Source organism: Eschscholzia californica, unplaced genomic scaffold, assembly GCF_041429995.1.
Source record: "Eschscholzia californica isolate CP2 unplaced genomic scaffold, dmEscCali1.0.p SCAF_2, whole genome shotgun sequence".
Classification (NCBI taxonomy): domain Eukaryota; kingdom Viridiplantae; phylum Streptophyta; class Magnoliopsida; order Ranunculales; family Papaveraceae; genus Eschscholzia; species Eschscholzia californica.
In genome coordinates, this window is record NW_028238309.1 from 42,808,473 (window position 1) to 42,951,312 (window position 142,840).

General features: G+C 35.2%; 11 protein-coding genes, 1 long non-coding RNA gene and 1 other non-coding gene across 21 annotated transcripts in view; 4 read left to right on the top strand and 9 right to left on the bottom strand.

Annotated features, from left to right (window-relative positions):
* Positions 1-284: 284 nt before the first annotated feature.
* Positions 285-5,557, bottom strand: LOC147558091 (telomere repeat-binding protein 5-like). Of its 2 annotated transcripts, none has more exons than XM_086659636.1 (10): positions 5,125-5,557; positions 3,865-4,068; positions 3,209-3,761; positions 2,917-3,117; positions 2,755-2,823; positions 2,577-2,656; positions 2,199-2,437; positions 1,785-2,099; positions 1,628-1,691; positions 285-915 (listed from the first exon to the last, which is right to left on the bottom strand). In XM_086659636.1, exons 2-10 carry the CDS (start codon positions 3,943-3,945, stop codon positions 739-741), a joined length of 1,779 nt encoding a protein of 592 aa, XP_086515762.1. In that variant the 5' UTR covers positions 3,946-4,068; positions 5,125-5,557; the 3' UTR covers positions 285-738. The 2 variants fall into 2 exon arrangements, with proteins under 2 accessions (XP_086515762.1, XP_086515763.1); XM_086659637.1 differs by having other exon boundaries at positions 2,755-2,820; positions 5,125-5,476.
* Positions 5,558-22,077: 16,520 nt separating this feature from the next.
* Positions 22,078-26,199, bottom strand: LOC147558092 (oxysterol-binding protein-related protein 3A-like). Its single transcript, XM_086659638.1, has 10 exons — positions 25,754-26,199; positions 25,190-25,283; positions 24,991-25,107; positions 24,785-24,857; positions 24,555-24,673; positions 24,327-24,448; positions 23,652-23,828; positions 23,250-23,394; positions 22,876-23,054; positions 22,078-22,536 (listed from the first exon to the last, which is right to left on the bottom strand). Exons 1-10 carry the CDS (start codon positions 25,849-25,851, stop codon positions 22,290-22,292), a joined length of 1,371 nt encoding a protein of 456 aa, XP_086515764.1. The 5' UTR covers positions 25,852-26,199; the 3' UTR covers positions 22,078-22,289.
* Positions 26,200-30,290: 4,091 nt separating this feature from the next.
* Positions 30,291-33,582, bottom strand: LOC147558093 (PGR5-like A protein). The gene is made up of 7 exons (XM_086659639.1): positions 33,211-33,582; positions 33,053-33,115; positions 32,882-32,968; positions 31,740-31,977; positions 31,582-31,655; positions 31,026-31,124; positions 30,291-30,645 (listed from the first exon to the last, which is right to left on the bottom strand). Exons 1-7 carry the CDS (start codon positions 33,460-33,462, stop codon positions 30,553-30,555), a joined length of 906 nt encoding a protein of 301 aa, XP_086515765.1. The 5' UTR covers positions 33,463-33,582; the 3' UTR covers positions 30,291-30,552.
* A 22,618-nt stretch (positions 33,583-56,200) lies between these two features.
* LOC147558094 (expansin-A4-like) lies at positions 56,201-57,756 on the top strand. Its single transcript, XM_086659644.1, has 3 exons — positions 56,201-56,425; positions 56,552-56,870; positions 57,135-57,756. Exons 1-3 carry the CDS (start codon positions 56,278-56,280, stop codon positions 57,442-57,444), a joined length of 777 nt encoding a protein of 258 aa, XP_086515770.1. The 5' UTR covers positions 56,201-56,277; the 3' UTR covers positions 57,445-57,756.
* Positions 57,757-58,751: 995 nt separating this feature from the next.
* Positions 58,752-62,395, bottom strand: LOC147558095 (factor of DNA methylation 1-like). 4 transcript variants are annotated; one of them, XM_086659643.1, is made up of 7 exons: positions 62,161-62,395; positions 61,317-61,527; positions 61,009-61,214; positions 60,832-60,882; positions 59,801-60,022; positions 59,389-59,613; positions 58,752-59,215 (listed from the first exon to the last, which is right to left on the bottom strand). In XM_086659643.1, the coding sequence occupies exons 2-7, from the start codon at positions 61,495-61,497 to the stop codon at positions 58,976-58,978; spliced, it is 1,125 nt and encodes a 374-aa protein (XP_086515769.1). In that variant the 5' UTR covers positions 61,498-61,527; positions 62,161-62,395; the 3' UTR covers positions 58,752-58,975. The 4 variants fall into 4 exon arrangements, with proteins under 4 accessions (XP_086515769.1, XP_086515767.1, XP_086515768.1 ...); XM_086659641.1 differs by having other exon boundaries at positions 60,832-60,903; XM_086659642.1 differs by having other exon boundaries at positions 60,832-60,903; positions 61,317-61,769; positions 61,844-62,369.
* A 1,790-nt stretch (positions 62,396-64,185) lies between these two features.
* LOC147558096 (uncharacterized) lies at positions 64,186-67,926 on the bottom strand. Its single transcript, XM_086659645.1, has 4 exons — positions 67,591-67,926; positions 66,505-66,712; positions 66,231-66,382; positions 64,186-65,291 (listed from the first exon to the last, which is right to left on the bottom strand). The coding sequence occupies exons 2-4, from the start codon at positions 66,683-66,685 to the stop codon at positions 64,350-64,352; spliced, it is 1,275 nt and encodes a 424-aa protein (XP_086515771.1). The 5' UTR covers positions 66,686-66,712; positions 67,591-67,926; the 3' UTR covers positions 64,186-64,349.
* Positions 67,927-69,053: 1,127 nt separating this feature from the next.
* On the bottom strand, positions 69,054-72,695 carry LOC147558097 (uncharacterized). The gene is made up of 4 exons (XM_086659646.1): positions 72,188-72,695; positions 71,236-71,442; positions 70,962-71,113; positions 69,054-70,021 (listed from the first exon to the last, which is right to left on the bottom strand). Exons 2-4 carry the CDS (start codon positions 71,414-71,416, stop codon positions 69,236-69,238), a joined length of 1,119 nt encoding a protein of 372 aa, XP_086515772.1. The 5' UTR covers positions 71,417-71,442; positions 72,188-72,695; the 3' UTR covers positions 69,054-69,235.
* A 14,720-nt stretch (positions 72,696-87,415) lies between these two features.
* LOC147558098 (uncharacterized) lies at positions 87,416-89,428 on the top strand. Its single transcript, XM_086658987.1, has 6 exons — positions 87,416-87,430; positions 87,711-87,745; positions 87,846-88,041; positions 88,162-88,235; positions 88,407-88,476; positions 89,154-89,428. Exons 1-6 carry the CDS (start codon positions 87,416-87,418, stop codon positions 89,256-89,258), a joined length of 495 nt encoding a protein of 164 aa, XP_086515113.1. The 3' UTR covers positions 89,259-89,428.
* A 3,369-nt stretch (positions 89,429-92,797) lies between these two features.
* NAT12 (nucleobase-ascorbate transporter 12) lies at positions 92,798-99,185 on the top strand. Its single transcript, XM_086659647.1, has 10 exons — positions 92,798-93,686; positions 93,800-93,897; positions 93,978-94,148; positions 95,503-95,603; positions 96,201-96,336; positions 96,454-96,504; positions 96,613-96,900; positions 97,310-97,544; positions 98,032-98,318; positions 98,522-99,185. Exons 1-10 carry the CDS (start codon positions 93,206-93,208, stop codon positions 98,741-98,743), a joined length of 2,070 nt encoding a protein of 689 aa, XP_086515773.1. The 5' UTR covers positions 92,798-93,205; the 3' UTR covers positions 98,744-99,185.
* A 3,823-nt stretch (positions 99,186-103,008) lies between these two features.
* On the top strand, positions 103,009-104,813 carry LOC147558100 (arogenate dehydratase 3-like). The gene has a single exon (XM_086659648.1). The coding sequence runs from the start codon at positions 103,268-103,270 to the stop codon at positions 104,513-104,515; it is 1,248 nt and encodes a 415-aa protein (XP_086515774.1). The 5' UTR covers positions 103,009-103,267; the 3' UTR covers positions 104,516-104,813.
* Positions 104,814-108,871: 4,058 nt separating this feature from the next.
* Positions 108,872-108,952, bottom strand: TRNAL-AAG (transfer RNA leucine (anticodon AAG)). Its single transcript has one exon. It is a non-coding gene; the product is annotated as a tRNA-Leu (tRNA).
* A 4,229-nt stretch (positions 108,953-113,181) lies between these two features.
* LOC147558102 (heat stress transcription factor A-3-like) lies at positions 113,182-116,544 on the bottom strand. Its single transcript, XM_086659649.1, has 2 exons — positions 115,940-116,544; positions 113,182-114,330 (listed from the first exon to the last, which is right to left on the bottom strand). The coding sequence occupies exons 1-2, from the start codon at positions 116,438-116,440 to the stop codon at positions 113,317-113,319; spliced, it is 1,515 nt and encodes a 504-aa protein (XP_086515775.1). The 5' UTR covers positions 116,441-116,544; the 3' UTR covers positions 113,182-113,316.
* Positions 116,545-138,450: 21,906 nt separating this feature from the next.
* The window catches only part of LOC147558103 (uncharacterized), a 5,205-nt gene continuing 815 nt past the window's right edge, over positions 138,451-142,840 (bottom strand). For 2 of the 5 annotated variants that reach the window (XR_015234259.1, XR_015234258.1), the window contains 8 exons: positions 142,717-142,756; positions 142,268-142,360; positions 142,064-142,141; positions 141,814-141,883; positions 140,945-141,014; positions 140,595-140,817; positions 139,268-139,338; positions 138,451-138,700 (listed from right to left, as the gene is read on the bottom strand). This is a non-coding gene — a long non-coding RNA (uncharacterized LOC147558103). Of the gene's footprint in view, positions 138,701-139,242; positions 139,339-140,594; positions 140,818-140,912; positions 141,015-141,813; positions 141,884-142,063; positions 142,142-142,267; positions 142,361-142,716; positions 142,780-142,840 lie in introns of all 5 variants that reach the window. The other 3 variants (XR_015234260.1, XR_015234256.1, XR_015234257.1) reach the window with 3 other exon arrangements.

The window sequence follows — 142,840 nt, forward strand, 5'->3', positions numbered from 1 at the left end:
TAAACAAGACGTGAATATCATGTCCATAACTAGGTTTTATTACAAATTTGTCATAATTTTGAGTTCATCTACTAATCATTGACAAGTCCCATTCTTTTAGTTAACCAAATCTAGGTTTATACAATTTTTCTTTCTTTTCTTTAGGCCCCATATTCTAATATATTGTCAATTGAAATTATGAAAGGTCTTCCATTGAGGGCGACGGAACTTACCCCCAAATCAATTTTCTTCAAAGACTAATCGAATTCAAAAAATATTAACGAAAACGTAAAAGATATATAGGATAATAAAGAAATGAAGTCCACAAAAATATATTTAATGATCAAAAACCCAATAACAATAACAAATTACAAGATCAAATTCTACATCTACAAGAGAAATTTTCATTAAAAAGAAATAAGAATCAAATTGAATTGAATAATGGAATCAAAATGGACTGATAACAACAATGGTGAATTGACTGGAGTATCACGTTAGCAGACTTTTTCTTATTCTTTCATTCATTTACAAATGCATAAAACCCAGCTAAAGAATCATTTTTGGTTGGTGGGTGTCGCCAAGAATATCATTTCTACTCTTTCCTGTCATAACAACTTCTTTTTTCCTTTTCTTTTTACAACAATTAGTAACAATAATCAGACAATCAATTTAATCTCCTTTTTTTCCATCACTAAGTAAGTGCCTTTCTCTTTCTCTACCCTTTCCCTTTCTATCTCTCTCTCTCTCTAGAAATCAAATTTAAGTATTCAAAAGAAGGCAAGTCTCAGTCAATTGCTTCACCTGTTGCTTGGCTTGATGCTGAGACCAATACCCGTGAGTTGATAAAACTCTATCCAAAAGTTCTTGTGGGACCGGTTCTCCTCTCCTTTGCTGTGGTGATATTCTTGCCGTGTGAACTAGTGTTTTCCATTTATCCTGTAAATAATTATCAAGTTCATTGAATCAATTTTCGAGATCCCCAAATAAGTAAGAGTAATACTAGAACAAGAAAAATCAGGCAGACTCGACTCAGAACATTAACGTTTTACTGAGGCTCGTAATATTTAGAAAATAAGCCAAATGGGGAGATCTTATAGTAGTTTATAAGTTTTAATATTTGAAATGTCTAATTACGATTTAGTGTTATAAAAGTAATTCTCAACTAAAATATAAGCGTAAAAATGTGATGTCATGAAGCATATGTAATAATATAAAGATATTCTACTTGTCCGGGTCTGTCGTGAACTCGTGATTTCGTAATCTATTTATAAGCAAGAGAAACCAATTATTAATTTACCTAATAAAGACTTGGCTTTTGATGTTGAATAGTTAGCAAGGGTATGCATAAAAGTAGATTGAGCTTACTTTGAAAGGAAGGCAATAATTAGAAGTTTTAGGTAGACAAGATATAAATATGGAATTTGAAGGTCAACTACTTATTCTAAGAGATAAGTAACAGCTTACCAAACCTGACTAAAACTACCGAACAACCTAGTGGAAGAAATCGGGATATTAGAAATAATATTATTTGCTACACCTTAACGTTGAATAGTAAAATCCCCTTTCGTTGTGATGTAATATGTATTCATGGTCCTTTAAAAACCGATGTCATTATTAAGAAAAAAAACTTGACGTTAAAATGGATTACCTTCAAATCCACGTAAGTTCGATGTTTTGCATTGTCAAATGCTCTTAACTTGACATCACGCCATCTGAAAAAGCCAAAAAGAAAGAAAAATCCAATGTCAAATTCCGTGGGCGTGTATATTACAAAAATAGTCTTAGCACAAAAGAAAGGGACACACCTTCCAGTACCAAGCTTCTCGACTGCGTGGACAAGTGCTTCGACTTCTGAGACAGAGAAGGGTCTCCTAATTCTACGTTGAGCAAGTTCTGCTCGCCTGGATTTACGGTTCAAGGCGGCAGCCAGTGCTTCTGTACTTGCAGCAGGAACGGCAACGAGAGCTCTAGATTCAGGTGCGACTTTGCCAATTGATGACATGTCTGATGGAGAGGGAACTGAATCCTGATCACTTTCTACACCGTTAGCCAAATTGATCAATGGAGGATCGTCTGGGGCAGCAGAAAATTCCACATCTAATGCGGGACTAGGAATATACCTGGTAAAACAGATTGAAATGATATAACCATATTTTAAACGATAGAACAAGGCTTCCTCTAGACTAAAAACGTATACATTTTGCTAAGTCTCTAGTTACCTGGCCAGTGGTTGAGGTGCATCACTTGGACAAAAAGATGGATCTTTGAGGCAGAGAGAGGCGGGAGAATTTGCTTGGTTAGGCTCCAGAGCAAAACCCAAACAACCCAGCTTATCATCATCACATATTCCAGTTTGTAGTAGAGTTTTGCTGTCATCCTCGATCTTTTCCCCTTCATAAAGTATACCAACATGTAATCCTTCGCCGAGTATAGCAGCCACAGCTTCCATCACTGTTCTCTGTACAAAATTAGAGATAAATGTGTCATTGCTCCTGTTTTGGCTAGTCTTGAGCTTCGTCCAGACAAACAATAAGGTGGTTGATTGAATATTCAGTAAGAGCCATGTGAAATATACCGAAGCAGGAAAATATGCATACCTTGAGTGAACCAACTGTTGCTGTTTCAGAAATATCAATGAAGAGTTCTGGGACCTTGAAGGATTTGATACTGAGCTTCACTGTGTAAGCAAAGGAAGTGTAAGTAAGAATCTTTTATGCTCAAACCTAACCTAGTTAAATGATCAAAAGTAAATTTGTATTCTAGGGAATCCCTTACCATGAGAGCCCCGGGATTGGGACGAGGATTCTAGACCAACAGCCGAAGATGTAGATACCCCACTTCCTGCTATAAACAAATTGAAGTAATTTAGAAAATATGTGAAAATCTAGTAAAAAGGAAAGATAGAAAAATTGACTTGTTAGGGTAAAGAGAACAGACCATGAACAGATGAACCGGAACCAATACTGCTTTCACTGATTCCCTTCTTTGGTGTACTGAAAATTCCTTCACTACAATCCCCTTCGTCAGATGTCGATACTGAGCTCTTCTCTACCTTCCTCCTCTTGAACGAATCTCTCAGAGACCTTTGACGTTTATAAGAGATTTTTTTGCTGCGCGAAATGGGCTTTATATCCTCATCTGAAAGAACCAATCAGAAGAACTAGTTAATTACCTGTGTATCAAGTAACAATCAATAGATGTCGTAAATTACTAAATGACAGTAGCTTACCACTATTAGAAAGTTCTCCTTCCAATTTTGGAGCTACCTGCCAGTACTTAGATGCCATCTTTATTATCTTCTGATCTTCTACATATGTTGGAAGCCTAGAGGCCTTTACGGGTGTCACATTAGATCTTGTACACCCAGAAGATTTTTCGTCATCATCTCTACTAACTAACTTTACATCCTGACATTCTGGAAACAGATCAGATGTCAAATGTTCTCCAACTGACGGTACCTCGATGTTAGTGTCTGAGCTAACAAGCAAATGAGGTTTCGCTTCCAATTCTTCTGAATTACCCTTCTTCTGATTATGACTATGAACCCCACTCTCATGGCTGCTTCCTTGATCACAAGGTTCAACCTTAAGAGATTTCTCTTCATCTTTTTGCTCTTCTTTAACTTTATCTTTACCAAAGACCGACTGCACTTTTTCAGATGATGCGTTACTAAAATCAGGAGAAGTTTCTATCTCCTCTAGTAACTTTCCAGCTACAGTAGCCAACAATTCAAATGCACCCATATCAATCTCCTCAACTTTTCTTTTACGTGAACACCTCCCCTATAAAAGTATGATTTACAAATTCAGAAAAAGTATCCAAGCAAACACAAAACATAAAAATGAAGAAATAATCTCAGTCTCTAAGACATTTAATCAAACTTACCATTGACGATCTCCGTCCTCTGGGCATGGCAGGGACCTGATAGCCAATAAATCCATAATCTAATCTCTTCTGCAACACCATATCTCTGAAACGCTTATCCGATAACAACTAAATAGGCTTCAATATTTGCAATTCTAGCACCACATCATCTATTCAATGCCACTCTTCCAATTGCTTGAACTAATAGATCCCAATAATGAAATCCTGTAAATTAACAATCAGATCAATTTTACACATTGAGCATTGGTAAATTCTAATAATCGCTCAGAGTCTTGATCTTTCTCTCTCAATTCTAGAACCAATTAATCAAGTAAAAACATGAATCATGAACAATTGAGATCAGAACAAAAAAAATAATTCAAGTCCAGTTGAATTAGTATTTACCCCGGGAATTCTAATTTCCGGTAAACAATTATTGGATCAATCAGATCGAGAAAGAAATTAAACTACTTCATTTAGATTCTAATTGATTGAAAAATTGAAATATCAACCTAGCGAAGTAGAGATCAGATCAACTAAAAACAAATCCAGTGACTTCATTCCGATCAGGTTCTCCGATACTAAGATCGAATCAGTGGATAATTCCAAAAAATAAAAATTAAGTCTTCGATCAGAGGAATTCGAGAATTCGGTCGTAGAAGCAAAGAGATGAATCGAGAGTAATATGTAAATTGAACAACGGTAGAGAACATAAATCTTGTCTGAATATTGAAGATCCTCATAATTCTTAAAGAAGAAACGAAATTCACGTTTCAGAAAACAAAACGTAAAATTTTTAGAAGTGGCGGAAAACTCTTTGTTTAAAGCATTTAGAAAAACCACAGGTTTTACTCTGATCACCTAATAAATATCAAATTGAGATAAAGTTTGAAAACAAGGATTATATCAAATCCTCTAGTAAAATTTTACAGGAAGAAAAGTCCAGGCTCGCATGAACCATTAAATCTTCCAAGAATTCAACAAAATTCGTTTTTTCAGTAACAGTTTCCGACCGGATTTGTTCCGTTATTTCCTTCCACAACAAAATTCGAGCCTAAAATTGAAATTCCGGCGAAATTGCTTAACTATTCCGGCGAAATTGCTCAAGTATTCCGGTGAAATTGCTTAAAGACTCCGACGATTACAAGATTAAAGAATTTCAGAAGAATCTGAAGAGATCTAGAAGAAGATCACAATTCTTTCCTTCGAACTCTATAATCTCTCAATCTTTACAAAATGGCGCGTATGAAACAAAATTGCGAAAATTTTAACAAAACTTACCTCTTCAATGACAGATTTCGAACGGATTTGTAACGCAATACCTTCCACGACAGAATTCGAGCATAAAAATGAAACTCCGACGAAATTGCTTGAAATTCCGGTGAAATTGCTTAAGAAATCCGGTTATTACAGGATCGTAGAAATGGCTGAGAATTCGAATAGATCTCGAAAGTATTCTCGCACTTTAATCTCTATCTTGTAGGAAGAACTCTATTTTCAGATTTTAACTTCTCTCTATATTTTTTTATCTTTCTCTCTCTTTCTGATCGCCAAAACCCTCTGAAAACCACCACCTTCGCTTAAACCCCCAGTTCTTATAACAAATGTTACCGGACTAACAGGTTAAAGCCCCGATCATTCCCTACAATTGCCGGTCATTATAACCTATTCCTTTTTGGGGGCACTTCATAAAAACGAACTTAAGCTTCAACACGTGTAAGATTATGAGATTGAAGGGTATATTCTTATGTTTCAAGAACTTCATTTTCGATAAAACGTTCCCTAATAACGGAACATTAAAAATACCGTTTCCGTTTTATAATATGGATTTCTAGATAAAGCAATTCTTGAAGTAAGTTCTTGAGGCAGTACTTATTTAGTTCGATCATACTTTTAAGTCTAGACCTCGGTTAAACTTATTCTTCATTAATAAATCCGTCAAATATTTAAGTTAGTTTAAATAAAAGATACCTCTTTCGATCTGACACATTAAAAACATAGTTTCCGTTTTATAGTATCAGTTTATAGATAAAGCCATTGTTGAAGTAATTTCTTGAGGTAGTACTTATTTAGTTCGATCATATATTTAAATCCTTGTTTAACTTACATTAATAAATCCGTCAAATATTTAGTTTAATCTAGATAAAAGATACACCATTAATTTACTATATAATTTAAATATAATTAGGGTTAGATTAATTAGTCAAAGTCTTGTTATTTATAAGAAGAGTTTTCAACCCTTTCTAATGATAATAAGGAAACCAAATTAAAAAGAAACCTACAATGTCACCTTTGGATTAACAGTTTTTCTGAGTGGATGGTAAAGTTTGGAGATTATTAGTAACTAGGGTTTAGCGACACCATATGCACAAAAAAGTATACTTAATTAGTTGTAAAACACGTGTCATAGTCTCCAACTAAAAATATTTTTGGCATCTTTTTAACTTAAAGAGAACGTTTAAATTATCAACGAAAAAAATAAAATTGATGTTATTTTGTCAGATAAATAGTCGATATTTGATGTGTAATATCGATGTGTAATATCGATCATCTTAGTTAGATTTTCGTGTACATTGATGTATAACATCGATCATCGTAGTGGGATTTTCGTGTACATCTCGAAGTTGTTCTTTTCCAAGTATATGGTTAATTAATCATTTCATTATATTGTCATATACACAAGTGAAATTGTACTAAATAGATTGGACAAGATCATATCGATAAAAGAAAAATATGTAAAATGTAATATATCAATTGGATTATTCTTGTGGCATTGAACACGAGGCGCGAAGTATAGGAAGAATTTTGGGAGAAGTTCAATATTAAGATGTCAAAATGGTCATAAACTAAAACAGAAGTTAAGTGAATAAAGTAAATGATAAATCACGTGATAGTAGATCTAGGATTAATTTTCTAGTCAGAAAGACCACTGTCACCTTAAATTTCTAGGAAGAAGGTCTTGATTATGATTATATCCGATATCATTTTGTACTTTGAAGTTTGTATTAGTAACTTTGGGCCATTTTTTCGGCGACATTTTGCATAGGCCGTCAGTTAGGTATCATCCGCCACTTAAGATAAAGTAAGCCAACGTGGAGAAAAAGGTAGAATTCATTAGGAAATTTGACCCATATTGTTTTAATTTACCGATGAGGACAAAACATTTAAAGTTGACGGAATTCGAGATGTGGTAAGGAGAAAGCCACGATCATTGACGGCGTTACTATGGATAAGATAAAATTTTAAAAATTTCTTTGTTGTGGATTTTTGTTTGTAGATGAGATTAAAAATACCAAATTCTCTCAACAATTTATTCTCACATTGATAACAAAGATGTTAATTTTGATGATTGTGGGTTATATTGAAGTTTTATTTTTCCCATTGGCAATGTTATGAATTTTTCGACTCCATCAATCGGATTTAAAAACATACTAGTAGTATAAACTAATTAAACATGGAGAGGAAAACACTAGTACAAAATAGAAAAATAGTTATTTGGGCCAAAATATATCGGTCTAATGGCTACAAAATCGACAAGATTATAAAACATCGCTATTTGGACGAAAATAGTATGATCTTAAAGCATTGACCAAATAACAATGTGAGCAAAAAAATTCGTCCACCCAGGTAGGCGATGTATCGGCCAAAAATGTTATATGGACTTAACGAAACCGAAGATCGAACTGGGCCTTCCTTCTACACCCGTCTTTACACAATATAAAAGATGCCCCGTTATCATCCCACCGAAGGCCTTCACCTAGTAAGCCCAACACGTGTGCTTGCTCAAGCCCACGCTTCTAGCATGCCACCGTAGCCTGCAATGCCAACCCACTTGCACTTCAGTTAGTCGCGTGCCCACGTGGCCAGAATATCAGAGATTGGGTCAGCCCAATCTCTAGCATTTCACTACACGTTGAAGTCATAGTAGAAAGGTCGAGTCTCACATTACTTTCGAGGATAGTAGATTGTTTCTACCAGGAACAAGCAGATTAGGGAAGAAGGACATCGTAGGGTTAAGCTACTCTCCCCGAGAGATCGACGGTTACTAAAAGTCCTAGTAAGATTCTACACTTCCGATCTGATCAGCCACGCGCTTCAAAAGTAGCTTCTCCCGTCTAGCTCTATAAATCGAGAGAGCCTCACTAGTGCAAAGGGTTCACAATCTATTGCTCGAAAATCACTTTCACATACTCTCTGATTAGTGCACTAGAAGTCTCTTACTCTGATCACATCATATCTAGCTACCTTCACTAGAAAGCTCCGGTTAGTGGCCTCATACTCTGATCATCTCTCACCTAGCTAACCTAAGAAGGAGGTTCCGGCTAAAAGTGTTTTACTCTGCCTACTCAGATTTTGCTAGAGGCTTTATGTTCCTCTTATCTCTTGCTAGTCTACTATCCGCAACCCAAAATCGACCCCGGTCTTCTACTCAGCTGACTTAGTAGATCAGAATCTACTCCAACTCACTACTTCATACAACTGAACTCTGCCCACTCTACCAGTCGCGCCACACCCCAACACTACAACCACGGTGATTTCATTGGTAACCTTACCCTCGCTCGATTTATCTTTTTGTATTGAAGTACTTGATTATTGACTTGACCGTCGGAGGGTCCTTGACCGACATCATTTCGGTGTCCTTGTACTTCACAGTTATGTTTCTCTTGTGCAGGTCTGCCAGTACTGTTCTCTACCAGGATGTTTGCCTACCAGTACCCGTTAGGATGTTTGCCTACCAGTACCCTGTTTCCTATCCAGACGTTTGATTACCACCCGACTACCAGGACCGACCTTCTGTTCGTTTACCCGTCTACATCAAGGTCTAAGCCTAGTTGTTGGTACCCACCCACCTAACGACCTCTCTAACCGTGTGATTTTCTACCTGTCCACGGGTGAACAAACCCTTTTTCCCTGATGACATAAATGCTCTTCTCTGCATATAAAACGACACAGTTAGGTTTAGATTTTTCATTCTCATTCTTCTTCTCAGCTTATCTTTGGCCTTCGTTTTATCTCTTCTTCATTTTATTTCTTGCCCAAAATAGATCGATTAAGAAGAAGAGAAGAAACAATGGCGTAGTTGAAGAAAAGAAAAAAAGTGAACAAAATAAAAAGTGATTGACAAGAGATCATTATAAGATCTACTCGTTATAGATCTACAAACTGTCTATTTGTAACTTCATTCACTGTTTTTATCCATGTGTTTCGACAAAGATGCAAATTAAAAAAGAACACTTCTAGATTCTTACGTTTGATCCGCTTATTCAATTGATGTTAGTAGATTTGTTCAACGATTGGTTTGATCAACTTTTTTATTTAAACATTTATAAATTGATCTCAGTTTCTGCTTGATTTGTATAACCTAGTTACGAATGACGGGTTATCATATTTTGTTTAACGATCTGTTTGATCCGTTTCATATTCAAATTTTATATACTAATTTTGATTATGCTTGATCCTGATACCTAGTTTATATTTGTTTTTCATATTTTGATTTACATATGTAAGTTCCTAAAGTTTGGGGTGGTCAGTTCCTAAAGTTTGGGGTTTTTTTTTAGATTGGACTCTAAGAGTCATTATATTTCATTGGCATTGATACATCATGAATATAATATGCAATATAATATGAATTGAGATAAACATTATAACTGCCAATTAAGATAAATTGGGCCCTAAAGACCATATAAACACCCTCATGGGCAACTTAAAGGGCGCCTGAAAGTCCATCTACTTCTACCTTTATTTTATTTATTGTCTAAATTACATGGAATAAATTTTGATGGCAAAGTGTTTCCATCGAAACTCGATCTCATGGGCTTAAGAGTGAGCGTCCAATCATTGCACTAAAAAGTGGTGGACCTAAATTTTTGGGGTTTGAAGTGTACAACTTAGTGTATATTTTGTTAAACGTTTCAATTGTCACCCAAATATCTTAAACGCATGAAATACCCACTCACCGAATGTATATTTTAGTTTATAATTTGGTTGGATGAGCCAATACCCAATAACGCGTGTTTGTAAATGGTATGTATTTATTTGGAAGTGCGCCCAAACAATTGTAACATAAATATCTTAAATACATGAAATTTCCACAAATATAAACATGTTTCAATTGTTTATTTTTCCAAAACTCCAACTAATTTGTAATCAAACATGTCAACACTTGCTTGCCTAAGTGGTTGATAGTGTTGACATAAATCCTAAATCTTAGAGATTCCAGATTCGAGGCCTTTTAGACTTCTTTCATGTTGTTGTTTGTAGACATCTTTCAACATCAGTTCAACTTAAGCGATTGTCATACTTAGTACATCTTCATGATGTATCAAACTAATGTAAATCGTAAGTGATTTTCAAATAAAAAATTTATAGTCAAACATTTACTAGATATGGAGTCAAATGGGTGGTAAACGGTCAGTATTTACTTGGATGTATGGATGTCTTTCTTGCGGCTGCCAAATCCCTTCCGGTCAAAGCAGTAAGTTACCCAACTTCTTTTGACCTCCAGCCGTTCCTTTAGGAAGGAATTAGACGCCATTTCGGATATTTTCAGTTTGGTCAGTGGCCCTACCACTTCTGTTGGTCCATGAGACCATGAGATCTTTTTTTTTTTTGTGGTCGGTCCATAAGATTAGATTAGCTGAATTGTTTGTGCAATATATACTCAGTATTAGGGTTCTACAATGTGCCCTTAGTGCAAATAAAAATTTAGAATCTTGATTTACAATTTAAGACTTTGGTGGTCAAACTTCGATCAGAGTCCTACGATAAAAGAAATAAAATTTGGAATAATAGAACTATGAAAAAAACATGGAAGTTTGATGAACCCAAGTTCAATGTTTAGTTTTGTTGTAATATTTACAAAACATTTTTCTAAATAAAATCTTTTTTTTTGAAATTAAATATAAATAATAAAATCTCTTTGATGCGTAGAAGCTTTTATTTCCACAACTCATTATTTTCGAATTTTAGGAAAAAAAGACGAGGAATATAAAGTCCCCAGATCAGGTTTAAAATTCGTTTAGCTCTGTTTGCTCGCATTAAAAGAATTTAATGAAAAAATTATGGTTAAATATTGAAATTCTTTATTCTCACACAATCTAAATTAGGATTTTGAATTATGTATATAAGAGCATCTCCGATGAAACAATCAAATTCTAAATCTTAGAGTGCCACATAAGATTTTTTTTAGAGTTTTTCTTTAAAATCCATCTCCAATGCAAAGCTCAATATGAATCACGAAAGTGATGTGTCAAGATTTATTTTAGAGATCCTTAAGAGGACACTCTAAATTTAGAGTGTCCTCTTGAGGATCTCTAAGTGCCACATAAACAAATCAATTAGTTTTAAACTAAAATATAGGTTTTTAGAGTTTCTCTTGGGTGTTACATTGGAGAAGGTTTTGCAATACAGTGTCCCTTTCTTATTGTGCACAAGTGATAGATTTTGATTATGTCCAGGAACACCAATACAACACATAGTTAAACGAATACATTTTTTATCCAGTGGCGAAATAGATAGTATGTCTAAAATGGTAATTATTTTTCTCCAAACGACTTCAATTCAAATTTAAGAATCTACCTAGCTAGTGATGTCATACACGTCCAAACGACTTATTTGTATCGATTTTGGTTCATTTGAGTTAATCTATTCAAAGTTTAGTAAATTTTTATAATCATAACAAAGATTTGCATTTATATTTAACATTTCACCTCCAATTATCCAAATAAATAATGAAATTTGTTAGACAAATTAATGTAATTAAAATGTTAAGAACAAAGAATAAGGGGGTGACTGAGGTTTATGAAGCACGTGTTGAAGTGGAGACTAACAGTTAACCCCAAGCCGGAAGCTCTTGTGCAGATTAGCTGCGCCACGTTACATATGAAGGTGAAAGAAAAGGAATGAAAGAGATGAGGTTGGATGGATAAGATGAAAAGGCAAGGCAGCAGATTAAATGTTCATTTGCTTGTGGTGGTGGTGGGGGTAGGACCCACTTTTTTAACTGAAAAATAAAGTACATGATTGATTCTGTGAGTGAATGAGTAGTTCCCTATATAATTCCTTTCCCGACGTTCCTCCTGGTTGGATCACAATTCTCCTTCGTCACCAGATAAAAAGAGGAGATCCTCTTTCTCTTTCTCTCTCTATCTCAACAATCTCATTCTCTCTCTAGGCGGTGGGTGTGAGTTGTTTACTTTTTACTCCTTTATTATACAACTGTTTACAACCAACCTATCACCTATGGGATGAAAAATGATAAAATTCTCTCCCACCTTACCCCTTGTACACCATAATGTCTTTGTGGCAAATAAATTTGGAGACGCATTTTCGTTTTTGTACACGCTCTGACAGATGTGAAAAGATAAATACCCATTGTCTTATTCTAATACGGTGGGCAAGGGAGTGAGATAGGCGGGTAGTCTATCACGATTGGTCGATTGGTCGATTGCCTAATTGGATTGGTTTGGTTAAACGAGACGAGACATTTCTTCCGTCCAAAAATTAAAGCTTAACAAACTAGGTTTGGGTGGGAGTCTTATTTTTCATTGCAAATAATTAAAAAAAGAAAGTAATCTAACAGAGAGACAGGGTGGATTTTGCAAGGTTAGTTGATTTGAGCGGTGCTTGCTTTTAATCCAATTCCACCACCACCACCACTTTTAGAAATAATACTACTCCACTCCTAAAGAGAACAAAAAGAAATAAAGAGAGAGAAGAGAAGTGGGTTTAAAGCTTACGAAAACTCCTGAGTTTTCTTGGCGTACAAGCGACTGTCTATTTAAAGAGGAGGTTCCTTCCGGTGCAGATTATAAGCCTTAACAAATGAACACCCTTTACTTGCATTTCTTAACGCTTCTTACTCCCAATGGACATCAAATACCACTAATTACTCCACTTCAACAAAAAAAATATCCTGGATAGAGAGGTATTCATTTATTAGGTTATTAATTTATTTATTTTTGGGTGTATGAGATTATTGGCGCCATAGAAATCCGGAGAAAGATCAAAATGTCGACTAAATTACATTGAAAAAACTAAAGCTTCTGGTACCACAATAAACTTACGATTAAGTAATAATGGTTGGATTGAAGAGTAAAAGTAACAAAAATATAAACAATCATAAATTTGTTGTTTTGATGGGCTATCGATGAAAATTGGTCCAAAAATTTGTTTGTCTATTGCGTAAGCAAGCCTCTCGTTTCGCATTTCAGTTTTGGTTGCATCAATTTCTTTCATAAACTTATTTTTCAAAACCTATATCAACCATTCAACCGATATCTACTTATTTAATACTGATTTTTATGATAGATTCACAACAACTTACGAAAACAATGAATGAAGTTGTGGAAAAAAACATTTCTAAGAAATTGAGTTTTTATGGATTTTGTGGTACTATTGTCTGACATATTTTTGTTTTTTTGTTGAGTTAGTTTTTTTTTTGTTGAAAGAAACATATTTTTTAGTTGGAAGACATAGTATAACATTTGACCCACCAATTTGTTTAAGTTAAATATACACTTGCAACGATGTTAGAGTTTAGCACGCCTTAAATCAGGGGAGAGAAGCGGAACTCCATGTATGTCTGTAATTATTCACAAATAATTTCGAGACATTGCGTGTGATATTTGCCTAGATATTTGGAGTCACATTTAACATGCATTTCTCTACTCTACTTCTTCAAATCCTCATAGTACTTGAATGCATTTTTCTTAGCCACTTCTTCAAATCCTCATAGTATTCCGAGAGTTAAAATAATAGCATGCCTCATATGTTTTTGGCTATTACCAATGAAAATGTTACAATATATTTCCTAAAATATTGAGTGACTTACTAATTTAGAGTCTTTTATTGGTTGTCCAAATGAATTGGTATCTCAACTTTTTGTTATTTTATATGTTAAATTTTCTCTTTTATTTAATATGATTTTTGTTCTTCTTGTTTTCATTTTCTCCCTTCCAAGAATCTATTTCAAGTTTTGAATTCTGAACATGTCTTAAACAAGGTTGTCATCGATTTGATATCACCTCTTTCTATGGAAAGTCATGTCTCAAATTTTAATGGTTTTCATTTGCTAGGGAACCTATTTTTGTGAATTACTCCACTTTTAATTCATCGTTCCCTTAAGGCTTTTTTTTTTTTTTTTAATAACATGGACTACAATTTAAGTTAGCCATTACATGACATTGATACATATCCAAGATGTGATGAGCACTATAGCCGCCTAACTTAAACTAGGAGTGAAAGAAACCTAAAGCCTAACAACATACTATAGAGGCCTACAACCCGACAAACTTATTATTTATACATTTAATAACTCAAATTCAATAATTATGAATTCCACTTCCTTTGAGAATCGAACATGTGACTTCCAGAATATTGGAGTTTATGTCAATACTTTCAACCACTTGGGCAACAAGTGTCGACCCAAGGAATTATATCGAAAGTTGGAAACAAAGAAATAGTGTTTTAATACTTACTTGAAACTTTAGATTTTCGTCATTTATGTATAAAGCGACATTTTAACTAATCAATATTAACAAAATGAATATTTACCTGTGGGTTGAGAAACGTCATTTTTACCTTTACATTTTTAGGCATTTTATCGCAACATTGACAAAGTGACATTTAAACCAAAAGGATACTTTTATCATTACGTGGTTAACATGACATTCTTACTCTTATTTGTCAAAATGATATATTCACTCATTTATATAAAAAAAAAAGTTATTGTTTAATATTTCGATATTAGGATAATGTCATTTTCTACGCTTCTATATTGACAAAATTACATTTTTACCGGTTAATATTACAAAAAACCATGTTGTTACCTTTATTTGACAAATTGATATTTTACCATCCTATATTAACAAAATGACATTTTGGGAGCGTACAAGGGTATGTACGTAATTTTAATAACACAACTTCGCAAGGAGAAAAGTTCTATTTAAAAACGTGTAAAAATATCATTTTGAAAGTTTAGAAAGGTAAAGAGATTATTTTGGAAAACTGAAGGTAAAAATGTCACTTTGACATTATAAGCTAACCATGTCATTTGACAACGTAAAAGTAATAATGTTATTGTGACAATATAAGAGGTAAATATATCAATATGAAAACATAAGGATAAAAATATCAATACAAAAATATAAGGATAAAAATATTATTTTCTTAGCATAAAAGTTAGAATGACATTTTGGTAATATAAGAAATAAGTGAGAGTCTTAATTCTACTTAATAATCAAATTCCTAAACATATAATTTTCATTTACATAAAAATTAGTTATCAACCAAACAAAAAATTATAGAATTTTACGAAATAACAATGACATCCAAAACGAAGAATTGTTAATAAGTAGTATGTTTCGTGAAAGACTTTTCATAAAAGCTCTTTTATTTTGAATAACTTATTTTTCTAATATAAAATATATTAAGAGACTGAGGTTCGTGTTATTCTTGGTCGGTGTTATGGGAAAATAAAGAAATTTTCCGGGGTGTGAAGTTTTGGGTGGAAACAAAAAGAATTACTAATTTTTTGTTTCTCCCAAACAACCAAATCTTTATACTCCACTTTTCATCTTCTTCTTCCTTTCACCTATCACCGCCATCTCCGGCGAATTTCACCATCACCGGCGACTTCCACCATTTCCGGCGAGATCTTTTTTTTTCCTCTCTTTCTCCTTCTCTCCTTCTCTCCCTCTCTCTCTCTTCTGCCTCTCTCTCTCTCTTCTGGTTCTCTTTCTTCTCTCTCTATCTGCTCTCTCTCTCTCAGGCGAAGGGAGGAGCCCCTTCATCTGAGCTCGTGTGGTTGTAAACCAGACGAGATCTGGTCTGAAGAAACCAGATTCCGTCTGGTTGCAAACCAGACGAGATCAATTTTCTTCAGACCAGATCTCGTCTAGTTTACAACCAGACGAGCTCCGGCGAAGGGGCTCCTCCCTTCGCCGGAGACAGAGAGAGCAGATAAAGAGAGAGTCAGGAGAGAGAAGAGAGAGAGAGAAAGCAAATAGAGAGAGAGAGAGTCGGGAGAGAGAAAAGAGAGAGTCTGGAGAGAGAAGAGAGAGAGCAGATAGAGAGAGAGAGAGAGAGTCAGGAGAGAGAAGAGAGAGAGAGAGAAAGGGGAGAGAGAAGATGCCGGTCGTCGCCAACGACTTTCTTCCGGCAACTTAAAGGTGCGTTTGGTTTGGATTTTTTTGGTTTTCCACCGTCTTTCCCGAAATTTTTTCTGCTTTCCTCAAAACGGTGGCCTTATTCTTTTGTTACAAAAAGAAAAAAAAGAGTTACTTGGTGTCTTTCCCATAATTGGAATTAGATCGTCTGGTTTGAAATGAATCCTTTCACTACAGTCAATCCAAATTAGTACAATAAGTTGTTTCCAAGAGTTTGACTCTACAAATTAGACAAAAATAGATATGGTAAAATTTGACTAGAGTCAATTTAGACCATAATTGGAAAAAAAAACAGTCAATGCTGAATTCATATCACCATACATTTAGAAGATGATAAGTTGTAAGTTACAATTTGGATGAATTCTAATTGTATGGGATATTTTCGCACTCCCATGTGAGACCATAGTTTAAACCATTGAAAAAAATCTGAATTAGCACTACACTTTTTAGTGACAGTAGCATTATCCTATGATTAATTATCTAATCCTTATTAAGGATTAAAAAAAGGGATATTATTAATATAACCTTGAATCCATTATCCATTGACACTCATCAATTTGATACAATTAGCTAGCTAGGTATAGTGGTATACCTTAATCAACATTACTAATTGTTCCTTGATTACAATTTCTTAATAACACTAAATTGTACGTAAAGTTACAACTAATTATTCAATAAGACTTAAATAAAGTACAATCAAGCTAGCTAGCTAGTTAGATTCTCAATTGATGATCAAAGAAAGAGGAGAGAGAAGAAAGGAGATTGTGAAGGAAGGAAGGAGGATTGTGGTTAATTGTCAGATCTATGTGGTTGCTTGTCGGTTGAGAAACATAATATGATAATACTATTTCTTTCTTTGATAATATATAGTCTGATCCAACCAATAAAAAAACCCAACTTAGTTGAATCCCAATAACTTAAAAAAAAACTAACATTATATCAACAGCTAGAACTAGGGTTTTAAGAGAGAAGGAGATATGAAATATGTTAAAGAAAGGGGACCTAAAATTAGAGAGCACATGAGAGTTGTCTGAGTTAAGAAAAGGGTTTTTGTTTTGTTTTAAAAAAATGTAGGAGAAGAAGGGGGAAGAGGGGGGGAATCATGAGAGGAGGAAACTAATTAACTGTTTAATATCGTCGGTGGGCACATGTTTATGTATGAGTATTATCCATCCAACTATTGTAGCTCCTACATTTGTGGCCACACTGGCCTAGGATGTTACTTTCTTTTTTTGCCCTATGTTTTAAATAGTTTAATTTATTATAAAATTACTGACATATTCTGATAAAACAAGTCTTTCTTTTTCTATTTTATTGTTTGGTGATTCATTTTTTTTTAATTTTTGCTCTATAGATTCATCTTATATCCAATCATATTATTTAAAGGCGGATATAGCTAAGACACCACTTCTAAAACAAATCGGACAAACCAATTATTTTGAGATTCAAAATCTACATGCGACATACTTATGTGTCGAACTTTATACGATTTAAATTCACTTGTTAATCTTAAGAACTTTTGAATCGACCAATTAAAAGAAGAGCCGTTTAAACTCATTTGTAGGCAAATTTACGTAGTTGAATTTTAACTCCTTTTTAAATTGGTAATTATTTAGATTTATCCCCTCACGTCTTCACAAACAGTGGCGAAGCCAGAAATTTTCTTCTGTGGGGGCACTTTTAAAAAGAGAAACCCATATAAAATAATAAATCAACAATATATATTAACCTGTTATATTTTAATTTAGTGCATTGAATATTTTCCGTATCGACTCAATAGAAAAGTGGTTCGTCCGACACTTTTTGAAGAAAAAGAACTACACAATTTAATTTAGAAATATATACAAAAGAAAGCAAAAAAGAAAAAAACACTTGCTATTTAGTGGAAAAAATTTACACGCAATCAAAATTCTAAAGGTAAATAAATTATATAATATTCATGTTTTTATCCTATTTGATTTGTAAGGCAACTGACTATATACGATCACGTTTTTACAAAAATATTTTACGTTTCATTTTGATTGTAATTTAGTGGTTACACTTTATTTATGTAAATAAGCAAGCTAGGTAATTAATCTAACACATTGAACGAAAATTTAAATGTTATGCAAAAAATATAATTTTATTTCAAAGAGGAGATGATTAGGAAAAATCGTGTTACTCATCAGACTAGGTTTACCAAGAAATTAAATTACAAAATAATTGGTATATATCATTTCACGTACAAAGAATGAGATTATGGTGAGATGGAGTTTACACTATTTTTCCATGGACTTGAATTATAATTGCTTAATTTTTGTAGTGAATACATATGAGAAGTGGATTTTCTTTAAAAACTAAATAGTGGGTTTCCTACGAAGAAAAAAAATAAAAAAATTCATTTAAAAATTTTTAAAAATTATTTGAGAGTAGTGTTAAGGGAAGGTCTTGGGAGCTTGTGGGGGACATGGCCCTTACTAGCCCCGCCCCGTTCACAAATAACATATAAGTTTTTACTAAAACTACCCACTTTTAATGTCAAACTGAATTTACTTCCTTCTTTCTCTTCTTTTTCATCTTCAAATTCTTCTTTGTCTTCATCGTCTTTCCTATATTTCTCTATATCATCATATTTTGGTTCCTTCTCATACTTTTGTGTATCTTCTACTATTTTTTTCTTTTATGCACAAGACCTTCATCAATGCAGTTTCTCAAAAAATTAAAACAAAACTTGGATATTTGGGCAATCTTTCCTTATAATCTCCCTTTTAATAGTGATTTCGATGAAGTTGATAAAGTTAGAAATGAAGTAAATGCTGGATATGGTTAAGGACGGATCCATGGGGGTGCGAGGGGGTGCGGCAGCACCCCTTGGATCCTTCAAAAAAAATATAGTAGTAGTAGTAGTAATTTTTTTTTTAATATATATTAGGTATATCTAAGATATATGTCCTGATGTAATAAAGGACAAAGAAAAGGCTTCGGTGTGGTGGTTAAAGCGTGGGTGTGGGACTGTGAGGTCATGAGTTTGATTATGTCTACAAGCATTTTGAGTGTTTATTTACATTTATATGTCCATACCTATATATACACGACCGTGTGTATTGATGACATCAAGCAGAACTTGGCTCAATGGTGGAGGTGTTGAGTTCCAGACTTGATATGCAACTTCAAGAATTAAATGCTTTCTTTCATAAAAAAAAAAGAATTAAATGCTTGTTTCACCGAGAAGAATATCGAGTTGTTCCGTTTTATCGCATGTTTGAGTCCATCTAGAGGTTTTGCCCATTTTCGACAAAAGTAAGTTGATGCATCTTGTTGAATTTTATCTGTCAGATTTCAGTTGTCTTGACGCTATGCTACTTAGTTCTCAGCTTGATAATTACATTTACGATATAAGGCAGAATGATGATATCTCAAATTAAGATGGGATTGGAGCTCTTGCTAGAACGTTGGTGAAAACTACGAGAGATAAAACATATCATCTAGTTTATTTGCTTATCACTTTAGCACTCACTTTGCCTGTTGTAACGGTCTCCGTTGAAAGAGTTTTTTCAGCTATGAAGTTAGTTAAAAGACGTTTAAGAAACAAGATGAGTGATCCGTGGGTGATTGATAGTTTAGTAGTGTTTATTGAAAAGAAGTTTTTTGTGAAATTGGCAATGAGCCGATTATGCGAACATTTCAAAATATGAACTCTCGTAAAAGTCAATTGCGTTTGTAATCGTAGATGTATTAATATAACTAATGAATATAAGTATTTTGTTAATTATTGTGTATGCAGAAAAATATATTTAAATAAATAAATCCGCACCTCCTAGGTGAAAATCCTGGATCCGTTCCTGGATATGGTTTAAGTGAAAATTAAAGCACGGATTAAAAAGAAAGAGAGAGATAATAGCAAGAAGATGATGAGAATGAGGAAAAAAGGAGTCAAGGATAAAATATTTGAATGTGGTGAGAGGAGGGAAAAGGAAATGAATTGAGTTTTACATATAAAGGGTAATTCAATCGAACATAAGGAGGAACAACCAATTTAAAGATAAAGAATGATTTAAAGACACCACCCACTCAAACTCAAACAAGACCGGGACTATAGCCAACTAGACAATGACCTAAAACCCAACTACATTATTTATACCTTAATAGTCCAGTTCAAATAACCAAAGACCGGTCCTATGGCCAACTAGATAATGACCTAAAGCCCAACTACGTACATTATTTATACCCTAATAGTCCAGTTCAAATAACCAAAGATCGGGCCTATAACCAACTAGACAATGACCTAAAGTCCAACTACATTATTTATACCCTAATAGATGTGATAAGCTCGATAACCGCCCACTCAAACTCAAACAAGACCGGGCCTATAGCCAACTAGACAATGACCTAAAGCCCAACTACATTATTTATACCCTAATAGTCCCAATTCAAATAACCAAAGATTCCAGCTTCTCTGGGACTCAAACTTGGGACCTCCAGGGCTTTCTGGAGTTTACGTCAACACCTTGGACCGCTTAGGCTACCAACTATTGACAGTGAGAAATAAAACTTGAATTTGAGATAACAAAAAAAATTGTAATTTTCTGATATATGAAAATCGAAAACTTATTTGTTACTTTTTAAAGTGAAAAAAAAATTCAGCTACCAATAAAAAGTACTTTCTTTTTTGCCTTCTGGTTTGTGACCAACTTCCTTTTAACCCCCTATTTTTCGTAAATTCAAATTTGGCTTATTTATTTTTCAATCAGTTAACCTTTTTGTTATCATAATTATCCTTCTTATAAAAATAGTTTCAGAATAGAATTAATTCAATAACATTAAACCGCCTCATCTCCTCCACTTCACCACATTTTACCTCCACCTAGAATGGCATTTGTGATTCTTGTGATTACCTTCCATTCTACATATCTATAGATAGAGAGAGATGCCATTATGTTGAACTGATAATGCAGTAGAAGTGGATCAAGAGGTTAAGCTACCAACACTCTCATAGTAGGCCCGGCCCACATGAACTCATAGATTGTGAGCATACGTCCTGCTTCTCTAAGAACTCCCTCAATGGACGGAAAAAGATCAGCCACAGGAGTAAAAGAGTTGCTGTTGGCTCGGCCCATTTACACTAGCAAACATTTGGGCTCAGAGCAACTCCAATGAGAGCCTCCTAAGAGACCTCACTAAAATGAATTGTCAAATAATTCTCATCTCACTAAATCTCATTTTTATTACTTTGACTTCAAATTTTGATCATTTACAGTATCAATGACATATCTTGGAAGGAACAAGAAGCATGTCGGAAAAATGAAAAATGTGATTTTGGAGTACTTTAGTCCTGATTTGCCATTGTTTGGGGCAACTCCAATTTAGGGGTTCGGACTCCCAATTTTCAGAGTCCTGAATTTTAGGAGCTCCTGAATTTTTTCAGGGCTCCCGAACCCAAACGATGTACGCGTGTGATGTACATGTGCTAGATTTTGATTTCAATTTTTGAATATGTATTATTAGTTTAAAATATAAAATTTGATATTATTCTTGAAAGAGAATTTTGAAAAGATAAAAAACAAGACGGAGAAAAGGTTGAGAAGTATAAGATTTAAAACAATGTATCGTAGGGGTGTGTGCATTGAAACAAACAATGTATAAGACATGTTATGTGCCTGCATTATAATGATGGATATGATCATAGACAATACATTTGATGTTATTGATTCATGACTAAATTGTAAATGATCATAATACCAGTGACACAAATGTCAAACTAGAAAATAACAACACATCAATTAAATTAAAACAGGTCACATTATCAATTACAATAAAACAGGTCCCTCATCAGAAAGATAAAAAAATCTTCATCATCTAAATTGACTCAAACTAAAAACGTCTGATTAGGATATATCCCTACAATAACTACTACCATGTATTTCTCTCCTTACTTTTTTCTCTCACGATTTATGATGTCGAACTTATAATGAAATCATATTTTTGTGTTAAAATGAATGTATCAAGATTCAAGAATATCCCAATCTAGGATATAAAAGGAAAAAACAGAAAATGGAAATGAAAAAAATAATTGTGAGCAGCAACTGAATTCCCAAAAAAAATTTAGTACACATAAATATGAAACCAAATATGCCTAAATGCACTTCTCAATAACATAAAATAATTTCTACAAATCACATCTAAATAGGAGTTTTTCTTCTTTCTTTTTTGGTTCTTGCTGCTCCTACTAGAGACGAGGAAAAAAACATACTCTGAAAGAACAAATAGAAACAGCCAAAATCAAGCATACAAAAAAACACCTCATTCTGAGGTCAAGTTACCATATTGCCATGGATTGAACTCGATCGATCTTACATCAGCTTCAACTATGCCTTCTGAACTGTCTACTGCAGCTCGATGTTCGGTGTATTTTCCATTGAATTGATAAACCTCTAGGTCACCCCATGGTGTGGGAGTAACTTCACCAGACACGTCGAACCACCTCGGAACGAAATGCTGACCCTTGGACTCTCGGTTTCTCTTTTCAGCTCTCTGCCTCTCCTCGAGACTGGAAAAAAAGACATTAATAAATATATAACTCTGGCTATGGTTGCACATGAAACATGTCAATTGAAACTTAGCACTAGAATTGGTAAAAGAGTTATGCTGTCAATTTACTTCTCACGATCAAGTTAAAGAGATGAGATAGTCCTGACACGAAAATATACTACTTGTCCACCAAATGTTTACCTCAATTCTATCACTTAGATAGTTTGAGACCCGGATTAGATTTGAAAATGAGGAATCAACACGAGCCACGTGATATTCTTTCACAAAGTAGTGGTGAAAAGTGTCAAACTTTTCATGTAAACGGATATATATATATCAGAGAGAGAGAGAGAGATACCTGCTTTTCTCGGCGCCAGCTTTGGACAGATCACCCTTCTCAAGTGCATATCTATCTGGACGTAAACGAGAATCTGATGCTAACAGCTTCCTTGGTGCAGTATCCAAGCTGTTTATTTTATGGGCAAAGTGTGTGTACTGGAATTTGTCATTTGGAGGAACATCAGCTACTCTCCACACCTGTACAATAGCCATAGTTAGCTTACCTGCCAAAGAATGAGTCGTTCGTTTGTTCTTTTCTTAAGAACAAATGAAGATAAAAGTGATTGAAGACAAATCCAGCTACTAGGCAACCTAAAGTACCTGTTAATTGGATGCTGAAATTTTGTAAACTACCTAACTAATATATGACCAACTTCACAAAATGCAACTAACCTCTTTCAATTCAGTGCCTGAAATTGGTTCGCCTTCCATGTCACATGGTTGATAACTCATATACTCATTCCACTTACCAGTCATCAATATTTTTGGCTCCTCGGATGAATTATAAACATATCCATCCACTTCGTAGCGACCAGCACTGAAAAAGTTCATAACTTGGTATGAGACATCAGAACATAAATCGAGGAAGAAATAACGAACGAGGGCCTCAAAAGGAAATAATAATAACTTATCCTTTTACATGTAGTAATTGAGCGGGTACTACATGGTTTAAACATGGGTGTTGTCGATGCAACTTTGTCATGCCTTGGAGTTGGAAAGATAAACTTAAATTACTGGTGCAACTAGTAGCTAATGCAATTGACCTTAGAAAGTTCATCAGAAAATAGAACATACCCAAACCAACCACAAGGTTGAAAGTATAACACAACTTTATCTCCAGTTGTCAGGTTTGTCATGATCATCTCTCCTGGAGAGTCAACCCATGTCCGGCCAAATATGAGGTTGTTAACTTTAGTGGGAGGAGGCACCAAATCTATGATAACTCCGTCTCTTTTAAGGGTCACTCTTGTCCTGCATAGAGATAAGTATACAATTAAGAAACTATGCAGACTGAACAAAACCGTTAAAAGCAGTAAAACTAAAAAAGAAAGGGCACATTTTTGTTTTAAGGAAAAGTGCCACAATATAATATCTGCTTATAAAAATGACCAGAGAAGTAAAGTTAGCTGAAAGCCTGAAAGGAGCCGAAGCACAAGCTTGACACGGTCAAGAGAAGCAAATATGAGACCCATTTTGTGGTTAAGTACAGAGGAACAAATTTGGATCCTTTTTTTGGCTTTTGCTGGGTCAAGAGAGTCCAGGTTCTCCCTCTAGGTGAAGCAGTGGGCCGACACTCGAGCTAGTGCATGATTATAGATGACATCCATAACATAAAACATTATTTAAAAAACCAAGATCAGAGGTTTCCATAAAAAAAAAATTCTACGTCCATATTCAACTCAAATATTATAGAATCCAGAAACTTTTTATGCAACACTAGTGGAGAAGAAATATATATACAAGGCTTACCTTCCAACAGGATAAACATCAACAGAATTTCCCAAAAATTTGGTCTTTAACTTGGAAGTCACATCGTACGCAAAATGTTCATTTTCAGCATGGCCAGCGCTCATTGGGGGATGATGACTCACCTGTAATAAGATTCACAGTTCTGAGACTTGAATTAACAAAACAAACAGTGTTGAGCTTAGAGAAACAATAACAAGTACAAATCATTATTCGGAAGTTGAAACTCGCCTGCTCTGAAATGAAGGTGATTCCACCATGATTAACCAATTCATAAGTCTCACCAAGTATGGGATTAAAAGGCTTCCAGGTCCTTTGGTAGGCGTAATAGACAGATATTGCCCACGATGCTAAAATCAATAACAATGAATTTTGTTAAACCACAGATTATGGCCGAGTACGAAATAAAAATAAACAAGCCGAATATACTGAAGTAACCTTAAACATAGTAGAATACTTACAAGTATAGACCAATCGCATGTAAGGATCTTCACATTGATCTGCCTTATCTAACAAGTGTGAATATTCCATTAACTGTGTCAAGAATTACGTAAATTTTTAGACGACTCTTTAGTCTATAAATATATATGTGTATAATGTATGTATAGAGAACATCTGAATTCTCCAATGCTAAACACTAGAGTGAGACGATGGAATTTGCACAGACCTCTGCCATTTTCTGAAGCATTGTCATTGGCTCAAAAATGATAACAGGAAGTGTAACCATTGATGTAACATCAGAACCTATATATTTCTGCATCATTCTCCAGTAACCGTCTCTCTCCTGCAAAAAAGACTCAAAATGTAAGAAAAAGAAAAAGATGACAAAGAAAATACTATAAAAGCAAAAGAAGAATAGAAAGCACCTCTTGCTTCCATCGTCCTTTGTTCGCTTCTTCTGCCGCATCCTCTGTACCTCCTTCGGGATTTATAACTTCAAGCCCCTCGTACCCAACCAACCTGCATCAACCGGATATACGATAAAATGATCAGCGAAAACGTCTATCGAATGAATAAACATGAGACGAGGTAAGAGAGCCTGGTTGTTATTGTGGCATTTCAATTCATAACAAAAAAAAAATTAAGAGTTTAAGCTCAAGCATACTGAAACACCAATATTCAAAAAGTTCAAACCATGAAGCTTAATCTTCACAATCAACTTCACTCCAGAATCTTATAAACTTATGACTCTAACGTGTAGTTTCAATTGACTATAATGTCAAAATTCAATCATCATAAACAAAACCCTAATTAGGGTAGAAAATCAAATGAAAACGTAACAGAATTAGTAGATAGAAGTTCAGATATCAAGACACTAAAACTAGCAGATATTTGAGTTCATCAAGTGTTATTTCAAACAGAAAGAGATCAATCAATCATTCAATCAATCAATCAATAAATAAACATAGAGAGAATCAAATGTTGAATACCCGTTAACAGATTTGTGCATGGCGGAGCCAAAATTAGACAAGCTAGAAGCGATGGAAGCAAAGAAACCACCACCTTGTTTCTGATCTTTGGAAGCCATAACTGGATCCCTAAAGAAGTTTCAGAACACAGAAGTGATCCCTAAAATTTAGATTTGATGGAGGAGCGAGAGAGAGGCTAAAAAGCCCTAGATCGATTTTCTCAATTTAAAAGAGAGAGAAATCAAATGAGAGGAATAGAGAAGGGAGGGAGATCAGAGGTCGTCAGCGAGGGCGACAATAATTAATAAAATTAATTAAACTTAAGATTATTAAGAAGTGGGACCAGAAAAAAGGTGATTACTTTGATAAAATGTTACGAACAGGTAGGATGATCGGGTGGATTTCGTTGGCCTCCCAACCCGGAATCTATTTACCACTTTTCTTTTATTAAGAAACAAATTCTTCTGCTTAGCGTCTCCAAATTTTTTTTTGTTTTAAGGACAAACCATTCTATTAAATGGAATAAACCGAATACAACATGATCCAAAGAACAGAAAAAAATGTTATAACAAAAAGGATCAAAATGTAAAAATTAACGTTAAAGGATTAACTTGCCACAAGAGAATAACTCAAGGGGTTAAAGCTGAATCTGCATAGTGGTGAGCAGCTTGATTTGAACTTTAGTGGCAATACTGGATGGTTACCCATGTGGTTCTATATTTAGCACGTAGATCTTCGAGGTCCCCCAGTAATCGCCACGAGGCAGTTTGTGTTCATCCGATATAAGATGAACCATAATCCTAGAATCTCCTTTTATAACATAATTTTCCAAACCCATCTCTTCTCCAAGTCGAAACCCTAACTTGAAGCCGACAAGTTCGCTATGTAAGGGTGATTTTGGTTCAAAGACCTGTGTTTTCGCCTAAATGATAACTCCAGTCGAATCTATTGCCACTGCCGCCGCTGCTGCATGCACCTCTTTAAAAGCTCCATTGACGTTGATTTTTATTTTACCTGGTGATGGTGCTATCCACTCTTCATCCTGCACAATATTAGGGTTAGTAAAAATTGGTAAAGGAGAGGAACAAAACCTGAGTTCCATTTTGATTGATAACCAACATATTTTCAGATCTAAGGTCAGGTTATTAATAACCACCTCATTTCTCTGTTTCCACCAACCCCATAACAAATAGGTATATCTCTTCCATGTATCCGTAGCCATATTACCATTATCGAGTATTTCCTTAGCATCTCCAAATTTTAATTGAGACATTTAGGTGTCGTTTGGCAACCAAAAGTAGAAGTAGTTTTGCTTGTAGTAGAAGTTCTTTTGCTTTATAAAAGTAAAAAAGTTTCAAAAGTATATTTGGCAAAAATGTTACTTATAGGTAAAAAAAGTCAAAAAGTTAGTTTGGTAACTCAATTTACTTTTAATAATTTTATTTTTCTTTCTCATGGAGATACTTGATTTTAGTTGAATTTATTTATGATTTCCACGATTACTTGCGTATACGAAGTAATGGCGACATTGGTGGTAGTGGTGGTGCCATGAAGTGGTGGTGGTTGAGGTTTGATGGTGAGGTGGTAGAGGTATGAGGGTGGCAACAGTGGTGGTTGTGGTGGAGGTATGATGGTGGCGATGGTGGTGGAAGTATGGTGGTGGTGGAAGTACGATGATGGTGGAAATACGTGGTGGATAAGGTATAATGGTGGCAGCGGTGGTGCTTGTGGTGGAGGTATGGATGTGGTAGAGGTGTGATGGTGGTGGAAGTATGGTGGTGGTGGAAGTACGGTGGTGGTGATGGTGGAAATACGGTGGTGGTTGGGATATAGTGGTGGTTGATAAAGTACGTGAGTGATAGTGACGGAGTTATGATGGTGGTGGATAAGGTACGTGAGTGATGGTGACGGAGTTATGGTGGTGGTGGTATGGTGATGGTGGTAAAGGTGTTGGATAAGATATGCAGGTGGTAATGATAGAGGTATGATGGTGGTGGTGAAGGTACCGTGTTGGTGGTGAAAGTATGGTGGTGGCGGTGAAGGTACGGTGGTAGTGGTGAAGGTACCGTGTTGGATTTATGAATCCAAGTAATAGTTTTTGGTTTGTTTGGCACCTAATAAGAATCTTATGATTTATTATTATTTGAGTATTTTTAAACGCTTCTTTAAAAAAATATTGAAGAAACCTTGTTCTCAAAACTCGTTTTTCCAAATATCGTTTCATTCGGGAACCCTTCGTTTTCTTCATAAATTTTTTTTTTCCGGGAACCATTTTTCAATTTTTTTTTCAAAAATAGTTTTTCTCGAAAGCCGTTTTTCTTTGAAAATCCTTTTTCCCCAAAAAGAAAATTCTCGAAATTATTTTTTTCAAAATTAATTTTTTCGAAAATTATTTTTTTAGGTAATCGAGATTTCATGAAACTTTTTTCTTACGAAAAAAACACAATTCGGGAAAACGGTCTTCATGAAGTGAAAAAAAACGATTTTCGGTAAAAAAAAAAAACAGGTTTGGAGAAAAAAAAATTTCAAGGAAAATATTTTTTCGGAAAAAAAATTATTTGGAGAAGAATCAGTTTTCAAAAAAAATTGGGTTTTGGAAAAAACGCTTTTCAAAAAAAAAATGATTTTTTGAAGGAAAAAATGATTTTCGAGAAAAATATTTTTTAGAGAAAAAAATGATTTTTGAAAAAAATAATTATTTTGTTTGATTTTAAGTTTTGAAATCTAGATTTATAAAATCCTACGGGGTAAGGTGGGATTTTAGTCTAATACAAATTTTGGAATTAGGAATCTTTAGGATTCAAGAGTCATAGGATTCTTGGTAGCCAAATAGACCACAGATTCTTGAATCCTACCAAATCTCACATTTGATAAGAATCCTACTTAGGATTCAACCAAACACACCATAAATGACATTTTGAGAAACTCAAATAAACAAACATTTCTTTAAGTTGCATTGGAGATGCTCTTAGAATGAAGTTTTTAAAATGAAAGATATCGCTTATAAAATATATATTTTTGAAATGGATTGCATTTTTTAAATGGAGATTATCTTTCATAAAAAAAAAACTACGTAAACGTTACATGGACGAGGTTGCTCTGTAAGCAAGGAAAACACTTTTTAATTTATCGTCATTAGAAATTGACACCTAAGTAATTTTTAGGGTTTTCGAGTGTTGTTTTGAAGATATCTTTTGAATTGAAGATCAAGAAAATCCAAATTTACACTTGACTCGTAGAACAACTTGAACTTTTTCTTCACCTTGGAATTTATCATTGCTCCACATGATGCACCAAAGTATATGGAGCGCGAGTTGTATATGGAAGTTTAGAATGCGAGAAAGTTTTTAATTAAAATTTTACTATGAACAAGATCATGTCATGCTTCACTGTACCTTCGCGAAAGCAATATGGTTTCACTTTCAGGTAAGAACAGATCAAATAGTTACTACCAATCAATGGATCCATCAATGGAAAAATCTAGATGAAGAATTGACCCTACTATACGCCAAAATACTTTGGTTTATATGGAAAGCACGTTGTGAAAATTGCTTCACCACAAAGAAACAAAGTCCGAGAAAAATGATAGACAGGATAAATACCACCTCTATTACGCCTCTTAAGATTGAATCTATTATCACTAACAAATGCAGGGAAAAAACTAAGCAACAAACATGGAGACCTCCATCGATACCATTCATAAAGCTTAACGTCGACGCATCTTTTTCCAATAGCACAGAACCAGCCGGCATAGGTTGTATCATCAGAGATAAAGACTCTGCTTTTATTATAGCAGCGGCAGACTCAGTACGATGTCAGAATGTGAAAGTATCGCCATCCTCTTCAGCATTAGATGGGCCATAGAGTTGAACATCACCCATGCGCATATCGAAAGTTATAACCAAGCTCTAATACTCTTCATCAACGGTCAAAATGTTGGCCTTCACTAGCAATCCAAAAAGATAATGCAACAAGTGAAAGAACTCAAAGACAAATTTGACGGTATGATATTCACCTTCGTTCTTAGGGATTGCAACGCTCAGGCAGATGCACTAGCAAAACGGGGCAGAAGAAATGATCGAAGGAAAGTGTGGAATGTAATACCCTCTTTTATTACTGCTTTACGCTAAAAACTATGTACTTGCTTGTTCAGTAATGTTATTATCCTTCATCGAAAAAAAAAAAGATCTAACTCGATAGTTTTGGTTAAAGTGTCAAAACACATATACGGTATCAATAACTGCTAAGATTTCAGTCGTCAAACAATTTTCATCAGGTGTTAATCAACAATGCCATATCGTTGTTATACTTGTGCCACATCACTTAGTACAACATTTACTGACTCTAAAATACAATTATTTGAGCAAGTTAGAAATTGTTACTACGGAACCGTGATATTTGAAGGATGTACATCTAAATAAAGTAAACTAGTGGATATATGATCCTTAGAAGGCTGTCTATGGATAAATGTTAGCAATTTAAAGTGGTTGGCTATTACTTGGTAAGGTAGGTTCTGACAAAGAATACAAAAAGTTGCATAAATGGTGGCATCGAGGTATTAGTAAAATCTTTCGTTTATATAATGGATTACAACAACACTTGCCATTTTTCAGTTAGAACAAGCAAAAGTTGCAAATCTATCTGGACTTGTGAAAAAAATATTAGACCTTCTTTTCCATTTAAAATGGTGAATTACTGCTGCAAATTCCTGCTGTTATTACAGTTTTCATGGGCACAAAAAAGAATCAGATTAATTTACATCATCCTATGAGTTGCATACTTGGTTTCAGAAAGGCATAGAATAGGGCATGATTTGCCTACTACATTAGCTTTTGACGTAGACTTTTTCTCCTCTGTCGGAGCAAGTAAATGCGACCATAAACCCATTGTTTACTTGGTTTCGACACAGTTTGCTGCAAAATATTAATAAGAGAAATTAGAAGTTAAAATTCAAGATGACACCTTTAGGATTACTTGGAACATTTGGCAGTTAAATATAACAGGCAGACGGTTTCATTTTCTTCACCAAGTCATGGACATTCTAAAATAATGTATTGTTTGATCTGCATCATTTGGTGTGATGTGAAGGAAATACGACTTCTCATAAGAAATGTTGGTTGATTAAAGTTTTGGGCATCCAAATACTTGGTCCATGTGGGACTATACTTACCTCCACTTAAGTAGGGTTGAAGGGTTCTTTCCGTGTGGCCGCGATGTTAAGGTGTTAAGTTATGCAATAGCACGAGATTGTTCAGTGTTCGAAGGTAAGAAAAAAAAGGTAAAGTGAAATTACCTCCACTTTAGCACGAAATTCCAACGAGGACCCACACACATGACAATCTGCTCTATGAGGAGTTCTATTAAATTTGTCTGCCTTCAAAAATGCAAATACCTAGAAGAAAATTCTTAATAAAGTTAGGAGTTCTACTAAATTTGTGTCCCAATCTCTAAAGTGGGAGTGCTTGTTTTGAGATTGACGCTTTTAACAATTTTCTAGAAATTGAGGAGCGTTTTTAACTCAGAGGCGCTAATACACTAACCATGGGCGCCTTTAGAGCTTCCAATAAAGTTAGGACTTAAGGGACAACCGGGTATCATTGAGAGATGGACGAAGATGAACATCAACAAGTACCAAGCTTCCTGGAATTTATTGGGTGCTGTAGTAATATATAGTTAACTAATCTGACCTAAAAACAGAAGTTACGTCAAGACAATGTCCTACAACGATGCCAAAAAGGATAGCAAGAAACGTGATTTCGCTACATGTTAATGACTCAGGTCGATAAACAGAATATCAGGAGAAATATTATGTCAAAACGGCACAAACTGTGATATATCATATAAGTTACCTCCTCCCCGCAACTTGGGCATGCACCCTTTAATGCCACCAAGTCATTTCTCCACAAGCGTTGAAGTGCTCCAACTAAAACAAAGGACAAGAGTAAGCAGAAATTCAATTTGAAGACAAACGGGTTAAAAGAAATTAAACAGAAACAGAAGTAATTACCAGAAGCTGAAGCGATTGGATAACCAACCAAAGATCCCATTGCCACAAAAAGAATGTTGTTCAACATTGAAAGAGATTCAGAAGGAGCTGTTATGCCGTTTAAGAAAAATCTTGACTTGAAGGCATCTCTATAAGGCATAACAACTGTGAAGATGGTAGGCACAAGAAGAGCTAAACTACCCATGGAGAGTAATAAGATCCATACACTTGCTAGAGCTAAAACCTGTGAAGGATCTTCCTGCCCTACACACGGTCATTCTCAATCTTCAACCAATGCTATAAAAAAGCTATTAACCTCATTATATACTTCACATGATAATACAGATGATGACATTAATGAGAGGAAACACAAAGATGTAGAACTCGAGAAAGATCAATAACAAAGTAACAATCCTGGATCACAAAAAAGACTTTGAGATGATCGAGGACAGGTAAATAAAATGCAGGGCAGAATTTCAGTTTTAGGTTTGAAGTAATTTTATGTAGCCAATCCAGCACCAAAGCGAGCTGGAGAAGCTACGGTTATGACGAAGAACAATAAAAGCAGAAAAGCAGCAATTGAAATTAGCAGTTGTACATGAAGTCAAAAGATTTACATGGTTTAGTCGTAAAACCTACTCCACAATGAACAATGGAGTGATGATTTTTACTATGTATGAAAAATAAGGTTACAGATATTGCTCAAGAGAATCTGAATATATAACCCACTAAGCCTCACACTTGGCACCTCCACCAACTCTTCTGAAATCGAAAAATGGAATTATACGCTATTTAAGGCACTTCGAGTTTGATATCAACCCATATTCAGGACACTTTTCAACAGTTACATTCTAATCTAAAGCTAAAACTAGTAAGAGGAGGGGAAACAAAACCAATGAGAGTTACCCATTTTAACGTATAGCAATAGTTTGAAGACTAATTCAATCCTTGCTTAAAGTACTAAATGGAGATTCTTATATACTACTTAAGAACAAGGGCGGGCGGGAGAATATGTTTGAGCAATAGTGATTAATTTGTTCCAATTTTATCTATTTGGGTAACTACGAAAAGATGTCCTTACCAATTGAATCTAAATAATGCAAGAAATGTTTAGTTAAAAAAACCAAAATTTGAACTAAAAGTAATCATTAAAAGAGAATTACCTCAGCATCTGCATATGTTGATTGACGTCGAAGACTACAACGAGGATACTTAACAACATACTTAGAACCATATGATCTCAATTTCAGCTGTTCCAATGTTTTAACAAATCCATCAAGTTAAGTACTAGTACATAAAACCCATACAATTTTGAAGAATAAAAGTTTGATTACCTCTACTTTATCAAACATGTCATCTAAAATCAATGGTTTCCCATTATAGTAAGCATCCCTTGCCTAATCAAAAACACATAATTGTATTCAATAAAAGGTACTAACATCAATAAAAAAAAATAATACTGAATTAGGTTTAAATTGAAGAGTATACATACTTGACAATAAAGGGCTTCTAGGGTTTCTTTACTGGCAGTTTCAATTGGACCAACAAAGATACAGGAGGGTGCATCAGCAATGGCGAGTTCAGAGTGTGAACTCCTATCACCATAGACGTTCTTTTTCATCGAGATTCTACTGGAGAAGGGGTTAATTCCGCGTTCTCTTCCACCACCACCACCAGTGCCGCAAATATCAGGTGGTGGAGATGTGGCGGCGGGATGGGAGAAGGTAGCTCTGGTGCAACCCATTAATCCACCCACCACCTGCTAAAATGAAGATGATGTTAATTTCGCAGTTGCAGATAACGGAAAAATCGTAAGTTGGCACACGCAAGTGTGATAGTAGAGTAGCAGTTAAAAACCAGCCACAAAAATATCGTTAATACTAGCACTTTGGATACCTTGTGACACGTGTACAAAGTACTGGCCAATGATTTGTGATGTGTTCTTTATTTTCTTCTTTAGCCGATGTGATGGATTGAATTGGATTCTCAATCAATCACTCAATTGGATCAGCTTTGGACCTCTGGTGGGCTTGGGCTTGCAGAGGAGGCCTGTATAATCTCTCTCGTGTGACCCTTCATCAGAAGAAACAAGAAAAATTGTGTAGATTTTTGAGCAGAATTTTGATGTGGTTTGCGTTCAGTGAGTCAAAATCATCGGAAATACGAAACATAGCAAGCCATATAAGATTTATGTTCAAGATTTGTCTTTTTTTTCTTCTTGTTCCCTATCATTTCTCTAAAGCGATAGTTAGAAACAGATCACTAAGCCGGAGAGAGGAGTCTTCACTTTCACTACTTCATAACTTAAATAAGAAATTTGTACTGAAACTACATCGGTCAATCGAAACAAAAATTACACATCATGAGTTCTTACTAATGTATGAATTACTTGGGTCAAATTTTAAATTAAGACTCAACTTTCTAGTTACCAATAAGATCAGAAATCGAACTCAACAATTCGATGGTGAGAGGGAGAAAGTGAGAGGGAGAAAGTGAGAGAAACAATCTGAGAGGGAAAAAAATAGTTTGAGAATGCAAGATTCACGTACTGAATGTCGCTTAAATTGATAATATCCAGTCCAGTCAAGGTAAGCCTCCATATTTCACGTTTGAAGCCCTAAAGTCAGTTACACGATAAAATCGACCACTAGTGGCCAAAGAGTGAGTGAGTGAGTGAGTGAGAATTAGAGAGATTCGGGAAAGAATGTGAATGTGGTAGTCGTTGGCCCAAATCAATCGACAGTTTCGTGTGGTTTGTAGTCCCACAAAATTTAGAGGAGAAGATGATGGGTGTACAAGCAACATGTGTGCCTCCATAAAATCTTATTTTGGTTCTCATCCTTCTAATTGTTGTGTGCCGTGTGTAAAATTGGTTTTGCTTATAGTCCGAGCCCGGATTTTGTTTCAGGCAATACTGACTTAAGTAATATGCACTTTTAAGATATTATTGCTTGCAAATGATGATGACATTTTTTGATCAATTACAATTGCTTCATACTTTTACTATTTTATAACTAATTTTTTCATTTTTTACCATTAGACATGCCTAAAATTTGAAAAGAGAAGAAAATTTTGTGTTCAGATTTATGACAAAACACAAAAATTGGAGACATTAGTTCTTTGTCGTACCAAGTAATTAAAACAAAATATGGTAGACGTGTGACGCTAATTTAGTTGAAGTGATAATAGAAAATAAAAGAGAATAAAACACAAGAAGGGAAAGGAAGGAGAGAAAAGTTGAGAGTGGGGGGTCAATCGACAATTTTTGTTGGCTACTAACCACATGTAAGTAAACAACAATGAAACCATGTAGTAGAGGAGAGAGAAACAAATAAGAGATAAGTGAAACCAAAAAAAAACTACCATTAATAAATAATAAAGATAATTTAGGTACAACATAAAAAGGGTATAATTGCAAAAATCAAAAACAAGACTTGGACGGTAGAAAGAAGTTCGGACACAATTGGAAGCAAGCAAAATAATAAGTGGTTACAATAGGGATCTAATACGTAAATGTGAGTATTTGTGTTCTAGATCTATGTGAAGCTAACCCAAGTTATTGCGTGGGTTAGTTTTCACATAGTTCCACCTTGGATGTGCCCCTGCAATTTCCTTAGAGCATCTCCAATGCAACACTCAAGCTCTAAATTTTAGAGTGCCATATAAATTTTTTTAGAATTTTTGTTGAAAATTTATCTTAAATGCAAAACTCAACACGAATCTCTAAAATGATGTGTCAAGATTCGGTTTAGAGATCCTCAAATGGACACTCTAAATTCAGAGGGGCATCTTGAGGATCTCCAAGTGCCACATAAGCACATCAATTAATTCTATAGATTCTTAGAGTTTCTCTTGGGTGTTGCATTGGAGAATGCTTTTCAATAGTGTATCTATATAGCTAAATAGGAATGAGACCATTTTTTTAAGGAACGAGACCATTTAGATATCCACTTTTCATACTTGACACATCACACATATGATTCTTAAAGTTTTTCTTCAGTCTTGCACTGGAGATGCTCTTACTTTAGGTAGTTTCTATAGTTACATGGGATTAATCTTAGAGATGATATACTTCTACCTAGACTTGAGTTCATGTTCGTGAGATATAAGCAGGGGAGGCAAACGACAAACAACAAACAACTAGATCCATCAATCAAAGAATAATTGCAAGCTGAGTGATACATTCTCCATTTGCAAACAAGACTGGAGATGTAAAAGCGATGATGACTGTCGTTTGAGTGAATATATATAAATAAATCTTCCGGCTTTATAAAGCTTTCATAAGGAATTTTAGTCTGCATCGTTTTCAAGGATTGCTTAAGGGTGTAGGGTTTCATAAAACAAATTAGTGGATTTGTCCCCCATCTAAATATATACAAGATAATGATCTTAAACCTTTACTATAATCAGTAGATGAAAACTAGTTGGTACCAACATTTGTTGTATAGAAAACGTGTAAGAGTAATTGGCCATCATTTTGAAGTGGCAATGGATGAGGGTACCGGGTACGTTTTAAAGTTTAACTAGGTTTCTTCCCTGTCCTACAGACAAAATCAATAGAGTAGGAAGAATTGCAGGGGAGAGAGATAACTGTGTGTTTAAATAGGAGAGATGGAGAACCGTATTTATGGAGCCAGAAATATAGGAGAGAGGGGAATGGTAGTTATTTTAGGGGAGACATAGGAGAGTGGGTTAGTTATTTCCACTCTACTCCGTGGGAGAAAAAATAGAGAGATAAATATTTTTTTCTAACTAATTTTGGTTGATTTACAAAGATACCTTTATTTTTTAGTCTATTTACATAAAAATATTTTATATTATCCGTCGGATGTGTTTTCAAACAAATTTCTAAAATAAAATGGACGGTCAGACTTATCCCCTTAATAACTACTGAGCTGTTTTAATATAATAGATTAATAAATTGAAAGTCAACACTTGCTTGCGCAAGTAGTTGAAAATGTTGACATAAATTCCAAAAATCTTGGAGGTCTCAGGTTCGATTTTCAAAGAAGGTGAAATCTATAGTTTATTGAACTTGAGTTATTAAATGGGTAAATAAATAAATTTGTTTAGGTCTCTTTCATTAATGTAAGATTTATGTTCAAGATTTGTCTTTTTTTTCTTCTTCTTGTTCCCTATCATTTCTCTAAAGCGGTAGTTAGAAACAGATCACTAAGCCGGAGAGAGGAGTCTTCACTTTCACTACTTCAATTTTTTATGATTTTAATAACTTAAATAAGAAATTTGTACCGAAACTACATCGGTCAATAGAAACAAAAAATTACACATCATGAGTTCTTAATAATGTATGAATTACTTGGGTCAAATTTTAAATTAAGACTCAACTTTCTAGTTACCAATAAGATCAGAAATCGAACTCAACAATTCGATGGTGAGAGGGAGAAAGTGAGAGAAACAATCTGAGAGGGAAAAAAATAGTTTGAGAATGCAAGATTCACGTACTGAATGTCGCTTAAATTGATAATATCCAGTCCAGTCAAGGTAAGCCTCCATATTTCACGTTTGAAGCCCTAAAGTCAGTTACACGTTAAAATCGACCACTAGTGGCCAAAGAGTGAGTGAGTGAGTGAGTGAGTGAGAATTAGAGAGATTCGGGAAAGAATGTGATTGTGGTAGTCGTTGGCCCAAATCAATCGACGGTTTCGTGTGGTTTGTAGTCCCACAAAATTTAGAGGAGAAGATGATGGGTGTACAAGCAACATGTGTGCCTCCATAAAATCTTATTTTGGTTCTCATCCTTCTAATTGTTGTGTGCCGTGTGTAAAATTGGTTTTGCTTATAGTCCGAGCCCGGATTTTGTTTCAGGCAATACTGACTTAAGTAATATGCCCTTTTAAGATATTATTGCTTGCAAAAGATGATGACATTTTTTGATCAATTACAATTGCTTCATACTTTTACTATTTTATAACTAATTTTTTCATTTTTTACCATTAGACATGCCTAAAATTTGAAAAGCGAAGAAAATTTTGTGTTCAGATTTATGACAAAATACAAAAATTGGAGACATTAGTTCTTTGTCGTACCAAGTAATTAAAACAAAATATGGTAGACGTGTGACACTAATTTAGTTGAAGTGATAATAGAAAATAAAAGAGAATAAAACACAAGAAGGGAAAGGAAGGAGAGAAAAGTTGAGAGTGGGGGGTCAATCGACAATTTTTGTTGGTGAGACTAACGGCATGTAAGTAAACAACAATGAAACCATGCAGTAGAGGACAGAGAAACAAATAAGAGATAAGTGAAACCAAAAAAACTACCATTAATAAATAATAAAGATAATTTAGGTACAACATAAGAAGAGTATAATTGCAAAAATCAAAAACAAGACTTGGATAGTAGAAAGAAGTTCGGACACAATTGGAAGCAAAATGATAAGTGGTTACAATAGGGATCTAATACGTAAATGTGATTATTTGTGTTCTAGATCTATGTGAAGCTAACCCAAGTTATAGCGTGGGTTAGTTTTCACATAGTTCCACCTTGGATGTGCCCCTGCAATTTCCTTAGAGCATCTTCAACGCAACACTCAAGCTCTAAATTTTTTTTTTTTTTGAGACAAAATCAGGTCTATTGATTAAAACCAAAGTTATAGACAATTACATTGAGAGTTTGAGCAAGAAGGAAGACAATTAAAAGAACAAGATTTAGTCTTCCTAGAGTTTACAGCCATAGTATTAGCCATGCTGTTGAACTTTCTATTAACGAACAAAAAACGGACATGATCGAAAGAGGAAGTCATGCTCTTAACTTCCTTTAAAACTCTATTTGCTGTCCAGTGAATTGAGCTTTTCCTCCCATTCAAAAAGTTGATAACATTTAGAGAGTCTCCCTCCATAATTACTTGCTTGAGGTTATGTTGGACTGCCCATTTCATTCCAAAAAGACAAGCTTTACTCTCTCCTTCGTCTACTGTTCGCCCGAGGGTCTTTGAGGATCCTTTTGCGAGCTGGTTTCCTGTAGAATCAGATATCACAATACCAACAAAAATAAGTGAAGAGGATTTATCCCAAGATGCATCAAAGTTGATTTTGTAGTATCCCTGAGGAGGAGGAGACCATTTGGTGATGGCAGGAGATTGATTCGATGTAGAAGTTCTAAGGTTCATAGTCTGAATTGCCAGATAACTTCTCATGGATGCTTGAAGGGTTACCAGGTCTAGCTGTATATCTTTGAATACAAGTTCACATCTATGTTTCCAAATATGCCAAATGATGGTGGACAGTGTTTCTATTTGATTTAGAGTGCTATTGTAGTCTGTCTTTTGGTCTATATCATTATGGGCTTTGAACCATTCATCAAAAGAATTAAAACTTGTGTAAGTGCTTTGAGGGGGTATTAACTGCCTAATAATCTCCTTGGTAATCTTACAATCCTGGATGAGGTGCATAATGGTCTCCTCAGCTTCATTGCAGAGAGGACAGTTGGTGGAAATACTCTGGATGAATCTTTGGAGTATGGAATTTACTGGTAGAATGTTGTGGGCTAATTTCCATAAAAATAGAAGGATTCTAGGATGGAGTCTAAGATTCCACAAGTTCTTCCATCTAGAAATGTCAGTATGATTAGCCTCATTATGCTCATGGATGAGATGTTTATTCATGGATGTGATGTTCATTTTAGAGTGCCATATAAATTTTTTTAGAGTTTTTGTTGAAAATTTATCTTAAATGCAAAACTCAACATGAATATCTAAAATGATGTGTCAAGATTCGGTTTAAAGATCCTCAAATGGACACTCTAAATTTAGAGGGTCCTCTTGAGGATCTCCAAGTGCCACATAAACACATCAATTAATCCTATAGATTCTTATAGTTTCTCTTGGGTGTTGCATTGGAGAATGCTTTTCAATAGTGTATCTATATGGCTAAATAAGAATGAGACCATTTTTTTAAGGAACGAGACCATTTAGATATCCACTTTTCATACTTGACACATAATATGCTTAAAGTTTTTCTTCAGTCTTGCACTGGAGATGCTCTTACTTTAGGTAGTTTCTATAGTTACATGGGATTAATCTTAGAGATGATATACTTCTACCTAGACTTGAGTTCATGTTCGTGGGATATAAGCAGGGGAGGCAAACGACAAACAACTAGATCCATCAATCAAAGAATAATTGCAAGCTGAGTGATACATTCTCCATTTGCAAACAAGACTGGAGATGTAAAAGCGATGATGACTGTCGTTTGAGTGAATATATATATTAAAGCTTTCATAAGGAATTTTAGTCTGCATCGTTTTCAAGGATTGCTTAAGGGTGTAGGGTTTCATAAAACAAATTAGTGGATTTGTCCCCCATCTAAATATATACAAGATAATGATCTTAAACCTTTACTATAATCAGTAGATGAAAACTAGTTGGTACCAACATTTGTCGTATAGAAAACGTGTAAGAGTAATTGGCCATCATTTTGAAGTGGCAATGGATGAGGGTACCGGGTACATTTTAAAGTTTAACTAGGTTTCTTCCCCGTCCTACAGACAAAATCAATAGAGTAGAAAGAATTGCAGGGGAGAGAGATAACCGTGTGTTTAAATAGGATAGATGGAGAACCGTATTTATGGAGCCAGAAATATAGGAGAGAGGGGAATGGTAGTTATTTTAGGGAGATATAGGAGAGTGGGTTAGTTATTTCCACTCTACTCCGTGGGAGAAAAAAATAGAGAGATAAATATTTTTTTCTAACTAATTTTGGTTGATTTACAAAGATACCCTTATTTTTTAGTCTATTTACATAAAAATATTTTATATTATCCGTCGGATGTGTTTTCAAACAAATTTCTAAAATAAAATGGACGGTCAGACTTATCCCCTTAATAACTACTGAGCTGTTTTAATATAATAGATTAATAAATTGAAAGTCAACACTTGCTTGCGCAAGTAGTTGAAAATGTTGACATAAATTCCAAAAATCTTGGAGGTCTCAGGTTGGATTTTCAAAGAAGGTGAAATCCATAGTTTATTGAACTTGAGTTATTAAATGTGTAAATAAATAAATTTGTTTAGGTCTCTTTCATTAATGTTGAACTTAGGCAGTTATGAGCTTATGGTGCTTATCACATTTTCCTGATTATCAAAGTCTTGTAACAACTAATCATAGTCGATTTCTCAAAAAAAAACTAATAAAATGAAATTTGATACTTAATAGCTTCTCTTTCCCACCAAGATATTTGAGCTTTGTCTAACAGTAAGAGCATCTTCAATGGGACATTCAAACTCAACACTTAAAATATCACATACGACTTTTAAAATTTTTGTTTAAAAAAAACTTCTCTAATGAGACACTTTATTAGATACTCTATTATGAGGTGCATGCGTTCATTATAGAAAGTTTCCAGAGAGATTGTCTACATGAGTTTCTCTAAGTGCCCCCTAAGATATTTACTTTAAAATCATGACCTTTAGAGTATCTACATTGGAAAAGATTTTTAATTAGAGTGTCTCTACATGACCACATAGGAAAGATTCACCTTTGACACTTGACACTTAGTTTTTTCTAGTGTCCGAGTGGAGATGCTCTAACTATAGCACCATTAGTCTTTCATTTTTTCATTTATATCCTCCTACCTAACTAGTAGTAGTTCTAATTTCATCAAAAAAAAAAAGAAAAAAACTAGTAGTAGTTGTAAAGGTGTCTCGTACAAGTGTTAATGGTGCCACACTCAAAGCAATTTCGAGGACAAGTTTGTAAGGCTCTAAAACCTATGGGAGGACAAGTTCTTCTCTTTATTGTTTCCCAATTTGATTAATTTACAAGCGATATTGACATAAGATTTTTTACATTCCCGAGGATTAAGGAGGTATAAAAACACTACAGATAAAGATTTCATATAGGTATAGTAATAATTTTATTTGACATTAAACTCCAAAAGTCACTATAGTTATATGGTATTGGTACATCATGAACTAAATTAGTAATTTAATTGCTATCACGAAAACATCTTGGATCCTAAAAGCAATATCAAGATTCTTTGGACCATCGCACGGGGCCTAAACGCCCATCTAGTCCTACTATTACTTTATTTATTGTCTTAATTACATTTGATAAATTTTGATAATAAACTGTTTCTGTCGAGATTATATCCCAAGAATAAGAGGGAATGTCCAACTTATCCACCAACAAAAGGATGATGAATTGTAATAAACTATTGTAAGTTACACATGGCGGTGTTCCACACATATCTCTTAACGTGAAATCCAGAAATAAGACTGAGCAATTTTTTTCTTATTCTCTTTAACTTTTAACGCTAACTTAACAAACATCCAAATCAAGTATTTTTTAAGGTTGACTATTATGGGGTCGAGTAAAAAATTGTTCTTGCAACCTTAATGAATTCAAAAGAATAGATATTTTATCAGGTCTCTTTGTTGGAATCGGCACTTAGCTCAAAAGGAGCTGGACCGGTTTTTCCTTAATTTGAGGTACTTATATTCATCGGAATCTCGATCAAGACGTCTAGTTGGATTCGTCTCGTCGAGCTCTTGAATTTAGACTCAAATTTTGTCCAAATCCGATTCCGTATGAGTGAGTTATTACAAAATTCGTTTGGTATGGGTACCATTAACTCAAAACCGAGATTTTGAGTTAGTACCACATTTATGAAGGAGGAAACATTTTATTTCCTTATATAGAACCTTCCATATATTTATGGTATGTTCTTTAAAATAGAAAGGTGACTCACGTGGTTTGCACCACGCAAACCACGCACGCGCACGCGCGGCGTGGGCGAATGGGCGTTTAGGGCGCATTGGGCGCTTTTGAGGCGCCCGCACGCACTTTGCACTTCGCACGTACGCATCGTCGCGAGGAGCGATTGGAGCCTTGGATTTTACGATCATAGATATGATCTGACGGTCAGGATATTTGGCGCTCTTTAAGATAGATTCGTTGATGATCTAACGGTGGGCGTTCAATGCGCGAGATCTTAATAGATCCGTTAAGATCTGACGGTCAACATGGCACCCGAAAACCAACAGACAAATATGACTGTTGGGAAGCATCCATTCTTTTCTAAGGCACCTGTCTGAAGTGTCACCAATACTTCTATAAATACCAAACAAAATCCAGCAAACAAAATACGAAAGTTTTAGCATTCAAAGTTACAAGAGCATTTAGAGTTTAAGAAGTCAAGTCACCTGTCGTTTTTACTGCTTGTTCTAAGTTCGCACGCTTTCAGAAAAACGAAGTACTCTTAGTCGTCACACTGAAAGGTACAGCCGTTGTATCCTGGGAGACAAACACCTTACTGGTTTTAGTACTAATACCAGGGTGTTCACTGTCTTAAGGAAAGAGACAACTCGACTCGGCTTTCTCTCTCTAACTTTTTATTTTATCATTGTTTTAAATTATATTAGTTTTTCTTTTCTTGTTTAATCTGTTAGAATACAGTAACACTTTTAGAATTAAAGTTATCTCTGAATTTATTTCAGAAAGACACTCTAAAGTGTATCCCTGTTTTTATTAAAACAGGAAGACCAGATTCTTGGTTTTTTCATAATACCAGTAAAACAACAATCTTAAGACAGTGAATTTGTTTTCTTTTTGTTTTTCTGGTTGAAACAAAAAAATTAATTTGTTCTGTTATTTTGATTATCAGAAAATGGCAACAACCACAGAATCCGTTGTTAAGCAAGTTGGTCCAACTCACGCAGAGAAACCAGAGAAGTTTTCTGGAGTTGACTTTAAGCGTTGGCAACAAAAGATGTTGTTCTATTTGACTACTTTAGGGTTAGTCAAGTACCTATCTGAACCGAAGCCGACTCTTGAAAGGGATGGAGATGTTCAGCATGTATCTGCAATTGAAGCATGGAAGCACTCAGACTTTCTATGTAAGAATTACATTCTTAACTCACTGGAAAATGGTTTATACAATGTCTATTATGGTATAGACACGGCTAAGGAACTCTGGGAGACCTTGGCTAATAAATATAAAACTGAAACAGCAGGAGTTAAGAAATTTATAGTGGGTAGATTTCTGGATTTTAAAATGACTGATATTAAACCAGTAATGGTTCAAGTCCAGGAATTTCAACTTCTCTTACAAGAATTAAAGTCTGAGAATATGGTTGCAAATGAATCATTCCAAGTGAGGGCTATGATTGAAAAACTACCTCCATCTTGGAAGGATTTTAAGAACTACTTGAGACATAAGAACAAAGAAATGTCTCTTGAAGAAATTATCCTCAAGTTAAGAATTGAAGAGGATAGTCGTAATGCAGAAAAGAAGATAGATAAGATTGGGTCTTCTTCTGCAAAAGTCAACATGGTTGAGGGTGAATCAAACCCCAAACAGAAAAGAAAAAGAATGAGGCCAGGTAAGCCATCAAAGAAAAATGACCGCTTTGATGGTACTTGTCACAATTGTGGCAAAAAGGGTCATTTTGCTAGAGATTGTCGTACTAAAAACGGCAAATTCAATAAGAACAAGAAGGCTAAAAATCAGGCCTCTCTTGTGGAAGATGAAGAACTCCAGAACCTATGTGCTTTGGTTACTGGAATGGAGGAAGAAATAGAAGAAGTAACAGAAGACCTTCAGAACCTTAATATATGTAATGTAGTTTCTGAAGTCAACTTGGTTGGTGGAAATCCAAGTGATTGGTGGGTTGATACAGGAGCCACTAAACATATTTGTGGAGACAAAAACTTGTTTTCTACATATACCAAAATTCCAGAAGGAGAAACCCTCTTTATGGGAAATGCTTCTACTACTCAAGTTGCTGGAAAAGGGAAGGTAGTCCTGAAATTCACATCAGGAAAAGAAGTTACCCTCAACGATGTATTTCATGCACCAGATATTCGTAAGAATTTGGTATCTGGTTCCTTGCTTTCAAAAAATGGGTTCAAGCTAGTATTTGAGTCTAATAATTTTGTATTAAGCAAGAGTGGTATGTATGTGGGTAAGGGTTATCTATGTGGGGGGTTATTCAAGATGAATGTAATAACTGTATCTCCAAAAATTATTAATAAAAATAATGTTGCTTATATTGTTGTTGATTCTTGTAGTATTTGGCATAAAAGACTTGGCCATGTAAATAACCATTCATTAAAGAAGTTAATGAATATGGATTTAATCCCAAGATTCGAAGTTGACACTAAAGAAAAGTGTCAAACATGTGTCGAGTCTAAATCAACAAAAACTTCATTTCATTCCATAGAAAGAAATACAGAACCATTAGATTTAATACACAGTGACATATGTGATTTAAAATTGGTTCAAACTAGAGGTGGAAAGAAATACTTTATTACTTTCATTGACGATTCTACTCGTTACTGTTATGTTTACTTACTTAGAAGTAAAGATGAAGCAGTAGAGAAGTTTGAACTTTATAAAAATGAAGTAGAAAATCAACTTAACAAAAAGATAAAAGCACTAAGAAGTGACAGAGGAGGAGAATATGAATCTCCCTTTAAAGAATTATGTGCCAAAAGTGGCATTATTCATCAAACGACAGCTCCATACACACCTCAACAAAATGGTGTAGCCGAGCGTAAAAACAGAACCTTAAAAGAGATGATGAATGCTTTGTTACTAAGTTCTGGTTTACCACAGAACTTGTGGGGGGAGGCTTTACTCACAGCAAACCATCTACTAAATAGATTGCCCCATAGAAAAACAGGAAAAATACCATATGAAATATGGAAAGAAAGGAAACCTTCTTTTAAATTCACAAAAGTGTGGGGGTGCCTTGCAAAGGTATTAGTCCCTCTTCCTAAAAGAGTCAAGATAGGACCAAAGACAATAGATTGTGTATATATAGGACCTGCTATGAATAGTGGTGCTTATAGGTTTTTAGTACACAAATCAGAAATATCAGACATTCATCCAAATACTATTTTAGAATCAAGGGATGCTGAGTTCTTTGAACACATCTTTCCTTATAAACAAAATTTGGATAAATATTCTGAAACCAGAAAACGTGATAGGGAACAAGATACCCAAATTCCAGAAACATCTCAAAGAGATAGTACGGATGAAAAAGAAAATGAGGTTGAACCTCGAAAAAGTAAAAGGATAAAGGTAGCTAAGACTTTTGGTCCTGATTTTCTCACCTATATGGTTGAGAATGAGCCTCAGACATTCACGGAAGCAATGGCTACCCCAGAAGCTCCATTCTGGAAAGAAGCTGTAAATAGTGAAATAGATTCCATTATGCAAAATCATACATGGGAAATTGTAGATCTTCCACCTGGATGTAAGCCTTTAGGTTCCAAATGGATTTTTAAAAAGAAATTAAAAACAGATGGATCCATTGACAAATACAAGGCAAGACTTGTGGCAAAAGGTTTTCGACAACGAGAAGGATTGGACTATTTCGATACCTACTCTCCGGTGAGTCGAATAACCTCTATAAGAATGTTAGTATCCTTAGCATCCTTATATAACTTGGAAATTCACCAGATGGATGTGAAAACAGCTTTTTTAAATGGGCAATTAGAAGAAGAAATCTATATGAACCAGCCTGAAGGGTTTGTGGTTCCTGGCCAAGAAAAGAAAGTCTGTAGATTAGTGAAATCACTATATGGGTTGAAACAGGCCCCAAAACAATGGCATGTTAAATTTGATAATACATTATTATCAAATGGATTCCAAATAAATGAATGTGACAAATGTGTCTATATTAAGAACACAAATAAAGGGTGTGTTATTCTGTGTCTATATGTAGATGACATGCTAATTATGGGAAATAACTTAGATGTCATCAACACTACTAAGAAAATGCTTTCTAAGAATTTCGATATGAAAGATTTAGGAAAAGCAGAAGTAATCTTGGGGATCAAACTTACTAAGACTAGTAAAGGGATAAGTTTATCTCAAACTCATTATGTAGAAAAAATATTAGAAAAATTTAGTAAACATGATCTCAAGACTGTAGTAACTCCATTAGACCCAAGTATTCATCTTATGAAGAATACTGGGAATGGAGTAAGACAATTAGAATACTCAAGGATTATAGGAAGCCTTATGTATTTAATGAATTGTACTAGACCAGACATAGCTCTTTCGGTTAGTAAACTAAGCAGATTTACTAGTAATCCAAGTAGTACTCACTGGGATGCCATAACAAGGTTGTTACGGTATTTAAGGTATACAAAGGATTATGAACTCCATTATACCAAGTACCCAGAAGTACTTGAAGGATATTGTGATGCAAATTGGATATCCGATACCGATGATACAAGATCAACCAGTGGTTATGTATTTACACTGGGAGGGGCTGCCATATCTTGGAAATCTTCTAAGCAAACTTGTATTGCTAGATCAACGATGGATTCAGAATTCATTGCTTTGGATAAAGCTGCAGAAGAAGCCGAGTGGCTTAGACAGTTTTTAGAAGATATACCAATATGGCCTAAGCCTGTGCCTGCAATCAAGATTCATTGTGATAATCAAGCTGCGATTGCTCAGGCACATAGTAAAATGTATAATGGTAAGTCTCGACACATCCGTCGAAGACATAATACCGTGAAGCAATTACTCTCTGAAGGAGTTATTACAATAGATTATGTAAAATCTAAAGAAAACCTAGCTGATCCTTTCACTAAGGGACTGCCTAGAGATCTTGTAATTGCTTCATCAAGGGGAATGGGTTTACTGCCTAAAGTAAATGAGTAAAGGCATAATGAAACCCTACCTAGAAGACTGGAGATCCCACGATCTAGGTTCAAAGGGAAACTGAAGTTATATCCTGACTCGAACAAAACACTGGAAGAGAATTTTTTTTTTCTCTTTCCCATTCCTAGGATGAAATCAGTGTTGTCTGCAATGCAGAGGTTAAGCTTACAGCTTTTAATGTGTCCGAAAAATTTAGAAATTTGTCTATAAGGAAGGTATAGCAGTGTACCTAAGTAGGAAACACCTATATGTGTGGGAATTGGTGTCGGTTCTATGAGAAGGTCGTATTAGGCTGACTTCTCTAATGCACACACGAAACTAGGAACGTTCATGACCGCAAAGAACACAACCGAGAACTTAGAACAAGTAAGGAATTAGCTGTGTGTTAATTATATTTGGCTTACAATTACCAGGACTCAGTTCAAGACTAACAGTTCACTGTTGTCCTTGTAAACCTGATAGTTATCACTAGGAAAGGTTCAAAGCTTTAAAGCCACCTTCATCCGATGCAGCGACATTCCGCGTAAGAACCACTGTCTGTCAGCATTTTAAGGTCAGTCAGTTTGCTGTGATTTCGAACATGTAATAATCATTCATGTGGGGGATTGTTGGAATCGGCACTTAGCTCAAAAGGAGCTGGACCGGTTTTTCCTTAATTTGAGGTACTTATATTCATCGGAATCTCGATCAAGACGTCTAGTTGGATTCGTCTCGTCGAGCTCTTGAATTTAGACTCAAATTTTGTCCAAATCCGATTCCGTATGAGTGAGTTATTACAAAATTCGTTTGGTATGGGTACCATTAACTCAAAACCGAGATTTTGAGTTAGTACCACATTTATGAAGGAGGAAACATTTTATTTCCTTATATAGAACCTTCCATATATTTATGGTATGTTCTTTAAAATAGAAAGGTGACTCACGTGGTTTGCACCACGCAAACCACGCACGCGCACGCGCGGCGTGGGCGAATGGGCGTTTAGGGCGCATTGGGCGCTTTTGAGGCGCCCGCACGCACTTTGCACTTCGCACGTACGCATCGTCGCGAGGAGCGATTGGAGCCTTGGATTTTACGATCATAGATATGATCTGACGGTCAGGATATTTGGCGCTCTTTAAGATAGATTCGTTGATGATCTAACGGTGGGCGTTCAATGCGCGAGATCTTAATAGATCCGTTAAGATCTGACGGTCAACATGGCACCCGAAAACCAACAGACAAATATGACTGTTGGGAAGCATCCATTCTTTTCTAAGGCACCTGTCTGAAGTGTCACCAATACTTCTATAAATACCAAACAAAATCCAGCAAACAAAATACGAAAGTTTTAGCATTCAAAGTTACAAGAGCATTTAGAGTTTAAGAAGTCAAGTCACCTGTCGTTTTTACTGCTTGTTCTAAGTTCGCACGCTTTCAGAAAAACGAAGTACTCTTAGTCGTCACACTGAAAGGTACAGCCGTTGTATCCTGGGAGACAAACACCTTACTGGTTTTAGTACTAATACCAGGGTGTTCACTGTCTTAAGGAAAGAGACAACTCGACTCGGCTTTCTCTCTCTAACTTTTTATTTTATCATTGTTTTAAATTATATTAGTTTTTCTTTTCTTGTTTAATCTGTTAGAATACAGTAACACTTTTAGAATTAAAGTTATCTCTGAATTTATTTCAGAAAGACACTCTAAAGTGTATCCCTGTTTTTATTAAAACAGGAAGACCAGATTCTTGGTTTTTTCATAATACCAGTAAAACAACACTCTTTCCACAATTTTCTCATAAATTAGAACCCCAAGATTTTAGTGTTTACTATATTTTTTTAGTTGTCATCTTTATCAATGTAACAAATAGAAGGGCTGCATTTCTGTTATAATTTAATTTCATATAGCCAAACTTATTAAGTAAATAAATGTTTTTAATCCTTATTGCTAACTAACAATTCAAGTTTTCAACAAAAAAAAACTAACAATTCAAGTTTGACTCTAAAGTAGCTAGGGAAATTTAACGACTATAGAAGTGAGAAATTTTCTCGTTTTAGTGTAGTTGTATTTGCTTGAAATTGGTGGTGTTTTTCAGATTACAACAACACTCCAACCCTTAAAAAGCACTAGTGTTAAACTTCTTTATTTTTTGTTGGAAGTTACTAGTGTCAAACTTGATAAATAACTTTGTTATTCTAACATCAAAATAAAGTTTATGAAAACTTGTTTTTGCATTTTTCCCAACCTTTTCTAGTAGTTGGAATTGACATGATTTTAATAATCATTTCATTTTATTTTTAGGTTCAATTCCTTGCACTTCACAACTCTACATTTTTGGGGAAAGATGGCCCTTCAACATGCTTCATTGATTACATTTTGTTTCCTCCCAAGAAAAGATAATACTCCTTAGAAGTCAAATGTGGATTAAGAGATGCCTTTTATCAAAAGAAAAGTAAACCCCAATTGGTGATGAACTAGGTACCTTCCATAAACCCCTAAAAACTCTAGAGGAGAGAAAACAAAGTTTCATCTTCCCATAGGGGAATAACGAATTTTCCATAGTAACTATTTGGAATATCTTTTTAATACTGTTACAAACCTAAGTATTCTAAAATCCGCAGGAGAGACTGAGAAGTAATCTCCTCTCATATACTACAACCACTATCGGCAATAGCGCATATAATATCAAACTAAGCGTGTGAAATATATGTTTATGCTTTTCTCTTATATTGTTTCTTCAATGTAAGGAGAACCCATGCCTAGGGCTAGCACCAACGCATAGTCAGAGGTTTTATGCGTGCCTAAACCCCCTCGTTTTGGGTAAACAAACATTTATGTTGATAGTATAAGGTCGTCATATACGACAAAAGATTTTCTTACATGGATAGTAAATATTGGTGATTTTGGGCAAGAAAAACCACCTCTAACACACTAGCATATGAAAAATTCGAGGCAGGTCCACAAGTCGGTTTTTTGTCAATTTTTTGTGTGTTCGTTGTACAGATTCGCGTCGTGCAAGCTGTAATGTATATTATCCCCCTGTTTTACCCTTTTCTTTCATTTTTTGGTTTCTCTCTCTCCTTTCTATGTCTATTTCATTACTCTCAGATATGTTTTTTCTCTAAAGTTTCTTCTTCATCATCTTCCGTCAAAATAAAACACAAATCTACTTAACATAGATCTTTTTCTTTTTTTTTTTGCATTTCTTCCCCCAAAATCAGATGTCTAGTTTTACTAGGCGAAGTTTCGTTTAAAAAACCGGACGAAGACTTCCGACGAAGAGACCTCTCCTTTGCAGGAAATGAAAAAAGAGGGAACATTTGATTTTCCACCTAAAAAAGTTTTGTATCGTGGGCTTTTTTCTATTACCCCCTAACAATGGTGTATAGAATAGAATAGGATACTTGATTTTATTGATGACCTACAGTGGCAAGTGAAGTGAAGTGTAAGTTGGGTGGTAGGATCACATGTAATTGCATGGGGTAGATGGGCCCGCATTTAGGTTGGTGAGAGTATTGTTGAGGGACGGTTGAGTATGGCTGACGTGTTAAATCTGCTTAATCGGTGGTAGATCCGCTTCATTGGACCCCACCCTCTAACCGTTATTCTCCTTACATCATCAATTCAAGGGGAAGAAGAGTGATGGAGAGTGAGAACACAACATACAAAATAGAAAATTACAAACTATCCCACCTCAATCTCAATTTTGCATATTTCATGAATTATCTTATAATAAAAATAAATACAATTTAGTTATGTTTCTTCATTTGTCTTAAAAGATAACTTAATACTTTTCATCAAAAAAAAAAGAATGATAATTTAACACGACTCTAAAATATGAAATGAAAAATAAATATGACTTTAAAATATGAAATGAAAAATAAATATGACAAAAAACAATTTTGGAGAATAAAAGGAAGAAGAAAGGGAAGGAAATAGAGAAAGGGGGCACATGGGGGTGGATTTTGTTTGGATGGGGAGCCAACAAATTCAATAATTCAAATCACATGGGGAAGTTGGGGAAAGAGATGATTTTTCTCATTGAAACCCTCTTCATCTTTTCTTTTTGGTTTTGGAGTTATAGACTTATAGGTTAGAATTGTAAAGAGTGAGGATAGAGATAGGGGATTATTGTGGATAGGGTGAGAGAAAGAGGCACATGGGATTTCGGCACATCACGGATGTGACCGAAGCACTCCCTCCTATCAATCAGCCCCACCAGAACATGTATGTACATGGGAGTTATATTCCCACATTCAAAGTTTGGATGTTTATTGCAACAAAAAAAAATTGGGATGTTTATAGCCTCCTCTAACGTTATATTGTAGCCCTTCTAATTTCAACAAGTAAATTAGATCAATTGCTAGGCTGCTCTTTCATTAAATAGAGGACAACTAGCACCCATTCTCTCGACAAAAAAAAACTAGAACCCATGCTGCATTTACTGCATTACATAGTATATATTAGGAAGTATCAGCCGTGATAAAGGAAATAGAAAAAATTGTCAAAGCATTAGCTTTGGCATGACATAAATAATACTAACGTTTAAAAGATGAAATCATCATCAATGACTAGGTTGCAAATTGTAGTTGTGAACTTATCCAAACAAAATCGAGTGGGCGACTGCTCTAAGGATGTTGTAGCCAAAGAAGCTCGAAACTAGATTTGAATATAATTATTAGATGGTTGTTGTTTTGGAGAAACAAAAACGAAATAACATGTAGGAAAATATTTGGGGAGGGAAAATCAGATCCTCCAAAATACTCACCCTTCTTCAGTCTGACATAGCTCACACATGGTGCATGTTCGACCCTCTGTTAACGAGCTTCTTTGAAACTATGATTTTTTTCTCTCTTCTACCTCTTCTCACTTCCATACCCACCTTCATCTATCTTTGTCTCCCTATCTACTAGTTTGTCTCTCTTTCTCTTTCCCTCTCCCTTCTCTGTCCAACATAACAGAAGACCCCCTCACTAAAACCTTTAATCTAGAAAACCAGATGAAGGAAGCACTCCCCTCTGCCGGAACAGAGAGGAGTAGAGAGAAAAAGAAAATATAAATAGGGCGAAAGAGAGAAAAAAGGAGGAAGAGAAAGAGAGGTGGTGGTGGTGGCAGCCAATGGAAGTGGTGGAAAGACCTACAAATATTAAGTTTGCCGACAATGACAGTCTGCCGCCATTAACCCTTGTCGTTGTGAAGAGAAGAAGAATGCGAAAAAGAAAATAGGTGTTAACACCTTGTCTACATTGCAGACTACTCCCTTAAGGATGCCAAAAAAACGACCAAATGAAAAGGCATTGGAAGACTCAGATAAGGAAAGACCCTCATCCGTCCCATGTAAGAAATTTGCTCGCCACATCAACCCCTTTACTTACCCCTTTCGTCGCACTGATTGTGTCCTTCAGGTCATAGCGAAGGGACGACATAAACACGAAGATACGACACAAGGAAAAGGCAGAAAGAAATGTAAAGGCTCTAGAAGGAACACGAAGAGGTAGCGTCTGCTGCAGAAAAGGAATCACAAAGAGCTCCACTACCCTACTTGGAAGACAAAGACGAGAGAGTACAAAGGGGTGACTTATAGCTCCTTGATTGTTCTAATACTAGCAAAGATGAAAAATAAAATGGCCGAAAAGGAAGCTCCTCGATTGGGTAAATTAACGCGACCACCTTTCTGTATGCGTATGAATACCGAAAAACCTCGGGACTTCAAATGACTGGTTCTAATAACGTATGATGGCTCTGTTGATCCAAAAGTATTCATGAATGACTACATCATAATCACAAGCCTAGGAACCATTGGAGAGTTCAGAATGAGCCAGGCTTTCCTACCGTAATGAGAGGAGTGACAAGATCTTTGTATGCGTCTCTAACAACAGGCTCGATTAAATCATTTTGAAGGTTGTCTACTATCTTTTTCACGACTTTCTCCATCAACAAAATGCTAAAGAAAAACTCAGAGTGGACCAGAGAAAAAGAAACACCTTAAAATAGTATTGCCATAGCCTCACATGCAAGATGGTGCAGGTTCCATGCTTGAATGAGCTCTAGCAGAAGGAGCTCAAGATCATGTCCTCATCTTGAAAATATCTAAAAAGAAACCCGCCACGTCTGTTTTGTAGTGCACCTTGGCAAAGCTAATAGCCAAAGTGCAGAGGCACACATCTATGGTGGCACAGAACTAGAGAGGGCGAGAAGAGACGAGAGAGATTAGAGGAGAAGGGGAAAACAAGTGAGAAATTTTTGCTATGAAAACGAGAAGTTTTGGAAAAAAAATTGTTGAAGGATAATGTTTGATGAGGAGATAACACATCATTAGAGAAGGGTGCGCTTGGGAAGTCAATGGATAAAGAAAACAAAAAGAAACCATCTGAGTATTTCTCGTATAACTTAAGGGCAGATGCAAGAAAACTACTCATAAACTAGGAGCTCATGTAGACAATAAACTTATATAACATGTAAATCACCATGAATGTAACAAACCATGTAACTACCATGTTTATAGGTATTGTTACTTTTTTTTTTATGAAATTAGGCAGTTGCCTTAATTTATTGTTTTTGAATCGAAGAGTCTAAGCAAGCCTTGTCAATAGCCATTTGACTCAACATACAAATAGGAGATTGAGTTAACTCCTCGTTAGATACATGACTCAAATTAAAAATAGATTGCGCTAAAAGGTGCACGACTCTATTTGCTTCTCTTAGACAATGTGAAAATATGCAGTTTTGCAGATGTATCGCTTCCTTCTTGATCTCCATTATAAATGGCCTAATCGTCCACAACATTTTATCTTCTTTTGATTTGCAAACTTCAATAACAGTTCGAGCATCACCCTCAACTAAGAAATAGTATTGATGTAAATCTGATGCTATTTTCAGGCCAATATCTCTATGCAACGTTCTTTACCGTATTGTTACGAAGATTTTAACTAACAGGTTCAGACCAATTCTAGAAAGGTTAATTTCTTCAGTTCAGAATGCTTTTGTTCCCGGACGTCGGAGTGACAATATCATCGTTGCCCAAGAGATCTTCCATTCACTTACTCAAACAAGAGTGAGAAACGGAGCATTTTCTCTAAAAGTTGATATGGAAAAGGCTTATGACCGAGTAGAGTGGAAATTTTTTAGTGAAGTGCTAAAGCGAAATGGTATTATTGGTAACACCCACTTGTTAATAATGAGTTGTGTTTCAACGACCTCTTTCTCGTTATTAATAAGTGGTCGTCCTAAGGGATTCTTCTATAGTGAAAGGGGGCTAAGACAAGGATGTCCATTGAGTTCGTACTTATTTATATTATGCTCAGAGACGCTTATAAAATTGGTATATCAGGCGGAATCAAATGGACCGTTCAGTGGGCTTAGAATCGATCGTTATGCCCCTTGCATAAATCATCTAATGTTTGCCAATGATCTCTTCTTTTTTGGTAAAGCAAGTGAAGATAATGTAATGAAACTAAAAGTGATCCTAGATGCTTATGCTAAATATTCGGGACAACTTATCAACTATAACAAATCCTCAATCCACTTTAGTACCAAATTACTAAAGGAAAGAAGGGTGAATATCCTGCAAATACTTGGAGTAAGAGAGATGAGAAAAGAAGATGTTTAATTTGGGCAACTACCTCTTGCAACCGAAGCATAAAAATTCTTCTTATGAATTTCAAATTCGGTGTTATGTCCCCATGAATACCGACTATACGAGGATTCAAACCAGGAAAAAAGGAAGATATAGATGAACCACATAACCTATTTTTAGTTCGAGACTTACTTGATATTAATGGATCGTGGAACAAAGATCTCATTGAGAGAACCTTCGATACTTTATCGGCTCACTCAATTATGCAAATAACTTTGGAAAACAGGGACATCAATGACAAACTAGTACGGGTGTTTACAGAGAAGGAAGAATTTACTTCAAAATCCATGTACAACTCCCTGTTAAAAAGTATACCATCGTCATCACAACATATGGAATTACCAAATGATATGTCTTGGAGAAAAATCTGGAGTAAGGTGGATGTGATCCCTCGAGTGAAGTTTTTTATATGGAGGTTATTAAATGATGCCCTTCCAACGAAGAAAAGAGCACTCCGATTTAACTACCAAGCTTCGACAGTTTGCTTAATTTGTAATATGGAGGAGGAGGACATCGATCATATCTTTCGTCGATGTAGACTAGCAAGGGAAACATGGATGAATTACCCACTGAATCAAAGATTAGAAGGTGATACTCAAATTAGGAATATAATATGCAGGTGGTTCGAGGGAGAAGGAGAAGAAACTGTGGTGGTAAAATTATGTGTGTTATGGGAATTGTGGAAAGCAAGAAACAAGTGTATATTCGATGGGGTAAGGCTGGATAGTTGCGCAATTATACAAAGTGCTCTATACACTTCTCATGAATATTTAAAAGCAAAAAAAGAATTAAATCCAGATAAGAAGAAGATCCAAGGGAGTCTATTCGATATTGACTACCGCCACCAACAGAGAAATTAAAAGTAAACTTTGATGCGGCTTATAAAGATAGAAAAACAGCCCTAACCGCAGTTTATAGAAATGAAAAGGGTGAGTTCGTGGCGACTTCAACAAAGTTAACTATTGCTTCATCGGCAATAGAAGCCGAAACAAAAGCTGCTAGACTAGCAATATAGGTATTGCTACTACTCCTAATGTAAACGAGGGGATCATTTGGAAAACAACCAAATATAATATGTGATGGCCTTAAAATTAGTTAAGATAAGTGAGTTTAAGATAGATAGCATTAACTAGGGTATCACAATATTAGTACACCTACGGCCCTACCATATGACACGTCCTCCAGTACAACCTCAATAAATACCCCACCCTTCCTATTCTCTTTCTCCACCCCTCGGAGTCCTACACTCCTACACCCTCATTCTTCTTTCTCTCTCTCTCTATAACTTACCAATTTTCCTCTGCACAAATGACCATTTTCAGTATATTCTGCATTCTCACTCTACTTTCATCTTTTACACTAGTTCACGCAAGAATCCCAGGCGTCTACACCGGCGGCGACTGGCAAAGTGCTCATGCTACCTTCTATGGAGGCAGCGACGCCTCTGGTACTATGGGTATGAACACAAATTCACCCTCTTTTCTGTTTTCCCCTCTCTCTCTTCTTCCCCATTTTCTCTCTCTCTCTAGGCTCACTTTCTATTTATAGACTAACTTTCTCTCTCTAACTTTTTTTTTTACAGGTGGAGCTTGTGGATATGGGAATTTATACAGTCAAGGGTACGGTGTAAACACAGCAGCTTTAAGCACTGCACTATTTAACAATGGGTTAAGCTGTGGTGCTTGTTTTGAGATCAAATGTGTCGACGACCCTGAATGGTGTCTTCCCGGAAACCCATCCATTCTCGTCACCGCCACCAATTTCTGCCCACCAAACTTCGCTCAACCCTCTGATAATGGTGGTTGGTGCAACCCACCTCGTACCCATTTCGATCTCGCCATGCCAATGTTCCTCAAAATTGCTGAATACAGAGCTGGAATTGTCCCCGTTTCTTACCGTCGGTGAGTTCTCATCATCTTCTCCGACTCTATTTCTCAGATTCCGTTCCACGAGTCGGCCGTGGGCCCAAACCCCATGGCCCACCTATTAAATCACCCCACGCGTTTTCGGATGTTAAAACACAGTATCCAAGACGATTTTTCGTGACTACTTTTTAACTAAAAGACAAAAACGGTTAAAAATAAAAACAGAATTCTTTACCGAATTTTACTAAACTTAGAAAACGTTATTTTAACACAGTTTTAACGTTTTGTTAAATTAAACAGGATACCGTGCCGAAAACAAGGAGGGATAAGATTTACTATAAATGGATTCCGTTATTTTAATTTGGTTTTGGTATCAAACGTGGCGGGAGCAGGAGACATTCAAAGTGTTAGTATTAAAGGTGAAAATACAGGGTGGATGAGTATGAGTAGAAATTGGGGGCAAAATTGGCAATCAAATTCAATTTTAGTAGGGCAGGCTCTTTCGTTCCGGGTTACCGGTAGTGACGGTCGTACTTCTACTTCAAATAATATTGCTCCCGGTAATTGGCAATTTGGTCAAACTTTTACTGGCAAGAACTTCAGAGTCTAAATAGATCAATATTTCCCGCCTTAAATCCTCTTTTTTATAGATATTGGCGCCATTTTAGTTTTTGTTTTGGGAAGTGTAAGAAGAAAAAATGGAAACTGGGGATGAGTGAGAAAGTGATTTGATCTTTTACTTTTTAGAGAGAGAAAGAGAGAGAGAGAGAGAGAGAGGGAGGGGGGTTTGGTACTGTAAAAGGAAAAGGGTTGGTGAAGAGAGAAACTGAAGTGGTTGCAGAAAATTTGTAGCCCGCAGTTTGAATGTATTACTTAGTTAAAAGTTTCTATATGAATTGATATAGTAATATAGTTTGTATCATTACTTTCTTTTGCTTAATAATAGTCTTGGACTTCCAAAGTGAAAAATTTGTTAAGTTTTCCCAATTAGGGGTCTAAATTATATTTTGTCTTACTTCATAAAAGATCTTTTGGGCCGTCTACAAATGCAATACAAAGCTTTCATTATTCAAATGTTAGTATATAATTTCGATTTTAACGCTAAGGCGTAAGTCGAACTGATAAAAATATATGTTGGTGTTAGTTCACACAAACTCACCAAAAAGGCGTAGATATTGGTGAAAACATGCCTTGAGCCCATTTTTCAGGTTTCGGACGCTCTCCCAGTCAATACGAGAGAAAGAAACAAGTTTGTCTTTGAATTTAGTCTGTTTTTAAGGTTGTTGTTGCATACTAAATCCAGTACCACCACTTTCGGTGGTGGTGGAGGACTGGAGGAGATAAGGTAAAGAACCTAAACCAAGATATAGAGATGCTTCTTCCTCTTAACAAGACCTTACAATCTCAAGTTGCCGGTGGCCAGCTTGCCCCACCACCACCACCACCACACAAAAGGAATATATACTCAAAGTTGTCATCTTCAAAATTTAAATTAGTTTTGGCTGCTTACTTTGTTTTGTTTTTTCACTCTTTTGGTTAAAACTATGCAACAAAAGTAGTTCTTTTCTTTTCTTCTATACCTTCCTCTCTCTTTTTTTAAGTAACTAGAGCAAACATTACTTATTCTCATTCCTATCATCTCTGCAAAATGTACATAATAATTTTCCCTCAAGTTGTTTGAACATGGGATGTTTGATGACCTAACCTAAAAGTCCAGTATCTGCAACCATCTGCTAGGGCCCATCAAACGGTTACACTTCGGAACCACAATTGCTTGAAAATATTACCAAGTATTCTTGATATATGTACTCTAATCTAGATTGTGATAGATTTATAAGCCCAATTAGAAGCCACATAATGTGGTGTTTCATGTCTATCAGTAGTGGTAAATTGGAAAAAAGAAATAAAGACTCAGAGTTGGGCAAGAAACTAATCTGTTTTTTCACCACAATTTGAACAAAATATTCACAGAATCAATTACACAAGAACGGACAAAATAACATATTTTGAAGTTTTAATTGTAAATAGAAGTTCTCAGAGTGTGCACCTATATATAGAGATTGAAGTTTAAGTATCACTTTTTTAGAAACAGTAAGATTCGAACTCTAGCCTTTTCACAAAATTTCAGTATTACCTAGAATTTATGATCTTCGCTTCTTAAAACTTTTAAGGGACTTCCATTGTTTCAGAATGTAAAGGATTACCTCCGTCAAGCTAGCTTTCTTTCCTTCTTCAAAATTCCAAAGTTCACGAACTGGATATCTTCCACTGGCGTTGTACTCATTTATCTCCATCACAGCAGTAACTACAGCATCATATACTTTATCACCGAACTCAAGTTTTAGCTCTTTCAGTTTTTCATCATCTTCATCTATTACTACCTGCATTTCTCAACATTCGTATTTCTCAAGTTATAAAATGTTATCGGGACTCGGGAGAAGAATATGAGAAACTTTTCTACACCCATTCTCATGTCAGAAGAAGAAAATATAATAGTAGATATGACACAAATTAAAAAGTGATTTTGGAATGTTTCTAGAGATCGACTACTTACTCGAAGCTTTCCGTCGACAAGGCTGTTTTTAAAAGGGTGCCATTCTGAATTTGATATATGCTCTTGCCAGAATGAGCATAACTCAGCAGATCTCATGGCCCGTTCGGTAGCTGGGACCTTCTTCTGCACACACAAGTCTCGAAAGGGTTTTTGATCGAGCTCCCCCAACCTCTTTATCCCAATAAGAGCTTGTTTCCGATGGTTACCCCAATACTCGTCCAAAGCCTGTATGGTATTGATCAGCAGAAAGCATCACATATTCGCATAGATTTCGTCATTCGGAAAATTGATACAAGGCCTATAGGATACTGATTTGGTTGCAATTTCATAGGTAGAGACTGCATCGAAATGGAAGAGGTGGACTAGCGAACTAAAATGTATCGAGGAATGCGAGTTTTTGAGAAAAAATTACCTCAATTAGAACTTTCCGGGCCTCCTGTAGCTCATGGTTACTTTTGTGTTCCTTGAGAATAAGGACTTGATTGAGGTCAAGAAGACTTTCCATTTCATCTGTTTTGTCATCCAGTTCTTGGCTTAAATCGTTCGTCTTCCATTCAATAGTCAAAGTATCTCCTCTTGGCTTATGTTCTAATCCTGGGAAATTTCCTAGCATCATTTTGGCCTTCCTTTTCACCTGATGGCAATATCGATAAATAGTTAGGTTGAGTAGTTTCCAAGACTAGGAAAGAAAAGGAGCTTGTTACAATCTTGCTATTGACACTAGTTCCCTAATTATTAGAGAAGAATTAAAACATGGTTAAGCATAACTCTGTCTCGAAATAGAATATTTAAATCAAGTTCAACCACGAGATAACTGTATCAACTTAGAAATGAACAAGAGAGAAGTCCAATTAGATAATAAATTATGTTTTCTGAAATGCCGACATTCATTGATATAGGCCAAAAGCGAAAATGCATCACTTTATCTTCAATAACGATGAAAGGGGAAATAATTTATGGAGCAAGGAGTGGTTTTTAAGTGTTTGAGATAATGAGTAAAAGGCTAAGGTAGTGATTGAGAAGAAAATCCTTAATTTCCTCGAAGTTAGCCTCAGACAGTATTAAGAATCAAGTCTCAGAATCGCAACTTATATCGTAAGAAAACTTTAAAAGCTGGTCGGGAATTAGTTGATTTTCTTTCAAAAACTTAAGAATGGGAAAAAAATGAACAAAACATAGAAATGACAGCCTAATGCAGAAAGAAACAACAAAATTATAAGAATAAAAAAGGAACTTAGGCACTAGCAAGTCTATAGGCTATTAGCTCCCAGTCTAAAAGTGAAAATTTAGCTGCAATAGCCTTCTAACACCAATTTGAGGATGCGATGAGAATGTGTTGCTTGAACAACGAACACACGTGGTTCGAGTAAGATTGAATAAGAAGTTGAAACAATATTTTTTCGAAAAGAAAGGATCCAAACATTAAGAAATGACGCTTTGTACCTTTAACTGAGAAAGTTCCTTCTGTTGAAGCTCAATTTGAGCCCGACGATCCTCAATTTGAGCCTGACGCTCCTCATTTTGAGCCTCACGCTCCTCAATTTGAACCTCACGCACTTCAATTTGACCCTCACGCTCTTCAATTTGACCCTCACGGTCCTCAATTTGAGCCTGACGCACCTCAATTTGAGCCTGACGCTCCTCAATTTGAGCCTCACGCTCTTCAATTTGACCTTCACGCTCCTCAATATGAGCCTCACGCTCCTCAATTAGAGCCTCACGCTGCTCAACTTCTTTAGCTTTACGCTCAAATTCTTTGATTTTAGAATCTAACTCTCGGTGCAACTTGTCATACTCACATGCAGTAAAATGCAGTCTCCTTATTTCTGAACAAGAAAGAAAACCATCAATGAACAGTCAATAACTACCACCAAGAGTTAAAAAAAAAAACATAAAACAATAACATCTTACTCTGATATCTGGTATACCTTGAACATAAGCTTGATTTTGCTTATCTTTCTCCTCTTTCATCTTACTAATTTCGGCAGATAACAGGTCGCACCTTTTCTCCATGTACCCTAACCTTCCATTTTTCCAATCAACTTCTTTAGCCAGATGATTAACAAGTTCACTCTTTGCCCTTAATTCATCGAGGATTTCATCCGCCATCTTTGTGTGAATAAATATTTAACAAAATATCTAAGAAACAACAATAAAAGCCAGAACATAAATAACGAAACCGAATACAAGTAATAAGAAACTTAAAACTCGAACATTCAGACACTTGTGGTAGCAAAACAACAACTATTTTTGTAAAGTATCAATTGTGGCAGCAAAACAACTTAAAATTCATGATTTTACATCATACGAACAACAATAAGCACATAAACACTACATGAGAACAAATGCTCCATGGAAATAAACCCTAAAAGTCATGGAAACTAACCCTAGAATGCCATAAGAAACTACTCTACTTTAAAATAAATGAGGGAAAATATGCCAACCCCATGATCACAACAATTCTTCAAAATGCTTCTAGGTTATTATTCCAAACACATTAAGTGCAAAAGAAAATCAAATTCTAATAATCCTAGACAATAGTCGAATTCTAACTAATTGGGTATACCCAGAGATCAAATCAATAACTAATCCAAGTTTTTTAGTAGTATTAATCTTAAAATCAAAGGGGTTAGTTAAACTCCAAATCACCAGTTTCACTGCCTTTTTAGCTTCTATAGTATAAACCCTAGTAGAATAATAAACAAAGAAGCAACAATTAACAGTTAGTACTAATAATTTATTGATTAAGAAGAAGCTATTTAACCACATTACATCTTCTTCTGCTCTCGAGTAAACCCTAAAAATGTCAGTCCAATAAAAGCCACATATAGATAGAAGCAAAATTTAACCAGAAAATGAGAAAGAAGAGAAATGAGAGAAGATTGGAATGGAAGAAAGACAAGAATCGAAATTGGGAGAGACAGAGAAGGAAGAAGAATCAAACTTTCGTACAATTATTCCACCCCAACATAAACATGACTACTAATATTCCACTATTTTTCTCTGCTTCTTTCAACGAGAAAAAAACACTATTTCTTATGCGCATCTTGTCCGTTCACTTAAGATACGTGGCTATATGAAAACCGTTCATTTTGTGGTGGTACTTATGGTAGTAAGATTTGTTGTATAAAAGTGCGGGAAAGGTATTGCGCCGTTGGATGTGTCACCCCATATTTTGTTGTATACGTGTACGACTTTAGATGGATCGTGTACTATCAAAACTATTTGCTAAATACTCCACATTTCTCGGCCCATGTTTTATCTTGTTGAATTTTAGACCCCTTTAATTATTGATTTAATTTAGCTAGTTATCGTGTTTATCACATACTGAAGATGTATTAATATCTTGTAATGACTAATATAAATCGTAGTCAATCTCTAAAGTAAAAAAATCAACCGTGTCTACTTTCGATTTTTAGGTTTTTTTGTCTTTTGTTTATTTAAACTTATATTTGAATTTCGACACATAATTACCGTCTAAATTAGGGTGAGTAAAAACCGATTCAATCGCCCGGACCACATCAAGTCGAACCAGACCAATGGATTTGTGGACCGAACAGATCACTCTTCGATTCGGTTCGGCAAGAAAACCGAACAACCCAATTATTAAGTATAACTGTACAAGTAGTGGAAATAAGGATATCCAGAACATTGGCTGCCATCGTGAAATTAACACACTAACCTAATGAACCAAGTCATTGAATGACATTTCCTAGGAAAAAGTGTTTGAAGATGTAATTAACCATAGACATTAAAAGCAAGAAGAGCACCAACACAGTCCATAAAGGAGTGGCAAGATAAGTTCCAATAACAGATACAGATCGAAGATGGTAAGACTTCAAGGCTAAATTGTTACTAGAGAAGCACAATACAACAGTTTAATTTGCGCCAACAACCCTTGGTTGGAGTGGTAAGAGATATAATCTTTCACCTTAGAGGTCAAGGGTACGAGGCACACGCTGAACCATTAAAAAAAGAAACAGTCCATTATCCGTAGAGTCTCGTGTTTCCACCATTGTCTACTTTTGTCCTTCATATGCTCTCTAACCCAATTCAAGTTTCAGGTTGTTTTAGTTTTTCATCATCTTCATCTATTACTACCTGTGTTTCTCAATGTTTATATTTCTTAGTTATAAAGTATGATTGGAAATAAGAGAGAATTCCGTACTCATTCTTAAGGATTGAGAAAGTAATATTTTTATGTAGGACCTGTTTAAATACCAACCATGGTACATTACAAGAGCAACCCTAGCTGGGCCTCTAGTAGTTCATCCCTCTTTGAACAATCAAAGTATTTCCACTTATTATATGCTCTCATCCTAGAAATTCTCCTGTCCTTTTGGCCTTCCTTATCATCTGATGGCAATATCTATATATTGTTAGCTTAAGTAGTACATGTAGGCTATGAAAAGAAGCTTTAGTCGTCTGGATATTGACAATAGTTTCTTAATTGAAGGGACTGAAAGGATCAAAATATGCAAAATCAAGAGAGAATGTTTTAGGTAATGATCGAAGAAGGTTAAGGCGGCTGTCGAGACTAAGAATAGCTTCAGAACACCTCAGCAGCCTGGAGCAGTGCTGAGGAATGAGCCTCAGAATTGCAAATAATACCGTACAGTTCGTAGAAGCTCATCCGCAATAATTAAGTACATTACTCTGAATGAACAAAGCATAGAAACAACAGCGAACACATGAAGAAATGTGTAAAGTCAATGAAGGAAGGCGCTTAGCCAGGGCCGTATGCCGAACCAGGACGTAGCCAAGGGTACCTTAATCAAACCTATAAAGAGCGGACAGTAAAAAACAGAAAGAAGTTAAAAAAGGAGATATACAACCGAAGTTCCTTGGTTAATATTCAATTGATGAAGAACTCACAACTAAATACAGGGTAAAAGTTTTAATCTACTTGTTAAGCAAATAAGAAACCTAACATATAGAACAGGTAAAATAGAAGTATCCCATTAAGGGATGTCGGCTTCCTCATTTGGCCTACCGGTTTCCTTATCTGGCCTCTCGGCTTTCTCATTTGGCCTATCGGTTTCCTCATTTGGCCTATCGCTTTCCTTATCTGGCCTCTCGGCTCTCTCATTTGGCCTATCGGTTTCCTTATCTGGCCTCTCGGCTTCCTCATTTGGCCTCTGGGCTTCTTCAACTTTAAGAGATTCGACTTCTTCAACTTTATGAGCTCCATTAAGTTCCTCGGTGTTGCTTCGACGTAACCTTGATTGTACATTGTATATGGCTTTCACGGTGGAGTTATTATCATCAAATCTCTCATGTAGTTGTGAAAGAATTTGACGTGGATTCATACCAATTTTAACTAGGTTTTCAACAATAATTTTCTCTTCACAATTCATCCTACTTCTACCTTTAGCCAATTCATGGTTATGGTACCCACATATTACTTTAACCTTCCATGTGCCATCATCACTCGGTATTCCTTTGAGTTTGAATGGACAATTGCACTTTGTGGTGTTTCTCTTCCTTTTCCTTTTTCTTTCAAGTGGTTGGTTTGTTTTCTTGACATGTGAACGATAATCTCCACCTCTTTCACAACATAGCTGTAACCTTGGTCTCGAACTACTGGTTCTGGCAGCTGACTTGCCTATCATAACCACAAACATGTGTCTTCTTCCAATTTCTTTTGCCCAGCATATAAGTTTGTCTCGTGATTCAAACACCTCCTCTGTCTGAAAATATTCACCAAAATCAATAGTTACTAAACTCTTATCATCTGGATCTATATTATCCTCTTTCGATTCTTGTTCTTGGGTGCCTTGAGGAGTGTCTTTCTGGGATGCCAGAGGGATAACTTCAGGGTTGCTTTCAACTACGGCATGACATCTGTTTTCATTACAAAGCTCTCCAAGACAATCTGTCAAAGGCATGTCATATTCTACGTTCTGCATAAAAAGGGAAAAGAAAACAATAAGTATGCAGGGGATGAACTATGGCAAAGTCGATTTGACTTTAAATTCATGTCTTATCGTTCCCACCGATTTTATGTTACACAATCAGTGGAGTCAAACTGAGAAATGCAAATTGACTACTGCACCAGTCTGTCCATAAGTTCCCAAAAAAGTTCTTTTTTTGTGAAGTGCAACCGATAACTAATTAAAACATAAAATAATCTCATGAGGATTTTTATACCTCTTTCAGAATAAGATCATGTCAAGAAACTGGTTTTGAAGTCCCTCTTGATATATCCCCCTTTTTTCTAGAGCTTTCTTCCATAGTGATTTTACAAGTTTTCTTGAAGACAAAACAACAGAAAATGTACAAATGTCGAGGTGATGACTTCGTTCAGAGGGGTGGCTGATGGAGGTGCTTAGAAATTTGAGTTTGTCGATTTCTAGGTTTAGGTTTTAAAAAGAAAGAGGGCGAGACGTGAAAAAACAAAACCTACGACATGGCTTTTGTAGTACCTTGAGGGGAACCTTTGGAATCCCGGTAAACCGAGATTGACTAAAGTCAAATGGGTGAGGGGCGCTTTTAACAAAAATGGGGCAAATGTATAGAACTTCCTGTTGTCATTTCGAGGTTGAGAGAGTGGTTCGTGTGAGGGCCCCAATCTCATCTGCGCTTTGGGCACACAAAACGCTTGGGTCGGCCCTGCTGTCTGGGGCTATAAAGGCTGGAGTCTCAAGAGTAAAGTGAAAGAATAGCTTCAATAGCCTTTATGAAAACCAAGTTGAGAAGGTGAGCAGAAGTAAGTTGACTGACCAGATGTAGCTTGGAAAAGATTGAGTAGAAGTCAAACAATATTTTCTCATAAGAAGATCAAATAACACATGATTCTTTATGAGGTGCCGATTTCAAATGGAAAACAAGAGTATCTTTACCTTTAATTTAGAAAGCTCCTTTTGATCGAGAGCAATTTGGGCCTCAAGTTTCTCAATTTCTTTAGCTTTACCCTCTACTTCTTTGTTTTTAGAATCAAACGCTCTCTGTAACTTCTCATACGCAGATGCAACTAATTGCAGTTTCTTTTTTTCTGAAGAAGAAAGATAACCATGAGCGAAAATATCAATGAAGATTCATAAAATGTTTTTGCTCAAACATAGCACGATCTAACAAAAGCGCCATTAGAACGTAAAGTGTAACTAGATAGAATACCTTCAATATAAACTTGATTTTGCTTATCCTTCTCCTCCTTTATCTTACTAAGTTCTGCTGAAAGCAGGTTATATCTTTTTCTCATGAACCCTAACCTTCCATTTTTCGCATCAACTTCTTTTTCCATATAATTAAGAAGCTCACTCTTTTCCCCTAATTCATCAAGCGTTTCATTTTCCATCTCCGTGCGAAAATATATACAATAAAACTGTATAAGGAAACAACAATAACCGTCAGAAAGTAAATATGAAATGTGGGTACAAGTGAACCCTTAAAAATAAAAAACAGATCTGTGGTTACAAATGACGAAGACAGTGATCAAATTCATTACTCTTTGGGTAACAGAAACTACGAGAATCGTTGAATCAAGTTCATTAATCTCAAAAGCAGACTGATCTTATTCCCAATTTCTACTCATCCCGCGGAAGGTAAACAAACTAACCCTAAAGTCTAAATCCTAGAATAATAGGTAAGAGAAGAGCTACAGCTAGCAATTCGAACAATTATTTTGATGAGAAATGATGTTTACCCAAATAGATATTTTCTTGCATAAAACCCTAAAAGTTAAGTTTCTATATAAGAGTAACGAAAATAAAGCAACTAGCAACCACAGGCGGAGCCGGGATTTCAACTTCGACGAGGCTAAGCTTTAATTTCACGGTAATTTCTAGTGATAACAAAACATTCTTAACGATGCATCTCACATTTATGTAAATTTTCTGACTAAAATAATTTAAACATGAATCAAACATCAAACAATATCAATTGACAATCAAATAAACCAAAATTAATTAGTAAACAATGCCAATCGACAAGCGATTGAACATTGAAGTCTTTAATTTGCAATTTCTAACCTTCTGAGTGGTCTGCAAACAAAAACTTAAAAAAGAGGAATTTCACTAAACAGTTCTCAAAGAGACTCATCAGTTTCTTAATGAATTTCTTAAAAGGGGATGGAAAATTATCTAAGACCTAAGGATTGAGGCTCAATTATCTATATGTGTTAGACCATTCAGATTTTTCAGAATCTTTTACAAATTACACACCAAAATGGTTTTGAATCAAATCAAATATCTGAGTACTCACCAGAAATGTGAATACCCCCCAACAACGTTGAAGTATTCCAAAATTGAAAGTTCAACTGAATCTTGAGAGAGAAAGTGAAGATTTAAGAAAAACCCCTAATTGCTCGGCAGCTCGGCTCATTGCTGTTGCCAACTTTTTTTTTCTGAGAAAGTTCAACTTGAAACCCTAACCAGAAATCGTTGAGAGAGAAAGTGGAGATTAAAGATAAACCCTAGTACTAGTTGCTTGCTTTGATCGGCTCCTCGTCTCTGTTGTCAATTTGAGGAGTTGAAACTCTCTCCCTTTGTTACCCGACGTCCCCAAATAAAATAAAATAATAAAAAAAAAAGAAAAAAAAAATCAAAGCAGGTGAAATACCCAAATTGACCATACTCCACATAGTCAACAATTGGTTCCCCAAGTGGTCCAATGTGTTGACATATATCCAAAGGTCCCTGGAGGTACCGAGTTCGATCCTCAGAGAAGGTGGAATCTCTTCAAATTATTGAATTTGGGATTATTATGGCATAAATAATGTTGTTGAGCTTTAAGTCATAGTTTAGTTGGACTATAGGCTCGTTCTTTGTAAGAGTTTGTATTCAGCAGTAATCGTGTTTATCACATCTTTGATGTATCAATGTCAATGTAATGACTATAGTAGATCGTAGTCAATTTCCAAAAAAGAAAATGGGATAAAATTTTATGGGCACCGTGTGGGAGGGATATGTTGTTGCAATAATTTCAGGGTTAACTATAATGATTTTTCATTAATAATGCTAATTGATGGACTCACCTGATCCAACATTATTGACTTATTTTCTTCATATGCTCTTTAACCTAATTCAAGTTTCAGGTTCTTTTAGTTTTTCATCACCTTTCGTCTATTATTATTATTTGCCTTTCTCAATCTTTATATTTCTTAGTTATAAAGTATGATCGGAATTAAGACAAGGTGTAACGTTAAATCCAACGATATATCTAGAGATTGATTACATACACGAAGCTTTCCGAATTTGAAGTGGTGCCATTCTGAATTTGTTATATCATGTTTCAGCAATGAGCATAACTCAACAGATCTCCCATCTCCTTAGACGATCACAACACGTCTCGAAATAGCCCCTCCTCTGGCTCTTAAAACCGCTTGATCCCAATAAGAGGTTGTTTTCAATTCTCTCCTTTTGGCCTTTCTTCTCATCTGATGGCAATATCGATAAATTCTCATTAGTTCCTATAGATTATAAGGAGTTTTAATAATCTCGATATTGGCCCTTAATTAATAACCGGACAGATTTGAGTGTGCCTGTAGCACTGACTGGGCTAAGTTCTAGGTTTCAACATCGGCAATAATGAAGTATATTACTCTGAATGAACAAAACATAGAAGGCGCTAAGGCATCGCTGAACCAGGTCGATGACACCAAGGACACCATAATTAAAACTATAATGACTAGGAAGTAAAAACTGAAAAGAAGATACTAGAGGAGATACACAACCAAAGTTCTTTGTTTAATATTCAATTGATGAAGAAATCAGAACTAAATACAGGGTTAAAGTTTTAATCTACTTGTTGGGCAAATAAGAAACCTAAAATAAAGTAATTCCTAAGTTGTTATACATTTTCTGGTGCAACTTATAGCAATAAAACAGGTCGAATAGAAAATATCCCATTACGAGATGTCGGCTTCCCCATTTGGCCTCTCGGCTTCTTCAATTTGATGGGCTCCATCAGGTTCCTCGTTGTTTTTACGACGTAACCTTGATTGTACATTGTATATGGCTTTCACTGTCGAGTTATTATCATCGAATTTCTCATGTAGTTGTGAAAGAATTTGACGTGGACTCATACCAAGCTTCACAAGGTTTTCCACAATAATTTTCTCTTCACTATTCATCCTACTTCTACCTTTAGCTAATTCATGGTTATGGAATCCAGACACTACTTTAACCTTCCATGTGCCATCATCTCCCGGTATTCCTTTGAGTTTGAACGGACAATTGCACTTTATAGTTGGCTTCCTTTTCCTTTTCCTTTCGAGTGATTGCTTTGTCTTCTTGACATGTGAACGAGGTTCTCCACTCCTTTCACAACATAACTCTAACCTTGGTTTCTCATTACCCGTCCCGGTACTTGACTTACCTATCATAATCACAAACATGTGTCTTTTTCCAATTTCTTTTGCCCAACATATAAGTTTGTCTCGTGATTCAAATACCTCCTCTGTCTGAAAATATTCACCGAAGTCAATAGTTACTACACTTTCGTCATATGGACTCACACTTACACTTAAACTCTCCTCTTTGGGTTCTTGTTCTGGGGTGCCTTGAGGAGTGCCTGGATGGGATGTTTGAAGAATAAGTTGGGGAGTGCTCTCAACTTCGGCATTACACTTGTTTTCGTTACAAACCCCTCCAAAATCTCGAGAATCTGTCAAAGGCAAGTCGTCCTCTACGTTCTGCAGAAAAAGGGCAAAAAAAGAATAAGTATGCAGAGGGGCCATCTCTTGCGAAGTCAATTTGACTTTGGATTCATGTGTCGGATCGTCCCCACCGAAATCGGTGGAGTCAAACTGGGGAACGCACATTTGGACGATCGCATCAGTCCGTACATACGTTCCGAAAAAGTTTTTTGTGAAGCACAACCAGTAACTAATTAAAACATTACAAAAATAATATCATGAGGATGTTTATACCTCTTTCAAGATGGGAACATGCCGAGAAACTGGTTTTGAAGTTCTTAGGGATACATCCCCCTTTTTTTCAAGACTTCCTTCCATTGAGATTTTGCAACTTTTCTTGTTTAGATATGGAAGAAGACAAAACAATAAAGAATGTACAAATGTCGAAGTGATGACTTTGTTCAAAGGGGTGGATAATGGCCCCTATCAGTAGTGGTACAGGTGGGACTTAGGGATTTGAGTTTGTTGATCTCTAAGTATAGATTTTAGAAAGAAAATGAGCAAGATGTGAGAAAATAGAACTTACAACATAGCTTTAGTAGCACCAGCAACGAGGGGAGCCTTTGGAATCTCGTTTAACCGAGATTGATCACAGTCAAATGGGTGAGTGGCGCTTTTTACAAAACTGGGGGCATCTATAGAACTTCTTGTTGTAGTATTCAGGTTGAGAGTGTGGTTCGTGGGAAGGCCCCAATTACATCTACACTTCGGGCACGCTTGGGTCGGCCCTGTGTTTGGGGCTATTAAGGCAGGAGTCTTGAGACTAAAGTGAAAGAATAGCTTCAATAGCCTTAATGAATGCCAATTTGACAAGGTGGGCACAAGTAAGATGACTGACTAGATGTCGCCGAGTCCAAACAATATCTTCTCAAAAATAATATCGAATAACAAATGATGCTTTAAGGGGAAACGATTTAAAATGGAAAAGTGTCTTAACCTTTAATTGAGAAAGCTCCTTTTGATCGAGAACAATTTGGGCTTCAAGTTTCTCGATTTCTTTAGCTTTATTCTCTAGTTCTTTGCTTTTAGAATCAAATGCTCTCTGTAACTTCTCATACTCATCTGCAACTAACTGCAGTTTCCTTTTTTCTGAAGAAGAAATAAAACCATAAGAGCAAAATCAATAAAGATTCATACATTGTTTTCGTTAAAAAACATAGCACGTTTAGTAAAAGTGCCATTAAAACGTAAAGTGTAACCAGATAGAATACCTTCAATATAAATTTGATTTTGCTTATCCTTCTCCTCCTTCATCTTACTAAGTTCTGCAGAAAGGACGTTATATCTTTTTCTCATGAACCCTAACCTTCCATTTTTCGCATCAACTTCTTTTTCTATATAACTAAGAAGCTCATTCTTTTCTCCTAATTCATCAAGCATTTCACTTTCCATATTTGTGCGAAATTATATACGATAAACTATATAAGAAACAACGATAAAAGTCAGAAAGAAAATATCAAATGTGGGTAGAAGTAACAACAATTCTTTGAGGCAGCTGAAAATGATTATAACAACAATTCTTCATTTACTCAAAAAAAAACAATTCTTCATAATGCTCTAGGTTGTTCATAACATTAACACATGAGAATTCATTACAAAGACATTAATCAGATTCATTACTCTTCGGGTAACAGAAACTACATGAATCATTGATCCAAGTTTATTAATCTCAACAGTACACTGATCCAACTCCAAATAACCAGTTCTTTTAGACGTCTTTAATTCCCAATTTCCACCTATGATACATGTTATACATGTAAAAGTGTTATTTAAAGGTTATTTCTAGCGGTAACAACCATCAATCAACAAACGAACATCAACTCGTAAACAAAACTTGAACTTATCTAAGAACTATAGCTTACAAGAACTTAAGAATCACAATTCATAAATCATAACCATCAATAAACAAACGATCATCGTCTAATTAAGAAAATTTGAACTTATCTAAGATTCATAATTATAGAAAAGTAAGAATCATAGTTCATAAGATCATAATCATCAATTGATTGAACATTGAAGTCTTTAATTTGCAATTTCAACCTTCAAATTTCATCACAGTTGGGGTTAAACCTTAACCATCTCCATAATTTTCAAAGAGACTCATCAATTTCTTGATCAACATCTTAAAAGGGGTTAGAATCAAATCAAGTATTCAGTACTCACCAGAAATGTGGATATCCCCAACGTTTGAGTATTCCAAAATTGAAAGTTGAACCGAATCTTGAGAGAGGGAGTGAAGATTTAAGAAAAAAAAACCCTAATTGCTTGGCAGCTCGGCTCAATGCTGTTGTCGACTTTGAGAAAGATTTGAGAGAAAGTTCAACTTGAAACCCTAACCAGAAATACTTGAGAGAGAAAGTGGAGATCAAAGATAAACCCTAGTACCAGTTGGTCACTTTACTTGCTGCACGGCTCCTCCTCGCTGTTGTCGATTTGAGAAGTCGAAACTCTCTCCCTTTCTTGCCCAACGTCCCCAAATTAAAAAAAAAATAAAGGAAGAAATTAAAGCAGGTATATACCCAAATTGTCCCTGCTCTCTATAAAATTACGACCGCTCGGTCTTCACATGGATCCGGGCATCCGGCCACTGAAAGCATTCTATCGGTTGAAAGAAAAATAAATTAGGATCTTTTTCTTTGTGACTTTTAGGTCATGTTTGGCGCGAAGGAATGGCGTGAAAATCACATTCCAGATCATTATTTGGCTCACAGAAATGGTGTGGGCGCGAGAATGTGATTCCCACAAAAAGGGTAATAGCAAACCCAAAAGGGAGGTGGGTTTGTGATTCTCATTCCCCCCAGAATCACATATATTAATATTTATTGACAAATATATCCTTAACAAAATATTGAATTACCAATTTTATTTTTTGTAGGATCTAGTATTAATAAGTACTATTTATGTTTATGAACAAAATTTAATTTTAGATAAATTTCTATTTAGGTTTACGAACAAAATTTTATTTTAGATAAATTTTTATTAAGACATTTATTTATTATCTTTAAATTCTAAACCTTTGATGTATCGTGTTATTATTTCATATCTACGAATTTGAAAAAATAATGTTGATTTTAATATATAACAAAGTTGATGTGTATATTTTATACAAAAAAAAAAGTTGATGTGTATTTTATGTAGTTTAAGTAAGGGTAAAAGTGAACTTTTACAAATATTTACATTCCTATTCCTATACGAACCAAACACCTAATTAGGAATATGTCAAGAATCAAATTCTCATTTCTGGTCAAACCAAAGGTCAAACTACAATAATCTGATTCCTAGGGATCAAGTTACGGGAATGTGATTCCTGGGAATCACATTCCATTCCCGCGCACCAAACATGGCCTTAGGGTTTTTTTGTTTTGTTTTTGCATTCATTTTCCTTCATCTTGTCTTTACTTTTGTATGTTTCATGTTGTAATTTATCTTAGTAAATCCATGTTATATTCAAAGGAGTCAAAAGTCTCAAAACCATGTAAAGTATTGGATAGAATTCCTACTTATGAATGAAATTTTGGTTTAACTCAAAAAACAAAAAAAAAAAGATTCGCCCCCAAGACTGGATGGTTATAACCCTTTCTTCTACCAAGCGAATTGGGAAACAATTGAAACTAATCTCATTCATATGGCCCAAGAATTTTTCAGTACTTCTATCATTTCCCAAATTGTGATCGTACTCATATTTTCTTACTTTCTAAATCTAGATCTCTTTAATCCCCGACAAATTTTAGACAAATTAGTCTGCTTAATACTACTTCCAAGATTATCACTACGATTTTGGTTGATCGTCTCAAGCCATGTCTTAATGATATCCGTCACCCTTTCCAATCTGTTTTTCTTCCGGGTCGACAAATTACAGATGACATTCTCATTGCTCGTAAACTACTTCATTCTTTCAAAAAGTTAAATGGTAATAAGAATTATTTTGGTCTTAAACTAGACTTGTCTAAGGCTTTTGATAAAGTCGAATGTTCCTTTCTATTTACTATTTTCAAACAATTAAATTTCTCCTCTCATTGGTGTAATCTCGCAGCAGCTTGTATCTCTACTCCATCAACAGTTATCTTCATTAACGACAGTCCAACTTTTTTCCCTTCTCGCGGGCTTCTCCAAGGACCCGTCCTCCTCTTTTTTGTTCATCTTAGCTATGGAAGGTCTCAGCCGTCTCTTATCCTCAGCAATATTAGATAAATTTTTCATGGAATTCCTTATGGAGTCTTTGGAGTCTCTGAATCTTAATATTCATCACCTCCTTTTCGCTGATAACTGCATAATTTTTTGGCAAAAACTCGTTAGAAGATATTATTAAGTTCAAAGAAATTATTTCTTCTTTTTGTGATTCATCAGTGGCAAATGATAAATTTTAACAAATCTAGTATTTTCTTCTCTCAAAATTCTCATCCTAAATTAAAGAGAATTGCCCATCGTATAAAAGTCAAAATCAATTCTCTATTTGATAAATATTTGGGTGTTCAGCTTCACATAGATAAGCGTAAAATTTTGATGTTCTCTCAATTAATTGATTCCATCCATAACAAACTTACAAAATGACAGAACAAATTTATGTCTCAAGCTGGCCGATTTGTTTCTTCTTGACAATAGCAGCAGTCGCCCCCCTTTACCAGTGTAGTGTTATGCAATCTCTAAAGGAATTTGCAAACGCATTGAGATCTTCAGAAGTCTTTTTGGTGGGGAAGACAAATAACTCTTCATATCAATAATTGGAAGTTGATTTGTTCTTCGAAGCCCAGTGATGCAGGCGCATAGACGTGTGGGCCCACGTCCACGCGTGCCCACATCCTATTTGGTCATAATAGTAGTCTATTTAGTATAGGAGAAGTTACTTTAATTTGATATTTCTTTATTTTTAAAGTTTCTATGTTTGAGTAGTTTATTATTTTAGGAATCCTAGTTTGAGTCTATCTAGGAAGGTTTATTATCTTATAAAAGGAGATCTAGTCTATGTTATTATTCACCTTGAAGAGAAAAACCATTGAAGTTATTAAGAATTTTAGTTTATTTTATCGTTTTCTTTATTGTTCTTAGTTTATTTTATTGTTTTTCGTTAATTCCGCTGCGTCTACATCAAGTGGTATTCAGAGCCATTTTTTTTAACCAATCACAATGGTTAATCCTACCGTTCCTACTACAACAATCAAAGAGAAGACACCAAGTTTTGCCTCCGAATGGGACAACATCAACAAGAAGTTATCCTCGATTACAAAATTGGAAGAAGCTTTCGAAAGTTACAAGAAGGAAAATATGGAAAAATTCGACAATATCAATCATCGATTCGATCAAGTCAATGATTCCATCATGAAGTTATCTAAACAACTCGAAGGCATATGTAAGTCTCCCTCTTCTACTACCACTCCTCCATCTTCTACTTCAATTTAAACATCATCACCACAACCACTTCCAACCACCACAAACTCAACCGTTGCAACCACCACACCAATTTCAATACCCCTATTCGGTCAACCTATCACTAACCCATGCCCGACCACATTCCTCCCACCGATTCACATCAACACTACACCACCACTCTCACCGGTTTTTCCATTAACATACATAAACCCTGCAACCATTCCAACCACACCACCTTTTCCTTCAACGACCAACAAACATCAAACCAACCCGAGTCGTTCTCCCACCAATCTACTACCAACCCGAGTATAACCCAACCATACCCCTTCCAGACCCCTCGGCAATATTATTCACCAAGCACCATTCTACTCGAAACCCACCACCAAAACCGCAACCCCGAACCCTCAAAAACCAACATGGAAACACCCACTCGCCAACACTCTCATGCCGTCTCTTCCCATCTCACGCCAAATCGAGGAACATCTTCTTCTAACCACCGAACCGATAGCCACCACCCCTTCCATCACCACGAATCGGAAACCGTAACCCACCACGCCCATCAATTTGCCGATAGCTACACACCTTCCCGAACCCGGCTACCCGAATCCATCATCAACCGACCCACCGATTACCCGTTTTCCTCTCATAACCGAGACCTAGGTTTCCCCTTGACCCATCATCAAAACCGAGAGGACCTTCATGAACAACCCCGACAACACCTCATTGAACCCGACTATCCCCCTTACCGTCATGAAACCCGTCCACAAAACCGACCACACCCTTATGAACCGGATAGAACCAAAAACCGTCCCACCTATCAAGAACCAAATCATAACAGGTCCATGCAACGTAACCGTTTTACTCATCCACGCCCCAATTATCATGAACCCGACGACTATCACCCCGATGATGATCACGATTCTCCACCGACTTCTTCTTCGTACCGTGTCCGAATGGACGTCCCGGCATATGACGGTTCCATCAACATTGAAAACTTTTTGGATTATATTGCTCGATTGGAAATCTTCTTTGATGTTATGCAGGTATATGGACAAGAACAGGTTAGATGTGTCACCGGATATCTTTCAAAAACAGCTTTAACATGGTGGAAACAAGAATCTGAACAAAGACGGTTTTCAAATCTTCCTCCCATATCCTCGTGGTCTGAACTTAAGCCACTTATGATGGCCCGTTTCCTCCCTCCCGATTACGAAAATCAGTTATGTCTGGAATATCTTCGTTGTCGTCAAAGACGACGTTCAGTTGAAGAATATGCCTCCGAATTCTAGCGTTTAAGTACTAGGCTTAATCTTCCCGATACTGAATCCATGAAATTGGAAAATTTTAAAGATGGCCTTCGAGGTGACATTAAGGATCTTGTCAACCTTCGTCCTTTCTCTTCCGTCTCGGAATGTATTAGAGTGGCTCGTTCCTTTGAGTCGGATTCTCGAGCTATTTATAGGGGGATCCACAATCGTATTAATTATATTCGGCAACCTACAGATGATACTGATCTTTCTAAACAAACGGATAACGGATCTAAGAATGTTCCTGAAAATCCATACAAAAAACAACCTCCAGGTAAGTGTTTTCGTTGCTTTGAGACAGGTCATTATTCTAATAATTGCCCGTTACGTGGTAAGGTAAATTTGGTGGAAAACAGGATTACTTGGATGAGGAGATCGATCATGTCAATATTGACCCAGATTCAGGAGACCGTGTTATGTTAGTAACTCGTAGGGTACTTTTTACTCCTCTTGAACAAGACCATTCTCAACGGAAAAATTTATTTGTTACACGAGGAACAGTCTTGAACAAGGTTTGTACGATTGTTATTGATAATGGGTGTGTGGAGAATTTGATTTCTTCCAGACTTGTGGCTTACTTGGGTATTCCTACTATTCCAAAACCACACCCTTATCATACTGCTTGGATTCAATCCGGTACTGCTACCCGTGTTGAGCGAATGTGTACCTTTTCCCTATCTATTGGCTCTTTCTATTCATCTGACATTACTTGTGATGTTACCGATATGGATCTTTGTCATATCATTTTGGGACGCCCTTGGCAGTCAGATGTGGATGCTATTTACAAGGGTCGTTTGAACGTTTATGAGTTTCCATGGAAGAAGAAGATTATCACTTTGTTGCCGATTGCGAAAGGATCTGATGAATTTACCTCCATCCAACAATCGGTTCGGGACGAACCTTCTGGGGAACAGGGTGCTGATGCAGGCGCATAAACGTGTGGGCCCACGTCCACGCGTGCCCACATCCTATTTGGTCATAATAGTAGTCTATTTAGTATAGGAGAAGTTACTTTAATTTGATATTTCTTTATTTTTAAAGTTTCTATGTTTGAGTAGTTTATTATTTTAGGAATCCTAGTTTGAGTCTATCTAGGAAGGTTTATTATCTTATAAAAGGAGATCTAGTCTATGTTATTATTCACCTTGAAGAGAAAAACCATTGAAGTTATTAAGAATTTTAGTTTATTTTATCGTTTTCTCTATTGTTTTTAGTTTATTTTATTGTTCTTCGTTAATTCCGCTACGTCTACATCACCCAGAGGTTGACTGGGTATTTGTAACCCCCTTTATGAGACCAATCATCCAAGGTAACCTTGCGTGGAGGCTTAAGGATGAACCTTCTGCTCTTTGAATTCGATCTCTTAAATCTAGATACCCCTAGAATTTTGATCCTTAAATCAATGCAAAAAAACCATCACTTGTAGATATGGAAGAGTCTCTAAGTCTTTTTATCTTATTAACAAGAATTACATCTGGGAGATAGATGATGGTCTAAATTTAACATCTGGACAGATGCATGGATCTCAAATATTCAATTTTCGATTACAAATACAAAAAATTCTCAACTGGAAAAAGTATCTCAACTTATTCTCAATAGTCATTCAAATAATCAAGTTTTATATGACAACCTGGATGTTTCACAATTAAATTCTATTCTCGCCATCACTATCCACAAATACGACCCGAACCAGATGAATGGAATCGTACAAAATATGACAAATTCTCCATTGCTTCTTTATGCAATATAATTATGAACCATAATTCGCCTCATTTTGCTAAATTACAGTGGCACTTTATTTGGCATATGGATATCATCCCAAAGACTAAATTATTCTTATGGAAATGTTGTTCTGGTTAATTACCGGTTCTTAACAAAGTTGTCCGGTTTATCGACGCATCAAAGATATGTCAGATATGTCATAAAGACATTGAAACTATTGAGCATGCATTGTTATACTGTGATTACGCTCTCCAAGTCTGATTTTATTTTAACATTCATTCTTTACACATTATATCCATTTCCGAATGGATTACCACATGGAAAATAACATTGAAAAACAACAACAATACACTAGGACACTTTTTTCCTATTATTCCCTGGACCACCTGGAAATTCAAATGCAAAGCTTAATTTCAACAACTCGAGATAGTTACTCAGACAATTATTGACTATGTCAAAAAAATTAAAGTTACAATTTAAATCAGATTCATCATAGAACACAATCAACCCCCCCCCCCCCAATTATTTGAATATAAGATACAAACTCCTACCGATCATTACAAAATTAAATGTAACTTAAGTTTCATTTAAATCAGATGTCTTAATTCAAAAATCTTTAGTCCCAATAGGCATTGGAATGGTGATCAGGGATCATGAGTCTTGTATTATTAACAACCTATCTATTGTATCTAGAGTGGGCAATAGTGAAGAAGAAGAAGCCAAAGCTATGCTAGAAGCTATGCAATGGGTCTGAACTCTTAACATTAACTTTACAACAGAGAAAATTCAACAAGCAATAGACTTGGCGTGCCACACTATCATATTTATAGACGATATGAAGATATCTTTTATTAGTCTAACATATGTGCACTGCAATCGGAAGTATAACGGGTTAACTCATAATCTCGCATGATTGGTAACAACTCTACAAGATTCCAAGGTTGTCGTTTGTAATAGCTCTTGATTTTCCTTTTCCCGGTACGTAAAAAATAGTATAAAAAACAAAAAATTGGAATAAGTTAGAACCTGATTTAGATTTCTAAGTCATCTGTGATGATAGCAACAACACTTAACCAACACAGTATGAAAAGCACTTCCAATACCGACGACCCTCAATATGTCATTTTCAAATCTTTCTCTCCTCTCCTCCGACCACCTCTCTCTCTGATCTCCCTCAGATTACTCTCAGATATCTCTCTCACACACACAAAGTCGAATGAGTTTTCCTGATACTTTTTTATTTGCAATTATCATAAACTCAGACCCCATTTGATTTTTACAAAATGTTGATCGATTAAAAGAATTGCTTATCCGCACAAAAATTAAACTAAAATCAGCAAGAACAAAACACAAAAGAAGAAATAAAAAGAAAAGAAGAAACTATAAACCAGCTAGTTCAAATTTCAAATCAAACTTGTCAAGAAAGAGATGAAGGAACATATCAACTTCAGTAGTTAATGTACAAATTCATTCATTTAAGTTCAACCGTGCAACTCATTTCTTCCCTGATCTATCTTGTCTTTAATCCCAATTTCCTCCGGTAAACTCGAAAAGAAATTCAAGTACTAGTGAATTTGACAATTTATCAGAAGCATATAATCGTCATTTCTAAAGTTCACCTCCCGTTGATTCATTCTTCAATGTAGTTTCTTCGTCAAAGCTACAAACTATGAACATGTGCGATTAATGAGGGTATTTCGATAGGTAGACCAGTTTTTTTAAAGGTCCGTATAATTTTATCGCACACATATTTCTTTAAATTATTTTTGATATATGACTTATATGTAGCGTATTATGTATATACAAAATTTATATATATCATGATACATATATACACTAGGCATAACCATGTCCTCAACAAATGTGCTTTCGTCGAGTATTTTACGTGTTTGAAAAAAACTCATAGTCATCAGATCTAATCGCCCTACCTGATAGACACTTAACAAAAACTCACAAAAACCCATTACCATCGTCACACAAATCACCAATCAGATTTTTTCGACTAGAAGAATTGATGGAAAATCCATTTACTTGCTTCACAGGTTCATCCAAACTAGTATCTACAACAATTCATGGCGGCTTCGATCAACTACTCAGGACGAAGATGCATCTTGGGGGGTTTCAGCAGCTCTTATCAGAGTAGTTTCATAAATTTCTAGGGAGTTTCTACTTTATCTTCTTTTACACCCAATAATTTTGAGATCTTCTATGTTTATACTCTTTCTCATTAATCTTTGATTTAGATTCAGAGTAGTTGGTGATAGGGTCGAGAAAACGGTCCGAGAACCCGAGACCCGACCCTATCCGCCCGATCCGTGAGGACCCGTAGCTCGAAGGGAGCCCGAGTCGAGCTTACCCGGCCCGTTGTATCAGGTGTTAGTGGGCGGGACTCGGTCAAGGCCTCCAATCCGAGTCCCGACCCGTTAGTTGCCCGAGTTCCGAAGCCCGAAACCCGTCCGACCAACCACATAACTTTATATATGATCCAAGAGGGTAGAAACTTTTGGCCTTAAAAGAGCCTTGCATTGTAAAGCAAAGAAGAGGTTATATAACCTCTCCCCTTGCTCCTCCATCTTTAAACCCACCAATGTGAGACTAAAGAGTTAGAGCTTGCTAAAATTTAGGTCCTTGGAGAGCTTTATATATAACCTCTCCCCGTATGAATTCTTCTTTAGATGTTCAATGTGGGACTAAGTTTCCAAAGAGAACTACAAAAGTCTCTTAATTGTAGTCCCACATCACCTATTTAGAGTTAGAAAAGGAATTTGAGACTTTTATTAAATGAAAAATAAGGTTCATACAAAACATTAAGACCATTAAATTTATGAATCCCACATCACTTGAGTTAAAGGGGAAGTGAGACTCTTATTATAGGGAAAAGAAAAGAATTATAATAAACAAAATCTAATGAATTTATTAGTCCAACAATAGGGGATGTAAGACTTTTTTTAGAGAAATAGGAAGTGAAGAACAAAATCTGAAAAGGGAATAAAGAAGGGATTTAGTTTTATCAAAGATATTAGTCTCACATTCTCTTTGAATTAAAAAATTACTTTATATAAGAGAAGATAATGAAGAAGGGTGACTCAAATCCTTAGAAATAATGAGTTAGAGTCTTTTATATAAGAAAAGAGAATGAAGATATTAATCCCACATTGCCTCATCAGAAATAATAAGAGAGGAAAATGAAGAATGGTGAATGAAATTTTTTAAAAATATTAGTCCCACATTGTCCCTTTAGAAACAATATGGAGTTGGGGACTTTTATATAAAGGGAGGGAAGAAATTAAAATAAATGAACCAAAATACACGAAGCATGAGTAACCGGAACCCGATAGGTCCGGGGTTTTTAACGGGCTCGGACGGGGCCACATGCAACAAAATAAAATAAATTGCATGCCCGAGTCCGCCCGCTATTCTTAGCGGTCATTTCGGGTAAGGGCCCGATCGGCCCCAGCCCGACTGATTCCCACCCCTAGTTGGTGATACCAACAATAACAATGTTACTCTGGGGCTTGAAATATCAAATTAACGTTTTATTGAATCTACTTTTGTCAACCAATAGACAGTGTGTATCATCATTGGAAGATTAATCGCACAATTAGAGACCAATAATAACTTCATCAAACCTGAGACAAACTAGAGATAGAGTAAAGATAGGCGAATATTATGGTAGGAGGTCAAGTATATGTATTTTTAGATCTCAATCTCAATTTTCAATATCGACTAGCCATGTTTACCCATTATGTTTATTTAGACTATCTTTCTTTTCATCGTTATAAAGTGTTATCATACCGTCGACCTACTTACGTTCAATTGTATCAGCATAAGTTTAGGGACATTAAATATCGGTCAGTTATTGGTTACCATTGCTTCTCGATCAGAACATTCATACATTTGACGCCCCGTGTTCCGAATCACGGTTTACTAGACAATTTGTAAAAGGAACTCGGTCAAAGTCCCACTTAGACAAGCTTCAAGTATAAACTCAAGCCAAAACTCCCACCACGGGTTACAAATCAAGATCAAACGCATCGAAAAACAAACATAGTTTGAACCTTTTGAAAATATGCTCCGAAAATGTGTAACCCAAAAATATTTTTTGTAAAGAGCAAAACAACTTGAAATCACATATCAATACCATCGAAGTCAAAGTGATAGTGTGCATACGATTTACATGTGTACAATCACAAACAAGTGAGAGAACAATCCAAACTATTTGGCAATGTGAGCTTACATAATGTGGGTCAACGAAGTAAACTATGTAACTCTGGGTCACTAATACCTACAACTGAACAAAAACAAATAGGAATAAGATACCTCGAAGGTCATGTCAATAGGATACCTAGACATCTTACCCGCACCACATACATCAACAGTTTAATATATCAATAATTACAGGTGATACATATATACAAAGATATCATTATGCACACCAAGCAAGACAACATAGCAAAATAGTTCTTCTAGCTTACCAAGATCACGACTGAATACGTCCTCAATCGAGGTCACCTACTATTCAGCTAGGAAGAACTGGTAGGTCTTTGTTAGTGGGTAGCCAGACGGCGTCTTATGGACAGTTGACTACTGTAGTGTACACATGGATCCACGCAATACCCGACAAGAGCTTCCGCAACTCTCCATTCGTCATCATCGCACATCGGACTAGCTTGTGATCTCAATACACATCAAATAACAAATCTCACTCAAACAGTGATACGCTTAGAATATGTAATGATTTATCCAGACAACTATAAGAGCATCGTCGTGTAGTAGAGTCATATACCTACGGGGATACAATTCTCTCGTCTTGAGGAGCGTCCTACCCCCGACCAGATCGAACGCTGCCTCTTAATGTAATTCATTAATCATTCGAAGAATACCCAAACATATGCATGAACATGTAATAATATTAAATGATTTAAGTGGCTCCGAAAACTACAGAAATAAAACCCTCCTAATAGGTAACATCCACCAAAGGAGAAGAAAGTTTTTGTATCTCAAGGTAAGGTAAATCATGTTTAAAGCCACACTTTTATAAATTTTCACTTTCAGGGATTAAGCATTTTCTTATCATGCAAACTCTAGTAAACACCCTCTTTTATTTTGGTGAAAATATTGTAAGTATCAATCAGAAGTCATAACAGAATTCAAATAACACACGCCAGTGGCTTAGCCGAATAAATAAACAAACATGGCATTCGGTCAGTCCCCTAATCACTTTAAGGGTCGGAATACCCCAACTCCCATCCTCTCTCGAACCCCATTCTAGGTAAACTGGAATGGTCGTTACCAAGCGGCTGGCCACACACCAAGTGTAACCCTTAACATGAATTTACGGCTAATCCATAACAGAAAAATAAAGGGAGAATTTGACATACACCCCCACTATTATATGAATATTAGGACTACACCCCCACTTTTTGAAAACTTTTGATATACACCCCCACCTGGACGGAAACCGTCAACTCAGAGTTAAGTTGGGTGTGTGTGAAACACACGCGCCAACCATGACGATTTTACCCTTTTGTAGTTGTTGAAATATTTTGAGCGATTTTGACATACACCCCCACTATTATATGAATTTTTGGACTACACCCCCATTTTTTGAAAAAACAAAATTTTTCAATTTGCCCTCCAACGATCATCTTTTACCTCTTTTCTTATAAACTTATTTATCTTAGACAATCCAAAAGATCAAAGCGAAAGAACTTTCGCTTGATATCCCAAATAGTTCCTCCCATCTTTTCTATAGTTTGATATCTCAAATAGTTCTTTCGCTTTGACCTTTTAGCTTGTCTAAGATAAATAAATTTATAAGACAAAAAGTAAAAGATGATCGTTGGAGGGCAAATTGAAAAATTTTGTTCTTTTCAAAAAAATGGGGGTGTAGTCCAAATATTCATATAATAGTGGGGGTGTATGTCAAAATCTCTCAAAATATTTCAACAACTACAAAAGGGTAAAATTGTCATGGTTGGCGCGTGTGTTTCGCACACACCCAACTTAACTCTGAGTTGACGGTTTCCGTCCAAGTGGGGGTGTATATCAAAAGTTTTGAAAAAGTGGGGGTGTAGTCCTAATATTTATATAATAGTGGGGGTGTATGTCAAATTCTCCCAAAAATAAAAAAGGGGATCAACCAATGTCTTGCGGAAAACAATCATTACAAGTAACACGGTTCAGGTGATTCCGACACTATGTTACACATGTAGCTCAAGTGATTCCGCCACCACGTGTTTACAGTTCACACAAAACGGTCACGCAGCTCAAGTGATCCCGCCACCACGTGACTATTTTTCAGAAAAATCAATTTGTTTTGAAAAGATAAACATACATAACACAGAACACAACACATACATTCAAATCGTATCATATCAAGTTTGAACTAAAAGAACAATAAAAAGAAAATAATAACTATAGATATATATATATATATATATATATATATATATATATATAAAGTGGAGAAAAAGGGAATACACATACTCCAAGTAAGATTCATAGGATCCTACCTCTTCTTGCGCCTCCAATGATGCTCTTGACCAAGCTCCACCTCTCCTCGAGCTCCCTATTGCAGTACATTAGTCCTAGAAATATAAAAAGACAAAACTATCATTTGACAGTTACGTAACTGTCAAGAGAACTCTTGCAACGTAAGAATGCATAAAATGAATGAAACTAGACTAAGAACGTCCTATCGACACTGTCCATTCATTGAAACACTCCACCGAATACCTGAAATGCATACAAACCAACAACCAACTTCCCATAAACTATATTTTACATTTCAGAGTCTTCATAAGCTGACAAATCATATAATGAACCCAATAATATAAATCTATAACCGAAATTGTTCATTCAAATAAAATATGGCAAAGTTCGGGCAACCCTCTATATTCAAATTCATTCCAAAACTAGTCCAAACATGAAATTCGAGTAGTAAAATAGTTCGGCGGCATCCCGTCTATATATGGACACGCGGAAATAGTCCATAACATCCTAAACAAGTTCCTGAACATAAATCATTCGAGGAAATTGCATAATAACCATCTAAATAGCTCCAAATTATGAACCTAATGAAAATCTGATCCAACTATATAGTATTCGAAATAACTATCATAAAACCATCAAATTTGGATGAAATAGAAAATTCTAAACCGTTAGATATGTCGACCAAGTCGAATAGAATTACCTATAACAATTTTCATTTAATTCCGACCAAAACTCGTGAAGAAATCGACGAAAGAAACTCTGGAACCCTTCACTGCCAAAAAATCCAGTTTATTCTCACAACTCAGTTACTTTGAAATTAATTTTGAAATCAATTAAAGGTGGGTTTAAATGGTGGCACTTGGTTGGCATGTGTAAGCAGGAATTGGGGCTAGCGTTGGGATTTTAATGGGATGACACATGTTGCTAAATAAAATGGTCATGAAATAAATTTACTTTCCAATCCCGAACTATTAACTACTTAATAACAAGTCCCGCCACACTTATATATTATTAATTAAACCCTCATTAATTACATAAAAACCCTCACTTTAAGCTTTTCTTTTTCTCTTCACCCCACAACTAACCGTGAAGAAAATATATGGCTCTTATTAATTCGATAAGAAGAACATTGCCGAAAACAAAATGATAGTCAAACCATGTCCGATCTTTTCCTGTGACCAGTCAAAATGCGTGTTTTCTCCAAATTTAACCGATGGCTGTCTGAATCAACTAAAATAAGTATTCAATACCAAATCTCAAAAGAAACCACTAAATATGCTTGGTGCTCTAACTCGGCTGACACTACAAAAAAAATGCTCAATAGGGACAGACGTTTTTACGTATGTCCCTGATATATTCAGAATAGGGACCATTTCTTAATATCTGTCCCTACTAAGATTACAATAGGGACAAACAAATAGTTCTAGGGACAAAGAATAAATGCCGCGCTTAAAGTGGGGAAAATTTCGGCCAAAAATTGGCGCAAACGAACCCTCACGTTTCCCTCTTTTTCTTTATTCCCCCTTTGTTTCTCTCTACTCTTTTTCCGTCTGTAAGACTACAACACGGTTTCTTCTCGTTCTAGCTAGGGTTTCCCATTACATCACGATTTCCCTCTCTATCTTCCTTTACAGCACAAGTCCCCTCTCTATTTTTCCTCTACAATCGGTGTTGTAGCCTCTGCAATTTGTTCATCTTCTTGTTTTAGGGTTTTCTGGTTCTGTTGGTATCTCCTCACAACAAGGTTTGGTTCTTCCCCCTTTTCTTCTTTTTCTTTTTCTTCTTCTTATTCTTTAAATCAATAAACTGATTCGAGTTTATAACATGAACCTTAATTCCGTTTTGTAGCAAATCTTTTCTATTTTAGAGTTTTACCCGATTGTTCTACCAACGGAATTTGTCCAGCAAAACAACGACCTGGTTTGTTCTAGTTCTTCTTCCTATTATTTTTCTTCTTCTTTAAATTAAGCAATTAAGAGTTTATGACTTAGAATCAGCATTGAGAAGAATGATACAAGATTTGATTTAAATTATAGGTCAAAATAATTCTTATAGATCATATGCCCTTCTAGAAATAAGTAATTAGTCTAAACTTTATAGCTCGGCAATTTAATGTATATTACAAGTAATTTCTTGTGACAAAACAGAAGTACAGTTTGTAAAAAGACTCATTCTTTAGAATTGAGAAGTGAGAATTGTTCTGAAGGTGTGAAATTGTCGAATAAGAGTTCTGTGTTTCAGTTGTACGTGAAAGATACATAATTACGGGTAGAAAGTTTCAATGGAAATAGGTAACAATAGTTCATGCTTTCTATGATTTTTATGCAACTCTTTTTTGTGTTCTTGTTATATCAGACCTTCAATTGAAACACCTCCTTTTTTATATGCTTATTAGTTTTATATTGCAGTACTTTGAATTGATGTCCGGTTGCCGATCATTTATTATGGTGACCTAAGACCATCTGCCCATTTATTCTCTTTAAGATCTTCACCACTCGGGATGTTTTTGCCTTTTGTAATATGATACCATGTAACATTAAGTATAGACTCCTCCTAATTTGATCTTTGGCATAGGGCTTTGATTTTTTTATTCTTACAACAGTCTATAACCATACTATTCTGAGTTGCCTCAATTAGATTATTATAGTCATTTGTTGGTTATATTATTTTTTGTCATTTATCTTTTGCTTCTATTAATGTGTAACACTCGTGCCTCCTTCCTCGTCATACACGATATGTTTCCCCTTTATCCTTCATGTTATCTCAGCAAAATAGTAACCATGTCGCTGGTGTAGGTGGCAGTAGAATGCCTCCTTCCTCGTCATACACGGTATGTTTCCCCTTTATCCTTCATGTTATCTCAGAGGTGATATAGGTGGATTGCTTATGATAAAGCCTGATCTGATTTTATATAACTTCAATTTTTGCAGTTTGCACCTTCTTTTGGTCATCCACAGAATAACATCAGTGCCTCATCCCAATATCAACCAATATCTTAGATGCATACACCTAGTGCACCTGCTAGCGAACAACCTTGGTTGTCATCTGGAAGCCAAAGTACACCTCCTGTCGCGTCGGTACAGCAAATGGGCCAGCAGTCTTCTGATTACAACTGCTAGTGTGCCAGTCAGTGTCTAATTATATATTCATCTCTAGTTCTCTATATTGTGTTACAGTACCCTTCATGTTGCTCCAATTTTCAGACATTAATTCGTTTGATGAGTTCTCTTCATTTTGGAGTTTCAGGCAACGAATGCTTCACATACCCTAACTGTTGGGTCGTCGGATTGGCAAGAGTATACCTCTACTGATGGTAAAAGGTATGCAATTTTTACGGAACTTTGTAATTAACTTCTGTAGAGTTTTAAGTGTTGATTTGCATTCAATCCTATTGCTTAATCAATTGAGAATTGTTATCTATAACTGCAGTGCTGTCTCATACAATAGCTCTTTGTAATTTCCTAAATACTTTGTGTATCTAATCGCTGCAGATATTATTACGACAAGAAGACAAAACAATCTAGTTGGGAGAAACCTCTACAATTAATGACTGTCATTGAGGTGAGTCACCACAGATGTTGTTTCTCTTATAATTGGTTGTTTGTTCTAATGGATCAGTCTTTATGCTAAATTACTCTGATATGGTAGAATTACATGCCTAATTGTAGTTGTCGATAATAGCTGCATTTAAATCGATCAAAATGGTTTTGTGCAAATTCTTCGTTCCTTCATTTTCCTCTACTAGTTTGTGGATATCACACCCCACATTATTCCATCTTCTCTGCCTTTGTTCTGTATTATGAATTTATGGCAGAAAAAAATTTGATAGAGATATTGTAGAGAGAGAAATGTTGTAGGTTCTTCCTCTCCTTCGTAAGCCAGAAACTAGTCCATCTTAGGTGAAACGAAAGTAGATTTCAGTGTCATATCTGCTTCCTACTAGAGTTCTTATTTTTCTTGAGCAGATGAAAATCATAGACGAGATACACTTCTTACTTACCCTTCATCAATATTTGGCATTCTATGTTAGCAACACCATAGATTTTCCCTTTGGTCAGATAGGTCTTAATTGTATTACACAGTTTTTCTATATTCGTTCACCTTTCCGAATCAAATAGTATGCACCTTTCTAGATTCGTTCACCTTTCTATAAATAAATTGACATGCATTGTTACTTGCGTTATATTTTTTCCGATTTTTTATAATCAAGACACGTACTGATGCTTGAGGTTTTGCAGATTGTCTATGACGTTACTGCGGTTGAGAGTTTCAATCATGTCGAGCAGTGGTTCAATGAGATCGATAGAAATGCAAATGATAGTGTGCAAGTTTCTTGTTGGTAACAAATATGATTTCGTATGTCCGACTGGTTTAGAACATACATCTTAAATGTTTTTTTTTTTAATATTTGTTAAACTCTAGTTGGTTAAGGTTGACAATAGTTACAAACGAAGTATTTTGTTTATCGATGTTTGAACTCGTTTTAAGTGGAAGTGTCAAATTTATTCGATTACAGGCGATTTTTATTTAAAATATTTATCTGAAAGGAAATTATTGCAATATTTTTAAGGGTAGTTCTTAGCTCTGGCAAATGTAACCTAAAAAGAAATTCCAGATGAATTTGTAGAGATGAATACTAATTGTCCCTAGAGAAAATGGGCGCAAATTTATATTGACTACTTTTAACTGTCCCAAAAAACAAGCAAGGGAAATTTCCCGAACTTTTAGGGACAGATACCACTTGTCCCAAATGCTTACAAGGGGGGATTCCAACCGAACTTTCAGGGACAGTTTGTCACTGTCCCTAATAATCATTGCTATAGGGACAGTTACAAATCGTCCCAAAAGTAGTTTTGGGGACAGATAGTATCCGTCGCTATAACTGTCCCTAAAACTATTTGGGACGCCACTTACTGGGACGGACAAAAACTGTCCCCAATAAACTATTAGGGACGGTTTTTGCATTTTTGGGAAGGTTATTTACCGTCCCTAATGGGCCTTTTTTTTGTAGTGTGATTCTCTGACTTGAAGATCAGGGTGCTACAATACATAGCGTTACTCTTAACTTACCCTTCGACCCTAGAGGACACTATATTTCAGATATTAACTTCCAACTTTGTCGTCCACTTTTTGTTACTGATTTCCCAACTCACTTTTTGTCAATTACTTTTGTCTATAGTTATCGGATAGATCTAACTTTTATCCAAATTCCTTAATATTTTTACTTCCACACTTTTTCGCAATTTAATTGCGATCATTTGTTGGCTTAGCTCGGTATTTATAACGATCCCAATTACCAAGTGTCTAATTCATTTTTTTCATTAGGACGCGAGCGGATATGGTCTCTTTGTTAAGAGAATACTGGCGGAATAACTTAGAATCATTTTTTGGTTCCTTCTTGCAGACATCTTCGCTTCTTTTTGAAACTTTGGTTGTATGTTTGATCTATCTTCAATGTTACAGGATTCTAGGTACAAGCTTCATCTCTCGTTCAACCATACATACTCCTAAGATCAAATTGCATACCATTTTCAAGATGAGTTGTCGGACTTTCAAGTTACAGAATGAAGAATGCTTTACGGATCGAAGATATATCATGCAATTCCTTATTTTCTTTAAGTTTGATTTGCACTTTGTATATTGTGAAGTGTTTTGAAGTTTGATGCATTTACATTTCAACAAAAAAAGAATAAAGTTACCCTAACTTGTGTTCGATTTTTTGTGGACTCAAATGCCTTTAAAACTCTAAATTGCCTAAGATAACATGATTGGTGCATCAAATATCTATGGATTTATGGTATCTCGTGCAAAAGTCTAAACTTTCTACATCTTTTTTAATTTCAAACTAAAACTTACAATTTTGTTACTAATTGTAATTTTTTTTTTGGAGAAAAGAGAAAATTTTAGGGAAAGATAGTGAAACTTACGAGAAAATTGAGAGAGTGAGTGTGTTGATCTTTCAATTTGAGAAGAAAATTTTTAAAGACCTCCATTACTGGATGTGCTCTTGCGGATAAATAAAGATAAAAAATTAAAAGAGAAAAGTACAAAAAAATGAAGCAAATAAATAAAATAAAATATAATCGAAGAGTTTAAATTTGACTTTTTATTCAATATATCATTGAACACAGAAGACGACTATCATCATTTATGTAAATTTAGGGAATCATCTGAAAAAACTAGTCACACGAAACAAAGCAAAACACTAACCCCAAGTTTTGATTCAATTCTATTCTCGTCCACCGTCACCGTCACCGTCACCGTCACCGTCATTGATATATGCCTTTCATCAGGTAGGCGTAAAAGATGAGTGAGTTACAAGAAGAAATTTGATCAATTAAGATTATTTTATTTTGACTTTTTTAATAAAGTCAACTGGTTAGACTCTTAATTATACCCGCATGCCTATGCCCCATAAGTACCATACCCCTTTATCTTATTCATCCTTGTTCATGTGGAATCTTTTATTCCCTTCTTCGAGGAGAAAATTAATCCCAACCGTTCACCCTATATGCATTATATACAACTATGTAGATTTTGAAAAATATCAATTTGTAGTTTTCATAAAGCTAATTAGAAATAGGAAAACGTTGGTTTTTAAATAAAGAGACTTACGTATTTTCAGAAGCAAATCTGTAAGAGAATAGAGATCAGACCAGAAACAGAATTCCTTCCCATTTTGGTTTAATGACTTCAATCAGTGTAATTGGAGTGTCAAAATAAGACTACAAATAGTCCCAACGGTCTCTTGGTGATAGAAGTGTAATTAGATTCATGCCTTAACTATCTAATGTTTCTCTCTCTAACTTAGTGGGATGTGCTCTGTTTCTAGTCTGATCTCTATTCTCTTACAAAATCAACTCATCCTATGTGGAGTTGAACTGTTTTTAAAAATCACGTCTTTTGTGTTGTCTTTTTAATGCATTTCGATCTAGTAAAGGATTATGAACTCCTCCTAAATATCACATTCTCGGTGGTCGAGCAAGATAAAGGTCACTCAATGGATAACAATAAATCAAAAGGAGAAGAGAGTAGTGGATAAATGTATTTACAATGTATAACTTTGGAAGGAAAAAGATTTCGCTCTAACCCATCAACAATTCAATGTTTTGTTCATTGAAGCGCAGTAAACACATTTTAAACTGAAACTCGAACAACTTTGATGTGAATTAAATTAATGTTACTTCTTAACTGCTCTCCATCTAAAAAAAACACAGAAGCCAAATCGAATTTAGTTTATGGTACAATGAAATTTAAGATTGTATAGATAGTTATGTCAAGCTTACAGGGACAGAACTAGGAGTAGTAGTCAAGGGGGGCCGAACAAAAAAAAAAATGAAAAATCTAAGTCTATGTGCTCGAATCCATGTCTCTCACGTCCAAAACTCTGACATCTACCATCTCACCCACGCTAAATATATGTTCTACATATGACTCGAACTATATTTATGCGATAAATCAGAAAGCAATCAGCATTTCTAAAACAATTTACGGCAAGTCAAGGAGGGCCATGGCCCCCTTTGGCGGCCTGCATGTAGATCCGTCCCTGAGCTTACTCGACGTATTAAAAGGCAATGGTGCATTGTCTGCTATAAGAAAAAGGTACCAAATCAAATTAATATTTAGCCAAATCTATATAACATGCTTTGGTCGTTCTACCAATTGCGATATTAAAAAAAGGTAATTTCTTATTGTCCCGCCCTAAACCAAAAGTAGTAAAGGTGGTGGAGTCTTTGGCTCTTTGCCATTAAAGGTCATATAGTTGCAGATACATCATATTATCTGGTTAGTGGGCTCCATCTAACCCCAATGTTTTTCAGTGAAAACAGTATTACTACCATACATCACTACTATAAGAACTAAACTAATCCAGTCTCATCTTGAACCGTCAAAATTGACTATGATACATCTAACCGTTCAATACTCATCGAGTAAGGAAAATAAATCGGGTTTGGGTAACAAATAAAACCCGACCCATTATCCGTTTAGTACTGTCTCACGCGCTCTTTGGAGTTTCTTCACCTCCCAACATCACCACATACTCTCACTCTCTCTCTCTCTCTAAACTCTTTCTCTGTATCTGAGCTAACCAACCGTCTCTACCTTTCTCTCTCTTCAAGCTTGAAACCCTAGACTGTTTTTTTACAACAATACTGAAAACAAACCACTTCATCTCTCTACTCACACAAATCTATTGCAGAAACCCTAACTAAATCTTTCGATCTATATATATATATATAACTTAACATCATTTTGTAATCAGCTATGCTGTTATAGTTCGTCGGAAAAAATGGCGAACACTGATGCATCTAAACGTCCTAGACCAGGACCATGGCCACCGGCACAAGAACCACAGTCGACAATGCCGTCATCTTCTTGGGCCAAAAAAACTGGATTTAAACCTAAACTTTCAGGTGAGACAAATGTGAGTGATTCAGGACAGATTCTTCCAGTAAAACCTAAACCAGTTGATCATCCAGCTCCACTGGATCTTGAATCCGGACGAAGTCGGACAACTGTGGTTAGTAATGGTGAACAGAATAGTGAGAAAGATCCGTCGGTGAAGAAGAGGAAAGAGTCGGACGGAGCAACAAAGAATACTGTACCAAGTGTAAATGGTCAAGCTCGAGTTGAAAATCCGGTGCATCATCATCCAAAACCTAGTCGAGCTGAGGAAGTTGTTGATGTTTTACCACAATCATTTGATGATGATGGGTTTGTTAGTCGTCCATCTCATATGAAATATGAACTCAGAGATACTCCTGGCCTTGGTGAATTTCTTTTTCTCACTAAATTCAATTTCATTGAGTTGTAAAAATGTTACCTTTTTTAACTGAATCTTAGTACTTGATAGTTCTGATTATACTTCGTTTGATGTTTTCAGTTCCAATTGGTTTATATGGATTCCAGCATTATATTTCGATATTGGGGTCAATAGTTCTAATTCCACTTGTTATCGTTCCGGCAATGGGTGGTGATCATGTGAGTAGTAACATTCTTGTATTAGTTTCAGATATGAAGTTGAAGGATTAAACTAATGAAAGATGAAATTGATGTTCCAGGAAGATACAGCAATGGTGGTGTCAACCGTGCTTTTTGTCTCCGGACTTACGACTCTCTTGCATACATTCTTTGGATCAAGGTTACCATTAATACAGGGTCCGTCGTTTGTTTATCTAGCTCCGGCATTGGCTATTATTAACTCCCCTGAATTCCAAGGACTGAATGGGAATGTAAGTTTTTGTTATTGATAAGAAGCAGATTATATAAGATTTTGTCCAGAACCAATCATATTATAAACATGTCAAGTTGAGTAAAGTGCTGCTATTTTATTGCTTGTCTTACTTACTTGCTCCACAACCTATGTGAATAACTCTTGATTTGGTTCATGTGGTATCCCTTTTGGACAAGGCAATAGTCTAAATAAGCCTAATTTGAATTAGTAAGTTAGTATACGGTGCAAAGCAAGCGCCTTGAGGCATACAAGGGTATTGCACCTCCAAACCTTTACAGGAAGTCAATTTTCAAAGGTGTCTGTCTTTTGTGACTTCCGCAAGGTGCATGGACAAGTAATGCACAATTTATTTTAATGTAAACATTATGAGGGAAAAGATTGAATCGATGATCACTTTATATACAATGTATAATGACATACATTGTCTTAGTAATTTTTTCTATACATACTAAGATCAAGGTAAATGTTAGTATTACTATAAGAAGTATGTAAGAGTAATAAAAAATGTAACAACTTTAGAATAAAGGAGGCTAAAAAGTAAATTTGATATTAGTGATAGTTCAGGGTTATTTTATTCCTATAGATACTTGTCGACTCATCTCGAAGTGCTTTCAATTTTCAAATATAAAAAAGTTCCAAACTTGGAAGTCAAATAGTTACTTACCTGGGGATGCCCAGAAGGAAACTAAAGTTTTGATATCCATGAATGCTTGTTTTTGATGTAGTATACAACTATACATATCTTTATGCATTTCTTCGGATTTGATAATTCTCCGCACCATATTTCTCTTGGGTTGTACTTCTCCTTGCTGCTTGGGCAGTATAATGCGTCTAGAGAGCACCTTGACTGTTACTATCATGGATATTTGTTTGTCATACTGGGAGAACTGAGAAGGAAAACTGTAAATCACATCCCAACTTTCAGAGGTCTCTTAGAATTGGAATGTTAGTCTATATTGAGAATTTCTTTAAAAGAGAAGAAGTTATGGACCTCTGTGCATCCATCTACAGGTGATGTGAAATTAGGCCATCATCATAGACAAGTTCAGTGATGCTTTGAAGCTTTTTCTCTCACGTTCAAGTATGGACATGGATTGAGTGATAGAATATATAGGTCTATGTTCTCCACTGACACTCTATGTAGGTTTATTAACAAGGGGTGCAGCCATATTGCTGTCCTTTCTTCTTTTGATTATACATCTTTTACCTTTTGATTGACCGTAGTTCTAGTTTCTCTTTATTATTTTATTCCTAACATATGATTTTTAACCCGTTCCTAAATTGCGAAATATGATGAGTTACAAAAGAAGAGTTTTATAATCTACTAAACAGAGGTTATTCAACGACTGTAGAATTTTAAGCGCATAATGAAGGAACTACAAGGAGCTATAATTATATCATCAGCATTTCAAGCCATATTGGGGTACAGCGGCCTGATGTCAGTCATTTTGAGGTATGCTTCTGATCATAGTTCTCCAGGTTTACGTCATATTCTTTGTAGTCCTTTTTAACTTTGAACAGTTTGACAGCTTAGCATCAATAGGCTAGAGCTGTATGTTGCTAAGGATGTTAATCCCGTATTTATATGTTTTTGAGGGGAACTTAAATTCAGAATATGTTATACTGTTTCTCTAGCGATTTCTGGATATTTTATGAGGTTCAAGGGCCTTTACCTATTTGTTCTTCAATAAGAGGGGAAAATAAGAAAGAAAGAAAGAAAGAAGTAAAGGGTGATTGGGTACAGCTCCATGCTGACATAATTTGCTTCCTTATGTTCCCACCCCTTCAGTGAAAACTAGATTTGAAAGAGTTTTAGTCAAATTGGTTAATATAATACAGACACAAATTGTAGCGTGTGCTTTCCTGTCTCATTTTTTTTGTTTTGCCACTCCTTTTGTCGTATTGTACTGAGGAGAAGACCAGAATACAAATCTGAAATGTGACTGATCTTATATACTTATATACTCTTGCTTGAACTTTGCATACAGATTAATCAATGTGAAGATGCTTGAATAGTTAATGAATGGTTCCTTGCTTATTTTACTTTCAGGCTGATAAATCCAGTCGTCGTGGCCCCAACAATTGCTGCTGTTGGTCTTTCTTTCTATAGCTATGGTTTTCCACAAGTTGGTACTTGCCTTGAGATTGGGGCCGTGCAGATACTATTGGTTATTATTTTTGCACTCGTAAGTGGAAAGCATCTAGTCTTGATTTCATCTTGTTCAGATTTTTCTGATACTGCTATTAGCATTAGTTGGTTCGACGAATCTAACTTTCAAATACAATCAATCTTGATCCCGCAGTATCTTCGTAAAGTAGCTGTCTTTGGTCACCGTATATTTCTAATTTATGCAGTAAGTTCAGGTTCATTCGTTCTCCACTTTTGCTGTTTTTGACCACTTCTCTGTAGTACTAAAACATTTTGAGAGTGTAATGTAAAATCTTGTTGGGATGATTTTCAGGTCCCATTGGGTCTGGCGATCACATGGGCAATTGCTTTTCTTCTTACAGAGGCTGGTGCCTATAATTACAAAGGTTGTGATATAAACGTGCCTGCTTCAAATATTATATCTGAAGCCTGCAGGAAACACATCCCAAGGATGAAGCACTGTCGCGTAGATACTTCTCATGCATTAAAATCATCCCCCTGGTTTAGATTTCCGTATCCATTACAGTGGGGAATACCTGCTTTTCATTGGAAAACGGCTCTTGTGATGTGTGTGGTGTCCATCATCGCATCTGTTGATTCCGTGAGTATCCTACTATTTTCGAAGTTTGGTTTAATATATATACATATATACGTATTGGAATTTTTATTGTAGCTTTTAAGCTTTATTTGTCTGGTGGATTATATCATGTGTCTGAGTTAATCTGATTCCACGTTAGGTAGATGTTGTCGATTTGTTGTCTCAAAGCGGATTAGCCAGAAGTTTAGAACTGTAATGCCTAACTTCCCATTGTTTTCATTTGCAAGTTGAATGTAAGGTTGATCTGTTTGTAACCCTACCAAGTGAACTGGACTTAATGTTCATCTGTTAGGTACTCAACAAACTCCTATCAGAGTAGAACTCTGGAAGTGGTCTTTGATAACTGAAGTAAATAATATTCTTACGTAGCTAGACTATTCCTTGATTGCTTTGAGGTGCTTCTTATGGTTAGGTTGGATCATACCATGCCTCGTCTTTGTTGGTGGCATCCAGACCTCCAACTCCAGGTGTTCTCAGCCGTGGAATTGGCCTTGAAGGACTGTGTAGTGTGTTGGCTGGTCTATGGGGTACGGGAACTGGCTCCACGACCCTTACTGAAAATGTGCACACCATTGCCGTGACCAAAGTAGGAAGCAGGAGATCAATTGAGATAGGGGCATGCATTTTGATACTCTTGTCCCTTGTGGGTAAGATTCTTGACCATGTTCCTTTTTTATATTGGACTGCGTACGTGACTGTTCTGGAAACTGCAAGTGGAGTTGATTGTACATTTGATTTGATATATTTAGTTAGCATGCGTGCAAATTAAGTTTGTGATGGTAATCAACATTATAATAACTAAAAAATAATTTTTTTTGTTTACATAAATGATTAATATTGTAAATGATGTTTATATTATAAATAATGCTATTTAATCTAAATCAAAAGTCAAACAATAAAATTATCATGCAAGTTGTTGCTTTGTCAGTGTTTGGCAGTTCACATCCTTTCCAAGACTTCATTACACACACACACACATCAACTTATACGGTACATCAGTACATGAAAATTATGACGTGATTCATTAAACTTGCACAAGTAATTAAAGTTATTCTTCAGCTTTCATATTTTTCCCCCTAAAGGCTTTTGAGTTTTGTTATGCCTAACTGAACTTCCTCCTGAATAACTCAACAGGTAAAGTTGGTGGTTTTATTGCTTCAATTCCTGATGTCATGGTTGCCGCTCTTCTATGTTTCATGTGGGCGATGCTTGCAGCACTTGGCTTGTCCAACTTACGATACAGTGAGGCAGGAAGCTCTAGAAATATTATCATAGTTGGAGTCTCGCTCTTTTTCTCCTTGTCCATACCCTCTTATTTCCAGCAATATGGTGTTACCCCCAACGCCAACTCATCTGTCCCGAGTTATTTCCAGCCGTACATTGTGGCATCTCATGGACCTTTTCACAGCAAATATGGCGGGGTATGTGACTCTCGACCTTTCCCTAGCTAATGTTCATCTACTCCCCGAAGAGAATAAAATCTTCGTTTTGCCTATCTAGGTGTTGGCGAATTCAAAGATTTCTTCTAAATCAAATCTCACACCTTATAGTATATATCTTAGAAAAGTTTTGAATCTGTGTATTCCCCTAAAATTTGACAAATACTGTTATTGAATCTTTGCAGGTGAACTATGTACTAAATACGTTATTGTCATTTAACATGGTGATTGCATTTCTCATAGCTGTGATACTTGACAACACAGTACCAGGTAGCAGACAAGAACGAGGAGTTTACGTATGGACAGAAACAGAAACAGCAAGAAGAGAGCCTGCTGTTAGAAAAGATTACGAGTTACCTTTCAGAGTTGGACGAATCTTCAAATGGGTAAAATGGGTCGGACTATAAATTCTTACTCGAGCGTTTAAACCCCATTATAATCCTCTTTTAAGTTCATGTGAGCCAACATCCTGAAGAAACATCGTCGGGGCATTGTAACATTATCCAAATTCAGAGAGTTGTTACTTTGTGTAGCACAAGGCATTCTAAAGACGGGTCTTCATACACGTTAGAACTTTTTTAGGACCATAATAGATCGGATCTTTACAAGGAGTAATTTATGTAGAATGTGTTGAGTTTGGAAGGTCATATCTTGTTGTAATTCTAAGTTATAAACATTTTACATCGAATGTTTGAGGTATTGAAAATGAGTCGTGCTAAATTTAGATGAACTCTTTATTCATTTTCTCTACGTTTTCTGTAAGCTTGTAATGTTATTTGTTTATTTAAGCATATGTATTTGGTGTATCTTAGTGGAACTCAATTTCTTATGTGCAGTTGTTGAGGCAAAGCAGTGGTGGCCTTTTGAGCATTATTATTAGATTTCCTTAATCATTTTTGAGTCTTTAATTCACAGACTACATACAAGTTCTATAGGTGCCCGGAAACCGCAGTGTGCCATGCCGTGGCGTGTCTGACACCCCTTAGCCATGGGAACGACGCATAAAAGGGTTGTTCCGTCTTGTGGTTCCTCAGACTTGACTCACTTGGTTTTCTTTAATTCGGGGTTATTTATAATGGCCCGGGCCAAGTGTGCCAGGTTCGTCTAGTGTGTCCCCTGCGCATACACCATGCCATGCCAGTTGGATGGACTTCTCGGGTTAATCGTGGGGATCTGAGTGAAACACCATCAGAAACAAAAAGACCTAGATGGAAGCAAGTAAAATACAAGTAGAATGAAAAGATTCAATCTACTCGAATTGTGTCATATATCTTGCTCTACCTACTACAGATTGTGACATCAATGTATACAAATGACGTGAAAAATGTGAAACTATCATTAGAACAAGCTATATCGCTTTTTTCCTCTACATTGACTAATAGTACCTAATTTTATATATCAACAATTCCTGGTATTAAAATTCTAAAACGTAACCCATAGTTGTCCGATTGTTTTTGAGGAATACTTCTCATTACCCTCCTTATCTTATCGCTTTCGAACATTAGTTTATGACAATATCTTAAGTAGATTATTAACATTTAAACCATCGTTATATTCACGCATAATAAACTGTATTAGTGGGGCAAGCTAGGGTATATGCCATAGATAGGATTTGAGAGGCTCAAGCGTGTTGGATTAGTGAATTGGAATGGGAATGTCGTCACGACAGCATTATCTTTGGTAATTAATGACTCTAATTTGAGTAATTATTTGTTAATCCAGATATTATTAGTATGTCTAATTAAGTGGATGATTGGATTGACCAATTAAGTGGAAAAATTACACGTAATTGTTAAAAAATGCAAAGTTGGCTTGACACGTATGCAGTGGTTGTTGGGATGTTGAATTTCATTTTCTCTCACCTACTTAATGTCTGCTGTAAAAATGTTGGTAGAAAATTGGTGGCAATGAATCAAAAAGTATCAACACTATTTGGGAAATAATGTACCAAAATTAAGCTACCAAACAACATCTTTGATCTCCTCAATGAATCTTCAACTTCCTACTCTATTAATGTACTCTATACCTCCTTAGTGTCATTCTTTGAAGGAACTATGTGAGAAAACAAATGTTATAACAAACATGTAGAATTCATTTCATTTTACAAATCAGCTGTGAGCCTGTGACGCTATGCCGCCCCGTCACCTAATCGAGATTCAATGGGGAGACGGGTTAGGCATAGTGTCATTTTCCTAACGAAATATGTATGACGCGTTTGATAGAGTTAGCACTTAACTTATATTCCACTAATGTTGATAATGGTGGGGTTTAGAGAAACATAGTTGAGTTCCACCACAAATTTATTTTTAAGGATTCGTCCGGAGAGAGAGAAATAGTTTGGTAGATAATAGCATTGGTAAGATTTTTTTTTTTTGTTGAACAAATAGCATTGGTAAGATAGTAAAGTGCCTTGTGATTCTAAAGAGAAATAAAAGAGAAGAGCAAAAAAAAAGATGGGTTATTTCCCTAATGGCCCCCTACTTTGTGACCAGCTTCCCGCCTGGCCCTCTACTTTGTGACCAGCTTCCCGCCTGGCCCCCTACTTTACAAGAAATACCCATATGACCCCCTTCCGTTATAACACCGTTACTCTCTCTCTTCACAATCTTTTCTCTCTCCTCCAGCATGTTTTCTCTCTCCTCCAGCATGTTTTCTCTCTCTGCTACCTCGTTAAAACAAGCCACATCATCGTCTTCACCGACGGGTCGCCGGCCGGCCAAATTCCGGCCGGCGACCTTCAAATTAATTTTTTTTCTCTCTCTTCTTTCTCTCTCTAAAAATAATTTTTTTTTTTTTTTAGATTCTCTACTCTCTCTCTCTAAACTCCGGCGAAGGGGGTTTCCCTTCGCCGGAGTAGGTCGAACTGACCTTGAACAGATCTGTTCAAGGTCAAGATCTGTTCAAGGTCAAGATCTGTTCAAGGTCACGAACTGACCTTGAACAGATCTGTTCAAGGTCGATTTCGACCTACTCCGGCGAAGGGAAACCCCCTTCGCCGGAGTTTAGAGAGAGAGAGAGAGTAGAGAATCTAAAAAAATTTTTTTTTTTTTTTAGAGAGAGAGAGAAAAAAAAAAAAAAGTTTGAAGGTCGCCGGCCGGCGACCCGTCGGTGAAGACGATGATGTGGCTTGTTTTAACGAGGTAGCAGAGAGAGAAAACATGCTGGAGGAGAGATAAAAGATTGTGAAGAGAGAGAGTAACGGTGTTATAACGGAAGGGGGCCATATGGATATTTCTCGTAAAGTAGGGGGCCAGGCGGGAAGCTGGTCACAAAGTAGGGGGCCATTAGGGAAATAACCCAAAAAAGATCCCAACTTCTTTGTATTGTTATTATGATGAAAACTTCATTTGTAAAATATGCGTTAAAAAATATGATCACATCTCTTCTAAATATTTTGCATTTATTTTTAATCGGGACTAATTAAGATGATTCAATATTACTGGATACGAATATTTCGTATTAAATTATCATCACTTACAAATATTTTTTTTCTTATAATGGTCCCCCTTTTCATTCTCTCCACTCTTTATACACAATCTTTCGGGATTGGTCGGAAGGATTTAAAGAAACAAATGGAACACTCATAAACTAGGATTCCTTTTAAGAAATCAATATTTGCAAGAAAAGTTATGCGCTAGAGCTTACATGATGGAAAAGGGAAAGGTTTTAAACTAAATTTGACGTACAAATGAATAGTTATATATTAAGAGCTAAATAAAATTTAGTAACATTTACAACTAAGAATCTGTTTTTCTATGGTTAATGAGATATAATGATAGAGAAACAACACCTATGAGGTAAAATCTCAAGATACTAAACCGAAAAATGTAGTATAATTTAATGAGCTTGAATCAATCATATTTGAATTGAACTATATATTTAGTATCTTCATTAAATTATATAGATTCAACTATTTCACTTCAAAAACTTAATCAACTATCATAATCAAACAAGATTTGAATCCCATCTCATTGGAATCAATCAATCTTAAAAATGAAATATATGAAAACTTTTAGGAGAAACGAGTTCCTTATAGAATTATAAACACGTCCAAGCCATATCCTACAGATCCGCACTATAAAGACTTTGTGAGAGGGTTTGGTAAATGATGATGTTAGGATGATGTGATAATGAGACATGTTTAATTATCATGTTTTGAATTTAAACACATTCTCAACTAGTTCAAGTAATTACTATATAATTATCTTCTACTTTTCACCACCCCAACGGCCCAACCAAACTCAAGGATTAGTCAATCATATAATTACAAACGCAATGAAATTTTGAAAGAAATTAACATACTAATTGAAGGGTCCGTTTGATAGGTAGAAAAACATTTGATGCTAAAACCAATTTTTTTTCATATGGGAAAGAAAACAAAATTTTCTTACACAAAATCAAATTTGTGTTTGGTATGCTCGGAGAAAATAGGAGGAACCCAAAAGTAAGGGGTGCCATTTACCATAAAGTTAGGCGCCTTTATAAGCTCTAAAACATATCTCCTTCCGAAGTCGATACCAACAACTTCTTCACGTATATATCTTGGAATTAGGATTACCAAATCCATTCAAATATGAAAACTGATTTTCCTACCCTATTTTCACACGTAACAAACAGACCCTAAGATAGAAAGAGAGGAGTTTAGAGTGAGAAAATGAGAGAAAGAAGAGAGAGAGAGAAGGAAGAGGGGGTAGGTATGACTGGAGAGATTGACCATTACCCACCTCCCTTCCCTCTCACATCTCTAAGTCTTCTCTTGTATCATCACCTCACTTTCTCTCTCTACTTTTTCCATCATATAAAACCACCTAACCCCTCCCCCTTCATTCCTCAGCTTGGCGTTCCCTTCTTTAGAGAACAACAAGCTTTCTTCTCTCTCTATCTCTCTCATTCTTTTTTTTTTTTTGTTTTTCTTTGAGAAAAAAAAAACAATGGAATCAATTTCATCATCTCAATCTTTAATTTCCGATACTAAAAAGCTAAAATATGGGACAAAATTCCAGGCTCGATCTCACAAGACCCGAATCCATTTGGTTAAATGCGTCTACCGCCCCGATCCGATCAACTTCTCAGGCGGAATCGGTTCAAACCGAGCCGATTGGCAGAGCTCTTGCGCCATCCTTGCTAGCAAAGTCGTTTATCAACAACAAGAAACTGAAAAAAACGGCAATTCCGAAATAACGGCTGTTAATGGTCACAAAACCCTAGATCTTGCTTCAATTGAAAACCTCCCTAAACCCTTAACCATCACTGATCTTTCTCCTGCTCCGATGCATGGATCTCAACTCCGAGTCGCTTATCAAGGTGTTCCCGGCGCTTATAGTGAAGCCGCCGCCGGTAAAGCTTACCCTAAATGTGAAGCTATTCCTTGTGATCAATTTGAAGTTGCTTTTCAAGCTGTTGAACTTTGGATAGCCGATCGAGCCGTTTTACCAGTTGAAAATTCTCTCGGCGGAAGTATTCACCGGAATTACGATCTTCTCCTCCGTCACCGCCTTCATATCGTCGGCGAAGTTCAGCTTCCTGTTCATCACTGTCTTCTCGCTCTATCAGGAGTGAGAAAAGAGTATTTGAATCGGGTTATAAGTCACCCGCAAGCTTTGGCTCAGTGCGAGTGGACTCTGACTAAACTCGGTCTAAACGTTGCTCGTGAAGCGGTGGATGATACAGCCGGCGCCGCCGAGTTTGTAGCGGCCAACAACCTACGTGATACGGCGGCGATTGCTAGTGCTCGAGCGGCGGAACTTTATGGATTACAAATATTAGCTGATGGAATTCAAGACGATTCAGGAAACGTGACTCGGTTTGTTATGTTAGCTCGTGAACCGATTATACCAAGAACGGATCGGCCGTTTAAAACAAGTATTGTATTTGCTCATGATAAAGGTACATCTGTGTTGTTCAAAGTGTTGTCCGCCTTCGCTTTTAGAAACATAAGTTTGACTAAGATTGAAAGTAGACCTCATCGGAACCGTCCAATTAGGTTAGTTGATGATGCTAACGTGGGAACCGCTAAACATTTCGAATATATGTTTTATATTGATTTTGAAGCTTCGATGGCTGACCCGCGAGCTCAAAATGCGCTGGCTGAGGTTCAGGAATTTACATCGTTTCTTAGGGTTTTAGGAAGTTATCCGATCGATATGACACCTTGGAGTCCGACTCGAGAAGAAGATTGAAGAAAAGAAAAACCCGAAATATCTCCACAAAAATAAAATAAAAATTAAAACTGTTTTATTTTTTAATTATTTTTTTTCTTGTTTAATTTTAATTTCATCTATTCAAACCAAGAAAGAAAAAAAATGTTGGTTTGATGGATGTATATATGTATACGAAGTTGTTCTGGTTCGCTGAATTTGTATTTGTTTAGGGTGTAAAGTGTGAATACAGACACTAAAACTTCTGTATTAAGCCAATTTAATGGCACAAAATTGTTTGGAAGAAGAAGATGAAACAAGGAAATTTCATATTAGTTTAGTAGTTCTTTTTTTTTTTTTTTTTCTTTGCACACGATTAGATTAGTTCGACGATTTTGCTTGCTTTGTTTATAGGTTTGTATATTTCTACACTATAAGTTGGAGTTCTTTTATTACCTACAAACCTGATAAAATTTGTACTTTGAGTAGCTTTGTTCACGATTTCATCCATAGTTTAACCTAATCTTTTTAATATAATTCGGCGAATAGATCAATTGTATTTTTTTTCTCTAATCAGGTAACTGATATATGTCAACATAGTATTACTGCAATTGATTATAACTTTATGTTTTTGATTCATCCTTTTATATGCTTAAACTTATGATTGATTATCATTGCTAAGTATTTTTTTAAAAGGTAAGCTATCAAATCATTAAGTCGTCTAGATAATGATATTGTTTTCTAAATTTATGTGAAACTAGAGAAAAACAATATTTTTCAGCCAATTCATTTAACAGGTAAGAGTCAAAACAAATCAAGGTATTTCAACAGGTGATTGTAGCTTGCAATTCAAATGAAATTTCACTTATCAATTCAACTATATCACAAATTAAATTTTCTATAATTGCCAACAAAAGAAATAACCAAACCAATAGTATGGAATTAGCGTGCAATAAGACAAATTAGCATATTTGGAAGAATTTATGTAGGAAATTAGATTTGATATCACAAGTTCTCTTTCTTTTCTTTTATTTATTTTTATTTTTTATTTATAAATCTCATAAAAAAAAAAAGTTCTCTTTTTATATTACAATTTGTTTGAAGAAGTTGGTTAAATACAAGGGTTTGTTTTGGCCCACAATTTATAAACAAATGGTCATTTTGGATCCCAATTGTATTTCTGGTTTAGTCTCTAATTATGTATGGCAGTTCGTCTTGACCCCAAATTTTTCTTAAAATTTATGTCAACATGATATTACAATTGATTATATAGCCTTCACTTTCGCTTTATGGTTTACATGCTAAGATTTTATGATTCTTTATCATTGCTAAGTACATTTTTTAGTGGTAAATTGTTTAATCATTAGATAATGTTATCTTTGTATATATTTATGTGAAAACAATATTTTTCGGCCAATTGATTTAGTTGGTAAGAGTCAGAACAAATCAAGGTATCTCAATCGGTGATTGTGGCTTGCAATTCAAATGAAATTACACTTATCAGTTCAACTATAATACAAATTCAATTTTCTATAATTGCCAAATAGAAGAAGTAATCAAACTAATAGTGTGGAATTAGCTTACAATAAGTAGCTTATCAATTAGCTTATTTGGAAGTATTTACGTGTGGATTTAGATTTTTTTCCGTTGAAAAACTGATTTAGATTTGATACCACAAGTATTTTTCCATGTTTGCAGTTTGGTGGAAGAGGTTGAGTAAATATAGGGTTCTGTTTTGGCCCCCCAATTTATAGTCAAATGGCCGTTTTCCACCTCCATTGTACTTTTGTTTTGGTCCACAATTGTATATGGCAGTTCGTTTTGACCTTGAATTTCGCTAATTGATCTTTACGACGCTTCCCCTATCAATTAGATCTTTTATCCATATAATCTAGTATTATAGGCGTATCTATTTCTTCATATGTTGGTTTCTATGAGGTCTCTTTCTTTGCTGCATCTAATCAGAATCGTTGCTTTGCACGATACACATGTAGAAAGCCTATTTCCGTCTTATGACATTTCTGTAATTCTTTTTATTTAATGATTCTCTTTTTTTCTTATTCTCTCACTTCTTTACTACGTTTTCTCTCTAATCTATCTCCACCACCACTACTACTCTCAATTTTATCGCAATCCCCAACCACTGTCACCACCACCACCATCTTTTCTCCTATCCTCTCATCTTCATCTTTTAACTCATCATCCATTGTCATCTTCATATACCAGCATTCCTAAAATAAAATTCAAAAATCTTGCTCAAAAACTATATTTGCAGTTAAAGACCTCCCGATTTGACTAAACCCTTTCAACAAGAAAAAAGGGCTTGACTAAACCCTAGAACATCTTTGACAAATTAGTCATGTGTAGCGCTTACATCTCCACGTTGAAGCTTATAAGTACACTATGATTTATGTAAGCCATTAGGATTTGGATCTTGGTCAATGCAAGTATAAATCAATTATTACAGTTTACAATTTGTCAAAATGAAGACCTTGATGATCATATAATGTAAGAACCACCTATACACACTTAAAAAAAGATATTCAGTTTACTCGACAGGCTTAAAAAAAACATAAATGAAAAAAAGAAAGGGTTTAAATTACTTACCAAAGCCACTCTTGTGAGGACAATTTATGCACTGAATGAAATCAACCAAAAAATAGTCACTCCCCTTATAATGTGGATTTGGGGCAGAATTAGGATTTCAAGTTTTTTTGTTTTCGATGAAAAAGAATCAAAGAACATTGCATTAAAAATAACTAGGCAAACAAACAAAGGTTTCTAATGTAAAGCAGTAATAAAAGAAGGAGCCACATTCCAAATTTTTTTTTTGACCATTTTGTCTTCTCCATTTGGCTAGTGCGTCCGCGTTGACATTGCATTCCCTCAGAACATGTGAGAAGATAATGTGAGTGAAATATTTTCTAAGGGTCATTGAGTGAGTCAAGATTTTTTTAGATTGCCAGTGGATAGCGTCACTAGTGCCATTGATGAACTGGATCAGAGCTGCATTATCACTTTCAAGTTAGGTATGACAAATTACTCACTAAAAGTAAGTTGGGGTGATTTGAAGTTGTGGCACTAACGCGATAAGATGAAAATTAGGAGACAATTTTCAACCAAATATATTTTTAGACTAAAAAATAAATGTCCTAAATCAATGTTGATTGACTAGCTGGGACGATTTTTCTTCGTGATGAAAATTAAAAGACAATTTTCAACCAAATACATTTTTTTAAGAGGATTGAGTCTCTATGGAGGGCCGAAATGTGGTGGGGGGTGGGGTTGGTGGAGGAAGAGAGTAGAAGGCGCATGAAGAAGAAGAAGAAAAAAGAGAGTGGGATGGTGTATGGAATGGGTGGAAAGTTGCCCGACTAAAAGCTCCGTGATGACGTCAAATCATCATCTATCTTCTTATTCACCCAAGGCTTGGCTAATCCCCTTTTACCCATTCATATAAAAATCTCCTCTTTTCACTTCATATTTACCAACTCTTGAACCCTCTCACCAATTCTTACTAAACCCCTCTTTAGGTATTCTTTCTTGACCAACTGCATTTCCCAAAGAAATACATCATCATGTCATAAACAAAAAGAGTTAGGTTTGTTAATCTAGAAAGGTTAGCAAGTTAACTATATATATGCCAATTATTCACCTCAATTCATTTTTCAACTTTCAATCAAAGAAGACATAGAAGACTAGGCAGTTAGAATTGTATACTCTAAAGCACTAAAAGACCTAAAGAAACCGTGTAATAATAATTGGTGAAATTTCAATTGAAGATTCCAATTTCAATTTCTATCATTCAAATGTAATGTGAATGGACTTGAGACTTAGACCACTCACAACTAGTTTTCAATAAGATAAGTAGGTAGGTGACTTGGCAATTCTTATATGCTTCTAGATTTAGTCCAAAATAAATAAATAAATTGTTTGACATGCTCTATTGTTGTCAAAAGCAATCGACATCGTGTTTAGGTTGAGATAGAGAATATATTGCCCTACTTGGACCCTTTCTTATTTAATACCGATGAGGACCCCGAAGACCCTTTCTTATGTAATATTTTCGAATTCGAGGTTTCAAATAGTCAATATCAGTTCGACCCTGAAGACTTTCTAACATGTTTTATTGCCTGTAGAGTTTTCTTTGTCAATTTGTTGATGTTATGTTGATTTGGAATATGATGGTTATCAAGTAGTAGGACGGACTTACATAAATCTACTCAGTTAAATTCTTGAAAGAACCACAACTAAGAAGAGAACGAGTTTAAGAAAAATTGCACCTATGAGAAATCGTCAAGCCAATGGGGGGTGCCAACAGCAAAACAATGGTGCCTGTAAAAGTTCTGTTAGCAGGCCTAGAATTAGAATTTGCCCAAGGCAGGATAAAAACAAGGATGTTGAGAGTGGGATTTGAACCCACGCCCTTTCGGACCAGAACCTTAATCTGGCGCCTTAGACCAACTCGGCCATCTCAACTTATTTGTATATTACATTTTTGTATTCACTATTTATAATCGGTATTGTTAGATTATTTCCATACATAACTATGTATTTCCTCTGTAGGAAGTCTTATAAGCATGCCCAAAGTTGTTAAACATAATGTGATTTTCCCAAAGACTTGATTAAAACAAGTTGACCAAGTGTGGTCAGAGACAGTGTCATTTTCTTTCTACTTCGACGAACCATCGCTGGTTGGTAACTTTTTGTTGGAGAAGAAAGAAGATAAACGTTGAGCCCTTAAGACAACATTGTCCCTAATCATTTGTGAGATTGCTTTTAGCGAGATTGTCTTTTAACAACATAAGGACATTGCTGATACAATTTTTCTTCTTTGTTATACCCCTAAGAAAACAAATAAATTTTTTATGACAAAAGAAAACAAATAAATTGTAAACTATATATCATTTCTTTTCCAACTTCACTTTCCTCCAAGACAACCTACTAGTACTAGTCATCTTATATTCTTTAGATCAGAGTTCTAATCTATTTTTTTTTTGTTGAAAGATCAGAGTTCTAAACTAAGTTGCTAGAATGAGGCTTGGACAACAAACTTGACCCGCTTAGGCAAGCTTTTGGTGTAGAATTTTTTTTCTCGAAATTCTAGTGTCATTTGTTTTATTATTCGAAATGGTCTATCAACATCACAAGTACCCATACATGCCAAAAATTCCTTGAAGATTATCTTCATACAACATCTCAAACAAAAATGAGAAGAGAACAAGTATGGAGGTGGGAAGAGAACAAGAAGAACATTTTGTCCCTCCGGTATTGCCTTCCTCTATAGAAATAAAGCATCACTTCAGCAAAGAAAGCATCAAATCATGATAAGATATTTAAGTTATTGTGAGCTTTAGCTACATTTGATTCTTCTCTTTATTAGATCATCTCCCAAGTCCCATGCAACGATCACTTTTATAAAATCCGAGTGCCAAATAGAACTTTTAGAGAAAAACACCCGCCAATGCAAAATTTAATTTGGGTCTCTAAGATTATGTGGATGTAATTAATAAAAATATAATATCATCTTAAGATATTTCTAGTTATCCAATTCATCATATTTGAATCTAAACTAATTCATATAACTTTAAAATATCTATCTATTGGGTTACAAAATAACCATGTCACATAAAAGGAACAAAATATCTTCAGAATTTTGCATTGGAGATACAAATGAATGGTCACACTTTTTTTGTACTCTCTCTTATAGGACAAGGGGTATTTTAGTCTTTTTACAGTATTTTCGGAGGGTGAAAAGATTAAAATACCTCTTGTCTTATTAGCTACCTCAACAATGAGGTATGCCAGGAGTACACGGAAAAGTCCCCCAATCATCTTTTATTTCTATTTCTGCCATTTAAGAAAGAAAATCTCAATTAAAACACGACACATAAGACTAATAAAGATGTTTTGAGTTTTGCATTGCAGATGCTCTTAACTTGTAACTTTCGTAAGCCCTCAACACAATTGATCATTTGTGTCCATAGCTTCTATAGGGCAGGGCAAAACTTCTGTTGTCTGGCAACGGTACAACACGATCCGTTTCACGACCAATGCCAAATAATTTTGCGGTGCGTGACACGCCATGGACTTTTGATGGGACGACAGGACACGGCTCGTTGTGAACCACTACATTCATGCCAAAAAGAAGAACACCATCAAATTTGGGTAGTACCTCAATCAAGGCTCAGACTTGAGTTTATGTTAAAAGAATGTGCTTATTTAGTAGATAGTGTCATTATATGAATAATTAAACAGATCTGTCACTGATTACCAGACAGCTATGCCCTATCTCTCTCCCTAAAAGTTCTAAAGAAACAAAATGATGATCAGGTTCCTCTTCTTATAAACTTGTAAACATATAAGTATAAGATCTTATATTGGTATATTATTGTAGTATTATTATAAGATGACCTAATAAAGTCAATCCCTTGATTTTAGGATTTACTAGTATTTAGTTTTTAAAGGCTAGATATGTTTCAACTTTCAACAGCACTTGGTTCTTTAGGAATTTGTAGTGTAAGTACAAGAAACTAAATTATGAGTATAAAACTTAGTGGTGGTGGAAAACAGCTGTATAAGCATTCTAGTAGTGGTACATGTTGTTTATGGGTAGATAGAGATAGTGAATGTGTGGTACCTTCATTTGATACTTGTTTGGACAAATTTGCTTCAATTTGGACTGTTTTCTAGGCCACTAATCACCACTAATACATGCCCAAAACTCTCTTTCTCACTCTCTCCATACATATCTGAAACCTCAGTATAGATGGTGGGTAAGCCCCACAAGATGAATTACACACACATTATCTATCTATATATATATATAGGCATTACCTGCACTATACAAGACCAATCCTCTCTCTGTCTTCTTTCCTCTTCAGCTCCTCTGGTTGGAACTAATATCAAGCAATTAACCAATATGGTGACCCAAAATTGCTTCAACTCTCATCAGCTTCTTATTTCCTGCCTTCTCCTTTTTGCCTTAGTTATTTACACCTATCCTACGACAGCGTATCGCCCTTTGACATCAAAAGGTGGTAGGACAAAACTTCTCTTCCTATAAATCCTTCTGTTCATCTCTCATTTTACGTGTTAGTTTTGTCGGAGTTCAACTAAAGTTATGTTTTTGTTTGCAATTACAGGTGAAGAACTTCCGGCGAATGCTAATAATAGACTTCCTCTTCAAACATATGCTATTTTGGAGGAAGATTCATCAAATGCAAGTTGTTTGGCCGTTTTCTACTCTTATTTTTCATTTTCGTTGTCTTTTTCATTCCGATTAGTGTGAGAATAGTCCAACATAAACAAAAGGTCTCAAATTTAATGCTTTCTAATATTTTATCTTCTTTTTTGTTACAGCTGATGGGGACTCAAGAAGATTGTGGGAATGGAGATGAAGAAGAAGAGTGCTTAAAGAGAAGACTGATTCAAGAAGCTCATTTGGACTATATTTATTCCCATCACCATAAACCTTAACTAGATTAGATTACTTCTAGTGTATCCTACTGTTTGTATGTAAACTATGTATGTGAAAGCACAAAGATTGCATGTTACTTGTACTGTTTTTATAGAGAAATTTTTCGCCATTCCATGGTGATATCAAATAGATAAAGCAAGTTCACGAAGTGAAGGTCGTTGTAGTATCTTACAATCAGTCCTAGAATAGCGAAAGCGTTCACCCGGTCCCATAATAAAACGTCATAGGCTACAACAATTCAAGTATATAACTTAGAAAGTTTTAATGGATAAAATTGCAAGATAATTTAGGAAAAGCGCAAATTCATTTAAATTTTGACTTGCAGTATGAAGCACTTAACAGTTTGATCAACTCGGGGACTTCACAGATAAACATAGAGAGATACACCGGCAATATGTGAGAACTAAATGAAAGAAACTTGAAGGAAGAAGAAAACGACCAATTTGGCCCAACTATTTGCCGGACAAAAATGATAGATGGAACTGCTCGACCAAACAACATCTACTAGTCAGTGCAGATCCAGCTCAACCCAATTGGCAATCAAATTGACCCCAAATTCTAAATACGGTGTCTTGTCCATATGGGACTATTATGCATACCATCAAAGTGGACTATATTAAACAAAACTTGAACACAATTATTTCTAGCACTAACTAGTGAGAATTGCACTCAAACCATTGGCACAAAAATATCAAGATAGAAAATGAGAAACTAAAGATAAATAATACAATTGTTATTGAAAATTATGAACTATGAACAGAATGTGATTTCCTTGTACCTGTAACTCCATACAAATTCTACTGTGTTGGGGTTCTATTTAGTTTGCAATCAGCAGGTTGGTGCAACCATTTGGCCAGTCAGTCATCCTAATCCTTATAACACCTAAAGTCCGCAGGTTGCAAGTATCAGTCTGATGCATTATATGTTTGAAAATTTGACTTTAATTACGAATATTTTATCACCCATTGGTTTATCGTCGCTCTTTTCACAGAAAATGGAAGGTTGAATACATAAAGAGAATGCTTACCGAGTTATAGGATCTCGAGACTGAGAAACCAGAGTATATTCCCCTTAGGAAATCTGCAGAACTCCCCACTTTGGAAATTTTTTGACATTGGGAAACCCTGCAAATTCGGGAGAGCTCGTAAGATAAGATATACCAAGATTTTCACATTTATATTGAACAGAAAATTTAATCGACTGATTAAAATGTTTAGGAATGGATTCAAAAGAGTAAGAACCGTAATTATTGAATATATTATCAATCATCCGAAGTCAGGAAACCATTAATTAGAAATATAGAATTGTATCTGCAAAGGAATCAAGTGCTAAAGCAAAATAATTCCTAGAACGATCATATATTTTAGTTGTTCTTCTTGCTCTCAAGGTCATCAAAAGATGGTTCATTATCGGGCCAATTATCACTTTCCGGACCTCCTGTCACTTGTTGCGGACCAAATTCCCACAGATCTGATAATCCACTCGAGACTGCCAGTTCTTGAGCATCATAATCCACAAAATCCCCCCAAACATCATGAGCAGAAGAAGGTTGGCCAACACTGACATTGAAACCCATGCCCCAATTATCCTCCTCTTTAATGATGCTTTCAACTCCTGGGGGCATAAACTCAGGAAAAGTCTTCTCCTTCACCAAATCCTCCCCGAAAGAAACAAAGTATCCAGCATCAATTTCTGGTTGAAACTTTTCTACTTCCTTCCCTTTTTCGGAACACATAGATCCCAATCCCGTGGTGCCTATCCCCATCATGGGCGAAGCTCCAATCATTTCTGGGCCAAATCTCTCTGATTGAATACTCTCGATCTGAACTTGAGTTAATTGTGTCGCACCTAACCCTAGCTTGCCCACCATATCTTCTAAGAGATTACCAGGGAGTTGTTTATCCATGACACTTTGTGAATCTTCGGTGACTGAAGGTGACGAGAGATCACCTAAAACAGATTTGTACTTCCTTTTCACTCTTGAAGATCCTATCTCTTTTTGCTCTTTCATTTGCTGAAGACGGGCCAAGAATACAGGGTTTTGTAGCACTTTCGCCAAGAACGAAACCATTTGCTTCTGTTTCTGCTCCGCTACTTCCATTCGCTGCTTCATTTCCTCTACCTGGCTGGCTCTCCCACGATGCTCCTGCTGCAATTTCACAAGCTCCTGCATCAAGAAATTCCTGTCATTTCTCAGCTTTTCTATCTCACCATCCAACCCAGACTTCCCTGTTTCACCAGAAGAAGCATCAAAACTCCCAATCTGTTGGCTTTGTTGTGATTTACGCCTCTGAATGTTCTTCAACAAATGCTTCTGACCTCGCAGAAAACCTTCGTTAGCGAACTCCCATCGATCAGTTTCGACCTTACGGAACCCCTGAGAAACAGAATAATCTCAAGAGTAACTACAAGATAAGTTGAAACACTACATACATTGATATACATTGACAGATGGGTTAAGTGATACTAGAATTTGCATCCCTCGAGATTATGAATGAGAACTATCCGATATACCATACCTACAAAACAATCTGGCAAACCACTAGACAGAATACTTCAGATTGCAGTTCTGGTTGATATCAAATTGTGAGAATCACAGTTTATATTATTGAAACTTAAATATTCTCTAAGACCAAAAAGTACTACCTGTAAAAGAATGTAAACTGCGATTCCCACTATAGCAATGATTGATTTCCAGAGGCAGACGATAAGAAATCAGGTCCAATACATTATGTTAACATACTTATCAACTAGTAACTTTTACTCTTATAATCCAAATCAAGGAATGAAACTTCCCGAAATTTCACCGAAATTTCACGAAACGTTTCCTAAAATGAGATTAGGTGCACGAAATAACACTTACAACTATTTCCTGCATAGTTTCCACCGACATGATCGACATTTCCACCGAAGTTGTGGGAAATATCTAAATTTCCACCGACATGATGGAAATTTCGACCGACATAGTAGAAGTCTAGCAAAAAAATCAGAGAAACTAATACTAGAAAAATATCCATTTCTTCGTCTTTTTCATCTTCATTTCTCTTAGATCTTTTTTGATTTTTATGTTATGTTTTCAATGGTTTTTAAATCTATTTGAATGATTTACGACTTGACTTAACTGCCTAAATTGATTTTATCTTAGTAACACCTCTAATATAACTGCGTAATTGACGATACCTTCTCAAACTAACATAGTTTGTTAATTATTATTAGTAAGAATGTTATCTTTTGGGTGTTATAGCCAAAAAATTATTCAATTTACCCCCAGAAGTAACTGTGTAATTGTTAATACTCCCTAAACTAATAGATAATGTAAACATCATTTTTATGCTTCATTATGGTTTAATAATCTTGTTATACATAATTGCATCATATTTCTATCATTTCTGTAGATTTGTAAGATTTCCACACTGACCGAAACATTTCTACGAAACGTTTCCACTTTTGGACCGACCGAAATTTCCACCGAAACCGAAATTTCATTCCTTGATCCAAATTACAGAGTTTCATCTAATAACAAGCAAAGCTAAATACAATTACCACATTCAAATCTTAGACTAAGTCGAATCAATAACAAAAGAGACAGAGAAATTCCATTTATCAAGTGTTACATTTCAAAATTCCTAATGCTATTAAGCCAGCAATCGGAAATACTTCTACCCAAATGATCAAAATTCCAATATATTAAATCCCAATGAAGAATACACAAACATTAACAAACCTGTGATTCAATATTAACAAGTAAACCAAGAACGAAAAACGGATACACATACAAAAAAAAAATCTACAAAGCAAGAACTTTCTAAGTCTACCACAGATTGTTGGATCAAACCTAATTACAAATTCAAAGACAAAATTAAGAAGAAAAGAACATACAAGAATTAGCAAGTTACAGGGAGAAAAAAAAGAAGAATCAGAAAAGGAAAATTATTACATACACAGTTTACACAAGCCATAAGTGGCTGTGTTACTGTAATACCCACATAAGTATTAAGCTGGCGAACAAAACTGGAGAAATTGTTGTGTTTGAAATTTCTGGGAAGAACAAAATTTGAGAATTCAACTGGATCCAAAACCACAAAACTCTGACCACTTGAACCCCAAGAGATAACTTTATCAAGTGATGGATCATTAACAAGATCATAAGTTTTTGATAGGAATGGAGGAATTGGGGTTCCTTGTAAGCATTCCAATGGTTGAGGAACCCCTTCAATTTTAATCTGAACCCTTAAATCTTTTTCACTAACAAATCCTCCTCCAGTTTCAGAAATGGGTTTAATTGGTTCAACTTCAATGAAATGAGAATGGGTAGAAGAAGAAGAAGAACCAATAAAACCAGAACCCTCATCAAAGGAAATACCTTTGAGCATTGATGGTAATAAAGGGTTGATCTCCGATGAACTTGGAGAAAGAGATTCAAATGGAATGGAAGAAGTATCATCAGTTTGAGAAAGGGGAGATATATTTTCATCGTTTGGATTCATGGATTGAGTTAAAGGAGGAGATAGAAAAACAAGGTGGAGGAGAGAGAAAGTGAGAAAAATGAAGAAGAGTAAAACTCTTCAGCAACTCCGTTTTCGAAGGAAGGAGGGAGATATTTTGGTCGGAAGGAGTAGTGGAGTATTTATAGGAGGAGATAGACAGGTGGTTTCGCCGCCTTCTCATCCTTGATATTTTGATGGAAGCCCGGAAGAAGGTTCCAACAAGAACCGACCAACTGTAGCTCTCAAATGTATCGGACCTTTTTTGGCGGGTGGAATAATCCTGAGAGCATCTCCACTTGTACAATCAAACTCTAAGAGCATCTCCAATGCAAAACTCAAAAAAATCTCTATTCGTCCTACTTGTCAAGTTCCAATTAAGATTCTCACTCCTAGGTGTCGAAAATAGAGATCCTCAATTCTTGTATGTCTCCAATGCAACACTCTAAACTCTTTTATTTTACTCACGTGTCATGGTTATTTTTGTAAAAAAATAATTAGTTATTTTGGAAGTATACGAAGACTTGATTTCTATTAGTTGAAATTTAAATATTGATGAGTTGGACAATTAGAGATATCTCAAGAGGACACTCTGAAAAATAGAGTGTCCTCTTGAGATATCTCTATTCCACTCTAGACACATCATTTTTGAGATCTTAGTTGAGTTTTGCATTGGAGATGATTTTTTAAGAAAAATTCAGAAAATCCTATGTGGCACTCCGAGTTTTTAAGATTGAGTTTTGCATTGGAGATGCTCTAAGAGCATCTCTAATGAGACTCTCTAACAAACACTCTATAAATCCTAAGAGCATCTCCAATGCAAAACTCAAAAAAATCTCTATTCATCCTATGTGTCAAGTTCCAATTGAGATTCTCACTCCTAGGTGGCGTCAATAGAGATCCTCAAATTTTTGGTGTCTCCAATGCAAAACTCGAAACTTATCTTATTTACTTATGTGTCATATAGTTATTTTTGTAAATAAATAATTAGTTATTTTAGAAAATATAGAAGACTCGAATTCTATTGGTTGAAAATCAAATATTGATGAGGTGGACAATTAGAGATATCTCAAGAGGACACTCTAGAAATAGAGTGTCCTCTTGAGATATCTCTATTCCACCCTCGACACGTCATCTTAGAGATCCAAATAGAGTGTTGCATTGGAGATGGTTTTTAAGAAAAAACTCTAAAAATCCTAAGTGGCACTCGAAGTTTTTAAGATTGAGTGTTGCATTAGAGATGCTCTAATTGTCAAATGTCAATAGAGATTCTCTTTCTTAATTGTCAATATCGAGACACTCTAATTTTTGTTGGTCTCCAATGGAGATCTCTAAAGTCTCTGTACTTAATACACATGTCCCTCTTCAATCCAATAGATCAAAAGTAGTTGAATAGCAAGATTTTTTATTGGTTGGAATACTAAAGTAACACTTAGAGAGTCTCAAGTAGACACCCTCATTTTAGAGTTTCTCTCTAGACACTCTATAATAAATGTCTCCACCTCATATTAGAGTGTCTAACAAAGTGTTCCATTAGAGATGGGATTTTAACAAAAACTCCAAAAAGTCATTTGTGGTTTTAAGTATTAGAGATTGAATGTCTCATTGGAGATGCTCTAATACTTTTTTTTTGATGAGAGAACATTGCATTAAAGTAAAACGAGCGTACAATATACAAACAATACAACTAAAGTAGAACAGAAACAAAAGAAGGTACATAATTCCACACTTTTCGATCCTCATTTCTTCTTCCCCATTTTGCAAGCGCATCTGCTGGAGCATTACAGTCTCTAGGTACACAGGTGAACATGATGCCCTCGAATTTATCTATAAGGGACCTAGCTTGTTGCATAATCTTTAAGGATTGCCAGTGGAGTCCTACGCTTTGACCATTGATGAAATTTACAAGAGCTTGATTATCACTTTCTATGTGAGCGTGAGTGATGTTCAATTGTAACGCCCATTGTATACTAGAAAGGATGGCCAATCCTTCACATTCTTCCACGTTTTGGCACCGCACCGAGTCTGCTGCTGCTATAATGAAATTCGACTCTTCATCTCTAATGATACATCCTATTCCGGCCGGACCTGTAGCGTTGGTAAAAGAGGCGTCGACGTTCAACTTTAAATATGGTGTCGATGGAGGTCTCCATATAGATGCTCTAATACTTAGAGTGCCACTTAAGTTTTTCAGTGATTTTATTAAAAAATCTTCTCTAATAGGACACGCTACTAGACACTATATGAGTGTTGTATTGGATGTGTTTTTTTGCTAAAAACTCAAGTAATCGTAAGTGTCAATTTGAATTTTTCAACATGAATGTTGCATTTGAGATTCTCTTACAAAGTTCTTTTTACAGAGGTTAAGAGCATTTGCAATGCAAAACTCCAAAAAAATTCTATTTGTCGGTGTCAAGCTCCAATTGAGATTCTCACTTTTAGGTAGATCCTCAACTTTGTTGTGTGTCCAATGCAAAAATCTAAACTTATCTTATTTACTTATGTGACACAGTTAGTTTTGTAAAGAAATAATTAGTTATTTAGAAAATATATATGACTTGATTTCTATTGGTTGAAATTCAAAAATTGATGAGTTGGACAATTGGACTTAGAGATATCTCAAGAGGACACTCTTCAAATAGAGTGTCTTTTTGAGATATCTCTATTTAGAGCATCTCCAATGCAACACTCAATTAAAAAACTCAATTTGACACATAGGATTATTTGAGTTTTTAACAAAAAAACACTCTCTAATGCAACACTCAACTAGAAACTCAATATGATGTGGCAACAATAAATATTGAGATACTCAAAAGAAAACTCAATTGTTCAGTTTTCTTTTTAGTCTCTCAACATTTATTGTTGTATTTCAATTGGTCCACATCATCGTTTTATATATTAAAATAAGAAACAAGAGTAATTCTAAAGTAAATGTTGAGTTTTTTTAATGTTGCATTAGAGAAGAATTTTGAATTGAGTATCCCAATAGTGGCACCTAGGAAAGAGAAACTCAATTCACACTTGCACATTGGATTAATTGAGTTTTTGTTGAATGTTGCATTGGAGATGCTCTTAACTACTTCTACATCATCTTAGAGATTCAAGAGTGTGCTTTGGAGAGGGGTTTCAAGAAAACACTCTAAAAATTTTATGTGGCACTCAGAATTTTTAAAATTGAGTGTTGCATTGGAGACGCTCTTAAAGGTATTGCATTTCAGTATGTATACACAAAAATATAAGGCCGCAACTTTGGGGAATAAAGAAAAATCTTCGGGGAATAAGTTCTCTGGGGAACCCATATTTCTCTATAAAATCTGCAGGGAATATTTTCTCATGAGGAATATATAAAAAAAATTCAATTTACAAAAGTAACTTTAAGCAATTTTTATTTATTATTTTAGGTCATTTCCCCCTCTTTGTTGTTCCCCTCCTTTTTCTTCTTATGTGGAGAAAAACTCATCAATCTCATCTCCTTTATAACTTCTAGCCAATTTTTTTGTTCTTCCTTCTCCATCACTTCTCTTACTTGTCTTCCCCAAATTTCCAACCCATCTACCAATATTTCTCTAAAATCAGAAACAATGTTAGAGAGATAAAAAGAGAAAAAGCATTCTAAACCTTAAAGGACGCATAGTTTTCTTATTAAATGGAAAATTGGTTTAGGGTCAAAAAAGGAGGACCCTCAAGAGGATAAGATCCAAGCCAAAATGCAAATGAGTTGCAGGTCCAATGGGTGGGCCTGGAACTGAAAAGCACAAAGGAAATTGTTCTTTATTTCCTTAATACCTTAAGTACCCTTCTTACCAAATGTCAGTTAAATATGAAACTTTTCCTTTCTCTCTCTAACAACTTTCCATTTCTTTTACTTTCCTTTCAAACAAAAGCTTTTCATCTCTTCATCGATCAATGAAAATTGCATTTTCTTTTCCTTCTCTTTGTATCTTTCTCTTTCAAAGAAAGACTCATCATCTCCATTTTGCTCTCTTCAAACTCACTCACAGTCAAATTTGTTTCCATTTTTTCAAGAACCAAGATCGGAAGATACAAAGATCAGTACACTAAGAAGATCAAAAAGCTGTGAAGATCGTTGATAATCATTGATTTTACAGAGAACAGAATATGATGGAGTTTATTGTTAAGAAGACCAATGATTGGTTTCATATGGTTAAGAAGATCAAGGATCGTTGATGATCTATGATCGGGTTCGTATGGTTAGGTTCTTGTTAAGAGTCAGATCAGGTATTTTTTTTGGTATAACAGTGAAGATGAATCAATGATTTTTTGGTTTACGAGGAAAAACCAGATCGTTGGGATCTGGAAGCAACGAATCCAAATTTTTTATTTAATAGTGAAAAAGTTTAGTTTGATCTGTGTATCTATCCCTCTCATTCTCTGTGTATCCATTCCTTCATCTTCTTCCTTCACCATTTGCTTTACCTTTTCTTCCTTCCTCTCATCTCTCTCTCCATCGGTCGGCGAAGGGACACCGTTCAAACCCTAGTTATCGCGCTTATAAATTCGGATCTACTACCATTTACCTCTTCCAAAGTCTAAAACTATTAGGCAGTTTTAGGGTTATCTGATGATAGTCTTTGGAACAATCTCTATAAAATGCTTTTAGTCTAATACTATTTTTTTTATTTTATTCTGTTTGTTATCTGAAGTTTTTAAGTGTTTGATCTCTGTCTAAAAAACACTCTTCTTCCTAATTTTCTCCACGCAAAAGCGGGGAAAACAAGAAGAGATACGGAATAAACTTCTAGACACACGGTTTAACTTTTCTCCATGGATTCTCGCTCTTTCTCGTAGGTTTAACAAATTGAAATTCTTTCTTATTCTCTATCTTACTTCATCCGTGATTTCAGTTTGATTTTTCTTTGGCCTTCTCTTTTTTTTGTTTAAATTTAGTTTTTTTTTTTGTTGCAATCGTTTAAATCTAGTTAGTAAGTAGATCTGATTGGTATTTTCACTAGTCTTCAATCTAAATCAGTTAAGGTATTGTTTGATTGAAAAATTTATTGATTGAATTGGGTGCTCAATGATGATTATTTGCTTTAACCACACTTAATAGAATATTTTTGAGAGGAAGAAGATGATGCAAGAAGAAGATGAAGAAGGAAGAAGAAAGAGAAAAAAATTCGATCACTGGCAACCGACGACAACCTAACGACAATTGACGCCATTAGGTCAAACATGCATTGCCTGTTAAAACACATTGCTTTTAACCAAACTAAGAATTGCCTTTAACAAGATTGTCTTTAACAACTTTGGACATTGCCTATAAAATCACCCTATATTTTTTATGAGAAGAGGATGAAGTCTAGATTTATTCAAACGAAATATTGACTAAATCAGTCCCCAATTGACTTACTATGCAAGATGGGATGTTTGAAGACACCCAACTATGAGTGACATTATTAGAAAACTCAAATTTTAGAAGTAAATGGGCATTTCTATTATTCGTCCAGGCACAATGCCCAAACTTAATGTAATCGAAGCTCTGAATCTCCAACAATATATTTGAAATGATATGCTCTATACGCCATGGGGGCTGCTCTTCCATTCTTTTACATGCCAAAATGACATGTATTTAACCCCCTCCAAAGTAACATTCATGTAGTTCCGATCCTTGGCTAAATTGATTGCCAATTTAGCTTCCATAGTCTCAGCCACTAACACATCAGACACAACTATAACTTCTGTTATTGCTGCTAATAACAAATGATGCAATCCTATGGTTTAGAATGTAAAATTAACATTGAGAGTAAACTACGGATTCAATGACTAGCAAAACTATATTAAGCCTAAAGTAAATAAACGAACAAAGGTAGTAATCAAGTTAGATACAGGTAACAACTAATAAGTCTTAGCTCACGACTTTATTACCGAACAACGACTATTAAACATAATCAAATTAGGACAAACACTAGAATACTTGGTTAAACAGTAAACACTAACATATGAAAGTGACTAGAAGATAAAGAAAATCGACAAGGAAGAAGGGTGTGAAATTCAGAGAATAGAAAGAGAAATTGACAGGAGGGAAAGAGAAATTCAAGAAAGAAAGATACTTAGAGAGAAGAAGAGAATAAAAACTTGATAAGCGAAAGAAATCAGATGCGCGCGAGAAAAATAGAGTTATAAAGAAAAGGAACAAACCTAGGAAGAAGAAGACTTGAGAAGAAGAAGACTTGGGAAGAAGAATTTAAGGAGTAGCTACCGCTGAATATTCTCTATTTTGATTTGTCCTTTTACTCCCTCAACCCCAAAATGAATGACCTAATTTCTTTTTTGGGTTGTCCCATTTTAGTGTCTCATTTCTAAAAAATAAAGAAAAGAACTTTTCTCTCTTTCTATAATACCCACTACTTTAAATTTAATGACAACTTTATTTAAAAATAAGTTAAACTTTTTCATTGTATGTGAAAAGTTAGTGAGGGTATAATTGAAAAAATCATTTAATTTTTGAAAGTCAAATTCTAATCAATGATGTCCCCCTAAAAAGTTGGGTTTTCAAAATAGGTCATTTATTTTCATATGGAGGGAGTAGTATTTATAGAGTAGAAGCTTGTTGCAAGTCTCTAGAGATAGCCAGCTTGCTACCGAGTATCTAGAACCTTTTTTCTTGTTGTCAAGTAGCTTCTTGTTGTCCAAGTTCTGGAAATTTCTAGTTGTTGTCTAGGCCTTCCTAAGTTAGACAAAAATAACTCTTAAATATTTTAAGTACCACATAAGTTTCAAACAACTAACATAACTGACTATTAGACACACACAAACACTACACACACCACATGACTTATCCCTAGGCTACATCAATAAACCTTTACAATCTCTAGCTACAACTGCAATTGTAGCCATACTGTCTTTTACTACTACGTCAAAGTTAATTTTGATCCTACCTGCTCGAGGAGGGGACCAACGCATCGAGCTTGATGGTAGACTCAGTTGCTTCTCAGTAACCTCTGTTAAACCCAACAAGTTATCGTCATATCTCATCTTCTCTACCTGTTGAACTATAGTAATGGTGCTTAAAAGGACAGGTCGGTCCGAAATGGGCATGGCTCCTGAATTTAGGCTTTTTTAGGCCCGGCAAGCTGGGTCCAACCTGACAAAAGCATGGGTTGAGCCCGACTGTATTTTTTCCCTCCTTTCTTTAAAATTTCGAATCAAGTATGTATATCTTATAAATTATATTCTATGCGATAGAAATAAAATCTTAGGCAAATTCCATAAATTTATTTCTTTTTATATTAGAGAAGAAATTTTTAGGCAACTTCTATAAAATCTTTTAGGTAGGTTCCATAAAATCTTTTAGGCAAGTAATATAAATAAATTTTTAGGTAAGTCCCATAAAATCTTTTTTTTGGTATTGGTGAAGAAATTTTAGGTAAGTTCCATAAAAATCTTTTAGATACGTTTTATAAATTTTCTTTTTATATTAGAAAAGAAATATTTAAGTTACATAAAATCTTTTACATAACTTCTATAAAATCTTTTACGTAAGTTCAATTAGAAATTTTTAGTTAAGTTTCATAAAATATTTTCTTTTTATATTAGAGAAGAAAGTCTTAGATGAGTTTCATAAAATCTTTGGGCTTTGATTCATTGAGCTCGAGCTCATACCCTGTGGTATGAGCTCGAGATCTCGGTCGTTCATTTCCAAGATAAGTTACGTCCAACGATAGTAACAATTGGTGCCAGCTTGCATATATTTTAGGTGCGTTAATCTTTACCGATTAATTATATCGGATCATGCTTGACTCGTTACTTTATATCCGAAGATCTAAGGAAAAAAATCCACATGCTTTAACTCGTTATCTTTAAGTTTTATGTTTGTAACATTTTATTATAATTTACTTTTAGTATTAGGTAAGCTTTTAATTTAATTAATATTTATTAAAAAATAAGAAATAATATACGAGTTGGCCCGTCCATGCACGGGTTGGACCTGCCTGGTTCAAGTCTCGATCCCGGTCGGGTTGGGCAAGGGGTATAGCTAACCCTGGTAGGGCCCAACCTGAGACTATTCCAGTCTGGGTTCCCTTGGCCAGGACACAACCCGCCCTGGACTGTTTTATTTCGGGCCAACCCAACCCACTCCGATAAGCACCACTAAACTATTAAATAAAAACGCAATGTAACGTCCCATCGAATACACGTTTATTTCGAGGTGTCCATAGAAACCAAATGGTGTACATTTTCAGACTCACCTTGTAGTCATCAATTTCTTCTTTAATCCAGAATAGTAACACTTCCTCGATACTAGCAACCTCTTCTAGTCGAGAGGCAATAACAAGCAATTCCAGACCTCTATTGCCACTCTGCAAGACCTGAATAAGCGATAGCCTCCTCATCTTCATTACAAAAGGGGCAGAGCTTCGACACCACAAAATTGAACCTAAGAGCACGATCGTTTGTGGGAATAGCTTGATGATGTAACCGCCAAATGAAGAATTTGACCCTACCAAACACACATAACTTCTTCCGAAAAGAATGCCAGGAGAAAGTTGAAGATAACTTACAATTTTTGGACGATAAGGGGATAACTTTCTCAATTGATTTGTAAAGTGATTTCATTGAAAAATTCCCCTTTGCTGTGTGAACCCATATGGCTTTGTCAATCCTTCTCTATTTACTCAGTTGAATTTGTAGTATAGCTCTCGCTGAGATTTTATCGAACACAACTATCACTTCCTTCCTCTACTCTTCGCATAAATTAGTCTTGACCTTGACTTTTGGCGGGCACTAGGCGAACGTATCAACGGGTCCTTTACACCACATATTAATCTTTGTTATGATTTGTCTTATAAACTTCCTAATTATTAGTGTGTGTTTAACACTTTAATTGATTTTACTAATCCACATATTAGTACAGTTTGGGACATTTGTTCTGTTAGTACCGCTTTTAAAAGAGAAAAATTGTTCAAAAAACAATATATCTCACAAGTCACAAGAATCGAACCTTTAAGCCAACGACCCTTGGTTGGAGTGGTAAGAGTCTAGTCTTCCTCCTTAAAGATCAAGGATTCGAGGCAAGATGACAGTTAATTTTTTTTTTTTAAAAGAATCGATCCTTTGATCTTAGCTTCTCCAACCATGCAACTACTCTTCCCACTCTATTACCTCAATGGAAATGATATACGTTTCCATAAATTAATCAAGCCCTTAACTCAAAACAAATTTGGTATGTCTTGTTCCTCTAAGCTTTTTCCTAACTTGAAGTCCCTTAAGGTAGGAACTCAAGAATCCTCCCAACTACGGGTATTCGCACCATCTCCTATTGCAAAACAAAATCCTTCCTTAATTAAATCTTTCATTGATAACATGCCTTTCCAAGTTTATGTACATGACGTTTTGGATTCATGTAGCCAAAAGTAAGAACTTTTAAGATATTTAGCTCTCAATAGTCTAAGCCATAGAGCATTTGGTTCTTTAATAAATCTCCGAACCAATTCGTCAACCATTGCTTTATTCTCCAACTTAGATAATGCATTTTCATAGGTTCCGTATCATACCCCCACCAAAAGTTTCTTCCGTGTTTCTGAATACTATCAATCACCCCTTTAATTAGGAACAATAGTAGTAGATTGAAAATAAATTGGTCAGGACAACTCACTTTTAGAATGACCGTTTTACCCGCATGTGAGAGTGTCTTCCTTTTCCAACCTACTAATTTCTTTTCAATTTTGTCCACGATAAAATCATATGAATTGATCTTGTGTTTTGGTTTAATAAGAAAATTGTTTTCATCATTCTTCATTTCATGAACTCATTGATCACCATCTCTATTCTAGTCGAATCACAATTCATACTAAGTTTAACAGACGACTTATGATTATTTATAAGTTGTCTCGAATAAGACGCATAAGAATCAAGGATTTGTTTTAACAATGTAACATTAGTTTCCTATGCCTTGCCAAAAAGAATAAGTTGTCAGTGAACACATCAAATGACTTACACTTGGAGCGTATTGGTTCAATTTCATCCACTATATATACTATAAGTTTCTGCCTGAACCACCTTGGTGAGTGTTTCTCAACATAATATAAATAAGTAAGGGCTTAACAAATCACTGTCTTAATCCTCGCTCGTTGTAGGAAAAACCCTTAGATTTACCATTCAATGAAATAGATAAGATGTCGTTTGTTACACAATCTATATAACAAATGACATAGGTTTTGGTGTCATGTCATAACTTGCAATCATAAATCTCATCCGTCGATATCTATAGTTCAATTTTCACCATTGGATTTTTCCCCACTAATTTAACTACCTCTCAACATATAACTCCCCACTTATTCTTAAAATAACTACCTACAATTTTCATCTTAAATTTGTGTTGGTCATGTTAATATTGAGGCAAAAATAATTTTATTTTGATTTTCAAGAGACGAATTTAGTAGGAATTTGATCGACATTTTTTTTTTGTATGATTGTAATTTGTCTTCATCTACTAACATGATCGACAAATTATCCCGTGGCGGAGACACGGGCTATACCCTAGTTCATAATAACAAGTAATGATTTTGTTCGAATATCATATCGGGTTAGAACATCACGTAATTTTTTTTAATTTACCCAATCATATGCCTTTGCCTACCTTTAATGCAAAGGATCCATCTGTCGCTGAGGTATTAGCCATAGAGTGAAAATTTTTCTATGCCACAATAATGTTATCTGATATTTGTCTACCCGATACGAAAACATCTTGAACTTGTGAAATCGAACTTGCCGTAGAGGTCGAAATCTACAAGTCAAATTTTTTTTAATGACCATATATAATACATTACATAGAAAGAGTGGTCTATAATCTACCAGAGTTTCTGGATTTTTTTTTTTTTTGGAAGTCGACTACGATCTACGTATGTCGTTACATTTGGCACTTGATACATCATAGATGTGAGAAGCTCGATAACTGCCCACTCAAACACTAACAGAACCAACAAGACATGGCCTAAAGCCCAACAACATTATTTACACCCTAATAACCCCAATTCAAATAACCAAAGATTCCACCTTCTCTGGGATTCGAACCTGGGACCTCCAGGGATTTCTGGAGTTTATGTCAACACCTTGGAACCACTTGGGCTACCAACTGTTGACCGAGTTTCTGGATTTTTAATCTTTAGGATTAAAGCAATATAAGTATGAGTCAAATTAAATAGTTGCCTTACTTTTTCATTGAATTTAATTGAACTTTCCCTACAGCAGTGGACATTATCTTTACTCCCGGCAAAACTAAAGTTTGTACTCGTTGTTTTGTTACTGCATCTTGCCAACTTTTTCATCGAATTTAATTAAACTTTCCATACATCAGTGGATGTTGTCCTTACTGCATCAGGGTACTTCGTCTCAACCTCGAACATCAACTTCTTCAACTCTTTATTCTTAGTGATAGGCCTAAAATTAGGTCTTTCCCCAAGTGTAGGGGTCAAGTTATAGTATTTAAAATAAGATCGAGTATCGTTCCAAAGGACAAGCTATTTTACCTAAATCTCGAATTAAAAACCCCCTTCGAATTTTTGGTTTGATTTGGAAACTACTTAAAGAAAGAAAACAATACTAATAGACTAATAAGAATGAAATCAAGGTGAGAAAAAGGATCTAGGGATTTCGATTTCACCACATAAAAGGACTACTTAAGACAAGCATTCAATCAACAAATCACTTTTTGTTTATAACTCAAAACCTAGCTTAATGAACTAATTAGGTTTCGGATAATATTCTTTAATAACACAATTCAAAATCAAGAATATTTGATTGACTATCATATAAAACTAAATTTCTACACTATCATTCATTATCTAAAGACTAAAAGGCATGTCTCATCTAATAATTCAATAAAAGCATGAAATATCTAATTATAATGCATGAATGATAATAAGGTTATAGAATCAACATGAAATGACAATCAATAGGCATTGAAGCTCAATATAAGGATTCATTGATTTATAACATATCTCAAAATAAGCTCAAATATGGGTTTCCTCTACACCCTAGATACAAATTTAGCTACTCATCTAAAGTAATATTCATTGAATTTATAAATTAAATGGAATTACAAAAGATTAATGGAAAGAAATCACCAAGAATGTTCAAAATCCATATTCCCATGTATCTCCATTTTGATGTCTAATATTAGCTCCAAATGTCTCAAGAATATTACCCAAAACTCCAAATAATAGCTTATTAGAAGATAAAAGAAGAGAAATTTAGAAGAGAGATAGAAGAAGAAGAGTTTATGAAGAAATTAGAAGTTTGGATGAAGAAATTAGAAGGTTAGATGTAGAGATTAGAAGTAGAAAGAAATTAGAAAGAAGGTGGTAGAGAAAGTAGTAGAAGAAATGGATTTAGGGTTAGAAGAGGGAAAGAGAAGTGGCTTAGAAATTAGAGAAGGAAGCCTTTTGAGAGGGATTTTAAGTCTAGAGAGAAATGAAAGAGGTAGAGATTTATTTATAGATGGGTTGATGGCTAGGGTTTTAGGAGTTAATTGGGAGAAAATGGGAGAAAGAGGGTTAAAATAGGAAGTTAGGGTTGCTTTCTAGTCAAGAAATGATTTCTTATTGGTTGAACATAAAGTGAGACAAAAAGGAGGGGCATAAAAGTAATTTCCGGAGGGCTTAAAAGTGAAAAGAGGGACCACATGCTGCTGTCCGTTGGGTGCATTCAGGACGTGCCACGTCACCTGGTTGTGTCCCACCAGCCAGAATGGTGCCCAACAGTGTCCCACCAGTCTACATTGTTTGACTCCAACTTTAACTATGCGTATCTCACTCTTCCGGACTCTGAATTGACTTCCGTTTTCTCCTACGAGCTCGTCTCGGACTCTACTTTTCACCCATACACTGATCTTGGCCAAATTTACCAGAATACCCTTGTGTTCAAAAGACCAAAATGCCCTTCAAGTAACTTCCTCTCGTTTTTAATCGCTTTTCAAACATAACTCTACAAAAGACACCTAATCAAGAAAACCAACCATTTTATTATAATAAAGACTCGAAACCGACTAACTTGGCTAAATTAAACGACTTAGATGGGACATTTTCACGACCCATCACTTAGTAACTACCACCTTCTCATCCAGTACCGAGCTCATTGATCTATCAATAATGCAATCTAAGTTTCCAGAACCTAATTGATATTCTGACTTCTTCAACTGTACATCGATCCTTGTTACTGCCAATATCTCTACCCATATTAATATTTAATGTAAATAAGATCACTGAGGGATAATAACTCTATATTTCGTGAAAACAATGTCACTGTTACCTATGCGATAGACTCCTCATCTAGTTGATTATAAACACTGATTGGAATCTTTGTCCCTGAAGGCAATTTAACAATTTGAGAGAGGTTCCTCTAGTTAGAGATTAATTTGGATTGTTCTGACATCTTTGAATCACGACCCGTAACTCCATCCTCGTTCTCTACCATGTGGCTAACTCTCTGTACCCTTATTCTAACTTCATCACTAGCAAACTTGTCAAAACTTGTCAATATGCGATCTGCCACGTTCCTGTTTCACCTTAGATTTGAATTCAACTTTGAGATCATCATTGAATCTTGGGAACAACAGATTTTTTAGCTTGTTCCTGTAAATATCTTGGGCCATTGATCAGATACAGCTTCTCAAATCTTTGCTCTGACTCCAGAATCTGCCAATATATGTCCAATCTTCCCGCATAACATCATTTAAATACTTTCTCTATCTGATTTATGAAGTACATTATTTAGAACCACCAATCCCATTGTTAATTCTAATTTTAAAGCTTGCTCAATGTCCATGTAAACCTAATTTTGACATACTTCAGCCACTTCAAAATATCATCGTCAGAGACCTCATATTGTGATCCTATCATTTCTTTGCGATTTTCATAACTACCTCAACCATGAGATATCCGACCAGGAGGCCATGAATCTGCACTTTTAAAATAGTTTTGTTGAAACTATAATTAATCAGATGGGATGTTGTTCCTATTACATCTCTCCATATCATTAACTCATCTCGCACGTACCAAGGAGAGCCTTCTTCTACCTTCTCCTTATCGATAACTAATTCAAAATTAAGAGGTACGAGTTCTCATGGAACTCATTCATCCAGGCTTTTCCAACTGGTTTCCATGCGCCAATTAATATTTCCTTCAAGACATTTAAGTTTAAGATTCTGCCTGAGATAAATTTAATGGCTAGAGTTTTCCTACATTCATCTTCTGTGTTAGTGTCCTCTTCTTCAAGTCGAAATTTCCTATCTTCTTCTCCTCCCATAAGGTTCCCCGTTAGGGCAATCATATTATCAAACTCATTCTCCATAAAAAAGTATCGCAGTGAGACATCGTAGTGTGTGTATCGATCGACTAATCCCTGAGTATTAACCTCTGACGAGAAGCTAGCCTTTCTCCTAAAAAACTCGTTCCTAAAGAACACCCAAAGCGGCTCCCATAATGATCTCATTATTCGATAGATGCAAGTGGTATTTTGCTTTTCACATTGGCTCATTATAATCATACCTCTGTTATATAACCACTATATTTTTAAAATTTTAATATGACATTGAAATCTAGGAACTTTCGACGTTATGATAGCACAAAGTAGATAGTAAAGGGGTGAAAACTTGGCACTGTTTATGTGGGAACACACCCTCATATATGCAAAAAGTGTATTACATAACTGAATAGAAACTATAAGGTTGAGTTCATTTTAGGTAAACTGTATGAAGTGCAAATGCACAACTGACAAATAAATTGTAAAAATGAAAACACGAAGCACGAGAAAAATTGCAACCGTTTTTAAATTAGTCGGAACCTCTAGAATATATGTATGCCGATGAATATGGTTAAAGATAAGCTCGAATCCTATAACGAAAGGTCATTGATTTTCATGGTAAGACGTGCGAAACATTACATTGTATCTATGGAATTAAATATTTGTTACAGTGGACGAATATTACAATAACAGACAACAACGAAAATTCATTTGTATGACAAACGTGTATCGTGCCACAAATTTTGTGTGTAGAATGACCAACCACGAGTATGGGAGTTTCGTAATTCATTAAAATGATAGCATGCCTTATGTGTTACCTGATGGGCCTAAAAGGTCTCCACTCGCAAGTATACGGATCAAGTAATAAAATCCGGTAAGACCGGGTCGATCTGCAGGGACTAAGTGAAACCTATTCTAAAACTTAGGATTAATACGGTTTTTGTTCTTGAAATTGATTTTGGTGATAAAATATTAATATAAAAATAACAAAAATGAACTCTAACGGGGGAGAAGTCTAGGGTTTAGGAATTCACCACATAAAATCACCTTTAGAACATATAATTATCTAATCAATTCTCTTTCTTTATAACTCAGAAATTCAGATAATAAACTATCCTAATTCCGAGAGATGTTTTCGATTAAAAATAATAAAGCATAACAATGTAGTTGTTTGTTTCGAAAGTTATATCTCTAAACTATTATCTATCAAATAATAAGTATACACCATCAAAGGATCTAACCTAAGCATGATATATCAAATCTAAAAGCATAGATAATGAAAAGATTACATATTTAACAAACCAAACAACTTAAACGTGAAGCACGATCAAAAGAATTAATCAAATAGTTTTATGTCGTCTCTAAAAGCTCAAATATGGGTTTCATCCCAGCCCTAGATGGAGAATTAGCTACTCATGGTGAGAGAGGTAAATATTTAAACAACTTAAAGTATGAGAGTAAAGTGGGGAGAGAATTAACTTCTCTTGCTATTTTTGCAACCAAACATGGCCTTAAGGAAATATTTTCCAGCAGGTGGAAAAATATTTCTCCCGATGAACCAAACAGCGGCTTAAGGAAATCGATTTTCTCGTCTTCTTGAAAACGATTTCTCTGTGAGAAAATAATTGTCCCACGGATTTTCTCGTCTTCCCCAACTCTTTTTCTCTCTCTAACTTTCTGAAAACTCTCTCACTTTCTCCTTCTAAACTCTTCCTTTCTCTCTCTATAACTCTCTGTTTCTTTCTTTCTCACAAAAATCAGAAAACAATAGAAGAAGAAGAAGAAGAAAAGATGATGAACATTGTTAAACCTCTTGATTACAATTTTCTCTATCAATCTCTTTTCAACCACTCTTTCTCTCTCTATTAATCTCCCTTTTCTCTCACAAAAAAAAAAAGATTACAGAAGATAAAGAAATTGACATAAAAGATGATGGTGCTCTGTTTTTCTATCTCTCTCTCTGATTTTTCTGTTCAAGTTGAGCTCCAGAGAGGATTACCCCCTAAAGATGAGATCGTTTTTCTCTTTAATCCTTGTTCTTTATATAAGCCAAGAGAGGAGAAATCAAGACTTCCTTCGATCACTCTATCTTCTTCTTCTCATTCCAGTAACAAAATATTCAGGTCAATCATCTCTGTAGAATCAATCTCTGTCTAATCATCCTCTCTCTAGGTTAAAATCTTTATAATCTTCTACCAAATCCTCTTCGATTTCTTTCTCTCTGTTTATATGTTGAGTAAAGAAGAAATCTCTCTCTATCCAGGTCACGATCCTTTCTTTGATTTCATCTTTATTTCTACTATAGACAGAGAAAATACCTCACCTTCTATCTCTGCTATCAAAATATTTCTCATATTGCATAAAAAACAACCGAGCCAAGACACTGCTAAATTATAATAATGACAAGTGACATGGTGAAATTATGAGATTTGTAAGACCCACAAATCAGTACTATTATCAACCCTCAAACATGGATATACCACTTCTTATTCTTATTAGGAATCAATCTTCATCTCCTTATACTCTACCCCAGGATGGGGTTCTAACAATCCATAGCCGAATTCGTGAACAATTTTGACATAATCAAGACTTGTCAACAGAATCACTTCTCTCTGAGGCAATTTTTCCATCAAAGATGTCGATTTTACTGAACGATATGCCCATAAAGCTGCTGCTTCCCTCACTCAAGTTACATGACTTCCTTGACTAAAGCTGCTGCTTCCCTCACTCAAGCTACATGACTTCCTTGACTTTGTTGTCTTTAAGGAGTTGTGATCAGTGTCAATTTCATCGCCATTTTTTGTCTTGGCAACTACCAATTCGAAAATTTTAATTTGGCAAAATCCATAACCAGGTTAAACGTGAAGATGGAATTAATAGTGAAGGGAATAATGTCAAAGAAGCTAACAGTAAATAATTGATATTTGAATGCTCACAGTCCCCAAATCATGAGAACCTAATAGCACCAAACTCCAACCAAATAACCCTAAAACTTCAATAAAAGAAGACTAAAACTTCAATCAACGTAAGTCATGAAATGACATGAAAGAAAGACATTAAAACATAAAAACAAAAGCGAAGAAAAGCTCTGAGACAGCATATGGTACATATAAACATGTCAACCAGAAGATAAACCTTCAACTCTGAAAAAGAAACAAAAAGATTAGAGAGAAAGTTCAAAAATTTTCTTCTATGTAAAGGTTAGAGTCTGTAGATCATTAAACAAAAGAAAAATTGATGGTACCTGCGAAATTATAATCAAAACCCTAAACACCTGCACCTGAAAAGAAAACAATTAAAAACCATTAAAAACAGAGGAAGGAAACCCTGATCCCTGAACCAAGAGGATGAAATTCTTCTGTCAAGAAATGAAGGAGGGGTAATTTCATAATTAAAAACCATTTGAAAACCATTAAAAAAAAAGGAAGGAAACCCTGAATCCCTGAACCAGGAGGATGAAATACTTCTGCCAAGAAATGAAAGAAGGGTAATTTCATAATCAAATTCTTCATCAATCTTTTGCCATGAAGAGGTTGTAACGTGGGAAGGAGAAGATAATGGGGGAAGATAAGAAGATAAGGAATTCCATAATCAGTTTTTTGTAACATCAGCTCATAAATTTCTTCATCAATTTTTGCCATCAATGTTGTAACGCGGGAATGGAAGGAGGAATAGATAACCGTCCAGATTAAAGGTTTAGTCACTTTTTTTCTTTGAGTAGGTCAACAAATTAAGGCGGGTAATAGATCTAGAGGTGAGTATGTTATCAAAATAATAACGGATGGCCGGATTTGTCTTTCGACTTGTGCCAGTCAGCAAAAAACTTTGCGTTATATATATATACTAGGCATAATCCCCGCCCTACGGGCGGGGAAATGCCTTTTAAGCCAAATATAGAAGCGATATTTGAATATTTAACTTTGCTCTTTTTCTCCGAGTTTAATATTTTCTCATTGTAATTTTTAACTTTTCAGATCGTCTAAATATATGTGTAGTATTCTAGAAGTATAAGACGTAATTATCTTAAGGTATTTAAGGTTTAATTTGAGCCTACAAAACCATTTGACGTTCTTAAATCTGTTAAGAAAATATATTTCTCGCTACCGTGATGCTCATTACAACATAAATGATGAAATTTTTCCATACCATTGCTTAACGAACATACTTGATTTACCACGTGCATCTGAATCAACATCAGCCGTGTCCTATCAATCCACCATATACAAGAAAATCACGAAACTGTATCAAACTTATTCAAAAATATGAACAACAATTTACATCGAAGTAAATAGAAATGTTCCTTTTGATCAGATTATCTTGTTTGACATATATTGATATAAGTATGTTAGGATTCTGATTAAAAATTTAAAGATCAAAATACCTGAAATCGAATAACATTTATCCATTTGTTACCTGTGGAGTATTTTTTTTTTTACTAAAAGGAAAGATAAAATAAGTTTTTCAGCATAAAAGATTGAGTTAACGCAAGATGCTAATTAAATGAAGTTCTTAGACCGATGTTGTTAGTCCTATTTATCCACCCTATAGATGAAAATCACAAATTTTGATCTAATATACGCAAACTAAGATGCACAACCATGACGATCAAAGTAAACAAAACTATTTGTTGTGTTAAATTATCTTGTTTGACATATATACGCAAACTAATATGAACAACCATGACGATCGAATAAAAACCTAAATCTAATTGTTACTTAATTAGGTTGAACTCCTGAAAGTGTCATATGTTCAACATAAAACAAAACACCAACAACATTTATAGTAGCTTCATTTAACGTTGTTCATGATTCAAAATCTCTTTGTGGTATTTCAACACACAGTTCGTGACATTTACCCATTCACCACAAAATGAGTAAAGATTGAAGATAGAATGTTGAATATAAATACTATCATTAAAAATAACCAATTTACGAACATGGGTTTGAATATATTGCACTTGTTTAATACATCTAAAACAACAAAAGGAAATGTATAATTATTAGGAAAAACTGAGTTTTTAAGTATATGGATGTAAATGGTTTTAAGATAATTAGAGTGAGAGAAAGATCGAAAGAAAGAGTTACAAATAAAAACAAGGATAGAACATGAGAAAGATATAAACTACAAATGGAATTATGCAAGAAAGACTTATGAGAAAATATATTTACCTGGTAAGTTGGTTTATCATGAATAAGCTCTATGTAAACCAAAATTACAGTCAACGGTCTAAAGAATGAACAAACTAATTTGTATGTAACATTTAATCAAGGAAATTCCAACCATAAGTTCAAACAAATGGCTAAAAATTGAAGAAGAACACGTACTGAACTTAATTTGTGACAACTCCATAACTAAACTAATTAATTTCTTAGGAGGGGATGATAATAAGTGAGAGTTTCAGATAAACGAAAAGTAATGAAGAAGCTTGCAGGGAAAGAAAGAAAAAGGTTGCGAAAGGCGATGAATTGAGAAAATACACTGCGGGAGAACCTTGTAGGGGTGTCTTTTAATTTCTTCGCAAGAGATGCACACTCTTGATTAAAGAACAAATGATATCTCTAGTGATCCTCCTATAACAGATGGCTTACCCAGTTTTAGTTTCTACCTTTTACTTGGCAAGCTCCTAATTTTTAAAGTTTCAAGGAATCTAATGCTTGCAACATTTTCAACTTTAACAAGTTAATAAGTCTTGTCAAGATAATTTTGAATGTTTCCGTATTTGTTGCTCATTTTGCCAAGGTAATTTTGAATGTTTCCGTATTTGGTGTTCTTTTTGCCTAGACTATATTACAAAACAAAATGGTCTAAAACAACAAGAAGAAAAAGCTTAGTATAAGAAATTTTAGTTGCGTTTGTTGTACATAACAATTTCGCTAAACAAAGAGTCTCACTCACACGGTAAGATGGGTTTAAGAAACGACTACCAACCTGGATAATCCTGCAACGATAGGAAAACAATGTTTAGTATAAGGAATTTAAAGTGCAAAAAAAAAAAAAAAAAAAAGATCATATCTTCTTTATGCGGCGGCTAAGTTTACCTAGTGGCGAAGGATATTAACAAACATATTTAATCTTTAAGCTAAAAAAATGATAACTCAATTCGAATTGAAAATCTTGATATGTACTTCACTGATAGGATCTCTATTTTTCTTATCTACATACTTCAACTGTAACAAAACAAGAAGCTGAAGGATTTGGTGCCAAGAAATTCGAAGAAAGAATTGTCATGCATGCAATGAATCAAAGACCAATTTATTTCACGGGAGAAAAGAGAAATAGAAATTGTTCACTTGTTCGTAATTTTTTGTCATTCTAAATTGGCGATTAAGAAAGTTTTGTTAGTGTGACTTTGAATACTTGAAAATTGTGTTTAATTTTGAGGAAAAATGGAGTTGGGTTCCGAACTCTCGGATTTACAGATTTGGGATTCATGAGAGAAAAAAAAAGGAGGAAAAACCAAAAAATAATGACAACGTGGGAATTTGATTTGTGAGAAATAAAAATTGTTCACCTAGCTGTTGGTCATTTTTTGTCATTATAAACTGGTGATGACGACAGTTTTGTTAGTGTAACTTTGACTACTTGAAAATTATGTTTGATTTTGAGGAGAAATAGAGTTGGGTTTCAAACTGGGATCTACAGATTTGAGATTCATGACGGAGGAGAAGAGGAAAAGATAAAAAACCAAAGAGTTGTGACAACGTGAGAATTTGATTTGTGAGAAGTGGGACATTGAGAGAAATGAAGGACCTATACGGTTGGATTTTACTCGAGGTGGCGTATTATATGGTATGATTTATGAAAGTGGGAAAATAGAGACATTAGTCTCGCAGCATAAGAGTTAACTCGATCAAACATATATAATTTTTTAAGATTTTTAGTTCATATCATGTTATACATGGAAATCAATTATTATTTCAAGGTTCTTACGAGTTCATTAGTATTAATTGTACGACAACCTCTTAGTATTCTCCTGTAGAATTTTTCACATGAGTTGGAAGCCTTGACCCTATTATCATTATTTGTCCATGCACCAACAATGAAATTTGTAATTCATCGATTAAAAATTCATCTAGATCTTTTGACTCTTCAATATAGCATTCAACATAACAGGGATTTGGAGTTATTGATATAACAACTATCCATCAGAACATATTTAATTTTTTCACTTCGAAATTTTCCCAAGCAGACTGTGCAAAGATAGAAAGATGTAGTGAGAAATTTCGAATGAAGTTTTATATATGAGAAATTTCATATGAAGTTTTATATATTCTAAAATCCAAAGAAACTAAAATGGCCGGTGTTTCAAGATTGAAAAAACTAAGGGAGAAATAGACAAATTAGAATAAAATTTGATATATGTGGGAGGACTAAGTAGATATTAAAATGAGAAATAATTACAGTGAAATTAAACTAAGGGAGAAATAGACAAATTAGGATAAAAATTTGATATAATGTGGGAGGAGTAAGTAGATATTAAAATAAAAAATAATGGAAGAGGGAGAGATAAAGATGGAGGGATAATAATTATTAAGAAATTAAAAGTAATTTAATTCATGTCCTAATCACATAATCACATATCATAGGTCCAATCATATTAATTTTGTCCTAATCACATATCCTAGTCACATTCTTTTGTATTAATTGTGTCCCAGTCACAAGGATCTGTATATATATATATATATATATATTTCGATTAATATATACATTTAAACTCTGTTTCGATTCTATATATATATATATATATATATACTAGGAATGACCCGTGCCTCCGGCACGGTGAGATCTATATAAAAAAACAAATTTACTAATAGAATTTTGAATAGTAAATAAAAATTACACAACTAAAAACTATGAAAGTGGAAAGGTTAAAAGTTGTGTGTGTCTACTGCACGCACGTTGCAGCTCCTTTGGAATTGTATCCTTTAAGGATGTAACCAAGTCATCCTGAGGTTCAAGAACTTTGAACGAGAAGCATTTAGCTCTTGCATAGAGTACTCACTACAAAATACATCAAATAGAATAGGTTAAACAAACATGATTGGCATAATTTCGACATACATAAAACTAAGACATTAAATCACAATTAGTCCATATTCAGATAAGTATTAGTAATTTTAGATGAGATATTTAAGACTTCTTAAAAATCATAATAATAGATCACAAACTTATCAAAGGCCATTAATTATTTGATCTGAAGCCTAACCGACGTAAGACATTATTAAAATCAATAACAGGTGAGCGAGAAAATTAAATTTGTTTCTGGTAAGATTGCAAATCTTTAAGCTCTATAGAACAACAAATTGCACTATTTGAATGAATTTTGTGGAATTTAGCAAATATGAACAAAGTTCGTGAAAATATTCCAGCATACCTAACACTAACTCTAGTTCTTACTTGGACTTTCGTAATTTGTACATAAAATTCTTTTCATTTAACTAATAGTCTCGAGAATACATGAAGTAAGTGTTTTTGGTATTGACATTTACTAATTAGGAAAATGTGGAATTAATTCAAGAACAGGTTGGACTATTTAAACTTACTTATGAGTTATGAACATCAACTTACTTCTCTCATGCTCGTGCGTGATCTCTTTCCTTTCAGCTTGAACCGATTGCAACTTCTTAATGTCGAAACTCCTGTATCAAATGAACATCTCAGATTCATCAGTTATCAATAACAAAAACTTCATGAAGAACTTCAAACACAAAAAAATGAATTAATCAAGCTAACTTGCAATATAAAAAAGACAACAATAGCATTACCAAAACCCTTCTAAAGAATGCACATGTGATTAATGAGCACCCAACCAATTGTTCTGAATGTGTTGGTAAGACCTCCTTAGATATAGTTGTGTGGAGAGAGATATCATTACCCAAACAAATTTAAAAAATATCCATCCGACATCATAACAGTAAATCTGATAAGTAACCCTTTTTTGTGCCAATTTCGAAGCATAAGTTTTTGTTGCCTAGTATATTGCATTGCTGACCGTTTATCTAGTTTAACAAAATGGAGCACATCCTCCTATAGCTGCACTGAAAACGATGTTTTAACGACTTTTACCAGTAGAGTATTTAGTAAACAGTTATCCATCTCCGCGACTTACATAATACAAACTCAGTAAGAACAACAAAATGTATAACTTCATTACAAAAACAACAATACTTATGATAAAGAAGTTGCTCAATTACCCTTAATATAACTATATGATGCCATTATCCAAATTCGTTTCTTCTCTCGCTGTGTATTCTTAAAAATAAAACACATGATCAAATGAACATTTCAGTCGACCAACAATCCTACCCCTAGTTCATATTAGGACTTCTAGAATTTCGACATACAATTCTCGTCATTTAACTAAGATTCTCGCGGAAAAAATTCAACAATCATTTTTTATCCCATTTCAGTACAAAAGATATCTCAATCAGAGCGTGAACTACTACTTCCCTATTACAAGTAACACTCACATGTTTTGTAAGATCTTCAAAGGTATCTCAAATATGGTTTGCTAATGTCAATTTAGCAAAGTAATGATCAACTAAACAAAATTATCTCCGATCCACGTCGAAGTATGTCTAACACAAAGAGAAAATTTGTTTGTTCAACTGAAAGGGAAAAAAACAAATACTCTCTCGAAACAATTGAATCAAACAACAGGCTCATAAATAAATAGTGGAGAATTAGCATTACAATCGGTGAAAGGGACATTAATCAGACCATTTTCTAATATAAACACTTAGGAACATTGAATTTTGTTAAATTTCCGACTGTTAAGATTGTTCAAGTTCACTTAGTGCCAATAAATAAATAAATCAAACAACTTGAATTAACCTTTACGGATGTGCTTGTGAGTAGAATAAAACATTAAGATATGAGAGCGAGAGAGAGGCACCTGTTTAGGTTGTTCGTCTCTCAGCAGGTGTGTGTGTGACTGGAGAAGAACTGGTTCATAAACAGCTTGTGAACGCTATTTACTGCTTATTTCAGATGCTAGCATTTCATTCTGACAATCCGTTCAACATGAAACATGCCAGAGAGATGAGAAACAAAGTTATCGAACACTATTGCTCAACTTACAAAACATATTTGCTCTTCTCTGAACACCATTATAGCACCTGCCAATAAATTAAAAAGATATTAGATAAATTTAGTTTCGAATATGAAATTTTCTTGATAGTTACAAAGTCATCAAATAGAATCTTTTTCGCACTTTAGAGTATACACTTCTACTTCGACTCATACCAAATTGTTGCAGCCTTTGTATGATAGATAACTGAGCAGTGAGCATGGCCTGTTCTAAGGCAGCCATCACCTGTACAAATATTAAAATGAGAACCAAAATCAATCCCTAACAATTAACCTCAACCAATGCTCAAGTGATTGTAATATAGTAGGTTTCAGAAGATATTTTTGTAGGGCTAGAATTTCATAACATAAATGAACCCATCTTGAATTCGTCCAAATGTAACATGTTTTTCATGATCTTGTAAGGGATTGGTTAGATATAGTTCATGTCTCCTTTATAAGAGCCACGACTACATTGACTGAACTTTGTTATCGAGGTACAAAAAGGGATTTATAAGGATTGAGAAACGGGGAAAAGAAGTTTTTAATGAAAACTATTTTGTATTCATATCCTGGTTATAATGAAAATCATACATCTAAGAGAACCATAAATATCTATACCTCTATGAATATTGAATTGTTGTTTGAAAATGGAAGGAAAATTCGGTAGTTGGTAAAGGATGAATCCAATTACTATTCATGTGAATTAGCACTGGCAAGCTAAAAGGAATGGACGTTGTAGAAAGAAGATGAAAGAGAAAAAAATTGGTAGTTGGTAAAGGATGAATCCAATTTCTATGTTTAATTTATATCAACATGTACTTGAACCCCTCCAAGATGGTCGACCGTGGTAGTATTTTTTTTACCCCTTCTCCAACTATCTTTTGATATTTTTATATCGTTGTTCACGATATGTATATAGATAGACAAAATAACCCTATATTGAAATACTATCGGTGCAGCTTTTTCATAGCTAAAAGAGGAAGATAAATTTCATAGCTAAAACAGGAAGATGTTAAGCATTTAACCATAAGAGATTGAGGTACCGCAAGATGTTGATCGCATTGATTGACTTATAAAACTAATTGTTGGTGTGCCGAGTGCAATTAATCCACCCTATACATTAAAATTAGAAACTTGATCAAATATATGGAAGCTAAATTGGACAACCATGAGATCAAAAAACCGAAAAAGAGATAAACCTAAATCAAATTTAATTGGTTAGGTTCAACCCTTTGATTAGCATATGTTCAACAACAAACAAAGTTTCAGCAAATTTGAAACCCTTTATATTACCATCAACTAATAAAGCCCATGAATCAACAACTCTTTCGAACATTTCATCGAACACCATGTGACATTTACTGATTTTACCTGAACATGCGTAAAAGTGAATGTTGAATTTTCCAGATAAACACGAACAATTTAATAACATAGGCCTAGATTTGTAAGATGACTTTTCAAAGAGAAATCAATTAATCAAGAATGAGCAAGACTAACCAAGATGATTATACATGTCCACCTAAACTTTCCACCCCCAAGAGTCACTACCTTCTCCTTCCTTCCTCACCAACAGTCAATAATTCAGTTCACCTGAATTCACATTAAGTTAGTTACCATGAAGTTAGTATCATATGCATGCAAAAATGTATATTAGTATTTTCTTTTATCTAAAATATAATTGAACTTAAGTCAAGTTAGGTTTTTGCAGTATGAATCTTCCTGAAATCAATCCATCCAGAGCGGAAGAAGAAGATGGAAAAGGTGACATGAAGCCATAATGAATATGCGTGTTAAGGAAATGAATGTATTATGTTGCTTTATTTTCATGGTGTTCCGAATCAGTCTTTTCAGTAGATTGTAGTTGATTCAGAACTCTTTATCTAATACAAAAATATAGAAGATAAACTACCAATTTAAGAAAAGAATGGTTCAATTTTAGAAAGTACCTTATGATCCCTCCCTGATACTCCAATTGCGAGTTGAAGCCTACAATGCGATGAACACAATGACTGAAATCAAAGTTAGAGGGAGCCAGATTTAACGCAAAGCAAGTAAATTTTTCGTCAAACG

Excerpts from the sequence above, each read along its gene's own strand:
- LOC147558096 (XM_086659645.1), bottom strand. The coding sequence starts at position 66,685 with ATGGAAAATGAAACGCTTGATGAATTAGGGGAAAAGAGTGAGCTTCTT. Across the intron at positions 66,383-66,504 it reads AAATCAAGTTTATATTGAAG|AAAAAAAGAAACTGCAATTA; the intron begins GTATTCTATCTA and ends TTTCTTCTTCAG. Across the intron at positions 65,292-66,230 it reads AGGAGCTTTCTAAATTAAAG|AACGTAGAATATGACATGCC; the intron begins GTAAAGATACTC and ends CTTTTTATGCAG.
- NAT12 (XM_086659647.1), top strand. The coding sequence starts at position 93,206 with ATGGCGAACACTGATGCATCTAAACGTCCTAGACCAGGACCATGGCCA. Across the intron at positions 93,687-93,799 it reads CAGAGATACTCCTGGCCTTG|TTCCAATTGGTTTATATGGA; the intron begins GTGAATTTCTTT and ends TGATGTTTTCAG. Across the intron at positions 97,545-98,031 it reads GATACTCTTGTCCCTTGTGG|GTAAAGTTGGTGGTTTTATT; the intron begins GTAAGATTCTTG and ends ATAACTCAACAG.
- LOC147558098 (XM_086658987.1), top strand. Across the intron at positions 88,236-88,406 it reads ACCTCTACTGATGGTAAAAG|ATATTATTACGACAAGAAGA; the intron begins GTATGCAATTTT and ends TAATCGCTGCAG. Across the intron at positions 88,477-89,153 it reads AATTAATGACTGTCATTGAG|ATTGTCTATGACGTTACTGC; the intron begins GTGAGTCACCAC and ends GAGGTTTTGCAG.
- LOC147558097 (XM_086659646.1), bottom strand. The coding sequence starts at position 71,416 with ATGGAAAGTGAAATGCTTGATGAATTAGGAGAAAAGAATGAGCTTCTT. Across the intron at positions 71,114-71,235 it reads AAATCAAATTTATATTGAAG|AAAAAAGGAAACTGCAGTTA; the intron begins GTATTCTATCTG and ends TTTCTTCTTCAG. Across the intron at positions 70,022-70,961 it reads AGGAGCTTTCTCAATTAAAG|AACGTAGAGGACGACTTGCC; the intron begins GTTAAGACACTT and ends CTTTTTCTGCAG.
- LOC147558095 (XM_086659640.1), bottom strand. The coding sequence starts at position 61,497 with ATGGCGGATGAAATCCTCGATGAATTAAGGGCAAAGAGTGAACTTGTT. Across the intron at positions 61,215-61,316 it reads AAATCAAGCTTATGTTCAAG|AAATAAGGAGACTGCATTTT; the intron begins GTATACCAGATA and ends TTTCTTGTTCAG. Across the intron at positions 59,614-59,800 it reads CCCGGAAAGTTCTAATTGAG|GCTTTGGACGAGTATTGGGG; the intron begins GTAATTTTTTCT and ends AATACCATACAG.
- LOC147558093 (XM_086659639.1), bottom strand. The coding sequence starts at position 33,462 with ATGGGTTGCACCAGAGCTACCTTCTCCCATCCCGCCGCCACATCTCCA. Across the intron at positions 32,969-33,052 it reads ACATGTTTGATAAAGTAGAG|CTGAAATTGAGATCATATGG; the intron begins GTAATCAAACTT and ends ACATTGGAACAG. Across the intron at positions 31,656-31,739 it reads TCCAATCGCTTCAGCTTCTG|TTGGAGCACTTCAACGCTTG; the intron begins GTAATTACTTCT and ends CCTTTGTTTTAG.
- LOC147558091 (XM_086659636.1), bottom strand. The coding sequence starts at position 3,945 with ATGGTGTTGCAGAAGAGATTAGATTATGGATTTATTGGCTATCAGGTC. Across the intron at positions 2,824-2,916 it reads TTCCGGTTCATCTGTTCATG|CAGGAAGTGGGGTATCTACA; the intron begins GTCTGTTCTCTT and ends ATTTGTTTATAG. Across the intron at positions 2,100-2,198 it reads GCACCTCAACCACTGGCCAG|GTATATTCCTAGTCCCGCAT; the intron begins GTAACTAGAGAC and ends CTGTTTTACCAG.
- LOC147558092 (XM_086659638.1), bottom strand. The coding sequence starts at position 25,851 with ATGGCTTCCAAAGATCAGAAACAAGGTGGTGGTTTCTTTGCTTCCATC. Across the intron at positions 24,674-24,784 it reads CATGCGATTGGTCTATACTT|CATCGTGGGCAATATCTGTC; the intron begins GTAAGTATTCTA and ends TATTGATTTTAG. Across the intron at positions 23,055-23,249 it reads CAGGCACTGAATTGAAAGAG|GTGTGGAGAGTAGCTGATGT; the intron begins GTTAGTTGCATT and ends GCTATTGTACAG.
- LOC147558100 (XM_086659648.1), top strand. The coding sequence starts at position 103,268 with ATGGAATCAATTTCATCATCTCAATCTTTAATTTCCGATACTAAAAAG.
- LOC147558094 (XM_086659644.1), top strand. The coding sequence starts at position 56,278 with ATGACCATTTTCAGTATATTCTGCATTCTCACTCTACTTTCATCTTTT. Across the intron at positions 56,426-56,551 it reads CGACGCCTCTGGTACTATGG|GTGGAGCTTGTGGATATGGG; the intron begins GTATGAACACAA and ends TTTTTTTTACAG. Across the intron at positions 56,871-57,134 it reads GTCCCCGTTTCTTACCGTCG|GATACCGTGCCGAAAACAAG; the intron begins GTGAGTTCTCAT and ends TAAATTAAACAG.
- LOC147558102 (XM_086659649.1), bottom strand. The coding sequence starts at position 116,440 with ATGAATCCAAACGATGAAAATATATCTCCCCTTTCTCAAACTGATGAT. Across the intron at positions 114,331-115,939 it reads TTCGCCAGCTTAATACTTAT|GGGTTCCGTAAGGTCGAAAC; the intron begins GTGGGTATTACA and ends TCTGTTTCTCAG.